Here is a 144179-nt window from a genome sequence, read left to right as displayed (position 1 = left end):
TGACACTTCTAGTGACGATATTTTATTGACTGTCACCAATGATGTTTTTGGTTACTTTTGGTGACGGTCAATAAATTTTCGTCATCATTTATCATTCCAGTGAGTTTTTGATGACGCTTCATTCCTGTGACGGACCTTTAAGGTCCATCACCAATGTCGCATATGGTGACGGTCTTTAAAAAATCATTGTTGTAAGTGTATATAGTGATGGTCCTTTAAGGTTTGTCACCAAAGCCATTTTCAATGACACTTTTGGTGAGGGTTGTTAATTTCCCATCACGAATTCTCTCTTTGGTGACACTTCGAGTGACGATCTTTTATTGACCCTCACCAATGCTCTTTTTGGTTAATTTTGGTGACGGTCAAAAAATGTTTGCCATCATTGATCATTCTAATGAGTTTTTTATGACGCTATGTACCTGTTACTATATTTCTTGTCAAAATATAATGATTTAAGACCATTATTGTGGAGTATTTTTCATTATGTGTCCAAGGTCATAGTGGTTATAATAGCCAGTCAATTTGTTAAGAATTAATTAGTGTGTATCATTTTCCTCAAGTCATAAGAATATAGTATTCCTATGAGTCAACACATGATTCATCTCTATTGGGTTTATTATCTAGCAAATTTCCTTTAAATAAAGTTCCACTAGTGTGTGTGGGAAATATATTATTTAATACATAATCAAGCTCTGTCAATTCTATTAATGAGAGAGACATAGCACTCCTCACCATTCATGGCACACCTTAACATGCTTTGGAACAATACACTAACATTCCTTGGCACCTCACATCTCTTGGAACATTTTTGTACCTGGAACATCTTTGTACCTATAACATCTTGCCATGAGTACGGCGCCAAAGCACATGTTGGCATGCCATAACATAGCATAGCACTCCCCGATCATGTGTTGGAATTCCCTGTAGTCCCTAGCATGCTCTAGAACTCCTTGAGATAATATTGCATTGACAAAAATTAGCACTTGGCACACATTGGCACTTGGCATGTATTGGAATATATTATTAGTGTGCCTAGCATGCCCCTTTTGAATAAGATAAAGTCCCAACTTATTAACCCTCTTATGTGTTCATTTCCTTTCATTTTAGCTTGGTTATTCCTTTTGTTTCCTTGAAACTCCTTGACGCATATTGGTGTACTCTAGCACCCTACACATCCTAGCATGTCTTAGCACCTGGAATTCCTTGGCACTATTTGGCACATGTTAGCACACCCCAGAACTAACTAACACACTCTATCACTTCTTGACATTCCCTGATATTCCCTGGCATGCCTTACCCATTCTTAGCATACCTTGTCACTCCCTCCTTGGCATGACAACTAGCACTGATTGACACTCCCCAACACACCCTCATATTCATTAACTTCCATGCATTTTGACCTAGTGCTCCCTTGTGTTGTCCTAATACTCTCTAACACTCCTCAACATGCATTGGCACTCTCTAGAACACCTTAGCACTCATAAGTGAAGAATGAAACTTGTAACCAATGTTACTAGAATCAAAATAGACGATAAATTGGTGAGGCAAAACAGCTAAGAGTTTTAATCAGATTGGGGAAAAATTGGAAAAAATCAGGCAAATATTAGTGAATTCAATAAATAAAAATATACTCATATATTGAATTAAAAAGAAACATTTTTCATTGATATTCAGTAAATCCATGTCCAAACAATTCATAATATCAATAGATGTCCAAAATATCATGAATGGATAAGCATCTCATATATGTTATGAGTCCAAACATGATCCAAAGTACTGAGTCATGACTCCTAACTAGTGACTACATAGAACTAGAAGCAATTGCTTCTAAAAGTTTACAAACAACTGCATACTAATTAGAAAAAACCAATAACTAAGAGTCTAAGACTCTTAAGAGTGAGAACTAGAAGTGGTTCCTCCCACTCCTCCACTTGCTTGACTCTCAAAGTTCTTCAAGTCACTTAGGCTTAAAAGAGGAGCCTCCTCTAATTGGACCCAATCTGCTACATTTGCAGTTTGCAAATCTATCTCTTCAAGGTCTATTGGTGAATGATCCAAACCTATCATTATCATGACACATTGAAATGTGAATTTAAGTTTGACTTTGAACTTTAAAGTTTAAACTCTAAATTCCAAATCAGATTATGAAACCTTCATATTCAAGCTCTCACCTAGTATTTTCTTGTTGTGAAGTTGTAGATTGTAATGGAAAAATACAAGTTCATTTAAGTGCTTTTTGTGTCAATCAGTTGCGCTTCTTAGAATGTATTTTCTCAAACATGCTCTAGTTGCACTCACAACCTGAAGCAATGCATGCTTGGTTTAAGATTCGAATGGAAAATCTCTTCAAATTTGGCGTATCACTACAAAAGTTTTGCCACCAAAGACCTAGCAAGTGGCAAGGGTTCGTCAGTAGATGTACTAAATACTAAATAGTAAAAACTTAAAAAGACAACAAAATTTAATACAACATTTAACATAAAAAATAAATTTTAAACAAATTTAATGAACTAATAAAGCCTTCAAGCCTCAAAGGGTACCTGACAACACCTTAGACCTTTCTCGTATAACATTGGTATAGGAAAATAATTTAGGTGGTGCTCTATAATCCTATAGTTGGGAAAATACATGACTTTGAAATTCTGGATTAGGGAAGCACCTCTCCATGCATGTCATAAGTCCTCTGTGAACCTCCCCATCCTCATTAAATTTTCTCTTATCATAAAAATACTATGGGTTTAAGAAGTACCTAGCAACATGTAAGGGGGAATGCAATTTTGTTGGCATTATGATTCAGGTGTTGTCCTTGATGGCAAACCCATTCAGGTGATAAATCAAGAAGGACGCAGGAAATATGTTCAGAAAGTGCGTCCCCGCAGGTATACCATACAGAACCCGCGTCCAGGGACGCAGGCCAGCCGTTCAGGAGGTGCGTCCGCCCAGTGCACACATTTCAAGGCAGAGAAAAGCACGTGGGGGTTTCTTGTGTGGTATCTAGCCGACGGTTTTGTGTTTCTATGGTGTCGGCTCGTGGTTTTGTTCCATGTTTTGGGTAGAAGCTTGCTTATATAAAGCAAAGGAGTTCATTTGGATTAGGCATCATCTTGGTTGAACATCTTTTGGTGAGATCTAGTCCAGATCTATGAAGGCGAATCTTCTAATGGACTGTGATCTCTATGGCGCATGATCAGATCTGTGGATCTGAGTGTTTGGGTTGGTTCTGAAGTCCTCATATCTTTTATATCTGAAGGGACGCAGGTTCAGTGAAAGGAAAGTGCGCCGAGACGCAGTACAGTAAAGGCTCAGGTGCGTCTCTGAGGCAAAGGACGCGGCGCGACTGTGTTATTGGGTGCGTCTCTGAAGCAAAAGACGCGGCGCGATAGTGTTTCTCAGTGCGCCGGTCGCAGCAAAGCATAGAGGAACAGTGCGTCGGCACGCAGAACAGTGGAAGGTAGACTGCGTCCAGTCGCAGGTCACAGAAAGAAAATATGCGTCCCTGTCTTAAGATGATCTGTTGACTGTATATTTCTGTTCATAAGGTGTTCTGGGTTATTTCTGTAATTACTGATCTGATATCTGTAGTGGACTGTATCTGTTGTATACTTGTTGATCATTTGATTCTTCATGAAAAGAAGTAGGGGGTTGTAGCTCCCTTCCAGGAGAGACTGGAAATCGAGAGAAAGTTGTAGCTCTCTGCAGGTTGCAGCCTGCGTGCTGGTAAAGGACTGCACCAGTACAAAATCATTGTAAAAAGAATTTCTTGAAAGAAGATAGAGACATATTGCAGCAGGTGGTTTTCTCCCGCATTGGGTTTCCACCTTACATCTTGTGTTCTTTGGTGTGACTGTCTATTTTCTTTATTCATGCTCATTATTTTATGGTACTGATATGCAAGAATAATTCAAAAGATCAAATAAGGAAGATTTGGTAAATTGCTAGATAATACTGATTCACCCCCCCTCTCAGTATTATTTCCAACAATTGGTATCAGAGCAGGTCCTTCAGAAAAGCTTGATCGCTTGAAGGTAGATCGTTCATCATGAGCAACTACGAGAGAGAAGCATCAATCAGGCCACCCGTCTTCGATGGGACAAACTTCAATTATTGGAAGGTAAGAGTTACTGCATATCTTCAATCTCTTGGTACAGAAGTTTGGAACATTGTAGAAACAGGCTATGCCTTTCCTTCAGCTACTCCTACAGATCCAGCTGAGAAAAAGCAGTATGAAACAAATGCAAAAGCAGTCAGTACTCTATTAGGAAGTATATCTCAAACAGAGTTCATGAAGGTCATGCACTTCAAATCAGCAAAAGAGATATGGGACAAAATGATCACTAGCTATGAAGGAGATGAACAGGTAAAAGAAGCTAAACTTCAAACTCTCAGGATTCAATATGAGACTCTCAAGATGTATAATGATGAAAGTGTGGCTAATTATTTTCTTCGGGTAGATGAGATTGTTAATTGTATGAAAAATTTGGGTGAAGAAATAAAAGAGACTATAGTAGTTCAAAAGATTCTAAGATCTTTATCCCCCAAGTTTGAATCTAAAGTATCTGCAGTAGAAGAAAAGGAAAATCTCCGTGTTCTCACTATGTCTCAGCTGCATGGAATTCTAACTGCTTATGAAATGAGAAAGGGAGGTCCATCAGACAGAAGGGAAGCTGCTTTTAAAGCATCAGGCAAAGAAGATTACTATGAAGCAAGCCATGATCCAGAAGAAGAGGAAGAAGAATCAAATTTTGTCAGAAATCTTCAAAGAGGTTCTGGAAGGTTCAGAGGTAAGCTACCTTTCAAATGCTTTGCTTGTGGAAGAGTAGGTCATTATGCTGCAAAATGCTCTTATAAGGATAAAGGAAAGGAACCAGTTAGATGGAACAAGAAACAAAGCGCAAATAAGAAAAGCTACTACACCCATGAAGATAGTGATGGCTTATCAAACAGTGATGAAGATGAACAAGGTAATAAATATAGGTTGTTAATGGCATTTGAAGATGATGATTATGAGGATGCTGTAGATGTGGATAACCTTTATGATGAAATTACTAGACTCAAGAGATGCATAGAAGAAAAAAACATGATTATTGATACTCTACAATTCCAAATTGATGAAAAGGAAAAACATCTTGAAAAATTAGAAGGTGAAATTGTTGGTCTTAGAAAAGAAATTGAGAAAACAAAAACTATTAATCTCAAGTTTGTCAAAGGATCTGAAACTTTGGATGAGATTATCAGTGTGCAGCGGTCTCCACTAAATAAGACAGGTTTGGGCTATAATGGAGAAACTTCTCAAGCATCCACTTCAAAAAGTTATCTTGATGCAGCAAGAAGAAATGAGCAAGAGCACAAGGAAGATCATCAGGTAAAGCAGGGACAAATGTCAAGCAGAAACTATCAGGGGCAATCCAGCTTAAGGGTGAACAAAAGCCACAACCAGCCACAGGTAAAATCTTCTCAATTTGGTTCAGGAATAGATGAAAATAGAAATTACAATCAGTTGGCTGGTAGATCCAATAATCGCAGAAGCTTCTTCAATGGACAATGCTTTTCTTGCCATAACTTTGGTCACAAAGCAGCTCAATGTGTTGCGTATAAAACAATCATGACTAGGGAAGCTCAAAAACAAAGAAGTATGACAGGGATTACAAAAAGGACCTATAACAACTTTTCAGCTCTTGAAAATGAAGTTGAATGTTCTATTTGCAATAATTTTGGACATAAAGACTTTGAATGCAGAAGCAGGTTTCCGGAAAGAAAGGTACAAGAGCAGAAAAAGGAACAAGCCTCAGGCGCCAAAACATGGAGAATAAAGGAACCTCAAACAGAAAGATGTGGGATAGCATTTTATGCAGAAGGACAAGAAAATCTATGGTACATTGACAGTGGATGTTCGAAGCATATGACAGGTGATAAAGAAAAACTTGAGTCTTATTCTAATTTAGAAAAGGGAAAGAAAGTCTCTTTTGGAAATGATACTCCTGCAACTATAAAAGGAAAAGGTATTGCTCCTTTAAAAGAAGATGTTAAGGCTGGAAATGTTTTGTTTGTTGATGGATTGAAGCATAATCTACTAAGTGTCAGCCAGATGTGTGATCAAAGAACCGAGGTTATATTCAGATCAAATGGATGCCTTGTTCGTGATCTTGATACAGGTAAAACAGTTCTCAAAGGAAAGAGAACTCCAAATAATCTATACATATTTGATGAAGGACAACAACAATGCTATCTAAGCAAGAATGAAGAGCACTGGTTATGGCATCGAAGGTTGGGACATCTAAGCTTCTCACAAATAAGGAAAGCTTGCAAATATCAGGCAGTTCGCGATCTTCCAGATATCAAAATTCCTGACAACACCATATGCAGATCATGTCAGTTTGGAAAACAAACCAGAACTAACTTTCCAGAGAAAGAAGGATCAGCCAGCATGCCTCTTGAGCTAGTACATACAGATGTATGTGGACCATTCAGAAAAAGAACACCTAGAGGAGAGGAATACTTGATATTATTTATTGACGATTTCTCCAGGTTTGTTTGGTTAGGACTTATGAAGCACAAAGATGAAGCATTCGAAAAATTCAAAACCTTCAAAGCCTTGGCTGAAAATGAATCAGGTCACAAAATTAAGTGCCTCAGATCTGACAGAGGTGGGGAATTTACTTCAAATGAATTTTTCGATTTCTGTGATGAACATGGGATAAGGAGAGAATTCTCTACAGCTAGAACGCCTCAGCAAAATGGAGTTGTTGAAAGAATGAACAGAACAATCCAACAAATGGCTCGTGCTATGCTTGATGAATCAGGAACCCCCGCAACCTTCTGGGGTGAGGCTGCACATACTGCGGTTATTATTCTCAACAAGACAAATGTCCGGGTGAACAGCACTCAAACCCCTCATGAGCTCTGGAGTGGTAAAACTCCTTCGGTAAAGCACTTCAAAATATTTGGGAGCAAATGCTATATCAAGAATACTGAGGAGCAGCTTGGCAAACTTGATCCTAGAGCAGATGAAGGCATTCTTCTTGGCTATTCTCCACATAGCAAAGCATACAAATGCTACAATAAAAGACTTGGCAGAATTGTTGACAGCATTGATGTAGTGGTTGATGAAAAGGGATATATTCCTAGGCAAATACATCGTGAAGACATCGAAGAAGATGAGAGCTACCCTCAAAGACAGAATGATGAAGAAGAAGAACCTCAAGAAGAATCTCAAGAAGAACCTCACGAAGAAGCAGAAGAACGGACAAGAATAGAAGAAAAGACTCCATCCAGATATGTTCAGAAGAACCATCCAGAATCTCAGATCATGGGACAAAAAGAAGCAGGTATACAAACTAGAAGAACAGTTGCAGAAGCTTCAAGCTATTTGGCATTACTTTCCTCCACCGAACCACAAAATGTGAAAGAGGCATGCAAAGATGAATGTTGGGTGAAAGCAATGGATGAAGAACTTGAGCAAATCGAAAAGAACAACACTTGGGAGCTGGTTCCTAGACCAAAAGATAAGAATGTTATTGGAACAAAATGGGTCTTCAAAAATAAATTGAATGAAAATGGAGAAGTAATTAGAAACAAAGCCAGACTCGTCTGTAAAGGGTATGCGCAGCAAGAAGGAATAGACTTTGAAGAAACTTTTGCTCCTGTTGCAAGACTTGAGGCCATCCGAATGTTCCTTGCTCTCTCAAGTTTTCAGAACTTCAAAGTATTTCAAATGGATGTGAAATCAGCCTTTTTGAATGGAGACTTGGAAGAAGAAGTGTACATTGAACAGCCAGATGGTTTCATTCTTGGAAATGATCCAAATCTTGTATGCCGATTGAAAAAGGCTCTCTATGGTCTCAAACAAGCTCCAAGGGCTTGGTACTACCGGTTGGACAAATATCTTCATCAACAAGGTTTCTTAAAAGGTTCAGCAGATAGCAATCTGTATATAAAAGTTGAAAATGACAAATTGCTAATACTTGTTGTGTATGTAGATGACATTATTTTTGGCAGCAATGAAGAAGCTATGAGTCAAAGCTTTGCCTCAGTCATGCAGAAAGAATTTGAAATGTCCTTGCTAGGAGAACTGACATATTTCCTTGGTTTGCAAATCCAACAGAAGGAAGGAGGAATCTTTTTATCTCAAACCAAGTATCTCAAGCAGATTTTGAAGAAATATGGCATGGAAGATGCAAAACCAGTATGTACACCCATGGTCACAGGATGTAGTCTCAGTGCAAATGATGAATCTGCAGCAGTACATCAACCAACCTACAGATCTATGATTGGAAGTTTACTATATTTGACAGGTACCCGACCAGACATCATGCATGCAGTTGGAATAGTTGGAAGATTTCAGGCAAATCCGAAGGAGACTCATCTTCAAGCAGTGAAGAGAATTTTCAAATATCTTCAAGGGACTCAAAATTATGGCTTATGGTATCCTAGAGATACAGATCTTACTCTTCATGCCTATACAGATGCAGATTGGGCCGGAAGCGTGGATGACAGGAAAAGCACAAGTGGTGGTGCATTCTTTATGGGTCCCAGACTGGTCTCTTGGTTCAGCAAGAAACAGAGTTCAATTGCCTTGTCTACAGCTGAAGCAGAATATGTTGCTGCTGCATCTTGTTGCACCCAACTCCTTTGGATGATGCAGAATTTGCAGGATTATCAAATCACTTGTACTCCTCCAATCCCTATCTTATGTGACAACACAAGTGCAATCAGCATCTCAAAGAATCCGGTTATGCATTCAAAAACCAAGCACATACCAATCAAGTACCATTTTCTCCGGGAACAAGTACTTGAACAGAAGGTCAAGTTGGAGTATGTTCCTTCTAAGGAACAAGTTGCTGATATTTTCACCAAACCGTTGCCCAGGGACACTTTTGAATACCTCAGGCAAAAGCTGGGGGTTGTTGATGCATCATCTTACTGTTGATCATCTTCCTATTGGTGGTATAGGCTCAGGGGGAGCACATAATGCATTGTTGGCATTATGGAGAAGGAGATCTTGGAAATAGCTGCAATATGTCTCTATCTCCTTCATGATGGATTTCTGGTTACAGATCTGGAGATGCATGAGCATAGGGGGAGCATACCCTTTGCCCCTGATGTCAAAGGGGGAGAATGAAGCTGAAGATTTTGTGGTTGCCATCAAGTCCAAAGGGGGAGATTGTTGGCATTATGATTCAGGTGTTGTCCTTGATGGCAAACCCATTCAGGTGATAAATCAAGAAGGACGCAGGAAATATGTTCAGAAAGTGCGTCCCCGCAGGTATACCATACAGAACCCGCGTCCAGGGACGCAGGCCAGCCGTTCAGGAGGTGCGTCCACCCAGTGCACACATTTCAAGGCAGAGAAAAGCACGTGGGGGTTTCTTGTGTGGTATCTAGCCGACGGTTTTGTGTTTCTATGGTGTCGGCTCGTGGTTTTGTTCCATGTTTTGGGGAGAAGCTTGCCTATATAAAGCAAAGGAGTTCATTTGGATTAGGCATCATCTTGGTTGAACATCTTTTGGTGAGATCTAGTCCAGATCTATGAAGGCGAATCTTCTAATGGACTGTGATCTCTATGGCGCATGATCAGATCTGTGGATCTGAGTGTTTGGGTTGGTTCTGAAGTCCTCATATCTTTTATATCTGAAGGGACGCAGGTTCAGTGAAAGGAAAGTGCGCCGGGACGCAGTACAGTAAAGGCTCAGGTGCGTCTCTGAGGCAAAGGACGCGGCGCGACTGTGTTATTGGGTGCGTCTCTGAAGCAAAAGACGCGGCGCGATAGTGTTTCTCAGTGCGCCGGTCGCAGCAAAGCATAGAGGAACAGTGCGTCGGCACGCAGAACAGTGGAAGGTAGACTGCGTCCAGTCGCAGGTCACAGAAAGAAAATATGCGTCCCTGTCTTAAGATGATCTGTTGACTGTATATTTCTGTTCATAAGGTGTTCTGGGTTATTTCTGTAATTACTGATCTGATATCTGTAGTGGACTGTATCTGTTGTATACTTGTTGATCATTTGATTCTTCATGAAAAGAAGTAGGGGGTTGTAGCTCCCTTCCAGGAGAGACTGGAAATCGAGAGAAAGTTGTAGCTCTCTGCAGGTTGCAGCCTGCGCGCTGGTAAAGGACTGCACCAGTACAAAATCATTGTAAAAAGAATTTCTTGAAAGAAGATAGAGACATATTGCAGCAGGTGGTTTTCTCCCGCATTGGGTTTCCACCTTACATCTTGTGTTCTTTGGTGTGACTGTCTATTTTCTTTATTCATGCTCATTATTTTATGGTACTGATATGCAAGAATAATTCAAAAGATCAAATAAGGAAGATTTGGTAAATTGCTAGATAATACTGATTCACCCCCCCTCTCAGTATTATTTCCAACAAATTTCCTATCCCAATGTGCATCAATAATGTCCCAAAGAGTCATATACTTTGCATCCTCATCCCCGTATCTTCTTTTGATGGCCTCCTTTGCGAGATCCATCACCTCATAAATGTAACACATAGTGGGTTTGTCACCATCAACCATCCTAAAAGTTCAATCTTTCAAATTTAAATTAATATGAAACGTTGAAAATAAAAATAAGCTTGAAATGAAATTTAAAACATGAGAAAGTTAAAAGACTTGAAGTACCTAAGAACTCTAACAAGGGACTCCATCACAACAATAATCTCTTTGCCATCTTTCCAGAAACCGTCATTAAACACAAGTGCAACAACTTCAATGCCTTCAAGGGTCTTGGAATTTTTAGATGCCATCCACTCAGGTCCCAAGGACATACTCTTTAGATTTATCTTTTGCTCAACCACAAATTGCAAAGATATGAAATTTTTTGCAAATCTAGTCACTGCAGGTCGAACAATTTCTTTACATTTAATGTATTTTCTCATGGTTTCTAGGACAATAATGTGGTTGTATAGGTATTTGGTTATGGATTTTTCCTTCTCCACAACCTTATGTATCCAATGAAGCTTACTAATGTCCTCAAGCATTAAATCTATACAATGGGCAACATAATAGGTCCAAAAAATAGTGGGGTGCCTAATCTCAAAAATTCTACCAGTAGCCATATAATTAGATGCATTGTCGATGACAATTTGTACAACATGTTATTCTCCCAATTTTTGAATGACTTCCTCCATCATTTCACAAATAATTTGTGCAGTCTTAACCTTGTCTGAGGCATCCACTGAATTGAGAAACATTGTACCTACTGGACAAGATACAAGGAGATTTATTAAAGTTCTATTCCTCTGATCTGTCCATCCATCACTCATGATCATGCACCCTGTTTCTACCATGATGAACGAAACTCAGATAGCACAAGCATGGCATCTTCAACACTTTCTAATAACAAATTTTTCCTAATGCTCTCTAATGAAGGAGCTTTGAACCCTAGACCTACAACAACAACTGCATCAATCATAGCTTGCCAATAAGGACTTATGGCACAATGGAAAGGTATGTCAGAATAGTACCAAAAGTTATCAATGGCCTTCCTTGCCTAACTATGGATATTTTTTTTCCAACTAGTGATATCCAAGGTAGGTTGGGAACCAGGTTTTGTATGGGGAGAAAAAAAGGTGTTTATGTTTCCACCTCCAATGTTGAACGCAGGAGGATTCATTTGGCATTGAGTTTTACTTGGACTTGGAGACATGTGTGGGAAACTTGGTAACTGCATTGAGGATTCAACAGAGGGAGATGACAATAGGGTAGTGGGAGAAAAATTGTCAACTCCAGGAGTTGCTATTTCTTTTTTTTTCTTTTCGTTCTTTGCATTATGTTGACTCAACATATCAAATGGCCAAGGTTGCTTGGTGTTTGAAATTTTCGTCAATGTTTTTGCAGAGACCTATATCATAGCCAGGTATTTGTGCAAGGTGGTACTTGAATCTATAAATTCCTCCACTACATTTCGCTTTGAAAAATTTATAAATGAGCTTATGTTCTCCAAGAATCTTGTCACAATAAGCCCAAGCAAAGTCCTTCTCCCTCAGCATTGTTGTTGTTTTGGACTTGTGTTTAAATTCCAGCTTCTATTTAGATTTGGAGTTGTGCCTTCTATTTAATTTGGCTCCTATAAAATACAATAAAAAATTAAAATTAAAAATGCCATATATAACTTTGCAAAAAAGGGCGTTGGTTTTAAAGAATATGAGGTTTTGTTAAGGATCAATGAGGAGTCTGTCCAACAACACAAGCACATTTCGACCTAATATATCATTATGACCTTGAAACACAATTAGGTATATGTGAGGAAATGCTACCTAAAGGAAACATTAATAACATATATTGCATTGTAATCTTGAATTTGCAAGTTCATTTAGCATAAGACAACTGAACCAATACAAAAATAACAGATTCTGGAAGAACAAAAATACCCAAAGTTGTGAATGCATGGTTAAAGCCTTTGAAGTCGGCAAGACATTGACCAAGGAAGGAATGCTTGTTGACTTGGTCGATGGTTGGTATAAAACCATTTCTTAGTGCATTTTTAAAATTTATTTAAGCCCCATTTATAGGGTTGAAAAGTCATAACCAAAGGAATACACTGAACATTCGATTGTTGAACAGTGAAACTTGAAACTTGTGTTTGAAAATGACATTGAAACTTTAATATAGTAATATACCTATTATTTAAGCCAAGTGCCAATGTACCTCACTTGTTGAATAATGAAGCAGCTAAGCCTAAAGGTAACACACGCTGAAGGTGACACACGACTGCTCGAGGGTCGATATAGAGTATGGATACAGACACATTGGCGACTGCTTGATATGAAGTCTGGACTTAGGCTCACCTTGGAGGTTCCCCGATATTGAGTCTGGACTGTGTAATAGTGAGTAGTTATTGATTACTAAAGGTCTTGACGTATGAGTTTTGGGTCTGAGAAATGAGAAATAAATTTTGGAACGGCTGATGTTTAGTTTTTAGCAATGTGGCATACCTAAACTTGAAAAACTCGTGCTCATCGAATCAAGGCTGAAAATCAAATAAATTGGAACCAATCACAGGAATCTGCTTTAATCGGCAAGTCTCAAGTCAAACTAGCATTGACCATGAGTTAAACTTGGTCAACGTGAGTTTGACTCACAAATATTTAGATCAGATCATTTGGAGAGCAAACAAATTCCAACTTGTGATTGATCGGCAAGTCCTGTTTCACTACTTGTAACTGAAATTTGAACTGAAAATAGGAGATCTTACAATTGAAACTAATTATGGATTTTCTAAACTGAAATTGGCCCATTGGCATCGTTTCTTTTTGCGGCTTGGCACATCAACGGATGAGATTCATTTTAAATCAGTTTCATGGAGAAATTATTTTATGGAAGATGTTTCTTTTATGTCGAGGAAGACATAGCAATATTTTTTATTAAATTTGAATAAAATAGTATCTACTTTGTATCTCCTGTATCTCATTATTTTTATCCCCTGCAACTCATACATAAAGTGGGGTAACAGTGGACATGTAGCATCAAGCTCCACTCCATTCAATCCAAAGTTCTACATGCAAACATTTGTGTCACTTGTGCCACAAAGCCTTCGTTGTAGAGTGTGGAGTTAACACCTACCTCTGCATGACAAAAGCTACACATACCTTTTGACTTGGTTTTTTCACCTTTTGTCCATTCTTTGTTTGGAGTCTAGGACAACAAGCTCCACATACTTTTTTTCCATACCTCTATGTGAGTGTAAATTTGCACATTTTCATTGCTTCAACCAATATCAAAAGCATTTGTGAGCTTCTTTCAAGGAATGAATATATGCTTCCATCATGGAAATTAGCAAAGTTTCTAAAGCAAAAAATAACCATGGAGTTATCCTTTTCCATTTCAAATATGTTATGATTCTATTGAGAGTTTTTTAGAGATAATTATTAATTGGCCCTCTACTTTTCCCTTTTCCTTAATATAAATTGCATCTCTTATTACATTTCTAATCAAGATATTTACATCAAATATTGGATCAAAGGGCCAAGGACATTTCATAAATGCTTCCCTGTCTAGTAGAAGAATTAATGGTCAACATGTTAGCTTGGCTCCAATTTCTTGGGAATTAATAATTGTTTTGAAAAATGACTACTCTTGTTTGAATCTAGAACTATTTTTAAGCTTTGAAAACATATTTTACTCCAAATTGATCTTGGAAAGGTCCTTATTAAAGGCTTCTCTATATCTCCTCCACTAGAATGAATGGCTTGTATGTTGAAAATTATAGCATAGCTCCCTTCTAGAAAGCCTAATCATCCCATTGTCACCAACAGCTCCTCCTTTTCCCCAAATTGGACCCAAAACAACATTGAGTACTTAATTATGATCCAACCTGAGAAATTTTGATTGACACTGCAACTCAAGAGCTATTAAATTTAAAGTGTGCTAACATAATTTGTCATTATTTCATTGAATAAGTATATTTGTTTTGAATTTGTCATTTGTGCTTGTAGTATGTGGTACTGACCTTGTTTCACCTAAAAGGGTTTTTATTCTTGGACTATGACAATGATAGTAAGATTTAGGCCTTTTGTAGTATTTGTACCCCATGATCATTTTTGCAAGATGTATGTCCTATGTGGAAAGAAATAAGAATTTAGTTATTACCTCCTAAACTAAAGCACTGTTTCTTTTATTAGGTTCCATGTAACGTCCTCTACAAATTGAGGACGAATGGGATGTAATATCCTATCCATCCTCGTAGACTATAGTCCTCCATAAAGGGGAAAAGACCCCAAAATACCCATTGTTGGGAAATTTTTGGGGAAACTGGGCTTAAAGAACCCAAATTTGGGGTTTTGAGTAAGGTTTACTCAATCACTTAAGAATATGAAACCCCTCTAGAAAATCTATAAATAAAGAAGGATTGAATTCATTTTGGATCATCGAGTGTGGATTAATTCATTTTTCTTGAGCATTAGATTTGATAGTTTTTGATCCCTTCTCTCTCTTGTCAATTTCAGTGGTGAAATATTCCACCCTAGTTGACATTCCCTTATTATCTCATTGTTTGAGCACAAGGGTCTATGGCTAGTCAATGAATTCTGTTGGATATTGGTCTCTTGTCCTTTTCTGGGCACAAGATTTATGTTAAAGGTGAATGAATTTGGAGGATAGTGCATGATAGCTTAGTTTTGTTTGGAATAGACCTCTCTTGAAGGAAGCAACAAAGTTTTTGAGTCCTTAATATCTTTTTCTGGGCAAAGCACTTACCTTAGGTAGTGGATTCATTTCTGGCACCTGGAATAGCGAAACTCTTTGCTATATTTAGTTTTTGCATGCACAGTTAAAAGGAGCACTTCCCTAGTTATTAATTCTCAACCTTAGCTAAGGAATCATGTTTGCATATCTCATATCATATTCACTGGCGGAAGACTTTAATTGTCTTATCTATCCATGGAAGGAAGGTGCATTAGGATTAGGGGTTAAGAAAGTTGAGACATTGTTATACATGTTTCCGGATCCATTGTACCTTCTAGACTAAAGGAAAAGTGAATAGTAGTGTTTGAAATTTTTAGTTATTTCTTTTTTCAAAGAGTAATAAATAGTGATGTGATTTGAGTTTCAAATCTGGGTACTTGTTGTTACTTTCTTCAGTGGCATGTGCTTCCCTATTCAAAACAAGGGGTTTTTCTGCAGTATCTAGCCTCCAAAGCTTCTTCAATGCAAACTAAATATCAAATCTTGCCATCATACTCCAAATCATCTAAGTCATCTGTTATAGATCTGATCTAAAAATATAGCTCTAATACCACTTGTTATAGATCTAACCTGGAAATATTATAGATCTGATATGAAAATATAAGATAATGCAAATAAACCCAGAAATAATATGAAATGATTCTTTATTGATCAAACCCTTATGGTAGGGCAACACCATACATTCACTCCTTAAGGAAGGAGAACACTCCACAAGCCATATGCATGTTCATAAAATAATCCTTGACACTATTCCTTGACATGGAGTCTCTAGCCTCTATATAGGCCTCATACATACAATACCATGGGTCATTACCATGGTTCCCTCATACCATCAACTAATACCATGGGCCCATTACATTATTACTAACTACTTGTGGTCCCTTACATGATATGGGTTAACCACCTTATTTATTACTATAGCCCATCCCATTATTACATTATTACCTTGGGTACCCCCCTTGGTACCCCATATTATCCCCCCTAGGTATATAACATTCCACTCCCCTTAGCATGTTTCGTCCCCGAAACATGGGAAGAACACAAATAATAAGATCTACTCAAAAGGGTAGTCCACTGGTACCATGCACGTGCATCTAGCCACCCAAGAGAAAGGTGAACCCTCGATCTCGCTGGTGCCTCGCTTGCTTGAGAGGGAAGTTGACCATGGTAGCTCTTTTGTGTTGATGTGTAGTAGGTCAATCATCGCCCCTCTCTATATGCCATGCATGGGTTGTTGTCCTTGTAGCTAATTTGTTGCCATCTTGTTGGTTGTTTTCTTGTTGGGTGATGTGGATGGTGATATGCTGACGGTGTATCTTTCTTTAATTCACCACCTAATGGAGCCTGATTGGTATCTGGTACATGTTGTGGTGTCTGTTGTTGTTTCTTATCTTCCAATATTACCTCAACCACTGAGTCCTCATCTGATGTATCATTTTCTGCTTCAACCTCTTTGAACTCTACCTGTTTTTTTGGTACCTGGTTTGATGTTTGTGTTTGGTTTTTGACCATCAATGGATCATCATCTGATATGTCAGTCCCTGGAACATCTTCTACTTCAGCCTGTTTATTAATGGAAATATCCTGTAATGTAATTTTCTTCTTCTTATACCAGAGCTTCAGGAATTTCTTCTGCACATTAATATTGATAGTACCCACCTCTTCCATCGAAGGGTATCCCAAAACAACATCCACATTAGCGATATCTAAAGCACAAAAATTAGAATGCAATACATACTTGTCCATAGAAATCTTCAAATCTTTATAAACTTGAACATCCTCATTATCAATCTATGTAGTTTCAATGTGTTTTTCTGGAACTTGCAATCTTTTTGCCAAACTAACACTTATAAGATTTTGCTTGCAACTAGGATTTATAGACACAATGATTTTCTCCTTCTGAATCAATCCATGAACCTGCAATAAAGATATACCAGTAGGAAATAACCCCATATGTTTCTCCTTATCTTGTTTTCTAGTATGAGACCATCGGTCTAAAAGGAATTTTTCAAATTCTTCATCAGACAAGTTGTAACACTTCTTTTGGTTAAGTAATCCCCACCATGTGGCTGCATCATCTCTAAAGAATTGAACTGCAAACCATTTCCAATTGTTTTTCCATAATTATTTCTATTCTTTTATGTATTCTTCAATAGTAGGACCATTATCTTTCCTTGTAAAAAATTCCTTGCTAGAAGCCATGAAGGTTTGGAAAAATTCCACTTACTTGGCAAAAATTTGAAATTGTCACAGTTTAGTTAATATTGCTCAAAATTCGTATTGTGACCTGTTTTCGGAAATGGAACAATCATTCTGCATCTGCCCATGTGATAGAAATCTTGATACAGGCACTAGAATTTCATATCTGCGTTGCAACTCTCCCGCCGTCACCAAAATTTCTGCAAAAAGAGCTGATTTTAAATCAGCGATATCTCCCTCATCCGAACTCTGATTTGACTGATTTATTTTTTTTAATTAGGTATTTTTTCACAAAGATTCCAGATCTACAATTATATTTTGCAGATCTTGCACCAGGACTTCTAGATCTGCGTTGTAAACTCGATGCCCTGAAAAATTGTCTACAACCCCACTAATTTTTAGATCAGCAATATCTCCTTCATCCGGACTCCGATTCAACCGATTTTTTTTTAAATCAGTTATTTTTTCACGAAGAATCCATATATGCAATTAGATTTTTCAGATCTTTCACCAAAACATATAGATCTGATCTGCAAACTCGCCGCCCCCGAAATCTTGTAGAAAAAAAAAAAAAAAAGTTCTCCACTTTTGCCCAAGAAAGTGCTCTGATACCACTTGTTATTTATTGGGTATATTTGTGCTCTGATACCACTTGTTATAGCTCCGATACCACTTGTTGTAGATCTGATCTAAAAATATAGCTCTGATACCACTTGTTATATATCTAACCCGGAAATATTATAGATCTGATATGAAAATATAAGATAATGCAAATAAACCTAGAAATAATATGAAATGATTATTTATTGATCAAATCCTTATGGTAGGGCAACACCATACATTCACTCCTTAAGGAAGGAGAACACTCCACAAACCATATGCATGTTCATACAATAATCCTTGACACTATTCCTTGACATGGAGTCTCTAGCCTCTATATAGGCCTCATACATACAATACCATGGGTCATTACCATGGTTCCCTCATACCATCAACTAATACCATGGGCCTATTACATTACTACTAACTACTTGTGGTACCTTACATGATATGGGTTAAACACCTTATTTATTACTATGGCCCATCCCATTATTACATTATTACCTTGGGTACCCCCCTTGGTACCCCATATTATCCCCCCTAGGTATATAACATCATCACCCTAGAGAAGTTCCAAAGTAGACCAATGAGCTTTGAAAGGCCAACTCCAACCCCATGTCACTATACAATTGTTGACATCACTACTACAAAAATTATTCTGAAGTGTTGCATCCTACACCAATTCCTAATATGGATGCCCAAAGGGGTTCTAGAACAAGGCTCAACCTTCATTACCACATTTAAGACTTTTCAACGGGATCGGTCCCTTTAAACCATACCAATTTTTACACTTTCAAAATTTGGCCATGTTCCTATCAATTTATATTTTGTATTGAAAAGTCAGTCCTATTTTACATGTTTATTAAATTTAGGAACAATTATAGGTCAGCTCCAGCAAAATGTCAACAAATTTGTGGGTTAGGTTGGCATTTCTCCAAATACTATCACACATGTATATATAATGACACATTTTTTCTTTTTAGATCTTGATTGGTTGAACAAAAACGTTCGTTGCCTGTGTAATTTTGTCCCATACCTCCACATCAACACTCATAGATAACAATATTCTTAATTCTTCATTTTTGTGCATAGTAAGGTCCCTTTTGGTTGCTATTTTTGATGGAGCAACCTCTAACAGTACACCTTTTACCACAGAGATGTTGTTGGATAGAAATCTCCAGAGGAGTCTTACACCAGACATATAAATGGCTATTGTATATCACAATAACAAGAATTAACATATGAAGATGTGCATACCATAAACTATGTGCATTCAACCCATTACTTTTTCTTTCATGGCAGATTTCATTCTGCATAGTAGATGTGTTGTGGCACTTGAGTGTGTTCGCATAAAAAATTCTATGGCCAAACCTGGATTCTCATGTGTCATGGAACTTCAACATATGCCTTGTTCACCTAAGAACTAATTGTAACTCATCTTAGGTTACTCATGTACAATCTCACTCATCCCACTTAACAAGTTACCAAGATAAGGCTCATCACATCCAACCTTGGTCTAAAACAATTAAGCAACACAATTTACATCTTGGCATGCCATAGCACCTGACATGTCTTAGAATGCCTTCGCACTATGTGGCATGCGTTAACATCCACTACATTCCTTGGCATACCTTGAAACTCCCTAGCACACTGTGGCACTTCCTGACATGCCTTGGTAGTTTAGCATACCTTGGCATTTCCTAGCATATAACCTTGTCACTCTCTCCTTATCACACCTAGAACTCATTGAAACTCCCTCTCACACACTCTTATTTGTTAATTTCCATGCATTTTTAACTAGTGCTTCTTTATGTTTCCTTGACACTCCCTAACACTCCCTAGCTCACCCTAGCACCTGACACATCTTGGCCTACCGCCTTAACACTCTAACATTCCTTGGCACTACATAGTATACCTTGTCACTCTCTCCTCAACACACCTAGACATCGCTGACACTCTTGGTCACAAACTCTTATTCATTCATTTCCATGCATTTTTACATAGTTCTCCCTTGTGTTTCCCTAGCACTCCTTATCACTCGACATGTGTTGTTACACCCTAGCACCTATGACATCTTGGCATGTCTCCCTAGCCTTTAGCATGCCTTAACACTGCCTAGCAAACCTTGACAATTTGAACTTAGCACACCTAGAAATCACTAAAACTTCTAATCACAAACTCTTATTTGTTCATTTCCATTCATTTCGACATATTTCTCCCTTATGTTTCCTTGGCACTCCCAGCTAACACTTCCTTACACACGTTGGCACATCTTGGCTGCATGTCGCCCTAGAACTCTAGCATTCCTTAGCATTGTAAAGAATTCCTTGTAACTCCTTCTTAACACACTTGGAACTCACTAACACTCCACGCCACACACTCTTATTCCTTCATTCCATGCATTATGACCTAGTGCTCCCTTGTGTTTCCCTAACACTCCCTAACACTCCTTGGCACACATTGGCACACCAGGGCACTTGTCACATCTTAGTAGGATTTCCTAGCACTCTATCGTCTATTAGCATTGCTTATCATACATTGTCACTCCATCCTTAGCACACCTATAACTTGTTAACACTCCCTATCACACATGCACATTCATTCATTTACATGTACTTGAAACAAGTCCACCCTTATGTTTCCTTGGCAATCCCTAGCATATGTTGGCGCCACATCCTAGAACCTAGCACCCATTGGCATGCCTTAGCACTTGGCATGTCTTGACATGCCTAAAATTCCTTGGAAATTTATAACATGTGTTAGCACTTCCTAAAATTCCCTGCACACCTTGGCACTCGCTAGTTTTCATGCCCTCATAAATAACCTTACTTTTTTTGTGACTTGGGAACCCAACCAAGTCATTGAAAAAATAGTGTTGTGCCTAGAGCAAAGTCTCCCTTTGTCTCAAACTAATTTTTCCATCCTCTTATCACAATCGTAGGCTTTCCTCCTACAAGTCCTAATATGAAATTCTCCTAACACACTTCGTCCATGTGACACCTAGAATTCACTGACACTCCCTGGCATAATCTCTTATTCATTCATTTCCATGCACTTTGACCTAGTTCTCCCTTATGATTCCCTGACACTCCCAAACACTCCTTGACATGCATTGACACTATCTGGCATATGTCAGCACGCCTTTTCATTCCTTGGCATGCCATGGCACTCCTTAATTATCATTCCCTCATAACTACCCTTATTTTCTTTTAGACTTAGGAACCCAACCAAGTCCTGCCTTGACTACAACAACTTTACCAAGTTACATTTACTACAACTAGACTATGCCTTGTTCCCCTAATGGACTATAAATCATCTTAGGCTTCTCATGTCCAATATTAACTCATCCCACTTAACAAGTTACCAAGTCAAGGCTCACATCCAATAGTGCCCATAAAACAACTAAGCAACATAGTTTACATCTTCAAATGCCATAACATCTGGCACGTATAAAAATCCATTGGCACTACATGGCACACATTATCATCCCCTGCATTCCTTGGCATGATTTTCCACTCCCTAACAGACCCTACCACTCCCTAACATGCCCTGACACTCTAGAATGCCTTGGCACTGCCTAGCATATACCCTTGTCACTCCCTCCTTAACACAATTGGAACTTGCTGACACTCCCTATCACACACTCTTATCTATTCATTTCCATGCAATTTTAACTAGTTCTCCCTTGTGTTCTCATGGCACTCCCTGACACACATTGGCACACCCTAGGACTTGGCACATCTTGGCATGTCGCCCTGGCACTCTAGCATTCCTTGGAACTACCTAGCATACCTTGTCACTCCCTCCTTAGCACACCTAGAATTCGCTAGCAATCCCTGTCACGCACTCTTATTCATTCATTTCCATGCATTTGAAACTAGTGCTCCCTTGTTTTTCCCTAACACTCCATAACTCTCCCTGGCATGCATTGGCACACCTTAGCACCTAGCACATCTTGTCATGTTTCCCTGACCTCTAGAATGGCTTAGCACTGCCTAGCATACCTTGTCACTCCCTCTTTAGCACACCCTGAAATCACTAACACTTCATGTCACAAACTCTTAATCATTCATTTGCATGCATTATTTTCACCTAGTTCTCCCTTTTGTTTCCCTAATGCTCCCTAACACTTCTTAGCATTATTTGGCACACCTTGGAACCTATCACATATTGGCTACATGTCACTCTGGCACACTAGAATGACTTAGCACTACTTAGCATACCATGTCACTCCCCTCTTACCACACCCAGAACTCATTGACACTCCCTGTCACACACTCTTATTCATTCATTTCCATGCATTTTGACCTAGTGCTCCCTTGTGTTTCCCTAGCACTCACTAACGCTCACCACACATTGGCACACCTAACTATAATGAGTTTCACTAACAGTCAATCCAAAAACCCTTCCAGAGTCTAGCTAGTTATTTTTTCTTCACTAAGATATTACAATTAAGTTTATTGTATAGTGTTCAATGTGAAAATATTACTAGGTGTTTTTATCGCATAGAGTAATTATGATCTTCCCCATGTACACAAGGATAACTGGGAAGTGTTACCCATAATCATGCAAGTGGAACTTCAACATGTACATCAGGGTAACCACAAAATATTTATCATATTTACACAATTCAAGGTGATAGGAAAATATTTACATTATATACGTGAATGTACTAAGATCAGGACCATTAGCATCATATATACGTATTTACCACAAGATGAGGGTCATTACAACCCCTTAAAAATAGCCATAAGGCCCTCCTCTTTTGCATCTCCTTGACCACAAGGGTTTAATTGAAAACACATAGTTCTTGTAAAGATTTGTAGGTTGAGGCAACCACTTCAAGCCCTTGAACTTAAATTTAATCAAATATTTTCAATTTGTTACAATAATAAGTCCATTATGCACACTCCTCATCTTAGAGTTGGGTAGAGAGGGAGAATACTTGATTGATGCCAACCTTGTAAATGAAAAACTTTGCCTACTCATTGGTTGGACACTCCACCACTAGTTGACACCACTAACACACACCAAAAGTCCAAGATACCCATAATATGTGCCCTACACCCAAGGGCTTAGACTACACCTCCATAAAATGTACCTTCAACTTTAGATGTCCGAAAACAATAATATCCGAACCCTAGCCTATTTGTTAGATTTTTGTAGCTTTCTCCTTAACTAACATTTGTTTTTTAACTATTTAATCCACTTACCATATACGCTCTCTTATTTGCACCCACCTAATATACAAGAACACTTATGTTTTTAATACAACCAAGTTAAGAGGGCATGTTTCTTTCTTACACTTAAAAATTTTAAATACAACTAAGTTAAGAGCATGTGTTTCCTTTTCAAATTCCAAAAGTATTTCATGTCTATCTCTATAAACTAACAACAAAATCATTTCATAAAAAATGTAAGCTTAAAATTAAATTAAAATTATATTATTATTATTATGATAAATACACCAAATATGGAAAAATTGTTTTCAAGTAGAACCATAAAAAAGTGGTAGTTTATCAAATACAACTAGAAACTTATTAAGCCAGCTTAGATCCATCTTAACCCGGATCTATCAAGCGCCGAGAGGGATCCATTCTCTCGATGTGCAAACCTTTTTTTTGGCGCTTGGTAGATCCAGGTTAAGATTGATCTAGGCTGGTTATATAATACTATACAATATCTATATTTGTATCTATTTGTCTCTTTCTTATTCCCTCTCTCTATCTCACCCCCCAAACATACACAATCTCTCTCCATATCTATCTCTCTCTCCCTCTCTCTTTCTCTCTGCCTCTCTCTCTTCCATCTATCTCTCCTCTCTCCATCACTCCCTTGTCACTCCCTCTCTTTCTACCTTTCTCCCTCTATGTCTTTTCTTCTTCCTTCCCTCTCTCCCACCCTCTAACTTCATCTCTCTCTCCTCTCTCTCCCTTTCTCTCTCACCTCCCTCTGTCCCCCCCCCATCAATCTCTCTCTCTCTCCCCCCCCATCACTCTCTCTCGCCCCCCCCCCATCACTCTCTCTCTCTCCCCCTCCATCTTTGTGCCTCCATCTCTCTCTCTTTCCCTTCTCTCCCTATCTTTATCCCCACCTATTCTCTCTCTCCCCTCCTCTCTTCTCTCCCTCTCTCTCTATCCATCTATCCCTTGTCACTCCCTCTCTCTCTCTCCACCTCTATCTCCCTATGCCTTAGTTCTTTCCTCCCTCTCTCTCCACCTCTATCTCCCTATGCCTTAGTTCTTTCCTCCCTCTCTCTCCCCCTCCAACTCCATATCTCTCTCTCCCCCTCTAACTCCATATCTCTCTCCCCCACTCTCTTCTTCTCTCTCTCCCCTCTCTCTCTTCCTACCTCCTCCTCTCTGTCTCCCCCCATCACTCTCTCTCTCTCTCTCTCTCTCTCTCTCTCGCGCTCTCTCTCTCTCTCGCTCTCTCTCTCTCTCTGTCCACCCTCCATCTTTGTCACTATCTCCCTCCCCCTCTCTTCCCTTCACTTTGCTTGGTATCGTCACTTGGATCCTTAGTTAAGATAAATCTATGTTGGTTCTTACTAATATTTTTATTATATAAATTTCACATCTTTAAATACAAAAGTATTCTCATTTTTAATTTTATTAAAACCTTAATTTAATTTATATGGGAATAATTTTAGTAGTCATGAGGATAGATGGTTTACATATATCTCAAAACTAATTACAACCCTTTTCCTATTAGCTTCAAATAAAAAATGTTATAAAATTTAAATTAAATTAAATTATTTTTATTGTAATATAAGTTATGGTTTTTGGGCATGTGGTATTGATAAGGCATGATATTGTCCCATGGTATTGTAACAAAGCCTATTTACAAGTTAATAATATCCATGCTAAAGTGGGGGTGAATATCGATGGTTAAGAATTTTGTCATATTGTTATAAAATATTTAGATTGTAAAATAAGATATGATTTTTTGGCATGTGGTATTGATAAGCCATAGTATTAGCTCATGTTATTCTAACAAATCCTATTCACAAGTTCATAATATCAATGATAAAGTGGGGGTGAATATCCATGATTAAGAACCCTGTCATATTCTTATAAAATATTTTGATTTTGAAATAAGTTATGCTTTCTAGGCATGTGATATTGATAAGCCATGGTATTGGCCCATGGTATTGTAATAAATTCTATTTCCAAGTTAATAATATCCATGGTAAAGTGAGAATGAATATCCATGGTTAAGAGTATTTTCATATTGTTATAAAATATCTTGATTGTGAAATAAGTTATGTTTTTAGAGCATGTGGTATTGACAAGCCATAGTATTGGCCCATGGTATTATAAAAAAACAAATTTTTTACAAGTTGATAATACCCACTGTAAAGTGGAGGATGAATATCCATGGTTAAGAATCTTGTAGGATGAATATCCGTGGTTAAGAATCTTGTCATATTGTTATAAAATATTTTGGTTGTGAAATAAGTTATGGTTTTTGGGCTTGAGTTATTGATAAGCCATGGTATTGGCTCATGGTATTGTAACAAAACCTATTCACAAGTTAATAACAAAATCAAAATATAACAAATTGAATTTTATTATTTTTATTATTAATTGATCTAACATTTAGATTTTTGCACTCATCCCCATACTTTTGACTTTTATTATTATTATTACTATTATTATTTAACTAAGCCCATATTTAAAAATGCTTACATACTTACATTACACATACACATCTACTCTATACTCTATAAATATTGTATTTATTGTTTTTTAGGGAGGGAAATTTTAACATTTTTGAAAAAATTCAGCCTTAATTTTGATGTAACAAATCCCTCTTAATTCCAATCTTCATTTACTTTCTAAAAAAAGTAGTATATTTTCACTTTTCATAGGGCAGAGGGAAAACTAGTAGATATTTTCATTTTTCATAGCGCGGGAGGGAAAACGAGATTGAAGAGAGTTGTAAATTAAATTTTCACTTTTCATAAGGCAGAGGGATGGAAAATATAGCATAATTTCTCTTTTCACAAGGCAAGAGGGAAAATGAGATTGAAGAGAGTTATGAATTAAGGTTTCACCAGTAGCAAATTGATATCGAACCCCACCATTATATATTCAATCCATTAATGGCGCTCAAGTATATTTCATCTCTAACCTCGCTGCATTTACACCCCACTTTTAGTCTTCTTCCACATAGGGAGGAGTACACACACCTTAGATCTCTAGTTCAAAATTCACTATTTTTTTCATCCTTGCTTTTAAGTTTACGAGTACCATATTTTCACTTTTCACAGGGTGGGAAGGAAAACAAGATTCACCATATTTTCACTTTGCATAGGGTGGGAAGGAAAATAAGATTGAGGAGAGTTGTGAATTAAGGTTTTACCAGTAGCATATTTTCACTTTTCACAGGGTGGGAAGGAAAACAAGATTCGCCATATTTTCACTTTTCATAGGGTGGGAAGGAAAATAAGATTGAGGAGAGTTGTGAATTAAGGTTTTACCAGTAGCAGACTAATATAGAACCCCACCATTTGATCGTCAATCCATTAATGCCACCCAAATATGTTTCATTTCTAACCTAGCTGCATTTCCACCCCACTTTTAGTCTTCTTCCACACAAGGAGGACTTGTTCAAAATTCACTATTTTTTTCATCCTTTCTTTTAAGTTTAAGAGTAGCATATTTTCACTTTTCACAAGGCAAGAGGGAAAACGAGATTGAAGAGTGTTGTGAATTAAGGTTTTACCAGTAGCAAATTGATATCGAACCCCACCATTGGATCTTCAATCCATTAATGGCGCCCAGGTATGTTTCATTTCTAACCTCACTGCATTTCCACCCCACTTTTAGTCTTCTTCCACACGAGGAGGAGTACACACACCTCAGATCCCCCACCATTGGATCTTAAATCCATTAATGGCACCCAGGTATGTTTCATTTCTAACCTCGCTGCATTTACACCCCACTTTTAGTCTTATTCCACATAGGGAGGAGTACACTAACCTTAGTTCTCTTGTTCAAAATTCACTATTTTTTTCATCCTTGCTTTTAAGTTTATGAGTAGCATATTTTCACTTTTCATAGGGCGGGAGGGAAAATGAGATTGAAGAGTGTTGTGAGTTAAGGTTTTACCTCTTCAATCCATTAATGGCGCCCAAGTATGTTTCATTTCTAGCCTCACCGCATTTCCACCCCACTTTTAGTCTTCTTCCACACAAGGAGGACTGGTTCAAAATTCACTATTTTTTTCATCCTTTCTTTTAAGTTTAAAAGTAACATATTTTCATTTTTCACAGGGCAGGAGGGAAAATGAGGGAACATAGGTAAAATCATATCTATTTTTCCCTTTTTAATGGTTTGCCTCTATATAGTTGATTTTACTGGGTGTACATTGTATGCATCTCAAAATTTCTCTTTAGGAAATCCTATTTTTATTCTCTCCAAGAAAAACTCTATGGGGAATCCCAATGGATGTTTCCCCACATTCATGGATGACATCCCTGGTAAACCCATTGGCATTGACTTGTGCACCTCACCCAAGGGATTTTAAACTATATGCATCTCAAAATTTCTCTTTAGGAAATCCTATTTTTATTTTTTCCAAGAAAAACTCTCTGGGGAATCCCAATGGATGTTTCCCCACATTCATGGATGGCATCCCTGGTAAACCCATTGGCATTGACTAGTGAACCTCACCCAAGGGATTTCAAACAGGGCACTTTCCAACATAGAACTAGCCAAATACCTAGTAACATTAATGACATTTGGTTGGGCTAACCCCTTGGGCTCAATAGATCATAATCAACTACACCATTTTCCATATTAACATATTGATCCTATTTAACATTTTGTTAGAGTAACCATAACAATCCAAGCCTGTTCCTATTTTTATTTTGGTTTTTAATTCCTTCTTTGGTGTGGTGAAAACTTTATATGACTGTATAGATGTTTATTTTTGTCAGAGTATATGTTGAAAAGTATATGCTCTCTTACATTATACCTTTTCTGTTATGTATTGATGGAGTTCAGTTTCATTAGTTGTGACCAAAGAATTGTCTCAGGAATGTATACAAGGATTCTTGTATTACTATTTATAAACTAAACATTGTCCTTAAACAAGCAAAGTAGATCCTTAATGCTACATGTTTGTATCTCAGGGAACTTCCAATCCTAATAAATGAGGTGAAATTTAAGTGTTTCCAAAATCCAAATCCCAGGATTTGTGAATTCACTCATATATGGTCTTTGAAAAGTGAAGTTAAATTTAATTATTTCCAAATCTTAAGTTCTATGAATTCACTCATATTTGGTGCTGGAATATTTTGAGCAAACAGGAAGAATTTCTTTTAGTTGCATTCAAATTTTCCAAAAATAATACTAAATTTCTCCCTGACTAAAATTCTCCCTGAAATGGCTTTGGGATTGAAAATTTTGTAAATATTTTTAGGGAAACAACCCAAAATACTTTTTCCATATTAGAGTTTTATAACACTATGTACTAAAACAATCTTCAATTCTTTACTGCAAATGTCTAATAGAGTCTTCCTAGAAATTGATTGGAAAATTAGGTAGATGTGCTGGACGGACTAAATAATTTTTAATGAATAAGAAATTAACATAAATGATATATTAGGTTGCATAAATATATAACTTGGAAGCATGAAATGAAGAAGAAACCTCAATGAGATTGACATATTCTTAATTGAGTTGAATGAGGCCAGGAATAACTTTGACTAGAGGGTGTGTTGGAAATAATACTAAGAGGGGGGGGGGGTGAATTAGTATTAGCAATTTAACAATCTTTCATTTCCATAAACAAATTGTTATATGCTACTTCTCTTAATTAAACCTGCATATATACGCAACTGTTCTTTGAGAAAACTACGTATATCTTGTAGACTTCTAATTTAGTTAGCTAATCTTAATCTGTGTATCAGAACCATAAAACAATAATCAAGTGCAGTAAATAATATAGGAAATCACACACATGAACACAAGATATAAGGTGGAAACCCAGTGTGGGTGAAAACCACCTGCTACAATTTGTCTCTATCTTCTTTTTACAATATTTTTGTACTAGTGCAGCCTTATACCAGTACGCAGGCTTCTACCTACAAAAGGCTACAACCTTCCCTCGTTCTCCAGCTTCTCCTAGAAAGGAGCTACAACCCCCTTAGCTCTTGTACTAGCTGATGTACTAGTACATAGGTGCTGACCTACAGAAGGCTACAACCTTTTCTTTTCTTCCAGACACCACGTTTAATAAATTTTTAGATTGGATCGATCAATAACATTAATCAAACATCAAATACATTTGCATCAACCTATCTCCTTTGCACCAACCAAAACTGAATCAAACAATCACTTCTCAGAATACATTAACAGTAACTAGAAACCAATCCTAAACCCAGAACACTCTAGCAATAAAATAAGTAGCTAAAACATATTTTATGAGATGTACGCTACTTCAATATGTAGAACCTGCATGCATATGCTTCTGTATTACAGCAAACCTGTGTATACACTATTTTGTAATACCAAACCAGCGTGTATATGCACCTTTTCTATGCTGAACCTGCATACAAATCTATAAAAGATAATCTACCCTTTTCAATTATTCAGACATCAGTTATACCCAGATGATCAGATTTATAGATCAAGTTATGCACCAAATATAACAGATCAAAATCACACAAAGATACTTCTCTTCAAGTCTTGATATCTTGACCCATTAATAGAACTTATCCTTCTTCTAGCACTCAGGTTCCTCCTTGATTCAGATCCAGCTATGCACTTGTTGAAGCCCAGAAAATTGGGTCTACAACAAGGGGGATACCCGCCCGGTCCGGACCTTGGTTGGCAGCTCCTTTTCCGGTTTGGTATAGCGGGTCCGACTAGGGATGTGGGACCAGTTTCCCAGTTTTTGTGTGTGTGTGAGAAAGATGAATATTTATGTTTCTAACAGTTTCTAAATGGAATACTTCTACTCTAATTCTACCCTAATAATAAAGAAATTGTATTCTAATAACAGGAATATGTAAATCTACACTAACCCGGGGTGTGATTTTCTTCTATGCGATCTAAAATGATTTCAAACAACAACTGGTAATAAAGATCATTAAGCTATTATGAGAAAAGAATTCAATGAAGATGAACCACTTCGTATAAGAAGTTAGACGAAACAGTTGTGAAAAACATATCGCATAATGAGCTATTCATACACTAAGCATAAATAAATAGCTATCACCGTACAAAAGTGCCAAATGATAACTCAGGCATTCATACATTAATATATAAATAACTGAAATGAACATCACTTTAACACAAGGAAGAAATCGTTAAGAGATAGAAATACCATTTATAACTAGTCCTACTCATGAGCTTCAAGTGATTACGATTTATCTCTCTTTGATCAAATATCCACTAAGAGTAAAAAAGTGCAACATCAGTAGCAGATATCAAATGCAAACATTAATAAACTCTGTTCCATTCATTCATAAAAACCTCCTCAGAGGGTATAAAAGTGCATGTTCTGGGGATACGTTTTTGATAAATTTCAGGACCCTTCTCTAAATGCATGAGAAGGGTTTAAATACTACTAAACTAATTCTAAAAATAAATTATTACAAAAATATAGGATGCGGTTTAAATGACCATCCTCTTTTCAGGAAAATAAAACAAAATTAAAGCTAAAATTAAATCTAACAATAAACTACTTCTGTATTTGGTCCTTGAACTCGCAAGCATGAAGCATCTGTTTGAGAAGAGTCGACTGGCTGACTTCCGCTTTTAGCTGAGCTGAGAAAACAGAATCGGCAAGAGCTGGTTCCATTTTTTCGGCCGAATTAATGATGCACTTAACAGTCATCCACTGGCTATGTGGTTTTACCAAGTATGCCCAGTAATAATCCCAGTTCAACTTGGTTAACCCTTGAATTGCTTTTGCCTTTTCTTGGGCTCTATGTTTCCAATCTGCTTGAAATTTTACCTTTTTGCGATTTTCGAGACTCGCTGGTGACTGGGCAACTAGCAGCTGTCCTTTTTTTATAAATTTTTCTAGGCGCTAATCGCACATTGGAAACTGCCTTCATTCCTTGATCCAGGCTTCCTTGATGCGTTTTTCGCCTTTTGTGCTTTTTCCTTCCAGGAGATATAAAGTTCAATATCTGTAAACAGAACAGTTTCATAAGCTCTTGACCCTGAGTTTTAAATTGTCTATTTTTGATATCTATGCTGTCCAGTATCCACTTTTCCATGTCTATATATGGGATCATTTTAGGCCTTGTTGCTATCCGGTGTAAGAATGAGCAGGCTAGCTCTGAAAGGGATGCTTCTGAAGAACCATTTGAGCCCACACTAGCAACTACTTCCATTACTCTGGGATTCTCCTCTTCGAGAAGATTATACGTGCCTTCCCACGTAGCTATTTCTACGTCTCTGTTACAGGCCGTGTCTGTATATAAGGGCACCATTTCCTTTTCTTCTGAGCTGAGGGCTTTGCCTTTCTTTCCCATTTCAACCTGTGTAATGCTTTGTATCATCCTCTGTTGTCCATTCCTGCAATTCACAAGTGAAAATGAATGACAAGGAAGGGTGATGGGAAAAGTTTTAAATGCCGTAGACATATCAAGCATACCACCTTACGTGAAATGATTCTTTTGATAAGCATGCACCCATAATCCATTATATACTGGAACCTACCTCATTTATTAGCATTAAAGCGCATAACCAGGTGTCAGCTTAAGGACAATACTTTTCTTGAATAACGTGCCCGAAAGATGTACGATGAAGCGATTTTGCGATTTGCTTCGAAACATCGCAAAATCGCAATATCGCACAATCAATTGCTCGTGATGTTGTATTATAGTATTATCACCGCATCGCGAAATCACAATATCGCAAATCACAAAAATTTTATGCATGACAATCTTTGTTAACCTGTTTCCTGCGAGATGCGATCTTGCGATCGGCGTTATCGCATATCGGAAAATTTAAGTGTTTTAATGTAAGTTATGCTGAATGCGATGCGATATTTGTTCATTATCGCATGTCGCGATCTCGCAAATGGTGGAATTGTGCTTATAAGGTGGCGTCCCGCTATCTTATGCAATGCGATATTTCCTAAGGAAAGATTTTATTTTACCTTATCATAAAACTTAGCTTTTTTGGATTTTCCACGAAGGTTTCCTAAGCTTATGATGGTAAATTTATTCAAAAAAGGAAATTTAAACACTACTTTAATTTTTTAGATTTTTAACTAAGGGTCCCCACTTATTTAGTATTAGGAATAACACTCAATAAGAAGGGGGGTTGTTGATGGCCACAACAATTGGCGATTCACTTGGAAGAACCAGTTATCTCTGTTGCTTTTTGAATTTTCAAAACTTCCAAAACAGAAAATTTCCTGGAAAGTTAAACTTTATTATAGAAAGATAAAGTAAATTGTATTCTAACCTGTCAATGACATTTTGTTTCAACTATTTTCAACTTTGATTACTTGTTGCCTCACCCTAATCCTTGTATTTACATCAATCATTACTTGGCTTGTAAAGATAAAACAAAGTCTTCTCTGTAAACCAGTTTTAAATATGCTCATTTGTCATAGGTAGAGCCTCTACTGCCAGCATGCATTTATAGCCTCAACAGGGTTACCTGTTACCCAGCAATGATCTGGTATCCTACTTAAAGAAACCCACAATTCTCTAAGAAGAATCCATATCCACACTTTCTACTTTCATTTTCTTTTTTATTCTTAAATAGCAATGTCTTGGTTTGATGGCCAATTTATGACATAGTCATTCATTGATTTATAACTTTGTTGAACAAGTTGTCTCGTGATGAGACCCCTTGCCTTTTGATTGCAACAATCTTGAGTCTTTGCCCTATTGTGGTGTGCAGTATTGGCAAAGTCAGCAAGTTATAATATCTGTGATTATGATAATCCGGCTCGTGATGAGACCTCTCATTCTTTAAGATAAAGTGTATCCTTGGATTGTTCCTCTGAAAGTTGTGATTTCCTTAGTAGGGAGGAAGTCATTGTTTCCTTAAGATAGCTCTGGAAAACAATAATAGAGTTTTTGGAAATAGCTATTCTATAGAGAATCTTTATTTTGTTATTGATACTTTTCGTTGCATTGATATTTTGTTAGTGATAAAACACTTTTTCACTAAAGTTTGTTTTCATCAAATTTTATGAAGTTGAAACTAGTATCATATCTAGGCTAGATTCTTTAACTGTATCTTTCAATAATAAAGATCAATTTTCCAAAAGATTTGCTATTTATACAAGTGAAAGATCAAAATTTGAAAGAGAATTGGTGCCTTTTTCGTGAATCTCAAAAGTAACCATTCACAACCGGTTTTATTATGAAAAGAAAAACCACTATTCTACAAAAATAGAAGACTGATCTTCTATGGAAAATATTTATTGAGAATTTGACCATTAACAGGTAAAGAATCCCTTTTCCCTGCTAAATCTTGTAACATGAAGGTCGACGGACCTATAATTTCTACAATTTGAAAAGGACCAAGCCACATTCTTTGAAATTTTGTATGTTTTCCCTTTTCTTCATGAGCTTTGTCCCATTTTAAAACTAAATCTCCTATCTAAAAATCTTTTCTGGATACCATATTGGAATCAAAAGAGGCTTTTACCAATGCTTGATGATGAGTGTGGTTTACTTTAGCCCGTTCTCGTTGTTCTTCTAATTTAATTAATTCCAGCTGCCTAAGTTGTAAAGAAGAAGTTGGTACTTCATCAATGTACTGAATTAAGGCTAAAGAGGGAATTGCCAGATGTGTTGGAAGAACTACTTCTTTCCCATAAACTAAATTAAAGGGAGAAGTGCCGATAGAGGCTTTCTGTGTTATTCGGTCTGCCCATAAAGCATATATTAAAGACTTATGCCAATTTTTATGATTTTGGTCAATGGTTCGCTTGATGATTCTGATTAAGTTCTTATTTGTGGACTCAGCTAAACCGTTGCCTTGTGGATAATAATTGGTAGAATATTTAAGTTTGAAACCTCTTTTGAGTGCAAACTCAGTCATTGCATTTCTAGAAAAGTATGATGCATTATCAAACATTAAAGCGGAAGGCAATACAAACCTGGTGATTATGAGCTGGTCTATAAATTCAATGATATTTTCAACATTAGCTGTCTTGAGTGGAACTACTTCTACCCATTTAGTAAAGTAATCTGTCGTTGTGAGGATGTATATATGATGTTTAGAAGAATGAGGAACGATCTCACCTATTATGTCCAATCCCCACTAATCGAAAGGTTGTTCGATGGTAACTGGTTGTAGTGGCAAGGATGGTTTCTTTTGTCTTCCAATAGCATTTTGACAGACTTGACATTTCCTTATGTAGTTATGTGCATCCTTGAATAATGTGGGCTAGTAGTAGCCTGCGCGTAAGATCTTATGAGCAGTTGCATCTCCAACGTAGTGTCCACCTACTAGTTCATCATGGAGTTCCTGCAAAACTTTTTCAGCTTCAGCTTTCTCAAGACATCTAAGTGGAACAGAATCATAATTTATTCTGAAAAGAACGTCATTTACAAGTTGATATTGTTTGGATTTTATCCTCAGGGCTCTTTTCTTGGTGTGATCAAGGTTTGGAGGAGCATATCCATTCTTTAAATAATAAATAATATCACCATATAATGACTCAGCATCGTTTAGGCTTACCTCGTATACTTGTACCTCTTCAAATGGATTTTCGGGCATTAGCAATGCTCCTGCCAGCAATTTGCAAAAGCCTTGACCTTTTACAATGTTTGCTGGTTTGATTTCTACGTCCTATTCTTGTAAGGCAGTAACCCAATTTTCCCTTTTCTCACCCACATCCTTCTGTACTAAAAGACTTCTTACCACTGGAAACAGTACTATGATCTTGCTATGTGTTTTGAGTAAGAAAGGTCTGAAGTATTTAATGGCTTTAAAAACAACATAAGTTTGTTTCTCCACATCTGAATAACTCAGTTCAACACCTTGTAAAATGGAACTGAAAAAAGCAATTGGGGCTTCCACCTTCTCTTTTTGTGCTTGAGTGAGTATCGCAGCATATGATTTATCTGAGGTAAAGGTATACAAAATAAAAGGATCAGAAAAATTTTGAGTTGCTAATGATGGAGCATTGATAATGGCTTGTTTAATCAAATTGAAAGCCTCATGTTCATCTTGGCCCCATTTAAAGTTTGCATTCTTTTTAATCATGGCTTGTAGAGGAGACACGATTTTTGAAAAATCTAGGATGAATCTCTTTACAAAGTTGATCTGGCCAAGGAAAGATTGCATGGCTTTCTTGTTGTGAGGTAGGGGAACTGCGGAAATTTCTTTGATTCTGTCAGGGTCGATGTGAATTCCAGATTTTGATACTATGAATCCTATAAGCTTTCCTTCACTTAATGTGAAAAAGGATTTTTTCGGGTTAAGCGAAATTCCATACTTTAAACAACGTTGGAAGATTTGTTTTAAATCCCTGAGGTGATTGTTTCGTTTCTTGGAATAAAGAGTAATATCATCCAAATAGATTACTACTGACTTATTAACTAACCCTTTGAATGCGATGTCCATGGCTCTTTGAAATGTGGCACCCACGTTAATCAAACCAAATGGCATCTTTTGATATGTGTATGTGCCCCATTTAGTTCTGAATGTAGTCTTCAATTGATCGTCGGGATGTACCAGTACTTGGTTGTATCCTGAGAATCCATCCAAGAATGACATTAGTTCTAAGCCCGAAACTGCCTGCAGTATTTGTTCCATGGGAGGTAAAGGAAAATTATCCTTTTGGCAGGCCTTGTTAAGGTTTCGAAAGTCAATGCAGATTCTGATATCTTCATTTTTCTTTCTAACAGGTACCATATTGGAGACCCATTTAGAATTTCTAATGGGAAAGATTAACTTGGCTTTCAATAACTTGTTGAGTTTAGTTTTAATCTGATTTTCTAAATTTGGATGGATCTTTCTCAACTTCTGTTGGACAGGTTTTTCATTATCAATCATTGGGATAGTATGTTGGATGATGGAGGTGCCGTATGTTTTGAGTTGATCGTAATTCCATGCAAAGACACTTTTGTATTATTTCAAGAGACGAATATATGCTAATTTCTCTTCAGGGGCTAGGCCAAGGCCTAGGTTGATATTCTGTGGTTTGGCATCAGTCCCTAGATTTACCAATTCATAATTCAAAGTTGAACTTTGGAGTTTTGAATTGGTAGATCTTTTAAATCAATCTTTCAAATCATAAAGCTCCTCTAATCTGACTACCAATTTAGGTATAGCATTGTTAGTACTATCCTGTTGCAATTGTTGGTTATGTTGGTCTTAGTCAATTATTTGATTGGTGTAGGATCCTTCATATGTGAGAAAACTCACGATATCAGGATCATCATTGAAAATCCTCCAATTGGTGATGTTATCAGGGATAGATGGTCTGAAAATTAACTCAATTTAAAATCGGTCAGGGCTAAAATCTTCTAAAGGAATGAGTTTGGAAGCTACGTTGGCTAAGAGGTCTACGCTGGCATTCTGGAGTCTGGGAATTGACGAGATATTAAATGCTATAAAATGTTCAGTCAGATCTTGAACTAAAGACTGGTAATTCTTTAAATGACCTGATAAACAGTGTATAGTATTGCGTACCTATTTGATTATTATTTCAGAATCTCCGAAAACTTGCAGGCGTTTGACGCCTAATCCGATTGCCTTGTACAAGCCTTGGACTAGAGATTCGTATTCTGCGGTATTGTTGGTGCACTCAAATTTAAGTATGCAAGTTAACATGGTTTTATCTCCCTCTGGGCTTACTAACACACATCCTACTCCTGCTCCTTCGTTAGACTTAGAACCATCAAAAAATAATTTCCAAAACAAAGATTTATTTATAGGACTATCTATAAAATTAATGCATTTAGAACTATATGTTTGAGAAAAAATTTCTACTTGAGACAAAACAGAATGTTCTAAGGTGATGTATGAGCATTAAAATTTCCTAAGAAAGAATCTACTGAATAATTGCCAATGATGTTAGAATTATATGCTACTGGTTCATTTTCTCCCTCGAGTTCTGTTACTATGTATTTTTTATGTCGTTCACATTCAACTTTAATTTGATTGGGTTTGCCATTGTAAGGGAGCCACATGTGTGACCAATCAGTTGCAAAGTATCCATGAAGTTTTTCTGACCAATCTCTGCTAAGAATTAAGCCATAAAAATCAGGAATATCAGCAACTAAAATGTTGATTACTTGACATACCTTTGGGTTGGATGACAGTCTTATGGTAACCTGATTTAACTCGCCAATCACTTCAACTTGCAATCGATCTAGTTGAACTATGCACACAACATATTTCTGTGGTTGAACATTCAGTTTTGCACAAATTGATCTTGGTAAAATATTCAATGAAGCTCCAGAATCCACTAAGCAATTATGCACATTTTTATTGAAGATTTCAAAAGTAAGGAGAAAAGGGGGAGTATGCGATCTCGATCTTCCTCCAATTAATGCGATATCGTTTGGATCAACTTTATTTATCATATTAGTTGGAGGTCTTCCCATATCATGGGAAGCTTGAGAGATTACATCAGCTGGTAAAGGCGCCACTGGTACAGCATGTAATTCTTTCAAAAGTACTTTCTGTTAGTGTTTTAACTTGCTCAATTCAAAAAGAGTAATATTTGCCCTAGTCTTTTTCATGTCTTCAACAATATTATACTCCATTTCATCCTAAACAATTAGCGTTTTAGATGGAGTAGATGTGTCTGTTTGGACTAGGTTGGTTTGAGTCGCTTTAGGTGATGTTTTCTTGGCTGCGACTTTATCCTTAGTCATTGAGCTTGCACTCTTTGGCTTAGGTGTAGGCTGAGGAGGATCAAGTTGATTTCTGCTATGAGTACTAACCGGGAATACCTCTTGATCTTCTTCATTTGGGAGGATGAAATCCCACATACCTTGTAATTCTACAACCTCTTCCTCATCGGTATGCTCTTCAATAGCGTTTTCCTCTTCTTCTTATTTTGATTCAGCATTTGAAATAGCATTAGGGGGTTTGGAATTAGTTGAAGGATTTCTTTTAAAAGACCTGTATGGCTTTTTAGAAGAAGTTTCTGCTACCTGTTTCTTGATGTCAAACATTTCGTTAGACATGGTCTTCAAAACCTTTTGTAATCCTTCTAAATCGAATGGATATTTCGGTTGTTTTTTCTTGGGATCTTCTTTGAAAGAGACCTTCTTAGATTGTCGTTCTTCCATCGCATTTTTCTTTTCTAAGGTCGTAATACGTTTCTCTACTGGTATTGCTTCTTTCATATTTTCAACTAAGGTTGTTTTGTTAGCCCTATCAACAAAGAGTGCTAAGTTTGATGGTAAAGCAGTAATATACCATTCACATCGCACCTCTTCACTAGGCTGAGAAGCAGTAGGTATTTTATTTAGGATTTTATTGAAAAGTAAATTGAAATCTTTAATAGGTTCTCTTGACTCAGCTCTAAGATTAGACAAGTCATTGATCAGTGTTGTTGTAGACCTGTCATCACCAAACTTGGTCAAAAATTGTTCTTGGAAGATGTCCCAACTAGTAATAGATCAGGATGGTAACAAGAAATACCATGATCCAGCTGTCCCTTGCAAAGTGTAAGGGAAAATTCGAGCGACAACATCCTCATTAGTAACTCCATTAAGATTTATGGACAACATAAAGTTATTTATATGTTCTTCTGCTAGCATGCCTGCCTTAGGGTTAAACTTAGGCAACCATTTTTCAGGATGGGCCGGTATCTGACTTAAGGGTGTAGGCATTAAGACTGCCCCTGGGTTATTCCATGGAGATTGGGCCATTGCTGAACTACTAATAGAGGAAAGTGCAGAAGATGATCCTTGTGGTTGAGAAGATGAGGATATTATAACTCCAGATGTTTGAGAAGGAGTTGAGGAAGTTGCAATAGGCTGATGGATGATGACCTGAAGTGGAGGAGTGGATGGTTGACTTCGTGGTGAAGAGCTTGAGATGGATGATGATGATGAAGGAGTTTCACTATCAGATCCTTTAGGAGACTTCCTTGCTCTCTTCCTAGAAGGTAGAGGTAATTTGGTTGGCTGAACACCAAACTTTTCGCTGTTTAACCTGGTGAGAGGATGAGCAGGGTTATATTGCGAAGTCACACTGCCTTGATATTTATCAGATTTCTGAGGTGATATAGAAAATTGTTGAAGTTTGTGAATCAAAGATTCAACTTTAGGAGGTTCAATAGTAGATTGTTCTGAAATGTCAGGGTTTGTAGCAGCGGCTGTTGATCCAGCGACTTCTAACTCTGGATTTAAGGTTTCTGAATGTAATGGAGATGTCAGAGGAGATGGTGAGGGCGATTTACTCTCAGAATGGTATTTAGATTTGGATTTGCTTGCCATTCACAGTTCAGTGACCCTCCTTCTAGCACCAAATATGTTGAAGCCCTGAAAATCAGGTTTACAACAAGGGGGATACCCGCCCAGTCCGGACCTTGGTTGGCAGCTCCTTTTCCATTTGGTATAGCGGGTCCGACTGGGGATGTGGGACCAGTTTTCCAATTTTAGTGTGTGTGTGAGAGAAAGATGAATATTTATGTTTCTAACAATTTCTAAATGGAATACTTCTACTCTAATTCTAACATAATAATAAAGAAATTGTATTCTAATAACAGGAATATGTAAATCTACACTAACCCGGGGTGTGATTTTCTTCTATGCAATCTAAAATGATTTCAAACAACAACTGGTAATAAAGATCATTCAGCTATTATGAGAAAAGAATTCAATGAAGATGAACCACTTCGTATAAGAAGTTAGATGAAACAGTTGTGAAAAACATATCGCATAATGAGCTATTCATACACTAAGCATAAATAAATAGCTATCACCATACAAAAGTTCCAAATGATAACTCAGGCATTCATACATTAATATATAAATAACTGAAATGAACATCACTTTAACACAAGGCAGAAATCGTTAAGAGATAAAAATACCATTTATAACTAGTCCTACTCATGAGCTTCAAGTAATTACGATTTATCTCTCTTTGATCAAATATCCACTAAGAGTACAAAAGTGCAACATCAGTAGCAGATATCAAATGCAAACATTAATAAACCCTGTTCCATTCATTCATCAAAACCTCCTCAGAGGGTACAAAAGTGCATGTTCTGGGGATAAGTTTTTGATAAATTTCAGGACCCTTCTCTAAATGCATGAGAAGGGTTTAAATACTACTAAACTAATTCTAAAAATAAATTATTACAAAAACATAGGATGCGGTTTAAATGACCGTCCTCTTTTCAGGAAAATAAAGAAAAATTAAAGCTAAAATTAAATTTAACACTAAACTACTTCTGTATTTGGTCCCTGAACTCGCAAGCATGCAACATCCGTTTGAGAAGAGTTAGCTAGCTGACTTCCGCTTTTAGTTGAGCTGAGAAAACAAAATCGAAAATAGCTGGCGCCATTTTTTTGGCCGAATTAATGATGCACTTAACAGTCATCCACTGGCTATGTGGTTTTACCAAGTATGCCCAGTAATAATCCCAGTTCAACTTGGTTAACCCTTGAATTGCTTTTGCCTTTTCTTGGGCTCTTTGTTTCCAATCTTCCTGAAATTTTAATTTTTTGCAATTTTCGGGACTCGCAAGTGACTGGGAAACTAGCATCTTTCCTGTCTTAGAAATTTTTCTAGGCACTAATCGCGCATCAGAAACTGCCTTCGTTCCTTGATCTGGGCTTCCTTGATGCGTTTTTCGCCTTTTGTGCTTTTTCCTTCCAGTAGATATAAAGTTCAATAATTGTAAACATAACAATTTCGTAAGCTCTTGACCCTGAGTTTTAAATTGTCTATTTCTAATATCTATGTTGTCCAGTATCCACTTTGCCATGTCTGTATATGGGAGCATTTTAGGCCTTGCTGCTATCCGGTGTAAGAATGAGCAGGCTAGCTCTGAAAGGGATGCTTCTGAAGAACCATTTGAGCCCACGCTAGCAACTACTTCCATTACTCTGGGATTCTCCTCTTCAAGCAGATTATACATGCCTTCCCATGTAGCTATTCCCATGTCTCTGTTACAGGCCATGTCTGTATATAGGGGCGCCATTTCCTTTTCTTCTGAGCTTGGGGCTTTGCCTTTCTTTCCCATTTCAACTTGCGTAATGCCTTGTATTGGACTCTGTTATCCATTCCTGCAATTCACAAGTGAAAATGAATGACAAGGAAGGGTGATGGGAAAAGTTTTAAATGCCACAGACATATCAAGCATACCACCTTACGTGAAATGATTCTTTCGATAAGAATGCACCCATAATTCATTATAACTGGAAACTACCTCATTTATTAGCATTAAAGCGCATAAGCAGGTGTCATCTTAAGGAAAATACTTTTCTTGAATAACGTGCCCGAAAGATGTGTGATGAAGCAATTTTGCGATTTGCTTCGCAACATCGCAGATCACAACATCGCAAAATCACAATATCACACAATCGATTGCTCGTGACATCGTATTATAGTATTATCCCCGCATTCGTAAAATCGCAATATCGCAATATCGTGATATCGCAAATTCCAAAAATGTTATGCATGACAATCTTCGTTAACCTGTTTCCTGCGAGATGCGATCTTGTGATTGGCGTTATCGCATATCGGAAAATTTAAGTTCTTTAATGTAAGTTATGCTGAATGCGATGCGATATTTGTTTATTATTTCATATCGCAATCTCACAAATGGTGGAATTGTGCTTATAAGGTGGCGTCCCGCTATCTTATGCGATGCGATATTTCCTAAGGAAAGATTTTATTTTACCTTATCATAAAACTTAGCTTTTTTGGATTTTCCACGAAGGTTTCCTAAGCTTATGATGGTAAATTTATTCAAAAAAGGAAATTTAAACACTACTTTAATTTTTTAGATTTTTAACTAAGGGTCCCCACTTATTTAGTATTAGGAATAACACTCAATAAGAAGGGGGGTTGTTGATGGCCACAACAGCACCATAACCCAATGACCAGTATTCTAGATCTTGCTCTTCATAAGATATTCAATCCTTGAGTACATTTGCCTAGGATCTCCTTCCCCTTTTATAGTCTTAGGCCTTACTCAATACCATGGTCCAAAACCATATAGAATCAATACCTTGGAACCCAATACCTGGGTTCAATATTTCGGACAAGATACCATGGTCCAAAAACCAAGGACTAAATACCATGGACTAAAAGTAAGTTTTCCCACATGTACGCGCTTTTACTTGCATGAAAGTGCGTGCATACATATACGTGACTTTTGATTATCTATCTCGTGTGTATACGCGACTTAGTTAAGTGGAACCTGTGTATATCTCTTTTTCCTTCATCCTGAGAGCCTAAACTATGATTTGTCATCTGAGTGAGTTTCCATCAAGGACAACACCTATGTCATAGTGCCAAACCTGTGTCATAATGCCAAAAATCTCCCCCTTTGGACTTGATGGCAACCCCAAGTCACTCAAATTCATTCTCCCCCTTTGGCATCAAGGGAAAAGGGTTATGCTCCCCCCTGAATATATGCTGAAATCTCTGCTCTGTTGTGTTGTCCATGCTCCCCTGACTGTAGGAAAGGTCTGCAAAAAGATATTCTACAAGAAAGAACATGACTCTATACATTATAAATGACCTTCCTATTACCAAAGACTCATACATACATCCATCTCCCAACCAAGTGAGGATTGACTCATCCACCCAACCAAGTGGGGATACACCAAAAGTTTACACATGATAAAACAAGAATATTACATCATCCATCCCAGGCATAGTGGGGAAACCAAAATAGGCCGTTACATGACCTTGATTAAAAAAAATGACATAGAGACTAATATCTAAGATAAGACTATGATAGTCATCAGCAACTAACATCAGCAGCATATGTCAGTCATCATTCAGACCAGCAACCATGATCTCCCTCTACACATGTTCCACCAAGATCTTCTAGGATAATGCCAACAATGCATTATTAGAAGTATATTCTCCCCCTGAACCTATGCCAAATGGTCTCTGTCAGACCCATATCAGACTCTTTTCATCCTGATTTTGCCCCATTGTTTGTCTTCAAACCAACATATACACGATTGTATCCACAGAAATTGACATATGTACGCAGATACACTTCATGAAACTCGCGTACAACCATTGTTCTCTTATCCAGATAAGAGTCAACGGCAAGATGATGCATCAACTACTCCTAGCTTCTATCTGAGGTATTCAAATCTCTCTTTGGGCATTGGTTTGGTGAATATATCAGCAACCTGTTCCTTAGAGGGAACATAATCAATTTGACCTTTTGTTCAAGCAATTGTTCCCGGAGAAAATGATATTTGATAGGTATGTGCTTGGTCTTTGAATGCATGACTCGATTCTTTGAAATACATATTGCACTTGTATTATCACAAAAAATGGATATAGGTGGAGTACAAGTGATTTGAATGTCTTGCAATGTTTGCATCATCCAAAGGAGTTGCGTGCAGCAAGATGCAACAACCACATATTCTACTTCAGCTGTAGATAATGCAATTGAACTTTGTTTCTTGCTGAACCAAGATACTAATCTGGATCCCATAAAGAATGCACCACCACTAGTGCATGTAGTATTGCCAACATTTCCTTCTCATAAATAGTTTTGTGTAAAATCTTTCCCTTGATTGGATGACCTTCAAAAGAAATGAGTCTTTCATCTTGCATTAAAACAACACCAATTTCCTGAAGCATCATATTCCACAATAAAGGTTTTTGTGAAGTTCGTTGTAGCTAAGACCAGTGCTTGGCACATTGCCTCTTTAAGATGTTTGAAGGCTTTTGTTACTTCTGGAGTCCATAAAAATGCATCTTTCTTCAATAATGTTGTTAGAGGTGTTGCTATTCTCCCATAATTCTTAACAAACTTGCGATAATACCCTGTCAACCCAAGAAATTCTCGCAGATGATTTATGTATGTGGGGATTTTCCATTCCTTAATGGCTTTAATTTTGCTAGGGTCTACCTTAACTCCTTCATGAGATACAATATGACCCAGATATTCCACCTCTTGTACTCCAAAGAAACATTTGAATATTTTTGCATATAATTGTTTCTCCTCCAATAGTTGTAGCACCCTGTCAACATGTTTAACATGATCCTTCCAAGACTTGTTGTAGATTAGTATATCATCAAAAAATACTAACACAAGTTTTATAAGGAAGGGTTTTAAAATGGAATTCATCAAACCTTGAAATGTAGAAGGTGTGTTGGTAAGGCCAAAAGGCATGACCAAAAATTCATAATGACCCTCATGAGTTCTAAATGATGTTTTCGAAATGTCTTAAGTCTTCATTCTGATTTGATGATATCCTGAATGAATATCCAACTTGGTGAAGTAAATTGATCCATGCAATTCATCTAGTAATTCATCAATGACCGAAATGGGAAAGTTATCTTTAATAGTGAGCTTGTTGAGCTCCCTATAATCCGGACACATGCGCCATGATCCATCCTTCTTGTGCACCAATACTACTAGAGCAGATAAAGAACTTTGACTAGGTTGAATTATACCAACCTCTAGCATTTCTGTAACCATACGTTCAATTTCACTCTTTTGGGCATAGGGATATCTATATGGCCTGATGTTTGGAGGAACACTTCCTGGAATCAGATGAATAGCTTGATCATGATCACGAATAGGTGGGAGACCTTTGGGAGTCTCAAATACCTTGGAATGATTGTCCAAGACTTTTTGGAGATCTGGAGAAATAGATGATTCCGATGTGGAAACATCTAGTGAACATAATTGTGCAATTACACCTCTTTGTTCCCTTTTTAGAAGCTTTTTCATACCATTAGAGCTGATTATATTTCCTGGTTTCCCTACAATACCCCTTAATTCAACTTCCTTTCCTTCCACAAAAAATTTCATGAAAATTTCTTGAAAATTAAAAGCTATTGTACCCAAGGATTGTAGCCATTGGACTCCTAGTACAACATTAGCACCTCCCATTGGAATGGAAAGCATTGTGCTAGTCAATACATATTCTCCCATGGATAGCTTGATATTATGGCATTTTCCAGAGCAATTTATCATTCCTCCATTTGCAACCATCACTTGACACTCTGGTGCTGGATATAGGAAGCAATTCAATTCTCTTGCTATCTTACAATGAATAAAATTGTGGGTACTTCCTGAATCAATCAACATTATTACCTTTTTCTTCTTGATTTGTCCTTCTATTTTGATGGTTTGAGGAGTGGTAATTCTATCCAATGCATTACAAGATATGGTCAGATTCATTTCTTCTTTATCTAGGCTTTGTTCCTGGAGTATATCCTCTTCTTTTGACCTTTCTTGCTCCTTTTCTTCTTCCTCTTCATAATCTATGTAGAATAATTTCTTCTCAGCGCACTTATGACCTTTAGTGTATTCGCTATCACAACTGTAACAATGCCCTTTTGCTCTTTTTCTTCCAATTTTTGTGGTGTCAACCTTATAGGTTATGGAAGACTAGGGGCAGCAACGCTTCCATATTTATAGTTGTGAGTGGTATTCTTCCTAGCTACCATAATTTTGCTTTCCATTTTTCTTGCTAACCTGAATGCCTTCTCTAATGAATCAGGTTCCCAAAGGTGAACATCATGTTGGATATTATCCTTTAAATTCCCTATGAACACATCAATCTTATGCTCGTCTGGAATATTTTTTACCCTTATGTTCAATTTTTGGAACTCCTCAATGTGCTCCATTATTGAACCCTTTTGTTTGAGACTTATCAATTGGCTAAAAAAAGTGTTGCTTTTTGTATCCTCATAATGTGCTGTCAATTCTTCCGTAAAAATTGCCCAAGTGATAATTTGTTTACGAGAGCAAAGCCATTGATACCATACAAACTAATTTGGTTCCAAATATAAAGTTGCAATACGTACCTTTTGTGTGTTTTGCACATTATTGATATCGCAAAATTGCTCCATCTGTAATATCCATGTTGCAGGATCCTTGCCATCAAACTTCCTCATATCGATTTTTGGAATATGGTGGGTCTTTAGTCCAACATTAGAGTTCATGAAATTACGATTAACATTTCCTTTGTTCTCATCATGAGTTTCGTTTACTACCCTTTCACAATTAGTAAGCATTTCCTGTAGAAACTTTGTCAAATATGTCTTCAAATCTTCCATGCCTGTCTTCAAATCGTCCATCTTAGCTTCCACGCCATTCATCTTAGCTTCTACACCTTTCTTTAAACAATCCATCTTAACTTCTACGCCTTTCTTTAAACCATCCATCTTAGTTTCAACATCTTTCTTTAAACCATCCATCTTAGATTCCATTACTTTTTGTGCAAGTGACACTTGTTTCACTTGGTCTCGTAATTTTGATATATCATGTTGCATTTCTTCCTCTTCTTCACGAGTCATGCTAGAGCTTTCAGGTTGCTTACTAGGTGTTTGCATTTTCTTTCCTCGGGGCATCAATTACTGATAATAATGCTTTACTATGCCTTTGAATTCCTTTAAACTAATTTTTCAAACCAAGCTTATGCAAAAATTTAAAATAAACTACACACCTTTTTTCACTTTGTAAGAGCTAGATATTGAATCTGATGTATCTCTATAATTTCAGATCATCTAGTTCTAAAATTGCGACCTACAGTAGCCCTTTGTGTCCTCTTTCCAATGCCACCAGTTTGATCCAAATTGGATTCTCCAGGGAATAGTTATGCAAAATATCCCACAATGACCTGATTATAGACTAGTTTAGTAGAGCGAACTTGTACGACGTGCCACGAGTCACTGTTTCAACCTTTGGCTCTAAAAAATATATATAAGAAACTAAAGTTCGTGCTCTTTCTGTACATTCTTACGAAATTTCAATCCAATGCTCAGAGAGAAAGTTATGACGATTTTCCCCAGGTCACCTGTTTGGAATGTAATTCAGGAGTTTGCAAAAAGACCAACTTCCTCAGATCATATCTCCGCAAATATAGTGCAAAACGCTTTGAAATTTGGACCCGAGGTTCAATGTGATTTTGTCTCAAATGGGGTTTTTTTAGCTTCTAAAACGTCGCAGGAAAAAAATAAATAAATAAATAAAAAATAAATAAATAAATAAATAAAAAAAGTAAAAAAATTATAGCGAAAATGACATGATGACCTATTTGGAGCGGCAAAACCATAGAATCCAAAGCTTTGATACCAAATGTTATGAAACCAGCTCACTAAAAGATAGATCAATGCCTTAGAATTCAACCTCTTCGAGGGGGAAACCTCCTTTACATTACATAAATGAACAATTCTTGGATGATTCAAATGACAAAACATCCTTTCTATATATAGGAGTCTAAGCAGTCACAATATAACCTAGCCAACCTAACAATAATAATATAAATCCACAAAAATAACAATAGAGGGATTCTACAGGGCACAGTAAGAAAAATACGGGGAAAATAGTGGCACAAAAATATTAATAAGGGATACAACTACAATAGTAATGGGGTAATCACTAGTATTATAGGGACTTAAGATAGGTGCTAACCTACAGAAGGCTACAACCTTTTCTTTTCTTCCAGGGACCACGATTCATAAATTTTTAGACTAGATCCATCAATAACATTAAGCAAACATCAAATACATCTGCATCAACCAATCTCCTTTGCACCAACCAAAACTGAATCAAACAATCACTTCTCAGAATACATTAACAGTAACCAGAAACTAATTCTGAACCCAGAACACTGCAACAATAAACAAAAGTAGCTAAAACATATTTTATGAGACATACGCTACTTCAATATGTAGAACCTGCATGCATACGCTTCTATATTACGGAAAACTTGCGTATACATTGTTTTGTAATACCGAACCAGCGTGTATACGCGCCTTTGTTATGCTAAACCTACGTACAGATCTATAAAAGATAATCTACCCTTTTCAATTATTCAGACATCAGTTATACCTAGATTATCATATTTATAGATCAATTTATGCGCCAAATATAACAGATCAAAATCACACAAAGATACTTCTCTTCAAGTCTTGAGATCTTGACCCATCAATAGAACTTATCCTTCTTCTAGCGCTCAAGTTCCTCCTTGATTCAGATCCAGCTATGCACCATAACCCAATGACCAGTATTCTAGATCTTGCTCTTCATAAGATATTCAATCCTTGAGTACATTTACCTAATGATCTCTTTCCCATTTTATAGTCTTAGGCCTTACTTAATCCCATGGTCCAAAACCATATAGAATCAATACTTGGAACCCAATACCTAGGTTCAATATTTCGGATGAGATACCATGGTCCAAAACCATAGGTCCAAAAACCAAGGACTAAATACCATGGACTAAAAATAAGTTTTCCCACATGTACGCGCTTTTCCTTGCATGAAAGTGTGTGCATACATATACACGACTTTTGATAGGCTATCCCACGTGTATATGCGACTTAGTTAAGTGGAACCTGCGTATATCTCTTTTTCCTTCATTCTTAGAGCCTGAACTGTGATCTTTCATCTGAGTGAGTTGCCATCAAGGACAACACCTGTGTCATAGTGCCAAACCTGTGTCATAATGCCAATAGGGTGTTGAAAATGGCATAATTTTGTTCTGTTTGGATAGATTTAGAACCAAAAATCAGTAGTTTTCTTGCTTGCATAACTTGGGAAGATTTTTGTATATCAAGTCTCAACCTTAGTGAATAGTATGATTTATGCATTGCAATGTTAAGATATGTTGTGATACCACTTGCTAGTAACCTAAACAATTTGGATGAAAATTTAGTTGTGAATTTTACTAGCAAAAGATATGAGTGAAAATATAGATTAATTGTCCCTTGTGTAGAACTTCCTTGAAATTTTGCTACTGCTTGAATGAATAAATCTGAAACTAATTGTTGCATGAAGACAAAAAATATCTCTACCAAATTGTAGTGGAATAGAACAAAAATAAAACACAATCACACTATAGCAAAAAAAGCAAATTTTTCTAGGGAACCCAACTCGGAAAACCCTCTGCTAGCTGTAGAAATTTAAAATACTATCCATATTAGACTTTGAGACACCTTCTTCAAGACCAGGTTCATCGATGCTTGTTGCTTTCCATATTCATTTTCATAAGCATTAGTGTTGTTATTCGTCAAATCAGAGTAGCTAGAAAGTGTCTCTTTGATTTCATAAAGTAGATCAAGATCAACTTCATCCAAGAATCCCCTAGAAGGCTCATCAATAGCAAGAAGAAAGGTCTTATTTTTATTTTATTTCATCACATGCATCCATCATAATCACTGATTTGTCTTCATTTCTTTCATAGTCATTTTCAATGTTAGATGAAAAAGGTAATTTAGTATGATATAATCCTTAGGTAACCAACCTCAGACATATTGTTGGTTAATTTATGTTGTTTGAAGTTTATTGAGTTTGAGCTTTATCATGAAACTACTAGAAGCGTACTAGAATGAGTGAGTTGATTATCTTGATAACAATGTTATGGTTTGATCTAGTCCTTGAAAGGAAATTATAATTGATGGTCAAAATTTCACATTCCTTTCATTTTTTTATCTTCACATATAACAAATATCTTTATGTTATAGCCTCTAGCTAGATATATACAGTAACTTCCACTCAGAAGTTGGATGCCATCATTTTGGATCTTGAGCTTACTCAACTTACCTTTGTTTGAGTTGAAAATGTCATTAGATCTCAGTATATCATCTATTGCAGAGTATGAATCCAATTTACCTTTGTTTTAGTTTAAAATGTATTAGATCTTGCTATATCATCTTTTGTAGAGAATGAATCCAATTTATCATAGTCCATTTGCTTGAGGTATAACAAAGCTACTTTAATTCATTAAACTTACTTTTCATATTCTATTTGCTAATTATGATTTTGCAGGCCACATCTGCATTGGAAAAGGGGCATATTTAATGAAGTGTGGAAGGAGAGGGAAGCTTCAGTTATGTCCTTTCAAACTTTCTAAGGTATGTAATAAAATTTTAAAAAAATTCTCCATAGAATGTTGTGCTTTAACTTTTTCTTTTGATAATGGATTATTTATGTGATCTCCCCTCTCTTACACACAACTAGAGTCCAGACATACATGGTTTTTTGGGATATGTGGACAATGGACAGATTTACGCTAACCATTTATCTAGAAATTTACACTGTAGAAGATCAAGCATTTACAATTGAATATTTCCTTGCCACTAAATTAGAGTTGAAGAGTCGGACTCCTATTTTTCAGGCATATACCTCACTTTTAAATCAATTTATTGTTGACTCTGTATAGACCTTCCATGGGAGGGCAAAGAGTGATCACTACCATTTCTTAATCTTTCTGCAGACCAAGTAAAGATTCCAAATGTGTATAAATTAGTGGCTCCTTGGAGAATCCCAAGAGTGGTGCTATTGTAGCAACAAGAAATTCATTTATTTTCAGTTCTTTATTAGTGCATTGATAGTATGTTTATTCCATACAATACCTCAACAGTGTATGATCAAATTACAGTTAAGCATGTCATAATATTTTGACTTACCCTCTTTTAGAGGGAAACTAGAGTGTTTTTCAATCTTGCACATCACAATTGTATCATGCAAAGTTTATCTGGGACAATTTTTGTGGATCTAAGAATCAAGACACCTGTTGGAACTCATGAGGCAACAATACTATAAAGTGGGAAAGAGCTTTCACAGTTAACCTAGATTTCACATTATGGTTGGAGTTGGTTTGTTGGCAAGATGTTGGACACCCCAACTTCCTTTTTATTACTGAGTGCAAGATTGAATACTTCGACATATTCCTCGCTCAATTGTCACTAAGTGATGGGTTTTCTCAAAAGTGTTGCACACCTATAACTTTACTAGAGTTGTTCTTGAGTCTTCGGAGGTGGTTAGCTTTTCAAAGCACACACATACAAGAAGTGGAGAAATAATATGCCCAACTAATTTGAAATTATCTACTCATGAATAGGGTGTTACAATTCATGAACCTGACGACTCGCTCTACTTATTTCTAGTGAACAACTTTGGGACTTGCCATGAATCGTGAGACAATTCCAACCCCATAACTATAAATTTCTGATTTAAATCTATACCCTATAGATTAGAATCTACACAAGGAGAAATCCATTCTTGTTTCGAAAGAACCTACAATCGACTTGTACCATGCTATTTAATCTTTTATGTATTTATTCGCATCCTTGGTCTATGACATAAAGATGCAACAGGCTACCTTGCATTTTCTATACTAACACTCCTTAAAAATAATAAAGTATGCCCAAATCTATCATTTCAAATGATCTATGTAGCTCACCTTTGGGTTTTTCAATTATCGAAGTTGTTACCTATATTGATGAGAACTTCTACAACTGATACCAAAATGAAAATATATGTTATAGTTTTATCTGTGTTTCTTTGAAGGTGTTTCTCCTTCAGTAGAGCAGCAATACATTGTAGTTTCCATTTAGGGGATAAGTGTACCCAGTGGCAAACTTGGCCTGTGTGAAGATGGTTTGAATGCACATTAGACTCTATCTATTGTTTAGAAGGTGTTTCCCCTTCAACAATACTTCATCTTAGTAGATACTTTCGGTCTGCACCTTTAGTAGATGCATGCAGCCTTGGGATACATGTTGTAGATTATAGTTTTCCTATGATGTTCTAGGAGTGATGAAAAAAATGCTTCGATTTTAGGCATATTTAGTATGCTTTTATAGTGACTTAGATGCTCACTTTTCTTAATTTAGGTGTTTTTCTTAGTTTTGTTTTATGCACCAGTTTATCTTTAAGAAAAGTGCACAGTAGAGAAGGTTTCTATATTTTGAGTAGGGGACACACTTCTAGGTAGGAGGTACTCTATTCTAGGAATCTTTTTCCATGTAGGTTAGGTACTTTATCCGATAATCCAAAGAGGTGCTATTGTAGCAATAAGAAATTTGTTTATTTTGAGTTCTTCATTAGTGCATGGATAGTATATTGTTTATTCCATGTTGTTATAGACATATTTGGGCACATCAACCCCAAACTTATATGTTGTTGTATTAGGGCTCATCAACCCCTAAAAGAGTTGTTTCATACCCTAAAAGAACATAGTCATCTGAATACATCATTCCCCAAAAGTTCCATCTGAGAAACCATCCAGAAATTGCCTAAATTGAACCATACTGACTGCTCCACTGGCAAAGTGCGATGCATACTAAGTGGTACACTGCCAGGGTACGATGCATACTATTTAGGCCTTCTATAGGGTGTGATGGGCGAGGATGGACAAATGTCCGAGACAATTTGCTAAGTGGATGCTCATGGAATCTTCTAGAAACTTCTCCTATGCCACTTGCCTCTCCAAATTCGTCCAAGGATGAATAAGGGATCTAAAACCATCTGTTATCCCTTATCTTATGGAACCAATTGTAACAAGTGTAATGAAACTAATCAAACCCCATGGATGACTCACACCCTTGCAAACATCTATAAATGGATCCCTCATCCAAGAGATCTAAAGGCTGAAATGTTGTGAATTGCAAGTAAGTGCTGATAGTTTGTAATTAAGGAGAGAACATTGTATTGTTCGTGTGATCTTGCTATTTCATGAGGTGAAGCAGGATTGAAGTTGGGAGGATGATACTAGATCAGAAAATTGGGTTGTAATTCTCCCTTCTATTAATAAAGTTCTTCAAGTTTTCTTCCATATGATTGTGCAATTGTGAATGTTATCATTAGTGAATGCTACCATTTTCTCATTATATATCTGATTATGTAATGTTTATGTTCTAATAGATCATGATGCTTTGACGGTTCTTTGTTGTTGTACTTGTGAAGGTACTCTCCAAGCGTGTTAAGTACGGGGAGGACTTACAGGATCTTCCAAAGTGGAGAGAGAGCAAGCAAGGGATTAAGTGGAAGTTCCAGGTTGGTCCCATTATCTTTCTCTTATCTATTACACATAGAAGAAATCATTGAATTTCTTTAAACTGTTGTTTCTAGGGTAGCTGCCAAACCTAGAGGGCTAGCATTCTTTAGGAATACTAGTTTTCCTAGAAACACATGCAATACCTCAATATTGTATGATCAAATTACAGCTAAGATTGTCATAATATTTTGACTTACCCTCTTTTAGAGGGAAACTAGAGTGTGTGTCAAGCTTGCACGTCACAATTGTACCATGCAGAGTTTACCTAGCATGAGCTTTATGGATCTAAACAGCCAGATACCTGTTGGAATTCAAGAGGGAACAATACTACAAAGTGGGAAAGAGGTTTCACAGTTAACCTACCTTTCACATTATGGTTGAGGTCAGTTTGTTGGTAAGATGTTGGATACCCCAACTTTCTTTTTATGACTAAGTGCAAGATTGAATCCTTTGACATATTCCTCAATCAATTGTCATTAAGCGATGGGTTTTCTCAGAAGTGCGTCACATCTATAAACTTTACCAGAGTTTTTGTTAAGTCTTTGGATGTGGTTATCTTTTCAAAGCACACATGTACAAGAAGACGAGAAATAATATGCCTGACTAATTTCAAGTTATCTTCCTGCGAATAGGGTGTTCCCTTCAATAAACCTAATGACTCGCTCTACTTCTTTCTAGTGAACAAATTTGGGACTTTTCATGAATTTTGAAACAATTTCAACCCCATAACTATCAGTTTCTTATTTAAAGTTATACCCACTATATTAGAACCCGCACAAGGAGAATTACATTCATGTTTCAAAATAACCTGCAATCGACTTATACCATGCTATTTAATATTTTATGTATTTATTAGCATCCTTGGCCTATGACATAGAGATGCAACAATTTACCTTGCATTTTCTATACCAACACTCCTAGACAATAATAAAGTATGCCCAAATCTGTCATTTCAAATGATCTATGCATCTCACCTTTTGGTTTTTCAATTATCGAAGTCATTACCTATATTGATGAGATCATCGATAACCGAGGCCACAGTGACAATATATGTTAGAGTTTTATCCATGTTGCACTAAAGGTGTTTTTCCTTCAGTGGCACTACAATACATTGCAGTTTCCATTTAGCGGAGAAGTTTACCCAGTAGCAGCCTTGGTCTGTGTGGAAATGGGTTGAATTCGCAAGAGACTTTATCTATTGTTTTGAAGGTGTTTCTCCTTCAATAGTAATTCATCTCAGCAAATCCTTTCAATCTACACCTTCAGAAAATTCATACAGCCTTGGGGTACATGCTATAGATTCCAATTTTGCTATGAGGGTATAGAAAAGATGAAAGAATCACATCGATTTTAGGCATATTATTGTTGTTGTATGAAAGCATTCTTGTCTAGTGTTTCCCAAACATGTATAGAGCCATATTTATTATGCTTTTGTAGTTTGATTAGATGCTCACTTTTCTTAATTTAGGTGCTTTTCTTAGTACTATTTTATGCACAGATTTATCTTTAAGAAAAGTGCATAGTAGAGAAGGGTTCTATATTTGAGCAGGGGACACTCTTCTAGGTAGGAGGTAATCTATTCTAGGGAGCTTCTATCATGCATGTTAGGTGCTTTATCCTAGATAGAGTTCCAAGTCCTTGCCTCCTTGACAAAGTCCCAACTAGACAAGACACCGATGGATAGAGTTCCAAGTCCCTAAATTTTCCAAAAACGCACCAGTGGAGAGCCCTCTCTGATTTGGTAGGGCTAGCTACTGAACTAAAAGCTTGGTCCATGGTTACCTCCGTCTATCTCTTCATCAACCTAGGAAATTATGGAGGATACCAAAGGGCATGACAACTAGGGAGTGCCAAGGTGTTCTGGTGAATGTAAGGTTCCCAAGTCATGGAAAAATGCAATGCTAATTGTGAGGTCATGACTACCAAGGTGTGTTAGGGAATGCTAGGGCATGCTAAGATGTGCTAGATAGTACGAAGACATGTCAAACAAGCTAAGATGTGCCAAGTGCTAAGGCATGCCAAGATGTACAAGGGTTCCAAGTCCCTGCCTCCTCTTCTTCCATATGATATCCACTTATGACATTTCCTTTGAAATATTTGGTGCATTTGATAGTTATAGGTCATTTATAGGTTATAAATGTATTCAGCGTTTCACTTCTAATTGAGTATTTAACTGAACATATTGATTCTCTTATACATAACTATTTTTCCCTCCACCCAATTTTCATAACTTCAATAACCATTAGGTAGGGACCTACATCTTCGATATTGCTTTGCTTGTTTAGTAAAATATTGTTGACACTTTAATTTATTTAAAGTTGTATAATTTACAATTTATGAAGTTTCAAGGTCTAATTTTAAAAAATATAATTCTTTAAAGGTGCTATCTCAATGGAAGATCACCTGCTTTACAAGTAGGAGGTTGGTGGTTTGATTCCATCGTGCCCTGACATCCATATGGAATGGCAATGATCAATTTTTGGTGACGGAGGCTCTTTTGACCATCACCAGTGAGCTTTGGTGACATTTTTTGACCCTCACCAAAAATATGAAATGGTGATGGTCAACGAATGATGCCATATATATGCATCAATAGTGACGACCCTCAAAGGTCCGTAACCATAAATCATTGTTGCTGATATGAAATGGTGACGGTTGTTGTCCGTCATTATAGTCATTATTCATGATGGACATTGAATGTCACCATAACACCTATACTTCTAGCAATGTGACTTTTGGTGATGGTCAATGAACGTCACCATATATATGCATCAATAGTGACAGCCATTAAAGATCCATCACAATAAATCATTATTGTTCATATGAAATGGTGACAGTCACTATCCATTATTTTAATCAATATTCGTGATGGACCTTGAATTTCACCATAACACCTATACTTTTGGCGATGCCACCTTTGGTGACGTTTAGTTTTTGGTGACTGAGGCTATGGTCTTTCACCATTGCTCATATGCAATGGTGAGGTTTCTATCTATCATTATAAATCATTATTGGTGACAAACTTTGAATGTCACTACAACACCTATACTTTTGGTGATGCCACCTTTGGTGACGTTTAGTTTTTTGTGATGGAGGCTATGGTCCATCATCATTACTCATATGAAATGGTGATGGTCGTTATCTGTCATTATAAATCATTATTGGTGACGGACTTTGTATGTCACTACAACACCTATAATTTTGGCGATGCCACCTTTGGTGACATTCACTTTTTGGTGACGAATGCTCTTTTGACCGTCACCAATGAGCTTATGGTGACATTTTTCGTCCCTCACCAATGTCCTTTTTCCTTGCAGTGTCTTTTGGCTTTGATCAATAGTTCTTTTAATAATCCTAATGAGATTTTTGTCAGTTGACTCTGCTAAGCCATTTCCTTGGGGATAGTAATTTGCAGAGTATTTTAACTTAAAACCTCTCTTAAGAGCAAATTCGAATATACTATTTCTAGAAAAATAAGATGCATTGTCAAAGATAAGTGCATTAGGTAAACCAAACCCGGTGATGATGAAATGATCAATAAATTCAATAATCTCATCATAATTTGCTACCTTTAGTGGAATTTCTTCTACCCACTTAGTGAAGTAGTCCATGGCTGTAAGGATGTATCTGTGCTGCTTGGAAGAATGAGGAACAATCTCTCCTATAATATCAAGCCCCCACTTCTCAAATGGTTGCTTAATGTTAACTGGTTGTAAAGGAAAGGTTGGTTTCCTTTGTCTCCTACTAGTAGTTTGACATATCTTACATTTCCTCACATAGTCATGGGTATCTTTAAACAAATTTGGCCAATAATACCCAGCATGCAGTATTTTGTGTGCTGTAGTGTCTCCTCTCCTTGAAAGTGTCCACCAGCTGGGCCATCATGGAGTTCCTGTAAAATTGTTTGTGCTTCAGATTTTTCAAGGCATCTTAACAAAATAGAATCATAGTTTCTCTTGAATAACACATTATCAATGTGTTATCACTGAAAAGATTTCAAAGGAAAAGGGTAAGGTAAGGGAGAATTGGTCTTGGTTATTCTCATACTCCTTTCATGCATAAGAAGCACTTGGCAAACTCAGGGTCAGCATACATCAGAGTTCTTTGAAGGCTCAAGCAAGGCATGTAAGGTAATCCTAAATTTTGATATAGATTACATTTTGAAAGTTTTCCTTGAAGAATGGTGTTTATTATATTCAGTTTTGAACAAGCTTCATGACATGTGGAGAAAGCCATTTCAAGAAAAAGAAAGACTCAAAAAGGTTAAATTTTGGTCTTAAAGCTGTGTTTTGAAATTACACAGCAGTTTCGTAGCGCGCTACGAAACTGCTGTAAGTGATGCCTAATGCACAGCAGTTTTGTAGCGCGCTACGAAACTGCTGTAGCTGCATATTGTGATTTGATGGATCATTTTTGTAAGGCAAAAGGATATATTTTTTAGGATGAGCAGCTGAAAGGGATTACTTACAAGGTATAAACATCAAGCAAAGGAAAAACAAGGACAGGAAGGACATTCATGAACTCTAAACTCTATGTTATCAAAATGGTCATTATCTCATAGTTAGTATTGATTCATAATGCTCCAGGCGCCATTAAAGAATTTTTGTCTTAGCACAAGTATTTGAGCAGGGTATATGGTTGATTTAATGCATTTCATGTGGTTAAAGAGACAGCATGGTCAGCAGAAGGATTCGAAGATGAACATAAGAATGAAACTCTAAAAAGGAGGAGTTTTGTTTCCCAGTTTCTACCAGTCAACTTCTATAAGAGTTTCTGAGCAGTGGAAAACTACTCTCTGAAAAGTGAAAGAGGTTTTCATTCCTAAGATACTAAAGTGAAAAAACCTCTTCCACTTTCTTCAAATTGATTATGAGCTGGGAGAAAAGGGTGACCAAAGTTGCACTATGAAACTGCTGTAGGTGCAGTTTTTCATCTCCTGTTTGACAACTGTTTCTCAAAGACTTATTTTGGGCGGTACGAACGATGTTTCAAAAATACAAGAGAGGTTTTTGTTCAGAATGGACTGATTCAAAAAAGCCTCCTTCCGTTTCCTCAAATTAATTATGAGCTGGGAGAAACAGGTGATCAAAGTTGCGCTACAAAACTACTGTAGGTGCAGTTTTTCAAAGAATCAAAATTTCCTGTTTTACATGTGTTCTTCAAGGATCGATTCTGGGCAGCGGGAGTAGTGTTAAAAAAAAAAAAAAAAGGTTTTTGTTCCACATGGATTTTTTCACAAAAACCTCTTTCAGTTTTTCCAAATACATTTTTTACGAGAAGTTATGACCTCTGTCCCAAGACCTATTTTTCAGCCAGAACAAAGCAAGGGACAGTTTCCTGTTTGACACGTGTTTTTCAAGGACAGATTCTGAACAGCTGGAGGAATGTTTTAAAAAACCAGGAGAGTTTTTTGTTATAGACAAAATGGGCTACAAAAACCTCCTTCATTTTCGTAAAATGTGTCATGGATGAGGAGATAAAGGCTCTGTCCCACGTGCCATTTTCAGGGATTCTAAACCTAAAAACAAGGAAACATGTTCCCTAATTTCTAGGGTTTGTCTTCAGCAGTCAGATGACCACGTGGGAGGCTTCATAAAATTCGACTTCATGGAGTCTTAGGTGTCAAAGAATGTTTTAAATGTTTAGATAAGGTTGTTTTAGTCATAATAAGGAGTTACACTCCTAGTTGTATTAGGTCACTAGCACTCCTAGTTAACAGCTAGTTCTAATTAATGGTTTGTTTTATGGTTGGAATAGGTGTCACTGATGGCAAATTCGAATTCTCTTGATGAGAGATGATGGAATCCTAATTGTAAATGCTTTATATAGAGCAAGAGATCGAATTAGCAAAGGGTTGGAGACTTTTTGGCTCAGCTGCTGCTCTATGTGCAGACTGTGTATATTTTTAACCTAATGCAGATTTCTACTTAGACAACTCAAGATTCATGAAGAGTTCTTGTATGTTCTTGTTATGATGGAATCTTCCAATACTTACATTGCAGTGGTGTTTACTTATGATACTCAGAATTCATCACTGATGCTCTGACTTCCTTCATAGATAAACTTACTATGTTTCACTGTTTTGTATTGTCATTTCTACACTCGAACTCTATAATCCCTTGACTTCCATGCTAGGTAGAATGCTTTGGCTTCACTACTCAGGATTCATGAAAGATTTCTTATATTCAGAATGTGTGTTGTCCTTTCCTTAGTTTTTTTTACAGTTGCATAGGTGTACAATCACTCAGAATTCACTGATTGTGCTCTGACTTCCTGTGTGCACTTATGAGCTGTGGTTCCATATGTGTGTTGTGTTCTGAATATTCAAATGCTAAATGCCCTAACTTCATGTTAAGCTGATCTTGTTGTGGTACTGAAACATACTTTGACTCCATAGCCCAATGGTAGCCAGCCTTCATCTTTCAACCTATAAACATATACAATTACAAACCATAGAGTTAGCCATCTATTCATATCTTTAATCTAAATCATTAACCCTTTGAGAGAGCCCTCTCAGGCTGAGGAGGCTAAGCCTTAGTCTAAAGATTGGTTTGAAATAGTTACTTGAAGTCTTCCTGGTTTGCAGCCTTCCAGAGCTTGATTTTGAGATAACATTTTTGGCGACTACAGCAGTTTCGTAGCGCGCTACGAAACTGCTGTGTAATTTCAAAACACAGCTTTAAGACCAAAATTTAACCTTTTTGAGTCTTTCTTTTTCTTGAAATGGCTTTCTCCACATGTCATGAAGCTTGTTCAAAACTGAATATAATAAACACCATTCTTCAAGGAAAACTTTCAAAATGTAATCTATATCAAAATTTAGGATTACCTTACATGCCTTGCTTGAGCCTTCAAAGAACTCTGATGTATGCTGACCCTGAGTTTGCCAAGTGCTTCTTATGCATGAAAGGAGTATGAGAATAACCAAGACCAATTCTCCCTTACCTTACCCTTTTCCTTTGAAATCTTTTCAGTGATAACACAATGATTTCATAGTGTTTGGCTTTTAACCTTAGGGCACATTTATTTTTGTAGCTGAATTCAGGGGGGGCATATCCATTTTTCAAGTAAAAAATTGGATCAACATATTGAGATTCAAAATCAATCATACTTAACTCATTTACTTGTGCAGTACTCCCTGAATCTTCATGATCTGGTATATTGGAAGTTCCTGCCAGTAACCTGCAAAAACCTTGTCCTCTAACAATTTTCGTTGGTTTAATATCAATGTCATATTCTTGTAAAGTTGTTACCCAATTATCTATTTTCTCTCCTACTTCTCTTTGAATTAGCAATTGCCTCACTGTAGAGAATGGGAATATCACTTTTGTATGTTTTTTCAAGAGGAAAGGTCTAAAATGTTTAACAGACTTAAATATAGCGAAGGCTTGTTTCTCGGCTTCTAAATAATTAAGCTCAGCACCCTATAAATTGGAACTAAATAAAGATATGGGTGCTTCCACCTGCTAATCATTGATCTGTGTTAAAACAATAGCATAAGATGATTGAGTGGCCAAAGTATACAAAATAAAGTGACTAGAAAAATTTGGTGTATTCAATGCAGGAGCATTAATGATTGCTTGTTTGATTAATTCAAAATATTCTCTTTCGTTATGTCCCCATTTGAAGACTTAATTTTTCTTAATCATGGATTGCAAGGGTAGAACAATATGAGAAAAATTAGGAACAAATCTTTTTACAAAATTTATCTATCCCAAGAATGATTGCATAGATTTCTTATTATGTGGTAAAGGGATATCAAAAATCTCCTTTATCCTATCAGGATCAATGTATATTCCATTTTTGGATACAATAAACCCTAAGAGTTTACCTTCATTAAGAGAAAAGAATGATCTTTTAGGATTTAAGGAGATCCCATACTTTTTGAAACGTTCAAAGATTTGCTTTAAATCATACAAATGGTTGCTCTTTTTCTTAGAATAGACAGTGATTTCATCCAAGTAAACAACGACCATTTTGTTGATCGAACCTTTGAAAGTTATGTCCATGGCTCGTTGGAAAGTAGCTCTAGCATTTATCAAACCAAAAGGCATTTTCTGATAAGCATATGTTCCCCATTTGGTTCTAAATGTAGTCTTTAATCTATCATCTGGATGTACCAGGATCTGATTATATCCTGAAAAACCATCAAGAAAAGACATTAATTCTGAGCCAACTACTGATTGAAGTATCTACTCCATTGTTGGTAATGGGAAATTATCTTTTTGACATGCTCTGTTGAGATTTCTAAAATCTATACAAATCCTAATATCGCCATTCTTTTTCGTGACAGGTACCAAATTTGAGACCCATTTCGAATGTCTGACAGGAAAAAATATTTTGGCTTTAAGGAGATTATTCAACTCTAGTTTGATTTGACTCTCAAGATTGGGGTGAATTTTCCTTAATTTCTGTTGTACAGGTTTCTCATCAGAAATCATTGGAATTATATGTTGAATAATAGAGGTATCATAAGTTTTTAGATCTTCATAATTCCAAGCAAAAATACCTTTGTATTTTTTAAATAATCTGATGAAGGAAAATCTTTCATCAGGTGAAAGTCCAAGTCCTAGATTGACATTTTGTGGTTTGGCATCGGTACCAAGATTTACTAATTCAAACCTTAAAGTTGAACTTTGAAGTTTTGAATTAGTGACTTTTTTGAATCTATCCTTAATATCATACAGATCTTCCAATTTAACCATAGATTTAGGAATAGGGTTTTCATTGAGTTTCTTCTTTAATTCTAGATCATGATCACTTTCATCGATGATTTGGTCTTCATAAGATTCCTCAGATGTTAATAAATTCAAGATATCTTCATCATGATTGAACACATGCCAATTGGTGACATTATCTGGGATGGATGGTCTAAAAATTAATTCAATAGAAAATCTATCTGGACTATAATCCTTAGATGGAAGGAGCTTAGAAGCTACATTAGCCAGGAGATGTGTTGCTACATTTTGTGATCTATGAATAAGAGAGATATAAAATGCTAGAAAATGAGAAATAAGATCTTGAGCGAGTGATTGATAATGTTCGAGGTTTCCTGGAAGACAATGGATAGTATTTCTTACTTGTTTTATCACTATTTCAGAATCACCAAACACTTTAAGATATTTCACATTAAGACTTATTGCTTTATAAATACCTTGAATCAAGGCTTCATATTCTATAGTATTATTGGTACACTCAAATTCTAACTTGCATGATAACATTGTCTTTTCTCCTTCATAACTAACTAGAATACATCTTGCTCCTGCACCATCATTAGATTTAGATCCATCAAAATACAAGGACCAAAATAAAGGATTATCTACAGGTTTATCTACAAGTTTATCTACAACATTAATACACTTAGAAGTATTGGTCTGTGAAAAATTCTCAACTTGTGATGTGACATTACTAACCAAAAAAGGTGATTGTTGAGCATTGAAGTTCCCGAAAAATGATTCAGCCGAATAGTTTCCAAGAATATTATTATTAAGGCTACTGGTTCATTTTCTTCTTCAAATTCTGTTACTATGTGATTCAGGTGTTTTTCGCAATCGATTCTAATTTTATTTGGCTTCCCATTATAAGGAAGCCACATGTGAGACCAGTCACTTGAAATATAACCATGAAGCTTTTCATACCAATCTCTACAAAGAATTAAACCATAAGACTCAGGGATGTCAGCGATCAATATATCAATTATTTGAACAACCCTTGGATCAGTAGATTATCTAATAGTAACTGAATTTATTTCTCCTAAAACTTGAACCTTAGTTCGATCCAATTGGACAATATGAACTGCAGACTTCTGAGTTTCAATATTTAATTTGGAGCAAACTGATGTTGGCATTATATTTGATGAAGCCCCTGAATCAATCAAGCAGTTATGCAAATTTCTATTGTAGATCTAATAAGGCAAAAGAAAAGGAGGAGTATGAGAATTAGATCTATCCCCATTTAAAACAGCGTCGGTAGAATCCACCTTATCAAATGGTGGCCTACCCAATCCTTTGGCAGCCTTGGATAATACACTAGTTGGAGGAGGAGAAGAAGGTACTGCATTTAATTCCTTAAGCAACAACTTTTGTTGATGCTTGAGCTTGCTAAGTTCATGAAGAGAAATGTTTGCTCGAGTCTTCTTCATATATTCAACTATGTTATAATCCATGGAATCTGAAACTACTAGAGTTTTTGATGATGATGGAGGATTGGATGAAGATGGTTTTGTTTGGGGAGATGAAATTGGAGTTTTCTTCGCGGGAATTTTCTCTTTAGTAACAGGATTTGAGTTTTTCCTCTTTTGATTTGACTAATTAGGCTCTATGATACTTTTACTTCTGGTGTTTACTGGTAGGGCTTCCTGTTCACTTTCATTATCAAAGTTGGGTAGAATAAAGTCCCACATTCCATGACATTCAATTGTTTCTTATTTCTCTGTTTCTTCAGCTGAAAAAACTATATCTTCATCATCGTCATCGTCATCTAAATCAGATTCTACATTTGATATAATGTTTGGAGGTTGAGGATTTACTGGCTGATTTCTTTTAAAATTCATAAATGGTTTTTCTATGAAGATTTAGCTACCTGCTTTTTAATCTCTACCATTTCACTGGACATAGTTTTAAGAAACTTTTGTAGGCCTTCCATGTGATATGGATCTTTGGTTACTTTCTTCGTTGATTCATCTCTAAAAGTTACTTTCTTGGATTTTCTTTCCTCTAATGCATTTTTCTTTTCTATGGCCAAGATACATTTTTCAACAGCTATTGCTTCTTGCATATTTCCTTCTAACGTCGGTTTGGTAGGTCTATCAATGAAGATGGTTGTGTTTGAAGGTAGAGAAGAAATGTACCATTCATTTCGAACCTCCTCACTAAGCTTGGATGTTGTAGGTATTTTATTCATTAACTTATTGAAATATGAGTTGAAGTCCTTAATGGGTTCTTTTTGTTCGGCTTTCAAATTGGAGAGGTCATTTATCAAAGTTGCTATAGACCTATCATCTCCAAATTTAGTTAAAAATTGCTCTTGAAAAGCATCCCAGCTATTAATAGAGCCTGATGGTAATGAAAAGTACCATGATCCTATTGCTCTTTGTAGCATATATGGGAATAATATTATAACTATGTCTTCCTCCACTACTCCATTCAAATTAATGGACAACATGAAATTATTTATATGTTCTTTAGTTAACAGGCCATTATCAGAGTTAAATTTAGGTAACCATTTTTCTGGATGTTCTAGAAATTGGGTCAAAGGTCTAGCCATTCTAACAGCCCTTGGGTTGGTCCATGGCCTTGGCTAAGGTTGATTCTGTGCCATTGTTGGGATATTAGTAGAAAAGAGTGAAGCAGTGGTTGAAGGTGATTTGGTAGAGGATGGTGTAGCTCCTGTACCTGTGTGAATCATGATCTGGAGTTGAGAAGCGGGCATGTGACCTTGCAATGATATGGATGGAATTGATGATGGTGATGAAAGAACCTCATTGTTAGATTCTGATGTTGTCTTCTTAGCCCTTTTATGACTTGGTAGAGGGAATTCAACTAGTGGGATTCCAAGTTTTTCATTATGTGCTCTAGTTAGTGGTTACGATGGGATATATTGAGAAGTGACACTACCTTCAAATAACCCATACTCTTCTTGAGATATTGAAATCCCCTGCAATTTTTGGATCAAAGATTGTAGTTTAGGGGTTCAGAAGAAGAATTGTCTGGCTTGTTTAGGATTTTAGCAGTAGGTTCTGTATTTTTCTTTTCAACTTTTCGTTTAGGAATAGGAGATTTGGAATGAGAACGAGAAGTTGGAGGTGACGGTGAGGGAGTTTTACTCTTAGAATGGCCTGTAGATTTAGATTTACTTTCCATTCAAAGTCAGGCCCTCTTTCTAGTGCCTAAAATGTTGATGCCTCAAGAATCGTTTCACCAATATTGGGGATAACCACCCAATCTGGCCCTTAATGCAATTCCTTTTCCGTTTGGTATGATGGCTTCGACTAGATAGTATGGGACCAATTTCCCAATAGAAGTGTTTTGATGAATTGGTGTTTAATATCTATAACAAAATGTAGATGGTTTGGACAATAAACTTATGAAAGTATACAAATAGATCTATATATAACCCAGGTAATCCAATATCAATGTGATTTATAATGATTTCTGGTAATCGAATGCTAATGAAGATCAATCACTTGGCTATAGAAAGTTAAGCATGAATGATGATCACTTTAAACAAAGTGATACAGAACATATCGCATATCATAATAACATCAATTGTCAGCATATGTGTTTAGAATAGCAATTCCAACTTATTCAAAAGTGATATAACACAGAATTGTATGAACATTCACATATAACAACAATATCGAATCAAAAGACTATTTAATTTCATACCATGAAACAAAAGACATTGATAAAAGTACCATATTTATTTGAGTCCTCTTATGGAAGTAATATTTTGGTTCACTCTTCCTATTCTGAAACTTCAAAAAGATACAGAAATGCAAATCCTCTTGAAATCCCTTTACAAAAATTTTGAACCTTGATCCCTGTTTTCTATAAAAGTAAATTAAGAAGTGGAGAAATGATATCTTCTTCAATCTAATTTAATACAAATTTCAGGACCCTTTCTAAAATGATAGGAAAGGGTATTTATAGCAAAAATAAAAACAAACTATTTTTAAAAAGTGCTTAAGGTGGTTGGAACAACCTTTCCCAAAATATGGGATTTCATGTTAAAAATAGAATTGCGATAACTTTTTAAAAGATGCATTTTATATATTATTCCTCCTGCGGCTTTAACTAAAAAATCTCGAGCATAGTTTGGATCTCTAGCGGATGACTCATCCTAGCATGTAACTGACCTGTGTATACTACATCCGAGAGTTCTGGTATCATGCAATTGGCTGCATCAACAAGACATTTGATTGTCATTTGTTGGCTATGTGGTTTGACTAAGTGGAACCAATGTGTATCCCAACTGAGGCTTTTTAATTTTTTTGAGTTTCTCCTCTCTGGTATTCAAATCTTGCTTTCATTGTTTTCCAAACACTTTTTCTTTTGGAAGGTTTTCTACTTAACACTAAAAAATTAAACTGGTGTTGTGTAAGTTATCGTTTATTAGCTCAATGATACTATTCATCACTACCCTAGCCCTTGAAGTTGCTCTTTTTTCTTTGATCAGTTGTGTCCCATTCTGAAAATAATATCTCCTTATGAGATTCTTTAATTACCAGCAATTTAGCAGCCCTTCCCTTTTTTGTGTTTTGCCAAGAGATGTAACCTATGATTTTGTCATCTACATCCTTGAATTCTAACCTGGAATTGACCGCTTGATCTATCAGTGCGTTGGTTTTGATACATAGTGGATAAATGAGAGATATCTTTTGGCAGAGTTGGGTTAGCTGTTGAGATAAGAAATTATTTATTTGTAAGGCTTCCTTTATAAACTATTCAACTTTGGGATTGTATTTGAATTGCTCCATTGAGAGTTGTAGCTACTTTATTTTCTCGTCCTTAGATTTCATCTCTTCGTGATGTGCCAATTTTAGTTGTTCGAACTCCTGAGATAGTTGTTGTTTTCTTTCAATAGCCTACTAATCAATCCTCTATTTTTCCTCCATAAACTATTCTTCAAGTTGTTTAATCTTTTGATCCTTTTCCTTAACCAATTGATTAACTTTGGTTGCTTTATCTATCATGGTAGTTGTATACGCTCCTGCAAACTGAGATAATTTGGTCAAGTCCTCAGAGGGATTAACTTTTGAGTCTTTCCAAATGACATTCATGGATTCATCTTGAGGAACTATTGCTGATGTTTGGTCTACCTTTCTCTTTTTCCTTTGCATTTTGACTACAGCTCTGTGTTTAGGGCTATAAAACACATCCAAAGGTGGAATTTCCTCTATGATCAGTGTAATCTCTGATGAAGGATACTCAGGGATTATCTCGATTTCTTTTAGAGCTGAGTCCTTGCTGGATGGTTTTTCAACCATAGGATCATGAATCATGCGTTATTTTCTTAAGGGGGGTCCTAATGTCAACATTTTAGGTATCACTTTGACCTTTGATCTGTTGATCAAACTATTTCCATTCTTTGATCAATATCAGATCAATGTGGACATCTTTGCCTTACTATTCACTTGCCTTGTTACTTGTCTCGGCTACACCAGAAGTTTTTTTCTATATCATGCTCCGTGCTTTGCTCTATTTATTGGATGACTGGTGCAATATTCAATAAGTCTAGTGGTACTCTCTGAAGCCTTTGCATCCTATATTGGATGAATTGGTCCATTTTTGTTGATTCCAGCTTGTTTTTTGCCAGGTGGCTCACTTGTGTGAATGTCTCTGCTGATTTAAATAAGTCATTGAATTCATCATCCTCATGGACGAATTGTTTAACCTTTACCTGAGTAGTAAAATTACAACAAACTTTATTTGGGTCATACTGTCTTTTGGGAATAACAACTAGGTTCAAACGCTTTGTTTCCTTGGCTTTAATTTGGGCATGTTTATAGTCATGCAATGAATAAATGCCACAGCGAATAGGAAAGGCATGCCATAACTATTTCTTGGCGTCTTTGAGATTTTTCATAAGCCCTTTTTCAACTTTCTGATAGGCTATTTCCCTAGCCAATAGTTTGTCTGGGACATAAAGAGGAAGGACATGCGGGTTGCTAATTCTACCAAAAACCCTAATGTATGTGAACATTTCTTCCCCAAACCAACTACAAATTGAAGTTAAATCAATACTAGCCTCCTCGGACAGCCGAGGAGCTGTTCTGTTAAAAATGGCTTGATGAATGGGTAGGATGAAACCATGACAAATTTTGTAGAAATGCTTCTTATACTGGGTCTTCCATAGGCATTTATGGTAAACATGGATAGGGGTTGGGTCCTAGATAGTCCACTTCCAGCCCATTATGGGAAAATTGGAATTGAAACAAATGGTATCGACTATATAGGCACTCATATAAAATGGGGGAACAACTCAGGTGGAAACATACCTATTTTTCCTATAATCAAGTATTTGGATGGCCATTTTATCTGATAGGATATTATCCCAATCCATCACAAAAGAGTTCAATGTTGCCTCTATTAATGGAACCATTTCAATGGAAAACTTAGCAGTATTGGAGCTTCCAAATATTCTACACATCATTGCAGCATCATAACAATATGGAGACGCTATGGATTCCAAAGAATACATACCGGATGATTTGTGCTTGTGTTTGTTAGGAATGTGTCTCCATTGTCTGATGGGGTCCAACTCTATTTGATTTTCCTTCGAGAAAGCTTCAAGGAATGATTTATTGTAGTACTTCTAAGGCTCTGGCAAATGATACATTTTCTTCAAGTCTTCAGGCTTGAAGGATCCAAACATTCTTCTGTCAACTGTGAAGAGCATCCTGTCCATTATATTGATGCTTTCAATTACCCATTTTACCATATCATCATATGGCAAAACCTTTGGACAGGCCACTATTCAATGAAGAAAAGAGTCGGCTAAATCACCAAGTGTGTTTCCTAACTCTGTAGGTCCATCAACTATTGCATGTCCTTATGCTACCTTTGGCATTTCCATTTCTAACATATCATATATGCCTTCCAATGAAATTTTCCCACAATCTTGACATGTAGTATCTGAGATCAACACAGTTTTTTTCGGTCCTTCCGCCACTGTAGGGGGAACTTTCATCTTTCAAGCTTTCTTTGACATTTTAGCTGGCTACATACTTCCAGATTGAAACTGCAAAAATGAAATAGAGGACAACGATAGGCTAAAACCTTTCAGAGAAACTAAAACTCGTAAATATAGTGTTGAGATTAGTACAGACGAAAATTGAAGCAGGAGCATTTGATGCGAAAGATTTCGTATTGTAAATTAATATTAACATGAAGGATGCAATCTTGAAGGACCGCAGTCATAACTGTTCTTAATGTTTTTCCATAACCAACGACGTGAAACTTTAATGTTCAATGAATAGATCGCATTGCAGGTTTCCAAGGTTCTATTAGAATGTGTGCCATAAACTTTCCAGTTTTGCGATGAGCGATTTCGATATATTATTTTAATATTTAAAGAGCAATCGCATATCGCAAGTGGGGAGTTATAAGTGCCATGTTCTAAGAGTCTTTCGAATTTTCGCAATTGCGATAAGTGATGACCTGGCACATAGAGTTGGGAAATTGCTCATTTAACTTGCTCGGATCATATTTTCCCTTTATTATTATTGAACCACTTTATTATTATTAACATCGCATTGCACGTCTCGAGATGAGCTTCACTTGTTTATGCTAGGATTGCGATATGCGATAGACGTATATCACATCACAAGTTTTGGGGCTAGTTTCTTTTGGTTTTCGAGGCATGCGGAATGAGAGAACCATATCACATCGCAAAGTTTCAACAAACCATTAAAACATATTTATTGGAATCAGCGATATGCGATATGCGATAGTTTTATCGCATCACATGTTTGTCAGTGGATTGTTTTAAGAAGCTCTACGATTGAGACTTTCACATCACAACATGATCATTCGGATTGAATGTTCCTTAGCCTTAAGTGAATGCGATTTGCGATGTGTGTTTTTTAGAAAGTATTTTAGAGCACCTTTTATTTAAAAAGCAGGAAACAAAGAAATTTATTTCTATGTAAAGGTTTTATTACTTTTCACAAACTAAAGGGACCATATTTCCTATTTATCATCTTAGAATAAGATTAAGAAAAATTGAAATGGGGGGGTTTTTGTATAGAACAACAGACCCTTTAATTTTCCAACCATATTAAACAGACCATATGACCCACATGGTGTAGCGAAAGATGTTACAACACAGGCTAAGCTCAAACTATTTTTAAACGAGTCTAGCAAATTTGATTATTTGTTTGAAATGGTTCTGGAATATTATATGGTAGAGAAATTAGCAGTAAACCTTCTAAGTCTTGACAAATTGATTAGATTCACTCAATATTGTTAGCGAAAGATAGCCCATTTGCCTGAATCTATGTTAAAGCAATTCCGACAGAATTCAGAAACTTCAGATGCATCAGCTTCCTCCTTAAAAGCTCCAATTACTTACAAAGTCTCTGAAACAACTACTGTAGTTGTTTAGAAAACAAGATAGATCAAAGAGGAGAACAAATTGGATGAAGTATGGAAGGAGTTCAACCATGTTTTGACAATAGAAGAAGCTCAGGTTATAGATGTCTCAACTAATATACAACCAGAGAAAGTTACAGCCAGCAAAGAGACAGAGCAGGTTCCAGAGACTACAGGGACAACCTCGTTTACTATTGAGGCTTCCCAAGAGGATACTATTTCTAAAAATCTCAACAATAATATTAATGCTAAGATTGTCAATGAATCAATTGTTGTGGATGATATGGAGATAATTCTTGCATTCCTATTATCAAGATAGTCCTCAAGATTGAATAAATCATGACTTTGGAAGTATTTTACAATCCAAAGCATAAAGCAGTAATGAGCAGGTCAAGGAAAAAAATAAATCTAGAACATTCGCAAAAACTAGTTACGATTGAGACTCCTTTTCACATTCTTTAGAAAGGAAATTAAATAGCCCTGGACGAGGAATTGAACAGATTATCACAGTTCGCAGGAGCTTATGCTAGTGCTACCACCGACAAAGCTGAAGAGATACAATTGCTAATGAAGGAAAAGGATCAAAGTATTGTCCAATTGGAACAAACTTTTTAGATATAAAAGCAAGCGATTGAGAAACAATGGCAAGCCAATCTTAACGAGCTGCAAAAGAGCTTTAATGATTTAAAGATACAATTTGAAGTTGAAGTGAAGGACAAGGACGAAAATATACTAAAGTTGCAACAAATAATAGTCCAGCTGAAAGAAAATCTAGATATAAATGAAGCCCACAAAGAAGCATCAGAGCTGGACATACTCTTAGAAAAGCAGCAGGCCGCCATATTCTGTCACAAATTTTCCTTAATTCATGACTTGTCAAATACCAATGATTCTTTAGTAAATCAACTGTCTAGCTTGAGGAAATTTTATGAAGATATCAATGAGAAAATCTTTGAGTATATAGATTGGCAAGACAGTGCTCAAGGGATATCACATGATCTTCCTCGAATTGAAGAATCGCATAAGGATATCGCGTTTGGTGACTGAGATATAAAAATGAAATGGGCAGAGATGGCTATTATCAGAGCCATAAATCTTGCCTCAAATTTCACCGAATACATCATAGATACCTTATTTCAATCCAATATAATTCAGGAATTCCTAAAGGATGCCTTGCCAGATGTCACAAATTTGAAACAATTTTGGAAAGAAATATCTAAACAAAGGGTTCAATACATTCATAGTTTATTGCAAGCGAACCTTGAAAGTTATTGGCATTTTCTAGTAAAGCCTCATAGTCAGTGGCTTGTGTTGAGATGTCTCTCAAACACAACAATACAGTTTCATCCGACATTTAATGATGCAGTGTTTACGGGACAAATGTGCATGTAGTCGATACATTCCCCCTAGCTGAAGCCACTCACGGACATATACAATCTCATAGAATAGATGAAGAATGAATCTGGAGCATAGTCATGAGTTCTTGTTGAAATAGATCACAAATTAAGTTGTCCTTTATCTTAGCTTAGTTTGTTAAAGCTTTTTTAAAGACTTTTATTTTAAGTTTACTATTGTTGTAATATTAATAGGTTATTTGAACTCCTTTCGTGCATTTAGAATGCGGTCCAGAATTTTGAGAAGACAACTTTTGAACTTGCACTATTGTTTGATTTAGAGTTATCTAATTAAGAATTTGAGCCTGAAAGCTATCTTTTTCATAAGAAGATCGATAATGCATTAGGTACTATTATCTTTGTGATATCGTTATGTATTATTGATTTAGATAGTGAATCTATTATGTGTTATTTTGTTATATAAATGCTTTGAAAAAAATTAGTCATTATCACTATTGATGTGCAGGATTGGACGATTTTTTATTATGTATGAGATAACGAAATATTTTTATGTGATCGAGTTTTAACTAACTAAATTAATTAAATATTTATTTTATTAATTTTATCATATATGCTTTGTATTCATTAAAGTATTGAATGATCGAAATCATTATACTTTGTGAAATCTTTCTTTGAATCACATGAGAAGATGTACTATCCCGGAAAATAAGTAGAATAAGTTTATTCAGTAATTTTATCATTAGCTATAAAATCATTTCATCAGATTTTCATTTTGTTACTATATTAAGTCTCCTTAAAACGGGAAACTAATCCCTTTATATCCAATCGGACCCATCAATTTCTATGGAATTGGAGTTGCTTTAAGCTCTCAACCGAGTGGTGTCACTAATGTTGAGGCAGTTAAGTTCCAACCTTCAACATTTTTGGCACTAGAAGGAGGGTCCCCGACTATGAATGGCAATGAATTCTAATCCCGAATCAAAAGGTAATTTGAAGAGTCATTCACCCTCAAAACCTCCCTCGACTTCGAGATCTCACTTGAAATCTCCAACCCCTAGATCGGAAGTTGTAACCAAATCTCCTAATACACGCCCTAAGAGAACTAATCAACATCCTTTACAGGAGTTACCTAAAGTTCAAACATTAATTGAGAAACTAGAGGGAATCTCTATTTCCCAAGAAAAAACTCAACATTCTGAGTTATATGAAGTTAGCGTATCCTCATCTTTTCTCACTTCACGTACTTTGACTCGTTCTCAAAGTGATAAATTCTGGATAACTCCATTTGAGTTTCCCTTACCTTCTCACTAAAGAAGAACCCAAAAATCTGAAGTTCAATAATCCAATAGTGATTTTTTATCTTCATCTCCGCCAAAACCACCTTTATTTCATTCCACTTCATTAACTTCTTCTGATCTAATCGATCCATTCATCCCTATCATTCATTCCCAACCAACAGTTGCTAGTTCAAGCAGTGCTAGTGCAGGGGCTACTTATTCCACATAGTCAGCCTCTTCTACAACTACAGCTTCTTCTTTTCAAACTCTCATAATGGCAGGTAGGCAGCAAAACCCACCAGCAGCAGACCGCAAACCATGGACTAGTGTTGGAGGTGTTCAGATGGCAACACCTATCCATCCTCTACCTAAGCATCCTAAAACATGGTTACCAGAGTTCAACCCTGACGATGGACTTCCTGCTGAAGAACATATCCATAATTTTATGCTCACCATTAATCTTAATGGAGTAGTAAAAGAAGATTATGTAGTGAGATTATTACCATATACCCTTGAAGGGTCTAGAGGTTCGTGGTACTTCTCATTACCACTAGCATCTATCACTAGTTGGGATATATTTGAAGAATAATTTTTGACCAAGTTTGGTGATGATTGCACAACTGTTACTCTAATTAATTATCTATCCAATATTAAAGCCAACCCCAATGATAAAATCAAAGATTTCAATTCCAAGTTTAATAAATTGTTAAATAAAATTCTAGATACCTCTAAACCTGGTGTTGATGTTCAAATTGAATGGTATATTTCTAATATTCCTTCTGATATTGCAGTTTTTTTAGATGGGGCTAATAAAGCCACTTTATTTGATAATATGAAAGAGTCGATAGCTATAGAAAAAAGGATTCTTACCTTAGAGAAGAAAACTGCTCAAGAAGAATGGAAATCTAAGAAAGTGACTTTTAAGGAAGAACCAAAGAAGAAAACTCCTAAATATCCTTTTAATCTTGAAGGATTACAAAAATTTCTTAAAACTATGTTAAATGATATGGTAGATATCAAAAAACAAATAGTTGATTCTTCTAAAAAAACCTTTTCGATCTTTTAGGAGATCGCAGACAACAAACCCTCAACCTCCTAATGTCATATCAAATGTTGAATCTGATCAAGAGGAGGAAGAGGAAGAAACAACATTATATATTGACGAATGCCAAGAAGAATAAGAGTTATTCGAAGCACATGGATTATGGGATTTCATCCTCACTACATCAGAAAATGAGGAAGAAGAAGAAGCCTTACCCGTAGAGACTAGAAGTAAAAATCCATTGATTCACCTTCTTCAAGTGCAAAACAGAGACCAGTTACTCTTGTCAATAAGGATACAAACACAACAAAGAAGTCTCCTCTAAAATATACTGAATCCATCCCATCCTCTTCCAATTATCCTTCTACATCAAAAACTCTTGTTGTTTCCGATAAACATATAGAGTATAATATTGTGGAGGATATGAAGAAAGTGAAAGCCAGTATTTCCATGTATGAGGTAAGTAAACTTAAGAAGCAACAAACGTTTTTTTCTAAAATAATTAAATGTTTTCCTTACATCTCCTTTGGCAACCACAAAAGCCTCATTAGGAAAAGGAAAGTCTCCAGACGATACTCCTAACAAGATTGAAGCCTCAAATGCAATTCTAATTGGAGATCGGTCTAACTCTCATACCCCTCCTTTCTTATTGACCTTTCAGATTTTCAGTAAAAATGTTCACAATTTCCCTATAGACTCAGGTGCTTCCTCAAATATAATGCCATACTCAGTTGTCTCAAACTGAACATAACACCTGAAAAATTTGTTGTGCAAATTGTGCAATTAGATAGAACCAAAGTCAAGGTCTTAGGAGAATTAAATTATGTTTTAATAATATTATCCTCAAATCCAAGGGTTTTCCAAATTATTGATGGATTGATTTTTGATATTCCTAAATTTTACGGTCTTATCTTAAGCAGGGATTGGTCTAAGAAATTACATGGTTATTTTGCCACAGATTGGTCGCATATATGGCTTCCTTATAACAAAAAACCAAATCAGATTCGGGTAGACAAAGAAAAGCATATGAAACACTCAGTTACTAATTTGGATGAAGAGAATGAGCCTATAGTTTTTACGAATAACATGATTCCGAAATTGTTATAAAACAAGTCAGAAACAATATTCGTTGTGTGTCAAACCACCTTAGACATTATCAATCCTTAATTCAAAATATTACCTCACATTTTGTAGCATTCAATATTTCTCCAATACCAAGAATACAGAACTCCAGTGCTAATCTTTGGTCAACGTTGCATCCAAATTAATCCCTTTTGAATATTTTAGTCTTGACAAATTTTCTATAGAATTGATTTTTTTCCCATCCATTCCTGATAATGTGACCAATTGGAGAGTATTCAATAATGATAGAGATATCTTAGATTTTTTAACATTTGAATTATCCTATCTTAACCAAGTAATTGATGAGGATGAACATAATTCTCAATTGAATAAATCAATAGAAAACAATTCTCTTCCGAAACCTGTAGGTAAGCTTGAGGATCTTTATTATCTTAAAGACAAATTTAAAAAGGTCAACCACTACCAACTTCAAAGCTCAACTTTGAGATTTGAATTAGTTAACCTAGGATCTTATACAAAACCCTAAAATATTAACTTAGGTCTTGGTCTCTTATTTGAAGAAAGAAATGCATTTATTCATTTGTTAAAGAAATATAAAGATATATTTGCTTGGAATTATCTAGATCTGAAAATATATGATGCCTCCATCATTCAACATATCATTCCAATGGTACTAGATGTTAAACCTATTCAGCAAAAACTTAGGAAGATAAATCCAAATTTGGAAACTCAGATTAAAAGTGAGTTGAATAAACTTTTTAAAGCTAAAATCATCTTTCCAGTAAGACATTTTAAATGGGTTTCCAATATTGAACCAGTTAGAAAGAAAATTGATGATATTCGCATTCACATTGATTTCAGGAATCTTAATAAGGAATATCAAAAGGATAATTTCCTCTCCCATCAATGGAACAAATTCTGCAATCAGTTGTTGGTTCTGAATTAATGTCATTTTTAGATGGATTTTCATGATACAATTGAATCCTTGTTCATCCAGAAGATTGATTAAAAACTACATTCAAAACAAAGTGGGGAACATATGCATATCAGAAAATGCCTTTTGGATTAATGAATATAGAATCTACATTCCAGAGAGCTATGGACATTACTTTCAAAGGGATGATTAATAAAACTGTTGTGGTATATCTTGATGATATCACCATATATTCAAAGAAGAGAAATAATCATTTTCATGATTTAAAGTAGATATTTGAAAGGTGCAGAAGGTATGGAATTTCTCTAAACCCCAAGAAATCAATTTTTTCTCTGAGTGAAGGTATACTCCTTGGTTTCAATGTATCAAAACATGGAATTTGTATTGATCCAGAAACATTATAACCATTTCAGAGATTCCATTACCACATACCAAAAAATCAATGCAATCTTTTCTTAGCCAAATCAATTTTGTTAAGAGATTTGTCCCCAAATTTGATCAAATTGTCCTACCATTACAAACAATGATAAAAAAGATTTAGTTTTTAAATCGGGTGATCATGAAAGAGAAGCATTTAAAGAAATCAAACAAGTTTTTATTTATGCTCCTTCTCTATCAAACCCCAATTTTTCTAATCTATTTATTTTGTATACTTTTGCCTCTGAGTTATCATATGCAGTGGTCTTAACACAACCAAATGAATAGAAGTTGAAGCTCCTATAGCTTTTTCAGCTCAAATTTTCGAGCTGAATTAAAATACTCAGGAGTATAAAAGAAAGTCTTGGCAGTTTACAAAGCTATCAAATATTTTAGACCTTTTCTTATAAAAACTCATGTTAAATTTATTGTTCCTTTCTCAGCAATCAAGAAGTTTCTTATTCAAAAGGAGTTAGGAGAAACAAGATTCAAATGGGTGACTACATTACAAGAACATGACATAGAAATCAAACCTGCTAAAATTGTAAAAGGTCAAGGTTTTTGTAGGTTAATCACAGGAATGAATGATACATCAATAGATGAAGTAACAAGTAATATTGAACAAATCACAAAGGTTCTCCCTCTTAGTACTCAGTCTTAATATGCTAACATAATCCTTTATTTAAAAATGGTTATGCTCCACTTGAACTAGATGTTAAGAAAATGAGAGCCTTGAGATTGAAATCCAATCAATATCAACTCATCAATGATGTATGATGTAGAAAAAATTATGATTTTATTTTGTTGAGATGTTTGGAAAATATTGAAGTAGAAAAGGTCTTACAAGAACTGCATGATGGACCAGCAGATGGACATTATAGTGGAGATGCAACGGCTCAAAAAATTCTGCATGTTGGATATTACTGACCAACTTTATTCAAAGATACCCACATGTATGTAAGAAGATGCAAAATTTGTCAAAATGCTTCAGGAAGACAAAGGAAACCTTCCATGCCCTTGCAACCAGTCAACATTGAACAACCTTTTGAGCAATGGGGACTAGATATAATAGGTGAGCTCATTCCTCATTCTTCCAAAAAACATAGGTACATTTTGACTGCAAAAAATTATTTTACGAAATGGGTAGAGGAAATACCTTTGAAGCTAGCCAATTCTGAGAGCATCATTGAATTCATTGATCAATTTATTATTACCAGGTTTGGTATCCCTCATACTCTTGTTTTTGACAATGCTTCTTATTTTTCTAGAAATGCAATGACTGAATTTTCTTTAAAGAGAGGATTTAGACTTAATTATTCTACAATTATTACCCTAGAGGAAATGGCTTAGCAGAATCCACTAATAAAAATCTTATAAGTATCATCAAACAAACTATCAACCAAAATCAGAAGAACTAGCACAAAGCTTTAATATTTTCTTTATGAGCTGATAGAATAACCGAGAAAACCTCAATAGGTAATTCTCCTTTTTAGTTGGTATACGGGAAATAAGTTATCCTACTTTCAAATCTAGCTATCCCCTGATCAACCCTGGTTCAATTTATTGAAGAACAACCTTCTTCTACTTTGCAATTATGAATGTCTCAAATCCTAAAGCTGAAAGAAGAAAGAACTAAATCTAAGCTAGTTCGTGCTCACCATCAACAATTGGTTAAAGCTTCATTTGATGTCAATTCAGTCAAAGATAAAAAAAATTGAAATCGAAGTCTTAGTTTTGAAAAGGGATAAAGTGCATGAGGACAAAGGAAAAACATACAAAATTTCAAAAACTCTGGCTTGGTCCGTTTTAGATTTTTAAGAAGATAGTTTGATCAACCTTAATTTTGCAAGACTTACAAGGGAAGAAGGAGATTATTCCTGTTAATGGACTGATACTCAAAAAATATTTTTCTTGAAGGAACACAAGTTCTTTTGTACACTATGTAAATATTTTTATATATCATTTCCTTTTGTTACTAAAAGTACTACACTTTTGAAAAACACATTGGAAGTTTCTCTTTATTTTTGAATTGTTAAACTTATTTAGGGACAATTTAGAAAGAAAAACTTTAAATTGGAATCTAAGTATTGAATTTGTTTTAAAGCTTTGAAATAAGATAATCATTTAGTTGTGAAATCTTTTGGTTTGAAAGTCTTTAAAAAATCTATTTGTTGTGAATTGGTTTTGAAAAGTTATCTTTATAAAAATAGAAATTACTATGAAGACTTTAGCATCTTTTACTTAAATAGGTCATCCAAGACTCATAAAGAGTAAATGAAACCTCCCCTTCCATTTATTTAAAAAAAAATCAGAGTGTAATTCAAAAATATAAAAAACTTAAAAGTTAAGAGGTCTCATCACGAGCCTGCTTACCATGATCATAGGAAACTAATAAGATTGACATTATCACTATTGGCAACCAAACCAAGATAGTGGCCCTTAGTCACCAGACTTTGAGACAAGATTTCATCAAGAGTTGTCTTGTTCAATTTTATTACAACTTGTGAATGGCATTATCATTTTCTGGCTACCAAACGAGGATAACGAATTTAAAAAAAAAAAAGGATCTTCATTGCCTCTAAAGAATGTTATTATAATATGGATGGGATACTGGTTCATTTTGGTTAAATGGTAACCTTGTCAAGGCTATGAACACCTGCTGGAAATAGTGGCTCTACCAATGACTAATAAGTTTATTCAAAACGCTAAGCTTCTAATATTTTCCCTTTATCTTTTCAACCTATTAGCTACTGATTTACATAAAAAAAGATTTTTGTCTATCACAAACATTGAGAAAATTTGCGATAAGAAAAATTATTTCATTTCAAAGTTATCTATATTGATCTAGATTTCAATCATTTTAAAACTTGCTAAAGGAATTTCTTGATAAAGATTGACTTCTTACAGAGATTAACTGTTTTTTCATGTGTGTCACCAATTGTTGTGGTACTCAACAACCCCCCATTATCTTTAGACTTAGGAGAAAGAATAATGGGTACCCTTTAAAAATTTTAGGATAGAATCCCTTTTCGTTTAGATAAAATAGGATAAGTTTTATTTTTACTCTTTCAATAAAACAACAAAGTCTATGAATAAGATCATAAAACCTTTTAGGAATCCTTTTGTAGTTTTAAAAGAAGAATTACAAGTCTAAATGAATCCCGAAATTAATAAAAATATATATAAAGGAGTAGGTGCTACTAAATGATACACATAATGTTGGTGATTTCAAAGGATAACCACAAAGCTAAACTGTGAAAAGCCGAAATGAAAAATTGTGATAAGTCAATAAGTCCAATGCAAGATTCAATTGCAAAATTACGAAATGCGAAAAGCCGAAATGCGAAATTGCGATAATCCGAAATACGAAATGTTGAGCAGATATCACATTTTGTCAAGAACCGATATCTCATTTTGTCAACTAACGGATGTCGACATCGCATTCTGTTAAAATCCGGTATTTCGCTAATATTGATCTTGCGCCTATATACTTTTAGGAAATCATAGAATGTTGAGTTATGCAATGTCACCTAATACCACACACCAATAAATTATTTTCCGATATAATGACAAGTGTCAGTGTCACGTGAACAAACATTTGGAAATTTAATTACCACTTTGCAAAGTTCTAATTTCGAGGTTCTTTTAGTTGATTGGTAATAATTTTTAGTTAATACGAAAAATTTCCATATAACTCACATTGAATTGATATGACTATTTGCATCCTTCGAGGCTCTTGCTGCTTACCTTGGTTTGTTTCTTTACAAGTAAATTCTAATATAGAGCAGTTAAAGGACAATTCAATAATAATCAAGGCAAGGAGGAAGTCTGTAATACAGCAAGAACCAATATTTCCACCTGAAGAACTGTCCGAGAAGTCTCCATTGTTTACAGATACTACATGCACTCCACACATAGGTTTCGCCTCCTCGGAGGTGATATACAAACTATTTGATGATGAAAATCTGAGGATAATTGTGAAACAAACTACTACTGCTGATGGTTCTCCTCCAAGTAATGGTGTCGCGTGAAATGATGTGGCCAATTCATTTCTTCACAGAATTGCTACCCACGCTAAAGTTCTACCATATACAGATATGGTGAGATGGGTTATCAACCAACTGGACATTACAGACTGAACATTTATAATGCCAGGAAAGACAGTTATTGTGCCTTTTAAAGTTCAGTATTTAAGGAAAATGGATCATCTACCTCCACTTAAGAAGAGGTATGATACATAATTCATCCATAAATTCATGCAAGAGAATCTGAACACTATAGACCTGATCAGGGAATGGAGAAGGGACCCAAACAAACAAAAGCGAGAGGACAGGGGTATGTATTCATTAGCCTCCATTGTTGGTCATTTTTCTCATATTACTGCTATGTTATGTCACCTCTAAGGTTATCCAAATACGCAAAAATTCTCTGAAGAATGGGTGCCATTGATAGAAATCTCTGATGATGGCTATATCATGGATTGGGTGACTATGTCATCCAACAATTTGACCACCCAAATCTCAAATTACAAACAAAAGCACAATGTTCTTGAAAGAACGACTCCTCCTTTCTTTATGAGCGCCTATGTCATGGACGCAAATTATTTTTCTTATGATTTTCCATCTCTTCGATGGAAATGGACAGTCCAATTTCCTAACCCTATTTTTGTTTATCTCGATATCCTTTGGGAATCAAAATACCATGCTCACTTCTACAAAATTTGTCATGAAATCATGCTCCCTATCCACCAAGGAGTCTTTGGCAAGAAATCCAGTAGACTTACTACATAAGCCAATAAAGACTAAAGCCAATAGGAAGGTGGTTTGGGGAGGAATCATTTACCTACATTCATGTTTTTGGTAGCCTTCCCCATCCTCATATTTTGCCCCTTTCTGTCTGTAGGAATTTACAGTGTAAGTTCCTCAGAAAGAACACCAAAAGCACACCGCTCACAACCAGATCTCAAATCAATACACGAGTATTTTTGACGTGGTTAAAACCCTCAAAGAGGGAAACAATCCACGGCCTGAGCCAACATGGCCACTTCAGGCAATTTATTAATCAAAGAATGAAAATTTACATAAGCTTTCTCTCATCGACGGATTACCCGAACAATGACCCTCCATGCGCTTTAAATAGAACTCATGGACCAATCGGGTGTCAAGCCATGGATCAAGTGTCGGTAATACCGAGGAGAGAGTGAACCGTTGGATTGTAAGTTACAAAATGTATAATGGTAAAGAAACACACTTTACCTAACTCTATACCTAACTCTATACTAGACCAAGTTGAACTTAACTATTTCCTATGTGTCGGAATATCCTAACATCCCCCCTTAAGAACAACTTGGGATAGGATTGAAGGATTTACAAATATGACACAATAGGAGAAGGAAGGAGGCACTAGAGCCTATCCCCCCTTAGTGACAACTTCCTGAACTCCAAGCATATATCGAAGTTTAGTGAACTTCGCCTCTGTGAGAGCCTTTGTGAAGATGTCTGCAACCTGATCATCTGTTGAACAATATTGCACTTCAAGAACATGGTCATGAATGAGCTTTCTGATGAAGTGCATGTGTAGTTCAATGTGTTTGCTGCGCTGATGCTGGACTGGATCTTTGCATAGCTGAATGGCACTTTGATTATCACACCAAAGTGTGGTTGGATGCTGCTGCTCAAAGCCAAACTCTGATAGGATCTGACGAAGCCACAAGGCTTCCTTACTAGCTTCCACGGCACCACGATACTCTGCTTCTGCTGACGAAAGAGAAATGGCAGCCTGTTTCTTACAAGCCCATGTAATAGGTCCTGAACCAAGAGTGAAGACATAACCGGCAGTAGACTTCCGATCATCAGGGTCACCAGCCCAATCAGAATCAGTGAAACCAACTAATAGAGGAGCTGCTTTGGCACTGTAATGAATCCCAAACTGTACTGTACCTCGAACATAACGAAGTATTCTTTTAGCTGCTTTCCAATGACTTTCACGGGGGTTTTGCATAAAACGAGCAACAAGGCCAACAACAAAGGAAAGGTCAGGACGAGTATGGGTTAAATACAAGAGTTTTCCTACAAGTTGACGGTATAAGGTAGCATCAACTTCAGGAGAAGTACAAGAGACTGAAAGTTTGACTCCAGACTGAAAGGGAGAAGGGGCTGGCTTACAGTCTTCCATGTGAAAATGACGAAGAATATCACAAGCATACTTGGACTGGGAAAGGGAAATACCCTCCTTGGATTGCAAGACTTGAAGACCGAGAAAATAGTGTAAGTGTCCTAAGTCTGTCATTTCAAATTTCTTTTTAAGGCTGGACTTCACATGGTTTATAAGGTTGGGATCACTACCAGTAAGAATAAGATCATCAACATAAAGAACAAGGATGATAAGAGAGTTGCCCACTTTCTTGGTGTAGACAGTATTGTCAGAATAACACCTAGAAAAGCCAGATTCTAAAAGAAAGCTATCCATTTTGGCATACCAAGCCCGAGGAGCTTGCTTGAGACCATAAAGAGATTTCTTAAGTCGACATACAAGGCTGGATTCTGTTTGGATGAAGCCAATGGGTTGTTCCATATAGATTTCTTCATGCAAGTCCCCATGCAAGAAGGCAGATTTAACATCCATCTGATGGACTTCCCATTTTAAAGAGGCAGCAAGGGAAAGAACAAGGCGGATAGAGTTCATTTTGGCAATAGGGGAGAAGGTTTCAGTGTAGTCAATGCCTTCAACCTGTGAAAAGCCCTTAGCAACAAGACGAGCTTTATGTTTATCAACTTTCCCATCTGGTCCATACTTGGTTCTGTAAACCCATTTACATCTAACAAGTTTGCGTCCCTTTGGTAGAGGAACAAGATCCCATGTATCATTTGCCAATAATGAATGATATTCTTCATTCATAGCTGCTTCCCAATGTGGATGGCCTGAAGCTTCTGCAAAAGTGTCAGGATCATGATTTACTGGAGCTTGAGCCAGTAAAGAAGAGGCTCTTTCAAACTGAGAACGTGTACGTCGCTGATCTGTAGGATCACCGGCAAGATCACCTGCTGCATCCCGAGTAGCACGGACCCATCTTGGAAGTTGAGGATCCTGAGAAGGTGGGGGAGGATTTTCATCCTCACTTTCATCATCTGAAGAAGAAATGTTTTCAAAAGTAGAAGAGATAGGAAGAGGTGGCACATCCGCCGGACTAGGCTCGCAGGCCGATTTATTTTCATCAAATTTTACATCTCTTCTAATGATAACATTTTTGGACTTAAATGGAATAAGTCTATAACCTTTTACATCTTCAGAATATCCAACAAAAGTACATTTCTCACTCTTAGGTTCTAAAGCTTTATGCTTTTCATCTGGAATATGGGCCCATGCTTCACTTCCAAAAACACGAAAGTGACTTACATCTGGTTTAATGGAACTCCAAGCTTCTTCTGGAGTGATATTCTTTAGAACCTTAGTAGGAGTGCGATTGATTATATAATTTGCACAATTAATTGCTTCGGCCCAAAAACTAAGACTGAGTCCTTTAGATTGCAGCATACAATTAGCCATTTCCTTTAAGGTGCGATTTTTCCTTTCAGCTACACCATTTTGTTGTGGAGTGTATGGAACAGTATGTTGCATTTGAATTCCATTTTCGGTGCAAAAGTTGATGAATGTATTTTAACATATTCTCCACCATTATCAGTTCTTAGCTTAAGAATTTGATGTCCAGATTGTTTTTCAACAAAGGCTTTGAAGGCCAAAAATGTGTTAAATACTTCGCTCTTGAGTTTTAAGAAGTATACCCAAGTGCGTCTGGAGAAATCATCAATGAAAGTTAAGAAATACTTGCAGCCAGAGAATGAAGCAACAGGAAGTGGACCACATAAATCACTGTGCACAAGCTGTAAAGGGGCTGAGGCGTGCCAAGAGGCACGTTTTTCAAAACTGTCCCGATGATGTTTTCCGAGTACACATCCGGAACAAACACCATCTCTGCAAGATACCATAGGAAGACCTGTCACCATATTTTCTTTACATAGATGCTGAAGGGAGCGATAGTTTAAGTGACCAAATCGCTCATGCCAAAGTTTGCTCACTTCATCATTATGAGCAACAAATACTGAGGGAAGATTTGATGACCCAAAGTTGTGAAACTTATACAACCTTGTGGAATCATCAGCAATACCAGTAGCTAGAATCTGTTTAGGATCTCTTAGATCCTTGATTACAACATCATGAGGTGAAAATTCAACAATTTTACCTTCACCTGAATGAGTTATCTGATATACAGATAGAAGGTTGCAGGATAAGGTTGGAACACATAATACATCATTAAACTGACCATTGTCTAGATGAACAGTTCCAGTCCCTACAACATTAAGAGATCTATCATCACCAACATATATATTTTTGGTGTTACAATCATTTAAAGAAGAAAACATGGCTTGTTTTTGGCCATGTGATAAGAGGCTCCAGAATCAATGAGCCACTCATGAGAATGAGAAGAAGAAGATACATTTAATGCATAACCAGACTGAGATGATTGACAACGACATGCAGAAAGTGCCATTCCTGAAGATGAAGTTGAAGTTGAAGTTGAAGAATGCCCCACATGGATGTTATGTTTCTTCATTGCGGCTTCCAAGGCTTCCATCTTCTTAAAGCATTTAGATTCTAAGTGGCCATCTCGATTACAAAAGTTACAATGTCTATCAGTCTTCTTCCATTTGTTTTTATTGGTCTTATCATTTTGCTGAAATGATCTTTCATTTTGAGGCTGAGTTTGCTTAGGACCCTTGTTTGGTTTAGGACCATTCTTTTTAGGATATGACTTCTTAGGATTCTTTGAATTTGGTTGCTGCTGAGCGGCTAACGCTTTCTTGGAAGAGTTTCCAAGATTAAGAAGACCAAGGTGTAAGAGTTTTTCTTGTTCTCTTATTAAAGAATCACAAAAAGAGTCAAAGGAAGGGGCCTTGTAGTCTTTTCCTTGACAAATGAAAGCTTCCCTTGTAGAATGGAAGGTGGAAACAAATACAGAGTAGGCTGGTCCCAACTTAGTAAGGATGGAATAAATAAGGTTACTATCTTCTTTCTTAACCTTAACACCTTCCAAGAGATATCTAAGGGTCTTGAATTTGGACAAGAAATCTTCAATGCAAGAAAAATTATTAGGATCCAATGTAAGCAACTCATTTTCAAGTTGATGGGCTCTAATTTCATTTTTAATCCCAAAAACTTTAGTGATTTGTTCCAATGCTTCATGAGGAGTATCAAGTTCTGCAATATGGAATCTAAGATCAGGTGAAATTGACATCCCTATCAAACCACGTGCTTGATCTTGTTTATTTTCCCATTTTGCAGCCTTGTCTTCATCTTTTGGTTTCTTCTCTTGGCCTGTGGCTATTCTGTAGAGACCTTTACTTCTAAGTAAATCTTCCATGTAGGATATCCATTGGAAGTAGTTAGTGCTGTCAAGAATGACTTGGCATGGACTTTCCATTTTTTTAAAAACACTGAAGCTAAAGATGCTGAAAGTAAGTGTTCCAATGGATAGATCTCGAAAAATTAGGCTGTTTTAAAAAAAACGGCTCTGAAAAAGGCTTCCGGATGAAGAAGTTATGGCTTTTTGAAAACAAATTGTTGAAGTTGCCGGCAAAGTGCGCGAATGTGCGGGAATGAAAAAAATGCCCCCACAAAATGGAGATTTGAACCCAAGACCTCTACTCTTTTAAAATAGCTTTGAACCAATTGAGCTATACAAAAAATTTGAGAGAGAGAGAGAGAGAGGGGGGGGGGGGCCTTGGGTTGCGTGCTTGCCTTGAGAAAGCTCTTTTTTCCTACAAAACAAAAACACAAAACCCAACACGAATATGCATAGAAAAATGAACCTTACGGCTCGAAGTTAGCTTTAGCCGGAAACTAAATATTTTTCTCAATGTTTCTGATTTTCCAAGATCACACTAAGGTGCAGGGAAAAGAGCATACGCATGAGAAAAAAACTTTCTTTCTGTTTCTGATTTGCCCAGATCGCACAGAGTCGCAGGGAAAAGAGCATACGTAGAAATGAAAGGTATAGATCCGATAATAAAAAAAGCTAAATAAACAGAAACCGAAATAACCAGAGAGAAAATAACAGTAAACTGCAGATAAACACTGTATACCTCCAGATCTTAAAAATGACGCAGATAGGGCTACCGGAAACCTTTTCGCGTGAAACGAAAGGGGTTCCTCACTGGAACAGATGCTCCGAACACAACAGAGTAGTCCTCTCGGCCCGAAAGCAGTCAGAAACAGTATATCTAGGAAACGACAGCTGCATGCAGTTCTACCGGCTTCAGATTTGGATCACCAACAGACGCGGCCCTCAAATAGCTCTGATACCATGTAGGAATTTACAGGGTAAGTTCCTCAGAAAGAACACCAAAAGGACACTGCTCACAACCAGATCTCAAATCAATACACCAGTATTTTTGACGTGGTTAAAACCCTCAAAGAGGGAAACAGTCCACGGCCTGAGCCAACGTGGCCACTTCAGGCAATTTATTAATCAAAGAATGAAAATTTACATAAGCTTTCTCTCATCGACGGATTACCCGAACAATGACCCTCCATGCGCTTTAAATAGAACTCATGGACCAATCGGGTGTCAAGCCACGGATCAAGTGTCGGTAATACCGAGGAGAGAGTGAACCGTCGGATTGTAAGTTACAAAATGTACAACGGTAAAGAAACACACTTTACCTAACTCTATACCTAAATCTATACTAGACCAAGTTGAACTTAACTATTTCCTATGTGTTGGAATATCCTAACACTGTCCCAGATAAGTTTTTGGCCAAGGAAGTCGCTTATCAAACAATTGGTAAGGGTTTAACTAAAGTACTTAAAGATGCCAAGAAATTTTCCTGGCCATGTTTTCCCATTTCTTGTGGTACCTATGCCTTAGAAATTTCAGGCATTCTTCCATTGAAATTGGCCAACTAAGAACCTTTAATTTTCCAACCATATTAAACAAACCATATGACATGCATGTTGTAGTGAAATATATTACAACACAGGGTAAGCTCAAACAGTTTTTAAACGAGCCTAACAAATTTGATTATTTGTTTGAAATAGTTCCCAAATATTATATGGTGGAGAAATTAGCAGCAGGTCGTCTAAGTCCCAATGAATTGATTAGATTCAATCAATAACTTCAAAGAAGGATAGCTTATTTGCCTGAATCTTTGGTAAAGAAATTTCGACAGAATTCAAAAACTTCAAATGCATCAGCTTCTGCCTCAAAATCTCCAATTACTTCCGAAGTTTCTGAAACAACTACTATAGTTGTTAAGAAAACAAGATAGATCAAAGAGGAGAAAAATTTGGATGAATTATGGAAGGATTTCAATCTTGTTTTGACAACAGAAGAAGATCGGGTTACATATGTCTCAGATGATATACAAGCAGAGAAAGCTACAACCAACAGAGAGATAGAGTAGGTTCCAAAGACTACAGGGACAACCTCGTTTACTATTGAGGCTTCCCAAGAAGATATTATTTCTAAAATCCCGACAATAATATTAATGTTGAGATTGTCAATGAATCAAATGTTGTTGATGATATGGAGATAATTCCTAGATTTCCTACTAACGAGATAGTCCTCAAGATTTAATAAATCCTGCCTTTGGATGTATTCTATAGTCCAAAGTATAAAGAAGTAATGAGAAGGTCAAGGAATAAAAGAAAGCTAGAACAATCGCAAGTGATAGTTACAAATGAGACTCCTTTTCAAGTTCTTTGGAAAGGAACTCAAATAGCCCTGCACGAGGAATTGAATAGATTATCTCAGTTCGTAGGAGCTTATGTTAGTGCTACCATCGACAAAGCTACAGAGATACAATTGCTAATGAAGGAAAAGGATCAAAGGATTGTCCAATTGGAACAAACTTTTCAGATAGAAAAGCAAGTGATTGAGAAATAATGGCAAGAAAATCTTACTAAGCTACAAAAGAGCTTTAATGATTTAAAGATACAATTTGAAGTTGAAGTGAAGGACAAGGATGAACAAATACTGCAGTTGCAACAAAGAATAGACCAGCTGAGAGAAAATACAGATATAAATGAAGTCCACAAAGAAGCATCAGAACTGGACATACTTTTAGCAAAGTAGTAGGCCATCTTCTGTCACAAATTGGCCTTAATTCATGGCTTGTCAAAGATCAATGGTTCTTTAGTAAATCAAATGTCTCACTTGAGGACATTTTATGAAGATATCAATGAGAAAATATCTAAGTATATATATTGGCAAGACAAGGCTCAAGGGAGATCATATGATCTTCCTCAAATTGAAGAATCACATAAGGATATCATGTTTGGTGATGGGATATCAAAATGAAACGGTCAGAGATGGCTATTAGCAGAGCCAAAATTCTTGCCTCAAATTTCATCGAATACATCACAAATACCTTATTGCAAGCCAATCTAATTCAAGAATTCCCAAAGGGCACCTTGCCATATGTCACATCTTTGAAACAAACTTGGCAATAAATATCTAAACAAAAGTTTCAATACACTCATATTTTATCACAAGCAAACCTTGAAATTTATTGCCATTTTCTGGTAAAGCCTCATAGTCAATGGCTCGTGTTGAGGTGTCTCTCAAACGTAGCAATACAGTTTCTTCCAGCACTTAATGATGCATTGTTTACGTGAAAAATTTACATGCAGCTGATACATCCACCTGAGCTAAAGCCACTCACAAACATATACAATCTAAGAGAACAGTTGAAGAATCAATCTGGAGCACAGTCATGAGTTCTTGTTGAAACAGATCACAAATTTAGTTGTCCTTTATCTTAGCTTAGTTTGTTAAATCTTTTTTGAAGACTTTTATTTTAAGTTTACTATTTTTTTAATATTAATAGGTTATTTAAACCCCTTTCATGCATTTAGAAAGGGGTCCATAATTTTGAGAAGGGAGCTTTTGAACTTGCACTATTGTTTGATTTAGAGTTATCTAATTAAGAAGTTGAGCCTGAAAGCTATTTTTTTCAGAAGAAAAATGATAATACATTGGGTACTATTATTTTTTTAATATCATTATGTATTGTTGATTTAGATAGTGAATCTATTATGCATTATTTCATTATATAAATACTTTGAAAACAATCAGTCATTATCACTATTGATGTGCAGGATTAGACGATTTGTCACTATGTATGAGAAAATGAGATCTTTTTATGTGATCGAGTTTTAACTAACTAAATTAATTAACTATTTTATTTATTTATTTTATCATATATTCTTTTTGTTCATTATAGTATTGAATGATCTATATCGTTATTTACTTTGTGAAATCTTTCTTTAAATCACATGTGAAGATGTATTATCCCGAGAAATAAGTAGAATACGTTTATTCAATAATTTTACCATTAGCTATAAAAGCATTTCATTATTTTTTCATTTTGTTACTATACTAAATACCCTTAAAACAAGAAATTGTTCCCTTTATATCAAGTCAGACCCGCCAATTTCAACGGAAATGGAGTTTCTTTAAGCTCTCGACCGGGTAGTGTTCCTCGATGTTGAGGCAGTCAAGTTCCAACTTTCAACATAGTCTTAAACAAGATAGATGCTAATAGAGACAAGTGAAAAATTCAACTATAGGTCAATCCACAAGATGCTTAAGTAAATCAACTTATCCACCAATGATTATCAACACAAGATATTATGTCAATTTAAACTTAGATGTCCAAGTTAACTCTATTCATCAACAAGATTAACTTCATATTTTGAGTGCAAAGTTAGACAACCTTTGAGACCAAGATGAGATAAACCAATTTCAGATTTATGACAATTTAGATCAGCAATAACACTTCAAAAATTTCAGATTTTGTTAATGTTATGACAGTAGTAAGGAAACTACTTCAAATCATGAAATTTGCCCAACACATGAAACATAAAATTTTCTGATGACCAACAAATGAAAATTAACTCGTTAAGCCCACTTTATGATGATGTATTCAGTGATATTTCAGATCTGATTTATTAATTACAGCAGTAAATAACCACAGATCAGCAAGCTAATGATGCCAAGAATAAATGACCAATATGCCCAAAATAGCAAAAATGCACTGAAACTTGAAAAATTCAATTTTTAGGGCTTTTAGAGAGTATGACTCAGCAAATTTCAGAACTAATATGTTTATTACAGAAGTAAATAGATGATAGGTCAACAAGCTAGCAATACTAAAGACAATGCCCAAAATGCCCAAAAATAGTAAAATTTCGGCAAAAACTAGAAATTCAAATTTTTTACCCTTATTAAGTGTGTTGTAACTCAGTATGGCACAGCTAAAATATCAAAGATCTTTAAGAAAGTTCCAGAACTGGATTTAAATTTGTAAAATTTGATCGCACCTGATAATATTCATTGACAACCCTACAAAGGGAAGCCACTCTTGTTTCTATGAAAATGATAAGAATGATGAAGTATCTCTTGATTTTACTTCAAATGTGTGGAAAGGGGAACAATTTTATGGGAGCTATTGAATATCAACTTTGGAGTTAATGAAAAAGAATAATGTGGAAATAGTAGGGTGTTGTATCGGTTACATCCACCCTCCAAAATTTTTCCTTCGCTTCATTTTTTAGCCTCCCTACTAAATTCCCAGCAGCTTATCTTACACTACCCAGCTACTTGTTATTTCATTTGAATTTTATCTTTCACTTTACAACTTGTTTTTTATTACTTGCTTCGTTGTCTAACCACAAGCTGACCTCCTCTGACTTGGTTACAAACCGGTTATAGCACTAGCTTGATGATCTTAATAATTCTAGAGGGCAACTAGCCTTGCTCTCAAGAAATGCGCAGTTCAACCCAACAATGAGCTTCGACTCTAGAATTACATAGACCCAGCTGATAGCTTGCCTTCAACTAGGAAATTATACAGATCTTGAGTGGCAGGCTAGAGCCACTGAGCCCAGAAATTGCGCAAAACCTACTGTGCTTAGAAATTTCTCAGTGCATGAACGAGAGAGTTGCCCATCCTTCCTAGAACTATGCAATCTTTCCAGGCAGTGCATGACAGTTTTCCAAAAAACCAAGAACCTAAGAGGAAAAGCATCCCTAGGAAGTAGGGATGTTAGGCCCCTATACTACTAGTGTAACCCCTTATTTTTATTAGTATATCCCACTTATTATATTGATGTACCCATGTAGTACCCATATTGTTACTATTGTGCCCCATACAAGCCCATTATTGTTATTATTGTGCCCTTACATTATTATTGTTATGTCAGCTCTGATTATGTTATGACCCCTTAGACTCCTATATATAGAAAGGAGGTCTTTTCATTTGTATCATCCAAGAATTGTTCATTTATGTAATGTAAAGGACGTTTCCCCCTCGAAGAGGCTGAATTCTAAGGCGTTGATCTATCTTTCCTATCTTTTCTTGAGCTGGTTTCATAACATTTCGTGTCAGAGCTTTAGATTCTAGGGTTTCGCTGCTCCAAACAGGTCATCGTGGCATTTTCACTATAACTTTTTTTGCGACGTTTCAGAAGTTGCAAAAAAACCCATTTGAGAAGAAATCGCACTGAACCTTGGGTCCGATTTTCAGAGCTTTTCGTGCTATATTTGCGGAGATATGATCTGAGGAAGTTGGTTTTTTGCAGACTCTTGAATTACATTCCAAACAGGTGACCTGGGGAAAATCGTCATAACTTTCTCTCTAGGGATCAGATTTAAATTTCATCAGAAGGTACAGAAAGAGGATGGACTGTAGTTTCTTGTATGCATTTTTTAGATCCAAAGGTCGAAATAGTGACACGTGGCACTTCATACAAGTTCGCTCTTCTGGAAAGGTCTATAGTCAAGTCATCTTGGGAGATTGTGCATAACTCTTCCTTAGAGAATCCAATTTGGATCAGACTGGTGGCATTGGAAAGAGGACACAGAGGGCTACTATAGGTCGCAATTTCAGAACTTAAAGATCCGAAAGTACAAAGTTACAGCCATTTCAAGGTCGAGCTCCTAAAATCAAGAAAAAGCAAGATGAGGAAGTTTGATGGCAAGGATCCGGTAAATTGGATACTTCAGATGGAGAAATATTTTGATCTACATGGTGTACAACTATTACAAAAGGTATGTATTGCATTTTCATATTTAGAACCAGATCAATTTTTATGGTACAAAGGGCTTTGTTCTCATAAACAACTTGTTACGTGGTCAATTTTCATGGAGGAAATGATAGCACATTATGAGGATACAAAGAGCAACACCTTCTTTAGAGCAACACCACAACAATTGGAAAGAGTAAAAGGGCTTTGTGACATAGTGGAAAGCAAAATTATGGAAATCAGAAAGCATACCCCTCACAACTATAAAGATGGAAGTGTTGTTTCTCCTAGCCTTCCACAACCTATAAGGGTTACACCACAACAATTGGAAGAAAAAAGAGAAAAAGGGCTTTGTTACAATTGTGATAGAAAATGCACTAAAGGTCATAAGTGTGCTGAGAAGAAATTATTTTACATAGAATATGAAGAGGAGGAAGAAAAGGATCAAGAAACATCAAAAGAAGAAGATATACGCCAAGACCCCACCCCAGAGAAAGAAGAAATGAATCATACCATATCTTGTAAAGCATTGGCAAGAATTACCACTCCTCAAACTCTCAAGATAGAAGGACATATCAAGAAGAAAAAGGTGAAAGAAGTGAAAGATCACATCGAGAAAGAAGAAATGAATCCAACCATATCCTGTAATTCATTGTTCGAAATTACCACTCCTCAAACTATCAAGATAGAAGGACATATCAAGAAGAAAAATGTTCAAGAAGTGAAAGATCACATCGAGCATCAAGAAATGAATCCAACCATATCTTGTAAAGGATTGGAAGAAATTACCACTCCTCAAACTCTAGAGATAGAAGGACATATCAAGAAGAAAAAGGTTCAAGCAGTGAAATATCACATCGAGCATCAACAACAAGTTCTCCAACTTTTAGAGGATAACGCCACTTCGGTGCAAAATCAAACGAAACAATAGGTAGACCAACATCGTAGTGAAAAATGTTTTGATGTAGGTGATTTGGTATTTTTACTCCTACATCTCAAGCAAGCTATTTATGAGAAGGAAATGTTGGCAATACTACATGCACTTAAAAAATGACGACCTTACTGAATGGGAAGACTCTTCAAGGATGAGGATGTGGAAGCATTGTTTTGTGCTATTTATATTATCCAAACAGATTGGATAAACGAAGCAAGCGATGAATGGAAGAAGGACGAAGAAGTATGGCCACTTATTCAAAAGTTGCAAAAGATCCCAATTCAAACAATATTGCCAGAAATTGAAGAGGAAGGAAAAATCATATTGGAACCTGGAGCAGTCACAGAAACAAGAACCCGACAACTATGAAATCGATCAATTTCAGAGTATCTCATCAAGTCGAAGAACTTACCCGCTGAATATTCCACATGGGAGGACAAGAATTTTATACAAAAGCATCAAGAACTACTCAAGCATTGAGGACAACACTTTTTGAAGGAGAGGGGCATGTTAGGCCCCTATACTACTAGTGTAACCCCTTATTGTTATTAGTATAACCCACTTATTATATTGATGTACCCATGTAGTGCCCATAGTGTTACTATTGTGCCCCATAGAAGCCCACTATTGTTATTATTTTGCCCTTACATAATTATTGTTATGTCGGCTCTGATTATGTTATGACCCCTTAGACTCCTATATATAGAAAGGAGGTCTTTTCATTTGTATCATCCAAGAATTGTTCATTTATGTAATGTAAAGGAGGTTTCCCCCTCGAAGAGGCTGAATTCTAAGGCATTGATCTATCTTTTCTATCTTTTCTTGAGCTGGTTTCATAACAAGGGATCTATTATTAGTTTCTTGAAGGTGACACATTATCATCTTTAGAAGTTTATGACAAGTGTCGTTGTTTTCCTTGATCTCAAGCATGCACATCATGAACTCCATTTTGCTCAAATCTATGTAATGGACCCCTCTAAATCTCACTTATACATTCGATCATTAAGGTCTAGCTTCCCTACGAGATCAAGGAGCCTTCAGAGCATTTTTATAGATTTTTAGAGTGTTGTTTGTTAGGCCCCTATACTACTAGGCTAACCCCTTATTGTTATTAGTACAACCCCCTTATTATATTGATGTACCCATGTAGTGCCCATATTGTTACTATTGTGCCCCATAGAAGCCCATTATTGTTATTATTGTGCCCTTACATTATTATTGTTATGTTAGCTCTGATTATATTATGACCCCTTAGACACCTATATATAGAAAGGAGGTCTTTTCATTTGTATCATCAAAGAATTGTTCATTTGTGTAATGTAAAGGAGGTTGCCCCTCGAAGAGGCTGAATTCTAAGGTGTTGATCTATCTTTTCTATCTTTTTGTGAGCTGGTTTCATAACATTTGGTATCAGAGCTTTGAATTCTAGGGTTTTGCTGCTCCAAACAGGTCATCGTGGCATTTGCGCTATAACTTTTTTCTAGAACATTTCAGATGCTACAAAAAAAACCCATCTAAGAAGAAATCTCGTTGAACCTTGGGTTCAAATTTCAAAGATTTTCGTGCTATATTTGCAGAGATATGATCTGAGGAAGTTGATATTTTTGCAGACTCCTGAATTACATTCCAAATAGGTGACCTGGGGAGAATCGTCATAACTTCCTCTCTGAGCATCAGATTGAAATTTTTTAAGGTATAGAAAGAGGATGGACTGTAGTTTCTTGTATATATTTTTTCAGAGCCAAAGTTTGAAATAGTGACATGTGGCACGTCATACCATTTCGCTCTACTGAACTAGGCTATAATCATATCACTGTGGGAGATTTGGCATAACTCTTCCTCGGAGAATCCAATTTGGATCAGACTGGTGGCATTGGAAACAGGACATGGAGAGCTACTACAGATTGCAATTTCAGAACTTAAAGATCCGAAAGTATAGAGTTACAGTCGTTTTAAGATCACATTGAGCATCAACAAGAAGTTCTCCAACTTTTAAAGGATAACGCCACTTTGGTGCAAAATCAAATGAAACAGCAGGTAGATCAACATCGTAATGAAAAATGTTTTGATGTAGGTGATTGGGTATTTTTACTGCTACATCTCAAGAAAGCTATTTATGAGAAGGAAATGTTGGCAATACTACATGCACTTAAGAAATGGCGACCTTACCGAATGGGAAGATACTTCAAGGTAAAAATAGATCATGATAGTCTTAAATACTTCTTAAAACAACTATTATCTTTAGAAGAATAGAAAAAATGTGTCACAAATATGTTGGGTTATGACTTTGACATCATCTATAGAAAATCGAAGCAAAATTTTGTTGCAGATGCACTCTCAAGAAAGGATGAGGATGTGGAAGCATTGTTTTGTGCTATTTCTAATATCCAACCAGATTGGATAAACAAAGCAAAGGATGAATGGAAGAAGGACGAAGAAGTATGTCCACTTATTCAAAAGTTGCAAAAGATCCCAATTCAAACAATATTGCCAGAAATTGAAGAGGAAGGAAAAATCATATTGGAGCCTCAGAAACAAGAACCCAACAGTTACGAAATCAATCAATTTTAGAGTATCTCATCAAGTGGAAGAACTTACCCGCTGAATATTCCACATGGGAGGACAAAAATTTTATATAGAAGCATTAAGAACTACTCAAGCGTTGAGGACAACACTTTTTGAAGGAGAGGGGCATGTTAGGCCCCTATACTACTAGTGTAACCCCTTATTGTTATTAGTACAACCCCCTTATTATATCGATGTACCCATGTAGTGCCCATATTGTTACTATTGTGCCCCATAGAAGCCCACTATTGTTATTATTGTGCCCTTACATTATTATTGTTATGTCGGCTCTGATTATATTATGACCCCTTAGACTCCTATATATAGAAAGGAGGTCTTGTCATTTGTATCATCAAAGAATTGTTCATTTGTGTAATGTAAAGGAGGTTTTCCCCTCGAAGAGGTTGAATTCTAAGGCGTTGATCTATCTTTTCTATCTTTTTGTGAGCTGGTTTCATAACATTGTTTCACTCATTTTGTTGAACGAATGTTGGAATTTTAACTTGTTTTAGGTTGTAGAAGTGTTGTTTCAACTTATACACTTCCTTCCCCAAGCGTCGCATGAGTTTTCCCATTTTTTCACCAACAGTCGTCGTGCGGTGACTTCCTTCACATGCCTCTTGTTCCTTTAGTTTGATCCATTGTTACACTTGTTTTACATGCATACATCTACACTTAGTTAGATATGCACTCATCCTTACATCATCCTTCAGATCTTCTTGTTTGCACACTCCCCATGGACAGATATGGGCTCCCCCTACTTGGATCTCACACTTCATTGCATGCAATATGCAATCTCAGAGCTCAAGGCCTCTGCCTTAGCTTCTAGAATTGCGCAGAGCTTTTCCTGGGCTGGCTCCAACTATTTATTGCGCAGTTCTAGGAGCTAGTCTCCCAGCTTGGTCACTGAGACTGTGCAATTCGTAGTCTCTCCTAGGCCTTGACCAAGATTGAACTGTGCATTTCACAATTCCAATCATCAAGCATCCACACTGACTGTTGGGACTGTACAGTCTGCATTTCCCATAATCAGTCAGTCACCCCTATCAGTCAAAATAGTACAATTCCTCTCATTAGATGCCCTAGTTGTTGCTTGATCATGATGTGAAGTTAGATTTGTAAGAGCTAATGTTTTATTGCCACGAGTTTCCTTTATGTCCCACAGGTACCACACTCATGAAGAACTTCTCTCTAGCATTTATTGTACCATGGCACTAAATAGAGTTGCTTCAAGACAGACCACTAAAAGCAGTACTGGGGAAGAAGTTGAGCAAGCACTAATTTAATTTCCAATATATGCAGATACCTAACTGTTTATAGAAAAATAAACAATAACATGGTAGCAAGACCAACAGCAGTGGCAGAACAAAGATCAAGGAAGGAGGAAATTGCTGACATAATAAAGGGAGAACAAAGTTGCAGAGTGAAATCACATTCAATCTTGATGTAAGCATCTTTGACATCAGAAGCAAAAGGAAACAGAGGACATAGATAGTAGAGAAAAGGAAGAGAGAAGAGAAAAGCTTGCAGGTAGCAGAACAAGAACCGAAGGAAGAATGGGAGCCGAGAAGGAAAGAATAAGAAAAGAAGAAGGAATAGGAAGAAGAACAAACACAAGGCACAATGACATAGAAAACATTGCCAATATAGGTTGATGAGCCGGGAAAACCAGAAGCTGAGAAAGAGAGTGAAGGGATGCAGTTTCCCTCACCAAAGCTAAGCACAAGAACCAATTCTGGTTAGAGGTCGACATGTCCATGGAGCAGCTAAGGGAAGAGGCCACTAGGGATGACTTGGATTTGAACACAACAAACATGTAGAAGCACACTAGTAGTCCTGTCATGGTCTACACCATGTTGTACATGCTTCAAGACGAGATGGACACAGGTTCCAAGACCATATACCTAGAAGCTATGGAGGCAAGGGTCTTCTATTAGGAAGACACCATCAAGTAGTTTGGAGGAAGACACCATCAGTACATGACTAAGAATCATCAATTGGAGATTGCCGAGTTGGTCTTGCCCCAAACTTTGGAGTCATAGTGTTATGCCTTGTTAGGCTGTCTCTAGCCTATTTTGTCTCACATGGGTACATGTGGAAAATGTATATTTTTTTTAAATATGTTGCAAGTGAGATTCCAAGTGTCATTAATGGAATGTGAATAGTCACTATGTAATGTAAAGAGTTATTTGTAAATAAGTTGAAGATTCATGAGGGTAGACAAAAATTCACAAAGGGGAATGTCAATGATCACCCCATCCTTTGTTATAAATAGAACCTCATAACTCATAGAAGAGGCTTTTGGGAGCCAAGCTTTTAGCTAGGAATTTCTTAGAAAAGGCTTGGAGAGTATTGTGATGAGCCTTGGCTTCTCCACAGCATAGAGCGAGTACACTTCTTTGGAGGAGTAGGTGGTGTTGGCTATAATGTTCCACTATTGGGGCTAGTGGCAATCAATGGTGTATGTATGGATGGAACTTTCACTTAATAATATAACTGATCTATCACGTTTTCATGCATATGTTGTTATTGTAGTTGAACTATTCTGGTTGCTTTAGCAACATATGGTATTTAACTTACACATCTGTGTATGGACTATTTTGTATGCAATTGTATGAATCTTGTTGAAGGCACGTTGTTAGATTAACCCCTCACTTTGGTTTGTGGACTCATCCACTTCCAGGTTGTGATGTCTCTCGTGTGTTCCTTTTAGGCTATGTACTATTACAGGATTCTAAGGGACACACTTCCTTTTCCCCTTAGTATGTCAAAACCCCCATGCATCTCACTTGACTCGCTGCAAGGTCACACACTTGCTTCCGACAAAGTTATTGTTGGCATTATGGCTAAAGTGTTGTCCTTGATGGCAACCCATTCAGGTGATAGATCACAGTACTTCAAGTCAGCAGCAGAGATTGATGATCAGCTATCAAATATTGAAGAAAATAAGGGGTATGCAGGTACACCTTACATAAGGTGCGTACACACAGGTCGAAGTTACATAGAGTGCGTACATACCCGCAGGTCAGCCGTTCAGGAGGTGCGTACCCCCAGTGCACACATTTCAAGGCAAAGAAATTCACATGTGGGGTTTTCTTATGTTTTACTCTTGGTATTTAGCCGACGGTATTGGGTTATTATGGTGTCGGCTCGTGGTATTGATCCATGTTTTAAGGAAGAGCTTTCCTATATAAAGCAAAGGAGATCATTTGGCTTGAGCATGTTTTTGGTGGAACATCTTATGAGGGCTAGATCTGGTCTAGATCTAAAGAAGGCAAATCTACTGATGGACCGAGATCTCTTCGGCGCATGTTCAGATCTGTAGATCTGACTGTCTGGGTTATTTCTGAAGTCTTGAAATCATCTATGCCCGAAGGTACGCAGGTACAGTGAGAGAAGAGTGCGTACGTACGCAGGCACAGAAGGGTTTCAGGTGCGCCGGTACGCAGGCACAGAAGGGTTTCAGGTGCGCCGGTACGCAGGCATAGAAAGGTTTCAGGTGCGCCGGTACATAGGCACAGAAGGGTTTCAGGTTTGCCGGTACGCAGGCACAGAAGGGTTGCAGGTGCGCCGGTACGCAGGCACAGAAGGGTTGCAGGTGTGGAGGTCCGTAGGCAGTTCAATGGACTCAGAGCGAGGTACGCAGGCTAGCAGTTGAGCAGGGTGCGTACATAAGCAGGCTAGGAGTTGAGCAGGGTGCGTACTGTAAGCAGGCAAGCAGTTGAGCAGGGTGAGTACTGTAAGCAGGCCAGCAGTTGAGCAGGGTGCTTACGTAAGCAGGCGAGCAGTTGAGCAGGGTGCTTACTTCTCTCAAAATCTTTGTTTATCATTGTTGTGTTCTGGGTTTGGTCCTATTATTGTTGATCTGGTTACTACAGTTGACTGGGTGATTCTCTTATACTTGATGATTATTTGATGCTTATGGATCCAGTTTGAAAATTTATGAAAAGTGGTCCTTGTAAGAAAAGAAGTAGGGGGTTGTAGCTCCCTTCCAGGAGAGACTGGAAAATGAGAGAGAGTTGTAGCTCTCTGCAGGTTGTAGCCTGCGTACTAGTAAAGGACTGCACCAGTACAAAACCATTGTAAAAGAAGTTTCTAATTTGAAAGAAGATAGAGACATATTGCAGCAGGTGGTTTTCACCCACATTGGGTTTCCACCTTACATCTTGTGTTCTTTGGTGTGACTATCTGTTTTATTTTGTTCATGCTCATTATTTTATGGTACTGACATGCAAAAACAATTCAAAGAACAAATAAAGAAGATTTATTAAAAGAATTAGATAATACTGATTCACCCCCCCTCTCAGTATTATTTCCAACAATTGGTATCAGAGCAGGTCCTTCAGAGAAGCTTGATCGCTTGAAGGTAGATCGTTCATCATGAGCAACTACGAGAGAGAAGCATCAATCAGGCCACCGGTTTTTGATGGGACAAACTTCAATTATTGGAAGGTAAGAGTTACTGCCTATCTTCAATCTCTTGGTACAGAAGTTTGGGACATCGTAGAGACAGGCTACGCTTTTCCTTCAGCTACTCCTACAGATGCAGCCGAGAAAAAGAAGTATGAAACAAATGCGAAAGCAGTCAGTACTCTATTAGGATGTATATCTCAATCAGAATTCATGAAGGTAATGCACTATAAATCCGCAAAAGAGATATGGGACAAAATTGTCACGAGCTATGAAGGAGATGAACAGGTAAAGCGTGCTAAACTTCAAACTCTCAGAATTCAGTATGAGACTCTCAAAATGTATAATGATGAAAGTGTGGCTAACTATTTTCTTCGGGTAGATGAGGTTGTTAACTGTATGAAAAATTTGGGTGAAGAAATAAAAGAGGCTATTGTGGTTGAAAAAGTTCTAAGATCATTGTCCCCCAAGTTTGAATCTAAAGTATCTGCAATAGAAGAAAAGGAAAATATACGAATTCTTACTATGTCTCAGCTACATGGAATTCTAACTGCTTATGAAATGAGAAAGGGAGGTCCATCAGACAGAAGAGAAGCTGCTTTCAAGGCATCAGGCAAAGGAGATTATTATGAAGCGAGCCACGTCCCAGAAGAAGAGGAAGAAGAATCAAATTTTGTCAGAAATCTTCAAAGGGGTTTTGGAAGGTTCAGAGGTAAGTTACCTTTTAAATGCTTTGCTTGTGGAAGAGTAGGTCATTATGCTGCAAAATGTCCTTATAAGGATAAAGGAAAGGAACCTGCTAGATGGAACAAGAAACAGAATGCAAATAAGAAAAGCTACTACACTCATGAAGATAGTGATGGTCTATCAAACAGTGATGAAGATGAACAAGGTAATGAATATAAGTTGTTAATGGCATTTGAAGATGATGATTATATGGATGCTATAGATGTGGATAACCTTTATGATGAAATTACTAGACTCAAGAGATGTATAGAAGAAAAGAACATGATCATTGATACTCTACAATTTCAAATTGATGAAAAGGAAAAACATCTTGAAAAATTAGAAGGTGAAATTGTTGGTCTTAGAAACGAGATTGAGAAAACAAAAGCTATTAATCTCAAGTTTGTCAAAGGATCTGAAACTTTGGATGAGATTATCAATGTGCAGCGGTCTCCACTAAACAAGACAGGTCTGGGCTATAATGGAGAAACTTCTCAAGCATCCACCTCAAAAAGTTATCTTGATGCAGCAAGAAGAAATGAGCAAAAGTACAATGAAGATCATCAGGTAAAGCAGGGACGAATTACAAACAGAAACTATCAGGGGCAATCCATCTTAAGGGTGAACAAAAGCTACAACCAGCCACAGGTAAAATCTTCTCAATTTGGTTCAAGAATAGATGACAATAGAAATTACAATCAATTGGCTGGTAGATTCGATAACCGCAGAAGTTTCTTCAATGGACAATGCTTTTCTTGCCATAACTTTGGTCACAAAGCAGCTCAATGTGTTGCATATAAAACGATCATGACTAGGGAAGCTCAAAAACAAAGAAGTATGACGGGGATTACAAAAAGGACCTATAACAACTTTTCGGTTCTTGAAAATGAAGTTGAATGTTCTATTTGCAATAACTTTGGTCATGAAGACTCTGAATGCAGGAGCAGGTTTCAGCAGAAAAAGGAACAAGCCTCAAGCACCAAAACATGGAGAATAAAGGAACCTCAAACAGAAAGATGTGGGATAGCATTTTATGCAGAGGGACAGGAAAATCTATGGTACATTGACAGTGGATGTTCGAAGCATATGACAGGTGATAAAGAAAAACTTGAGTCTTATTCTACTCTAGAAAAGGGAAAGAAAGTCTCTTTTGGAAATGATACTCCGGCAACTATAAAAGGAAAAGGCAATGCTCAGTTAAAAGAAAAGGTCAAGGCTGGAAATGTTTTGTATGTTGATGGATTGAAGCATAATCTTCTAAGTGTCAGCCAGATGTGTGATCAAAGAACCGAGGTTATATTCAGATCAAATGGATGTCTTGTTCGTGATCTTGATACAGGTAAAACAGTGATCAAAGGCAAAAGAACTCCAAATAATCTGTACATATTTGAAGAAGGAAAACAACAATGCTATCTGAGCAAGGATGATGAGCACTGGTTATGGCATCGGAGGTTGGGACATCTAAGCTTTTCACAAATAAGGAAAGCATGCAAATATCAGGCAGTTTGCGATCTTCCAGATATCAAAATTCCTGACAACACCATATGCAAATCATGTCAGTTTGGAAAACAAACCAGAACTAACTTTCCAGAGAAAGAAGGATCAGCTAGCATGCCTCTTGAGCTAGTACATACAGATACATGCGGTCCTTTCAGGAAAAGAACACCTCGAGGAGAAGAATACTTGATATTATTCATTGACGATTTCTCCAGGTTTGTCTGGTTAGGACTTATGAAGCACAAAGATGAAGCATTCGAAAAATTCAAATCCTTCAAAGCCTTGGTTGAAAATGAATCAGGTCACAAAATTAAGTGCCTCAGATCCGACAGAGGTGGGGAATTTACTTCAAATGAATTTTTCGATTTCTGTGAAGAACATGGGATAAGAAGAGAATTCTCTACAGCAAGAACTCCTCAGCAAAATGGAGTTGTGGAAAGAATGAACAGAACAGTCCAACAAATGGCTCGTGCTATGCTTGATGAGTCAGGAACTCCCGCAACTTTCTGGGGTGAAGCTGCACATGCTGTAGTTGTTATTCTCAACAAAACAAATGTCCGGGTGAACAACACTCAAACTCCTCATGAGCTCTGGAGTGGTAGGACTCCTTCAGTAAAGCACTTCAAAATCTTTGGGAGCAAATGCTATATCAAGAATACTGATGAGCAGCTTGGCAAACTTGAACCTAGAGCAGATGAAGGCATTCTTCTTGGTTACTCTCCACATAGCAAAGCATACAAATGCTACAATAAAAGACTTGGCAGAATTGTTGACAGCATTGATGTAGTGGTTGATGAGAAGGGATACATTCCTAGGCAAGTACATCATGAAGACATCGAAGAAGATGAAGGCTACCCCCAACGATAGAATGATGAAGAAGAAGAACCTCAAGAAGAACCAGAGGAGAAAACAAGAATAGAAGAAAAGACTCCATCCAGATATGTTCAGAAGAACCATCCAGAATCTCAGATTATGGGGCAGAAAGAAGCAGGTGTACAAACAAGAAGAACAGTTGCAGAAGCTTCAAGCTATTTGGCATTACTCTCCTCTACTGAACCACAAAATGTGAAAGAGGCATGCAAAGATGAATGTTGGGTGAAAGCAATGGATGAAGAACTTGAGCAGATCGAAAAGAACAACACTTGGGAGCTGGTTCCTAGACCAAAAGATAAGAATGTTATCGGGACAAAATGGGTCTTCAAAAAAAAATTGAATGAAAATGGAGAATTAATTAGAAACAAAGCCAAACTTGTTTGTAAAGGGTATGCGCAGCAAGAAGGAATAGACTTTGAAGAAACCTTTGCTCCTGTTGCAAGACTTGAGGCCATCCGAATGTTTCTTGCTCTCTCAAGTTTTCAAAACTTCAAAGTATTTCAAATGGACGTGAAATCAGCCTTTCTGAATGGAGATTTGGAAGAAGAAGTGTACATTGAACAGCCAGATGGGTTCATTCTTGGAAATGATCCAAATCTTGTATGCGGATTGAAAAAGGCTCTCTATGGTCTCAAACAAGCTCCAAGGGCTTGGTACTACCGTTTGGACAAATATCTTCATCAACAAGGCTTTTCAAAAGGATCGGCAGATAGCGATCTTTATATAAAAGTTGAAAATGACAAATTGCTAATACTTGTTGTGTATGTAGATGACATTATTTTTGGGAGCAATGAAGAAGCTATGAGTCAAAACTTTGCCTTGGTCATGCAGAAAGAATTTGAAATGTCCTTGCTAGGAGAACTGACATATTTCCTTGGTTTGCAAATCCAACAAAAAGAAGGAGGAATCTTTTTATCTCAAACCAAGTATCTCAAACATATTTTGAAGAAATATGGTATGGAAGATGCAAAACCAGTATGTACACCCATGGTCACAGGATGTAGCCTCAGTGCAAATGATGAATCTGCAGCCGTACATCAACCAACCTACAGATCTATGATTGGAAGTTTACTTTATTTGACAGGTACCCGCCCAGACATCATGCATGCAGTTGGAATAGTTGGAAGATTTCAGGCAAATCCGAAGGAGACTCATCTTCAGGCAGTGAAGAGAATTTTCAAATATCTTCAAGGGACTCAAAATTATGGCTTATGGTATCCTAGAGATACAGATCTTACACTTCATGCTTATACAGATGCAGATTGGGCCGGAAGCGTGGATGACAGGAAAAGCACAAGTGGTGGTGCGTTCTTTATGGGTTCTAGACTGGTATCTTAGTTCAGCAAGAAACAGAGTTTGATTGCCTTGTCTACAGCTGAAGCGGAATATGTTGCTGCTGCATCTTGTTGCACCCAACTCCTTTGGATGATGCAGACTTTGCAGGATTTTCAAATCACTTGTACACCACCAATCCCCATCTTATGTGATAACACAAGTGCAATCAGCATCTCAAAGAATCCTGTTATGCATTCAAAAACCAAGCACATACCAATCAAGTATCATTTTCTCCGGGAACAAGTGCTTGAACAGAAGGTCAAGTTGGAGTATGTTCCTTCTAAGGAACAAGTTGCTGATATTCTCACCAAACCATTGCCCAGGGACACTTTTGAATACCTCAGGCAAAAGTTGGGGGTTGTTGATGCATCATCTTATTGCTGAACCTCTTCTGATTGATGGTACAGGTTCAGGGGGAGCATATAATGCATTGTTGGCATTATGGAGGATGTGCAGAAGGAGATCTTGGAAGTAGCTGCAATATGTCTCTATCTCTTTCATGGTGGATTATAGTTCTTCGTTGCTGATCTGGTTCATATTCAGGGGGAGCATGTTCTTAGGGGGAGCATAACCCTTTGCCCTTGATGTCAAAGGGGTAGAATGAAGCTGAAGTTTTGAGGTTGCCATCAAGTCCAAAGGGGGAGATTGTTGGCATTATGGCTAAAGTGTTGTCCTTGATGGCAACCCATTCAGGTGATAGATCACAGTACTTCAAGTCAGCAGCAGAGATTGATGATCAGCTATCAAATATTGAAGAAAATAAGGGGTACGCAGGTACACCTTACATAAGGTGCGTACACGCAGGTCGGAGTTACATAGAGTGCGTACATACCTGCAGGTCAGCCGTTCAGGAGGTGCGTACCCCCAGTGCACACATTTCAAGGCAAAGAAATTCACATGTGGGGTTTTCTTATGTTTTACTCTTGGTATTTAGCCGACGGTATTGGGTTATTATGGTGTCAGCTCGTGGTATTGATCCATGTTTTAAGGAAGAGCTTTCCTATATAAAGCAAAGGAGATCATTTGGCTTGAGCATGTTTTTGGTGGAATATATTATGAGGGCTAGATCTGGTCTAGATCTAAAGAAGGCGAATCTACTGATGGACCGAGATCTCTTCGGCGCATGTTCAAATCTGTAGATCTGACTGTCTGGGTTATTTCTGAAGTCTTGAAATCATCTATGCCCGAAGGTACGCAGGTACAGTGAGAGAAAAGTGCGTACATACGCAGGAACGAAGCGTTTCAGGTGCGCCGGTATGCAGGCACAGAAGGGTTTCAGGTGCGCCGGTACGCAGGCACAGAAGGGTTTCAGGTGCGTCGGTACGCAGGCACAGAAGGGTTTCAGGTGCACCGGTACGCAGGCACACAAGGGTTTCAGGTGCGCCGGTACGCAGGCACAGAAAGGTTGCAGGTGCGCTGGTACGCAGACACAGAAGGGTTGCAGGTGCGGAGGTTCGCAGGCAGTTCAATGGACTCAGAGCGAGGTACGCAGGCTAGCAGTTGAGCAGGGTGCGTACATAAGCAGGCTAGCAGTTGAGCAGGGTGCGTACTGTAAGCAGGCAAGCAGTTGAGCAGGGTGAGTACTGTAAGCAGGCCAGCAGTTGAGCAGGGTGCTTACGTAAGCAGGCGAGCAGTTGAGCAGGGTGCTTACTTCTCTTAAAATCTTTGTTTATCATTGTTGTGTTCTGGGTTTGGTCCTATTATTGTTGATCTGGTTACTACAGTTGACTGGGTGATTCTCTTATACTTGATGATTATTTGATGCTTATGGATCCAGTTTGAAAATTTATGAAAAGTGGTCCTTGTAAGAAAAGAAGTAGGGGGTTGTAGCTCCCTTCCAGGAGAGACTGGAAAACGAGAGAGAGTTGTAGCTCTCTGCAGGTTGCAGCCTGCGTACTGGTAAAGGACTGCACCAGTACAAAACCATTGTAAAAGGAGTTTCTAATTTGAAAGAAGATAGAGACATATTGCAGCAGGTGGTTTTCACCCACATTGGGTTTCCACCTTACATCTTGTGTTCGTTGATGTGACTATCTGTTTTCTTTTGTTCATGCTCATTATTTTATGGTACTAACATGCAAAAACAATTCAAAGAACAAATAAAGAAGATTTATTAAAAGAATTAGATAATACTGATTCACCCCCCCTCTCAGTATTATTTCCAACAGTTATCATACTTACCTTTGCGCTCTAATGTGGTCAAGGCACTAATTTTCTACCCACTGCTGGGACTCCTACTCCAAATGGTTTGAGGTCTAGTTGGGACTTCTTACCGGAGAGATCCCCTTGACATGTTGGCAGGTCCAACACCGTCAACATAGGGCCATAGATCTCTATTCTGGCTTATGTTTTTCCTCATGCAGCAAGTGAACTCCATGTACTGATTTTGTCATTTGGAGCAACAAACCCAACACTCACCACATTTCAATGCTCTTATTTTCTTCACATGATACAAAGTGATTTATGTGAAATGTTAGCAGTTTTTTCTATGATTGGTGAATATGGTTGGAGTATTTTTGTTGTGTATATAAATTATGGCTATGGGAGAAATGGAATATCTTCATTGAATGATGTGCTTGGAAATATAAGAGCTAAACTTTTTTATAAAGCGGAATTGCCTCCCAGAGCTAGTAAAAGTAACATTGGCAGTGTTTTTATGCAGTTGGCAATGATGGAATATCGAATCTTTATGGTACATATGAATCTTGATGCATGTATGAATCTTTTCTTTGAAGCATTGTATATTGAAATCCTGAGAAGTATTGAAATCCTAAGAAGTGGGTATGTATGGATAGCCACAAGTTGGCTATCATCTACTTTGGACTGTACCATACTCGATTATAATACCATGAACTCACTCCAAGAAGTCATTGGTTTACATGGGCGTGTTCTAATTTCAATTCAGAAGCATGATTTTACTATTAGATAGAACAACCTACACAAGGCTGGCAGTGTCGATGCCCACTTAAATGCTTTTAGATTCTATGATTATGATGTTGTCTGGACAATTGCACATTTCATTGATACTTTCTTAAGCCAGGGTGGTGTTGAAATGTGGCAACAAGAATATTTCAATGTTAATTTGTCCTTGAATTAAGATTGATAATTAACATTAAAATTTAGTCTCACCAACTATTTGAAAAATAATTAATTAATTCATCTTGAGTTAATTAGTTGGAGAAATTCAAGCTAGAAGTCTTTGTGAAGTCATGCAACAATTATCCCTTAAATTAAGGAGATTACCCCTTGATTAAGGAGATAAGAGTGAGTTGTATTTGATTTGTAATTAGTTAGCTCAATTAACTGAGTTAAATCTAGTTAAATTAGTTCCAAATAGTTTGAGGAACTAATTGTGAGTTCAGTTAGTTAATGCATGCCTGCATCAAACTAGTGTACTCCAGATAACTAAAGATTCTCTCATCGATAACTCATGCATGTCAGTTCAGACAAAGACCCAGTTGAGATTAAAGACAAGTACAGTGTACTATCAGTTGCAAGACTTTTCCTATAAGAAAATCTCTTGCATGCAGAAGGAATGCATTCCTTGAGATTTGTGCAGTTTTTACAGTGTCTTGGAGTTGTGTGTGAGATAAGTGTCACACAAGGTTACAGCTAGATTACCCAGGGAAAAACTGTGCAAGGAAAAAGGAGACCTGGAAGGTAGAGGAGAAGGCATATGAATAGTCTATTATGTCTATTATCAGAGTGAGGGATTGTACTGAGAGCTAGATAGATGATAGAGCTAAAGTTGTGTCTAATTCTAAGATATTTCCACTTGTATGATAATACAGATAGCGAGGATTTTAGCTGGCTTTCCCCAGAGTATTCTTCTGTGTTTCATGTGTATTGATTCTTCTTCTCTGTTATATGTGTTCCACTTGATCTTGCTCAAATCTATTAAGCTTCTGCAAGTTTGATTGTAGAAGTAGATTAAGTATTTTGCTTTATTTATATTACTTTATGAGGTTAATCTACAGTCAAAATTTCTACAGGTGGAAATATTTATTTTACAGATTATCCTCATCTATCCAATGCAAGTGGAATTAAAATAGATCTAGAAAAACTAAATTCTTTTGGAGGAGACCCACGATTATGAAAGATATTGTTACAAACTAATTTTACAGGATTAACTGGTCCACCTTGTCATAGGTGTACCCAGAAAGTTTGGATTTAAAGAGTTTGTGAAAATAATAGAAGTTACCAACATGATGAAGGGTTTCTGCATTGTAGCCTCAAACAAATTTTGAGCTTTCAAATATTCTCCCGCTTGCAAGTGCAAAAGAGCTTCCTAATATGTTTGTGTCAAACAGAATTCCTTAGCTTCTTTTGTCCATGACAATGACTCCCATTTTCTCTTCGACTCTATTTCCTTGATGAAAAGGATGTTTTTGTATAGAATCAATTAGGAGCTGCATTATTATGTGCCTTAGGCTCATTGAATATAGCTCACAGGGCCTTTGAACAAGGTCTCAAATGCAATCCTAACAAGTGGAATTGTATGGAGAAGCTCTTGGAGGTGTTGATTGCAATTGGAGATGAAGTCGTTTGCATTGCAGTTCCAAAACTACTCCTCAAAAAATGGCCTTCACATTCACGTGCCTTTCATGATAAACATGTGATTGAGGAATCACCCTCAGTTCCATTTCAAATATGTGGTATTGATAAACTAGAGCCAAAGCACATTAGTTTATGTTTCCCTAAGAAGAGGACACTTGTAGATGTTGAAGAGAATGAAAATTGTTTAAAGAAAAGAAAAATTGGGCAAACTTGTAGATGTTGAAGAGAATGAAAATTGTTTAAAGAAAAGAAAATTTCAGCAAGTGGAACTGCACTTACCAGAGGCGTCGTGGGGTGCACTTATAAATGCATTATTATATGTTATAAATTCAAAGTTACCTAATAATAGTGAGCCTACAAATGAATCTGAGGGAGTCACATGTTGTAATGATAACAAATAGTTGATAAATGGTAAAGTTAAATTTCTAGTAAAAAACATGGAGATAACTAAGGGGAATTCAAATTCACACAGCTTTGACATGAAAAGATGTTCTTTAGGGGGTGGAAGGAACAATAGTATGGGAATTGATGCACAGTTAGAATATGTATCTCAAGCTTTTGGTGATTCTTGTATAGACAAAGGGACAGGCATAGTTGGCATCTACAAAGATGGGCCCTTTATTGAAAAGGGCAATGAGAGCACACATACTATTAAAGAAAGGGATCTTTAAACAGATGAAGGACCTCTCCAAGAAAGGCGTAGCACATGAATTAGTATTCGTAAATCTGAGAGAAGAATTAGATATAGATAAAGTTAAGGAGCAGGTTAAACTTTTAAGGAAAATGTTGGATCCATATATTATTTGTGACATGATACAAATAAATTGCTCTAATAAAGCTTAAAATTATGCTATCATAAATTCGGAAAAGATAGACAAAACTAAAAATCATATGGATTTTGGTGATTCAAATGTGATGAAATTCTTTGTAGAAAATACTAGAATCACGGGGTTTACCATATAAGAGAATTTCTTCTAGAAAAGGCATTAGTGAGAAATTTGCAGTATCAGATAGCCTATTGGATTAATCGATATTGATAAACTAACAGGACAATAGAATAAAGATAGGACTACTTACTAATCTCATTAATGAAGCAACATATCCTCTTTGTAAAGTAATGGTGTCAGTTAATATGGGTATGCCTATTTAAAATTTTGTAAGTGTTAAAAATGTTGTTGTATCAGAGGAGTCCTCTAAGTTCATAGATTTTCCTGAGATATGTTTAGAGTTTCATGACAAGCTAGATTCTAAGAACATGGTTGAGTCATGTTATTCTTTTTCAGTAGCCACTATGGTATCAAACAGATTAACAGAGACAGACAATATTGCACTGCATTTGAAAGACGTTGGTTAGAAGTTAGAATTAGGTGATTCTGACTTAACGCTTGACTGGTCCTTTATGGTCCGTTTCCATTGGTTATGTGGACACTTGTGGACCTTTTCTAGTGATAGAGAAAAAGGTTGTAAAGATTTTCAGAGGTGTTTTTCACTCCTGAATAGTAACCAACATGCAAACAGTAATGGAGGCACCCTTATGCTTTCTTTGTGTAGGGTTGATAAGGAAATCTCATTGGAAAGAGTTAGGCATGAACTTCGGTTGTTGGAAGTTGAAACATTGTTGAAGAGTTCATCTGTTAAGATGATTGATAGTGGGAAATATTCAGAATTGATCAAGCTGCTTTCTTCAGTTATACTCTCCAACAATGAAAAATACTTTGTTCAATCATGGGGTGTGAACAAGCTTTGTGTTGTGGATTCTTCAATCGAGTTGACTGCTTTGTATATGTTGATCTTCGCATGTGAAAAAACCATTCCAAAGGACCTTGTTGTATTGTTGAAATGCCACAAACAAAGATTAGAAATTTTTTTCTTACTGTTGGGATTGTAGAAATACCAACACCAGGAAATGTGATGGAGAAGGCCTCAACACTTAATGATTGCAACATTACATTTGAATTGGAGCAGGAAGAAGCTAGGAAGGGTCATCAGAACAAAATAGTCACAGATGAAGTGAAGTCAATATCTAGATGCGCATCTCAAATAAGAGGAGATTGAAGAGAGTGAGACTCAGATATCTTTTGATATCCCTACCACATTACTGGGGTTGGTGCAATGTTTTCTCTTGACTATTATGTGTCATGTCATCAGAGGACTTCCTTCTCTCAAGTGTTCTGGTTTAGCAAGTGCAGATCCTAATGAACAAATAGAAAGCAGTTGTTTTGTTGATGGAGTTGTTACTTTTTGCAAACTTCAACATTTGGACTTCAATGTCCCTGTGAAAAAGCATGTTGAACTACTTGTAACAGTGCATGAATTACTTGCAGATCATAGGTTTTGTTGTGTTGGAAACTATTACGAGGGTGGTGAAGGAAAATTTTTGAAATTAGCTATCCAACATCTTTTGGCATTGGAGATAAAACTGAAAACAAGTCTTAATTCTGAAAATTGCCCAGATTTTGTAAAGCAAAGCGCAAATCATAGGACTGTGAATGCCCATATTAATAGTAATTTTCCCAAGGAATCAACTGGAAACCAATTTTTTGATGAGCATGATTTCATTTTGACAGAAGAGGAGAACAATTATGTGGGGAGAAATTTTAGCAGGGAGAAAACTATTGCATGTACTTTTGGAACAGAAGTTGGAAATTTTGAGAGTATTGATGAAAGGGTGAAAGGTTTTGATACTTGTAAAATGTATCACAAAATGATAAACATTGGACTGGAGAATGGTGGAGATAATATTGGTGATGTTGAAAGGAAGAAGGTAGATTTCGGTATTGATAATGCATTGGATCAAAGTTTCTTCTGCTTGTATGGTTTGAATCTCAAAAGTGGTTTAGACACATCAAACGAATATGATCTAGTTGTTCACAGAAACACAAGTCTTGGAGACTATCAAAAAAAAGGAACAGTGTGTTGATGTATTTAAATATATTTTACCATATGCAAAGGCCTCTTTGAGAGCAGGGTTGGTCAAACTTCAAAAATTCTTGAGGGCTATTCGCAGGCAGTTTCCACAGCCACCTGAAGAAGTTTTGAATACAAATGGTGTCGATGCATTTCTCAAAGATCCTAATTTTAATGAAGAAAAAATTCGTAATATGATTATGTCCAGAGGGAACAGAATTCATATATTCAATTATGATTTTGAAGGGATTCCTGACAACGTTCAAGTTCCATAAACTAAGAGGTCTACGTTGGTCGAATCATCTGGGAACTTAGACTTCAAAAGCACAATTTGCTGGAGGAGAAAAAGAGATTTAAGGAACGAAGTTACAGGTTACCATTTTAATTTAGTTCAGCGAAGAAAACAGGTTAAGCTTGGAAGAGATTACAGAAAGGACTAGAATATATAATCCTATCAAAATCTTGGTATTTCTTGTTAATCAAAATATACCGATAAAGGAGTGCGATGGAGAGAACGTGAGCTATGCTATCAATGACGGCTTTGTTTCATTTTCAAAAGAGACTATCGGTACAAATTTTCTGCACAATTAGTAAACAAAGTATGAATCTTATGAGTACCAACGCTATTAAAGGTCCAAAATCCTTGAGCTCTAAATCAATGGACTCCCAGGAGGATAAAATACATGAGGATTAATGTAGTGGGTGATCCCGCAAGGCAGTTTTATTATACTACCTGTGACGCCCTCGGGGCTCGGGCAGGCGTGCACGATGGGCGGGCGCCCTCGTGCACGACGGAGAGCGCGTTTTGGCACGAGCGGGCGGACAAATTGGACGACGGTCGGGTGGCGAGCTGGGTGAAAGCGCGCCCACCCGCCGGGCAGACGCACACGGGAGTCGGGTGGAAGGCGAGCTGGGCAAGAGCGCGCCCACCCACGAACGAAATGGCGAGCTGGGCAGAAGCGCGCCGGGCAGACGCACACGGGAGTCGGGTGGAAGGCGAGCTGGGCAGGAGCGCGCCCACCCACCGGGCGAATGCACACGAACAAAATGGCGAGCTGGGCAGGAGCGCGCCGGGCAGACACACACGACAGTTGGGCGGCGAGCCGGGCGAAGGCGCCCGCCGGGCAGCAGTAAACGGAGCAGAGGTATGGTTACCAAAGCTGCGGGCAAGCAGCGTGGTTCGTCACCAAGGCGAACCGATACGAAGATTGAACGCAGGTTGGGTTGTCAAGGGAGGCCGAGCAGTATTGAAACGTGAGGACTGTTTTAGCCACCAGAGCAAACGTCCGAGCTGAGTAAACAGGGAGGCGGAACTTGATAACAACTTCTTGGTTCGGGTGGCACGTTGATGTGCGCAGGTGGGAGGCAGAGCTCGGGCAAGCTACCTCGGATGATAACTGTGCACGAAGACGGAACCAGCAGTACGACATTGGAGACACATTGGCCGGATGTGACCAAGTGTCGAACGAGATGAAGAAAACATCATACAAGGCTTATGCACATGTAATGGAGCAGCCATTAAAATGTGAAGAAGAACGTATGTAAATGCATATGTGGAGCTTATGCGAATAAGCGGAACATATGAATAATAACCATTATATACAGGGCTGATATATGTAATGGAATGGCCATTAAAATAAGGGAGACGTATATAATGGAGAAAAAGGTGAAAGGGGTGAAAAGAATAAAATATATTATATACGTGGCTTGGGTGATATAATGGAGCAGCCGTTATATTATGAAGAGAAGTACGTATATGAGAAAGAGAATAAGACAAAATAGCCACTTTACACCCAAGACATGAGTGCATTACACATGGCAGCATGGATGGGCGTAAGGGACAAAGTATGGGACTTGTATTGAGATAACCGACATACTTATGGGTGATAAGGTATGGAGGGTTATTAAAATAACATAAATTAAAATAATACGTGAAGCTTTATGGTAAAAAGGGAGGTCGGCTTAAGGCGGTGAAGCCCTTTTCACACATAAAGGGAAAGTATAAATATGAGCGGATGAGAGCTCATTGAAGGCATCGAATCATTCGCTCAATATCTCTCCTTCGTATCACGATCAGGAGTGCGAATAAGGTTCAGGAGATGCGCATGTCTTATGCGTATCGAACCAAGGAGACTTCGTATACTCGGGGAGATCTGTTATACGAAAAGGAGATTCGGTTGAGGTTATTGTATGGGACAGCAGTTTGGTTATGAGACTTCGCAGATCGGGTGAACGTTTGGGTATGCTCGGACCGCAGCGAAGTGGGCATATATAACAGGCTGTAGTGCTTGATAAACGGAGGTCGAAACAACGGACAGTTATATGGATGCGCAGTTTATACAAGTGCTGGGTACGCACAAATAAACGGAGCTAAGGGTTATAACAGTCGGTGGTTTCGATTCAGAATTCCATGTTCACTCGGGTTATGCAGTCGGGTTATAACTTGTAGAAGTGAACGGTTTGAATCGGTATAAAGATACGATTGTACAGTGTATCTGTATGATCTCAGTTATCGGTGTTTGGACAGTTATCGGGTGTATGGTTGTCGGTTATTCTGAAGTGCTGGAGTATTCAGATTAATGCGCAGAAACTATACAGTCGACTAAGGAACAGTCCCGTGGGCAGAGACATACGATACGACGCAGTGTGGACGTGCGTGAATCTGTCAAGAGACTGCTACGTGGACGCAGATCTACAATACAGCGCAGATGATCTTGGGCAGATTATCGAAGGCTGGTTCGTATATGGATGTGTAAGGCCGAATTGAAGGAGCACGCGTGGTTCGGGTTGACCACCTTCCTATCAAAGGGGTTGGCACGTATTATAAAGGCAAGATCCTGCTTGTAATGTTGAAGTGTGGCCGATGGTTTGCCGGCACACTTGTTTAATTGTAAATTCTGATATTTGTTACTGTGCGGCCGTGACTTGGTCCGGCGCACTGGTTGTAAACTTTGAAGACAGTTTATAATATAAAACTTGGGTGAACTCGGTTGGAGTTGCCCTCCCCACATATGTGTTCTTATTGCTGTTTAAGTTTATGATGATGGTTTATGTATTCATGTTAAAGCACGTTGGGTTATGATTTATATGGTTATGATATAATCAGTAACGTCATCGGTTTGAAGAAAGAATTAAATTGGTAAACATATGGTTGTTTCGGTTAGAGGCGTAGTCCATAGGCGCGCACTTGGGAAAAGTGAGCGCTCGGTGGTGCCGCGCGCCGCCCAATTAACAAAAAAAATATTGGGGGCGTGACACTACCCATCGAAGAGATCGATGACAAGGGATTTTTACAACGTCACCTTCGCTCCATTCCAAAAACTGCTAAGGGTGCTACCGTGGGTGGTTTATGGTTTCCAAAACACCGTACATACTTTATGCTGATGATAATAAAAGCAAAACCTGGGGCCCATACCTATACATCATGGAAACTCCTATTTCCAACTCTATAGAAAAGTAAATGCGCTCTTACATGCGAGGCAAATAGCGCTCGCCCTCTCTCTCCATGCTGCTATCTCGATTTAAGTGGTGTCACTTAGAGGGTGAGTGCTATTTGCCTTGCATGTCAGAGCGCATTTACTTTTCTATAGAGTTGGAAATAGGAGTTTCTTATACATCATTCAACTTATGTGCTAATCATGGAGACCTCCAATTTTATTGTTATTAAATTAGCATATTCTTTTTATTTTAAAAGTGGCCCTGCAAACATGTTTATAAACATTTATAAAGGGTTTATTATATTATACAGCGTTTAAAAGGAAACAGTTTCTATAACTATAATGAGAATTAGTTTTCAAACTGATTATAATAGTTAGACAGTAAGGGCTAGCAGCAAGAATAAAAGAATAGAAGTGAGACATTAAGGGCTAGCAGCAATAATAAAAGAATAGAAGTGAGACATTAGAGAGGTTCGTAGGGGCACAATCACCCAATGACTAGCATTGTATACAGAAATTCTCTTTGAAATATGAATATATATTATAGTGTGATTCCAGTATTTGGAAGTTCTAGTAATTTTTTTCTCTTATGTTTATATGTCTTTTCTTCTCTTGGACGTTGTAAGATGCAATTGGTGCTTTAGTTTAGTTTTTAATTAATTTACTTAATTTTACTCATGAAAATTAATCTTGAAGCCCTTAATGAATCTCTCTACATCAAGGAATCCCATTCACATTTTCTCAATCTTGCATTATTATTTTTGTAGTAGATTAAATTTAGATTCTTAAATTCCTGACTTGAACTCTGCTTTCTACTCTTCTTCAATCCATTCATTTAGTCTAGCACTCTACAACTCTCATAGTTTCTTTGGCCATTTTTGCTTTGGAAGGCTAAGGTTTCAAAGCTAGAAACTTTGCTTGCAAGCCCTCATGGCCTATTTTTCCATCCATTGATTTTAATTGTTTTTAATTAATCTCAAGATATCTTGGACATTGGTTCCCCACAACCAGGAACTGTCTCTTTAGAATTAAAACGTATTTTGGCGTCATTGTTGGGAACAGATTATAATATTTTTCCATGGGTTTTATAAAGTTTAAAGATGCTTCTTGAGGGTGACAAGTCTCAGCAGTTGGTTGTATATTTTCACTTGTGGTCTTCACTTTGGAGTTTTCTTTTCCGGGTTTTAAGATGACAATTTATGCATTATTTTCTAATGAAAGGGAAGAACTCATTCAGTTTCCGAAAAAACTTTGAAGCTCATACTTTTTATATTTTTCTGGTACAGCTATTTATGATACTTATATTTCATATGAGGGTTTTGAATCCTTAGTAGATTATCTATTTTATGACACCTATAGTTTAGAAGATGAAGATTCACTTGTTGCATATTTCCAAGAAGATTGGTTTGCTGGCAAATGGCAAGGAAATTTCCTACAACAACCTTTTCAAGAAGATCCCACATGTAAAGAGCTAAAAAATGTTTGTGGCTACCCTGTCGAAGGAGGAGGTATATGTCAGTGGAATATTCAAGTAAAGGAGGTTGTTGAAAGTTTTTCTCCTCAATTATATGATCCAGTGGTTGAGTATATGACAATTTTCTTTGATCAACAATGATTATCAATTATGGGGTATGTATCAAGTTTTTTGTTTGAATATTTTTCATTGTGCATGTTTGTTTTGATTTTTAAATTTCAGCAGCATGGAAGCATTAGGTCCAACACCCAAATGTTGACCTAATACCATTAGAAGGTGGATTTCACCTTACGAAACCAAATCATATATAGTAGGACTTGTACATAATAAGCTCAGTTGTTGAGCATTTCATTTTCAAAATGTAGTTCTTCAGTTCAGTTTTAGTCAATGAATAAGGGAAGCAGTCCAAATTGGACCAAGTGTAAGAGCTATACTATTTCATAAAGCAGCATTGCCTCCAGGAGCCAGTAAAAGTGACATTGGCAGTGTTTTGATGCAGTTGGAAATGATGGAATCTCGAATATTTGTGGTACATATGTATCCTGATGCATGTTTGAATATTTTCTCGAAAGCATTGTATATTGAAATCCTGAGCAATGACTATGTCTGGATAGCCACAAGCTGGCTATCATCTCCTTTGGACACTATCATACTCGATTATGATACAATGAAATAACTCCAAGAATTCATTGGTTTAAGTGGGCATGTTCCAATTTCAAATGAGGAGCACGATTTTATTGTTGTCTGGACTATTTCACATTTCATTGATACTTTCTTAAGTGAGGGTGTGTTGTTGGGAAAAGTATCTATTCAGAACGCCCCTATCCCACTCTAAGGTGTGACAGTGCCTTAGCAACAAACAAGGAAAACTGCTTGAGTATTCTTCTTTATGAAATGTAAATGAAGAGGAAGGATGTAACTAACTTGTGTCTTTCGCTAGTTTGTTGATCCAATCGCTCTTCCCTTTGTTCGCTTCCTGCTGCCTGCTCCCTTACTGGCCCAACTTCACTAAATTCCTGCAAGATCAGAGAAGAGAGAAACTACACGAAGATATAGATTTACATTCATAAAAAGCTCAGGATCAGATTAAGCTAAACATGCAAATATAACAAAACATCACTGATATACAAGCATGTAGAAGAAACTCAAATAGTTTTATTGATATGATAAGAAAGTCCAAGAGGAGATACAACCAACTGAGTCCCGATCCAGCATCTACCTCCCAGCAAAGGAATCCCTTCCTCACCTCCAACAAAGCATAAATCACCCAATGTACTAATCTCAATCTCAAACCAACAACAATTCTCTGCAAAGTACAAAATTCCAGCCTCCGGATCTCTGGGATGAGGGATCCATATATAGATGTAAGCAGAGAGGATGAGTCAGCTCATGTTTTGACTTGTGGCTTCTCTCTGTCAGTTCTTGCTTCCACTTGGAGACTGAGAGCCTCTTACTCATCACTGGTCGAATTCAGTGAGGCAAGTGTCATTGGAGAAGATTCTGGAAGCTTCCATTGTCTCTCCACCTCGTTGAATGACTCTGCCACTTGTCATTTCCCGCTCAACGCATCTGGGTAGTGCATTCAAGTGCGTTGCAACGCACCTAGCCAGTGTATTTAGGTGCTTTGCAACGCAAGCAGCTAGTGGAGCTTCTGAATTGATCCTGATTTGACTAGTTTTGAGCAGTTTCTGGTGGAGAACTTCTGGGAGAAGCTGTCATTGGTTGACCTTGTTCCTTTAGGGGCAGGAAAAATACTTTTAGGGACTTTGGATCCCTTGGATTATGGACATTTCATGCTTAGAGATGTAAGGCACAAAAATGTCTATAATAGTTGCCCCCTAAAGTATGAGGCCATTTATCGGGTGAAATGCTTTATTAGGAGGATCCGAAGTTCTTTCAATGCTAGGAGGAGACCTGTAATAAGATACAATACAATACATTATTTTCATACTGTTTTCATGATCTAGCTGAGGCGGGCATTCCCATGCTCAGCTTTATAAATTCATTTTTATGTACATAGGACAGACAATCGTCTGATGGTAGACTGATGATTCTGATGAAATCGTCATCCTTTTGGTAGGATGATTATCTGTTCTGCAGTGCTGTACATGTCAATGTCTTTATTTTTCCTGAATATATATTGCAGCCCGGATGGATGAAACTAGATCCGGGGTCTTCAATCTCATTCGATCTTCACTCTAAGTACAAGTCGATCCATGTGAGAAATGTTTTGAAGTCGAACATGGAAAGACATCGCTTGATTACCAGTCAATGATGTAAACTGTTAACAAGCGCGAGAGGAATCACTGATAATGGTAATGACCCTCAAGGTACTGCAGTACAATTCACGTGGTTTGAATAAAGGACTTGGCGTCGAACACCACGCAAAATCTTTCGGTCGAAGGTCATTGATGTATACCTGTCGCCGGAAGTGAGAAACTTGCCATTGAGGCATGCAAGCTTCAAAGTACTGAATGGGGTGTTCCTAGATCAACTTCTTGGATAATGAGCTGATGTCGACAAGAAGCGACCTGTCAAAGGAGGGCCTTGATGAATCCCACATCAGTGACACGGAACGAAGCAAATGATTTTGATGGAGGTGAAAACGATCTGATGATATATGGTTCAGGGTGGCGGTCATGAAAGAATGAAGTATAATGTATGGCAGTGGATGGGACACGGGTGACTTCTCTGGATGACATCTCTTGAACATATCGGCGACACTTATATGATGGATTGGTAGCATTTACCCCAAATGTGGATGGTATGGCGAGACCATGGTGATGTGACCGGTGAATGAAACAACCCAACCCGACTCAGGCACGGAGTGGAAGTGTCATGTTCAAGAGCGACTTGCTACCAATAAAGGTTCTTTGAGTTTCTTCCCAATTTTTCCCCAGTCATTGCTGACCAGTACCTCTTTATTTTTTTCAAGCTTGAGGAGGATAACATATGCTTGTTCTATAATTTGCCCTTCGGGCAAACCCATCGCTATGTTTTAACGAGCCTAGCGATAGTGAAACTCGTTCTCGTCTAAAGACAAGTTTGTCGCTATTAATTTTTTTAACGAGTCTAACGACAAAGATAACTCGGTCCTTTTGATTTTTAGAGAGTCTGAAAAGGTACGTAAAGTTAACTCCGGAGTTCCTTTTTCGTCATCTAATCCCTTAAGTCCGAAAAAGTATAAAACAATACAGAAGGGATGGATTTTCGATAGTTTTAACGAGCCGAACAAAACAAGCGCTCGATCTTTTTGTGCAATAATTCCTCAGGTCCAAAAATATTAAAATCTAGAGGAGGGATAGCACTTCCGGTCGCTTTAACGAGCTGGAAGGCTAAAACTCGGTAATCTTTTCACATTTTACGAATCAGATGAAAAGAGCTTAAAGAAGACTCGTCTTTTGAGGAACGACTGATAAAATGGGTAGCAGTTGATTCCAGGTAAAGGTTGGAATTTTCCAAGCACGACAGTGTCACAAGGATGGCTAGTGAAATCACTCTTCGCAGCTGTTCCTCAATTTAAATGGGTAAACAATCAAATGGAGGTGAATGACCGGCCAATGGAAAAGTGGAGGTGACGGTGCAAACACGACCAAGGCTTTAATGGCTAATAATGTTACATTCACGGTGGTTATTTACCGAAGGATAGTTCATTTTTTAACGAGCTTAAACGCAGGTTGAAACACTTGCTCGATCTTATGTTTATTTTTTAATGAGCATGAACTATGCGCTAAAACTACTCGATCTTATGTTTATTTTTTAACGAGTATGAACTATGTGCTAAAACTGCTCGATTATCCAGTCATATGATAAGAATGTCTCATATAAGATGCCATTTTTTATGGAGCTTGCGTCTTACAAAGCTATGCCCCGCATCCTTTCGTTATGCAAGTTCGGAAATGACTAATCCTACGAGTTTAAAGGGTTAGAGGTCCTAAAAATTTAAAAAATAAATAGCCGTCCCTTGCTTGCACTCCAAAAGGTTTGCATGCCCCCAGGTATAAAAAACGATTTCAAGGTTACCCCTTAATTTGTAGATAAAACATTTGTTCTACCAGGAAAGGCCTACCTCTTTCAGGTTACCAAAGATTGTCTCATTTTGCGTAGCAAACAAAACACTTCTTCGGCGATGTCTACCGAGATAGACAAAGGTGAGCGACAACGAGCGCCAAACACATAACTTTGACAAAAGAATCTTATTCTAGAACAACCCCTCTTCCAATCACGGATGGGGTACGGACTAGTCATATTCTCCCACGGAAACCTACCTTATACCCAAAGTTTTCCTACCGAAGCAGACTAGGACGCATGCCCCCTGGGTTCCAGTCATATCCCTCTGAATTACTCGCGCTCATCGGGAGGACGGACTGTGGGTTGAGACATTTCTTGTGTGAAGAGACCATTTAGGGATGGTATATGACTATTTGCAATGCATGATCCGGGAAATGAAAGCTGGTCCACGAGCTTGACCACTCTTCCTTCGTGCGGAAAACACATTACTCTAAAGAGTGAGGAGATGATGGCTCCCATGCAATATATATAGTCTCGTCCAAGGAGTAGGTTATAATCCAAGGGTCCTTGAATGACCATCACGTTCATTTGAACGGTCTTCCCTTTCAATGTTATGGGCACATTGGGGAGGATCCCTAAAGGTCGACTGGTTCCTTTATCAAAGCCTGTCAGATTTCTCATCTCAGGCGAAAGCGATGGCGAACCAAGCGCTTTCCAAGCAGTAGAGGAAAGGATACTCACAGAAGCCCCCTCATCTCCTTTGGACACTATCATACTCGATTATGATACAATGAAATAACTCCAAGAATTCATTGGTTTAAGTGGGCATGTTCCAATTTCAAATGAGGAGCACGATTTTATTGTTGTCTGGACTATTTCACATTTCATTGATACTTTCTTAAGTGAGGGTGTGTTGTTGGGAAAAGTATCTATTCAGAACGCCCCTATCCCACTCTAAGGTGTGACAGTGCCTTAGCAACAAACAAGGAAAACTGCTTGAGTATTCTTCTTTATGAAATGTAAATGAAGAGGAAGGATGTAACTAACCTGTGTCTTTCGCTAGTTTGTTGATCCAATCGCTCTTCCCTTTGTTCGCTTCCTGCTGCCTGCTCCCTTACTGGCCCAGCTTCACTAAATTCTTGCAAGATCAGAGAAGAGAGAAACTACACGAAGATATAGATTTACATTCATAAAAAGTTCAAGATCAGATTAAGCTAAACATGCAAATATAACAAAACATCACTGATATACAAGCATGTAGAAGAAACTCAAATAGTTTTATTGATATGATAAGAAAGTCCAAGAGGAGATACAACCAAGTGAGTCCCAATCCAGCATCTACCTCCCAGCAAAGGAATCCCTTCCTCACCTCCAACAAAGCATAAATCACCCAATGTACTAATCTCAATCTCAAACCAACAGCAATTCTCTGCAAAGTACAAAATTCCAGCCTCCGGATCTCTGGGATGAGGGATCCATATATAGATGTAAGCAGAGAGGATGAGTCAGCTTATGTTTTGACTTGTGGCTTCTCTCTGTCAGTTCTTGCTTCCACTTGGAGACTGAGAGCCTCTTACTCATCACTGGTCGAATTCAGTGAGGCAAGTGTCATTGGAGAAGATTCTGGAAGCTTCCATTGTCTCTCCACCTCGTTGAATGACTCTGCCACTTGTCATTTCCCGCTCAACGCATCTGGGTAGTGCATTCAAGTGCGTTGCAACGCACCTAGCCAGTGTATTTAGGTGTTTTGCAACGCAAGCAGCTAGTGGAGCTTCTGAATTGATCCTGATTTGACTAGTTTTGAGCAGTTTCTGGTGGAGAACTTCTGGGAGAAGCTGTCATTGGTTGACCTTGTTCCTTTAGGGGCAGGAACAATACTTTTAGGGACTTCGGATCCCTTGGATTATGGACATTTCATGCTTAGAGCTGTAAGGCACAAAAATGTCTATAATAGGGTGGAAATATTTCTTTTACATATTATCCTTAGATATCCAATGCAAGTGGAAGTAAAATAGAGCTAGCAAAACTAAATGCTTTTGGATGAGGCCCACGATTACAAAATGTATTGTTACTGTTAGCCTCCTATTGAAATAGGTTTCATATTTCATGATTGACTATTTTACATGCCAAATATCATCTTGCCATGCTGCAAGGTTCCATATTTCCAAGAAGTTCCATTTTGAAGAATCATACCATTTTTGAAGAGTTTTAGAGATAAGGGAAAGCCAAACAACTTAATCTTGGCTTCCCTAGGTTTAAATTTCTTGTTTTAGAAGATAGAGAATGAATATCTGTCCAAACAGCTTAAGCTTGGTAGATCAATAGCTAGGTAGAGAAATGAAGGAGCCCAACTGCTTAATCTGGGACCTTGGAAGAGATAAGGGTTGATTTTAGATAGGAGGGCAGTCAAAAGAAAAGAGGATAATCAGGGTCTGCAAGTCTAAGTGCACCCATGCAAAAAGAAGAAAAAATGCTAGGTAAGTAGGCTTGGTAAGTAGTTTTGTGGTTGCAGAATTAAGCTATGTGATCCATTTCATGTTTTCAAGTGTTATATCTATTCAGATCACAATTATGATGCAGTTTTCATTTGGAGGAGCTCAAGCGAGGCATGTCTAACTCCCCCTTCTTATTATTCCCCAAATCATTCACTAATCTCCCCAAAGAGGTCAAGGTCTACTTGATATCTCTTAAGTTTCATCATTTGTCATATCATTGGCCTAAGTAATGGTTTGCTTTGCTTAGGAGTACTCATATTTCTTCTGTAAGTCATTTTTTCCTTTTAAGTAGCCTAAGATCTCTGAACTTAGTGCTTTCTTGTCATTTTCATATTAACTTCTAACATTATTATGTAAATCCCTATCTATTTCCCCTTCCCCTTACTAAAAAGCACTAAATAGCTCCCCTATGTACATATTCCCATCCCCTGGCACTATAGCCCTATAACATCAGTTTGGGGAAATGTTGAGTTCATTTGGGGCTTAGCATTAGCCTTCCGCGTCCTAACCCTAGGATTAACTTAACATTTGGTTAAGTTAATAACCTCTTTCCTCACCCCTTTACCCATAACATTTCATCATTTTTACCCTCTCGCGCTCATCGTTTAGAGTTTAGTGTTAAAATGTTTGAATAAACATTAAACACCACTAGCGCATAACCCGCAAACCCAAAGTTTTTGACCCCCCTGCACATAAATAAATCAATCTAATATTCAGCGGGCCCCGCGCACAAACCTGCTGTCAGCTCTGCGCTCCGTCAGCCCTCTGATCCGCCTGCCCAGATCCAACGGCCCAGGCGCATTTCGGAGCTGCCCCTACATTCGACGGTTAGCCTCCGACAGGCTAGCGGTTTCCCCACCATACAATGGAGGCGTGTCTGCCCTTGATTGCATCGGAGCTCCTCTGACAATTACCGCTCTCGTACAAAAGGCGGTCTGATGAAACCACAAACCGCCTTCTGTCTCTCCGCCCTTGACGTTAGCGCCACGTTAGCGCTATGTCACCTCTGCGTCGACCCCCACATGCTACGTGTCACTGCCACCACATCTGCCTCCGTCTCTACCCCGCCACCGTGTCCTGTGCCACGTTACCTTGCCATACTGCCATGTCACCTTGCCATGTCACTACCGTACCAGGACTCACCGCTGACGTCATGCTGATGTCATCACCGAAAAAGGCACGAAGGGCACAAATCGCAGGAAAGGGTGCCCAGAATGAAAAACTGAGGTAGTTTTTGATGCGCATCGCTAAGAAAAATTGATCAAAATGGAGGGCTTCTCATGGCTCGGCTACCTGCAAAACCCAAAAATTCGCGGGAAGCAACATGATTTCTTCATGAAGGTTCATATTCAATCGCCAGCATCGACAGCATTCTAGAGGCCATGAAAATCATTTTCAACAGCTATCTTTGCTTAGAACCCAAGCCCTCAGGGAGGAGACCTGGTTAGAGGAGACCTGACTTCTTCTGGCAGCTATCTTTGCCTTGAAAGGGCAGAAAAGGGACGATTTGACAGTTTCAAGCACATCAAGGGAGAGAAAGTGGCCTGATTCAACTGTAAAAGAGTATCAGAGGAAAGATAAAACCAAGATTAAATTAAAGAGTGTCAGTGAAGCGACAAAGAGTATCAGATCGGCAATATCAAAGTAGGTGAACATTAAAGGCCCCCAAGAAAAGTCAAAGAAAGTGGTGAAGCCATTTAAGGCTCTCAGATAACAGTTAATGCACATCAAAGCCACTCAAGAGTAGGGGATCAAAGCCCAAAGCACATTTATGGCTAAATGAACAGCACAAAACCATAAGGACAGATATAAACTCATTTTGATACAACTGCCTCCAGCGCAGCTCAAAAAGATATTTTCTTGCATTAATTTCAGGACAAGATTAGGTTAAAGAACTCATTTCCCTTAGACATGTTTAAGGTCTACTGTAATAGATATTTTTGGATATTTTCTCTATATAAACCACCCAAATTCATTGTTCAAAGGGTTGGTTGGTTGATAATCCTCATTCGAGACTTGCACTATATATTTTGAGATCTCTATAATCAAAGACTATTGGAATGCTTTGGATGAAGAACTGACTGTTGTGTTATTTAATGGCCAAAGAGTGACTGTGGAATTCTTGTGCTACTACATGGCTCAACAAGTGTTTTCCTACCTCTGTTTATAGTTTACATATGTTTATGAACCATTGTGTTACCATCTAAATAGCAAGAAAAAAGAATAGCTTAGGTTTTGCTTGACTGCACCCTATGCTCAGTTCTTGTTATTTCTATATGTTTTCTTCAGAAATGGTTATGAATATGCATACTTAAATGATCATTTTTACCCTGTTTCTTTCACATATGACTATTTTTTTAGAAATTCTTGACTGCTCCTAGACAAACTTTCATCCACCTTCCCTCTCTGTTAGCTAATGAAAGATTCTTAGTTGCCTTTCATCTTTGACCTTCATTCCATATTTATTCCAGCCTGATATTGTTCTATGTGTAGCTATCCTGCTCTATATTCCTCTTGTGACCAAGAAAACGCAACAGCAAGTCCTAATCCATGACTTCATTCCCAATGGTTTGAACTTCTCACACTATGCATCCCAACTCTACTTGAAAACATCATCCTTCCCACCAAAATCAAAACAAAACCCATGTACACCATAACTAGCCTAGAATCAACCCAAAACAAAGTTAAATCATAAAGAGAGACCCCTCTCTGACTGCAGGTAGGCTAGGACCTGCAGCCCAAAGATTGGTTTGTGGTTACCTCGGCTGTATCCCTTAAGGAGCCAAGGAACAACCTGAGTGATAACATCATTGGCAACTCCACTGGGGAACTTATTCAGAAAATTCCAAAAAAACAAATTCGGAAGCTGGCTCCAAAGAGGAAAAATCGTTATACCAGGTCAAACCTAGACCCAAATCCACCAACTATCTTTGTAAATCCCAATTTAATCTCTATAAACCTTAGCAAACAAAAACAAGAAGAGGTTGCTGATTCTAGTCCTGAAATAGTTCTGCCAAGCTGTTTTCCAACCCCTGTTAAAGTTTTGTTTCGTTCAACCCCTACTTCCCCTTGTTCATCATCCACCCCTTCGAGCACCTTTTCCACACCTCCATTCACTGCGCATATTACCACTACCACCACTATTATTACAGCTGTCCTAGCTGTTCCAACCCTTCCACTTATCCCTGTAAATATGGCTAACAGATATGCACCCTTACAGTTACCTGCAAATCCAAGGGCTATGCCTCAGGATTATCAAACTAAAATCACATACTTTGATGTTGCTGGTTCTGGCACAGCCCTGCAACATACCAAGAAAATGCAGGACTATTTTGAGAGTTATGAAATAGATGATGATAGTGTAAGAAGGAAGATTTTTGTCCAAAGTTTAACAGGAGATGTAAGGCCCTGGTTTAGAGCACTTGCTGCAAATTCCATAGCTGACCTAGAGGCCCTTTACCAAACATTTCTTAACAGATGGGAGAAGAAGAAGGACCCTCTGCACATATTATCCAAGTATGACACTATCAAAAGAGGCCCTCAAGAAGTTGTCTTAGACTATTGTGCCAGGTTTAACAATGTTTACAACACTATTCCACAAAACCTTAGACCTCCACCTGATCTTGATTTATACAAATTCCCTGATGGATTTGACTCAGACATGGCTTATCAATTAAGGGAAAGAGCCCCTCAAACCTTAGCAGACATGCAGAATGTAGCTGTTAGTGTGGAGGAAAATCTGATTGCCAAGAGAAATAGAGCAAGAGCTGAGAGAAGAACCACTTTCAAAGATGAACCTTCAGCCTTTGAGCAAAAATTGGACACAATCATCAAAGGCATGGACAGCTTTGAAAGTAGAATGGGAACTATTGAAATAAAAGCCTCATGGGAAGGACAGCAAAACAATCCTATCAGAAATCCAAACTTTAGAAAAATTCAGAACCTAAACGTTGGAAGGGAAAGTCCTGACCATGATATAAGACCTCCTTTTCATGAAAACTATGTTGAAACATCCACATCTAGTGAGTAGATAGAGGACACTCACATAAACTTGATGGGTTTGAAAAGTGAACAACAAGTATTCCTAACCCAAGAAGACCAAGATGACCATGATATAAAACAATTTCAGACCAAGTCTGGAGAGTCATTTGACTTCAAACAAGGCTGTGACTCAGCTATCTACGAAGTCCATAAACAATATAAATTGAGAACAAGAACCATTGATGTGTCTGATCCCATCAATCCAAAGGATGCCAAGCAAGCTAAGAAAGTAAAATACAAGGGCGCTATCACAGAACCTGCTAATAAAACAGACCCAAATTCAAAAGAAGTGACCATAGAGGATGTATCTGACATGCAGCCCTCTAATAACCAGCCTTTTGTATCCTTTCCCTCAAAAGACAATGTAAATAGCACTCCTCAAAGCCTTCCCAAAACAGAACAATCTCAAGAAATCACAGATAACCAAGAGAAGATCACTGAAGATACAATTGAAAAGGGAAAATCTGCCAGTCACAATACTAAAACATAGTCAGAAAAACCTTTTTCATTTAGAAGCAAAAATTGGTAAATTAAAGATATCTATTCCTCTCTCCGATCTTGCCAAACATGATTTGTACAGACAGCAAATCAAAAGATCACTGCAAATGCCAGAGAATAGGGATGATGTTAATGTCTTAGATAATCAACCTGAATTACTTTTTGGTCCTGAAGTCAATGGTAAATCAGGACAAGGAGCTATTCTACCCTTTTATGTCAGTTTGCACATTCATGATAAAGTGTTGCACAATGCTATGTTTGATTCAAGTGCTTCACACAATCTAATGCCCAAAGCTGTAATGGAGAAGCTAAACCTTGATGTCACTAGACCCTACAAAGACTTATTCTCATTTGATTCTAGTCAGGTCAAGTGTTTAGGCTTAATCAAAGACCTTTGTGTGTCTTTAGTCCAATTTCCCAACAAAATGATACTAATGGACGTGGTGGTTACTGACATTCCCCCAAAGTATGGCATGCTCTTATCAAGATCTTGGGGAGCAAAACTCCAAGGATCTCTCTAGCTAGACCTCTCCTATGCCACTACTTCAGTCTTTGGGCAACCAAAGAGACTGTATAGAGAAACACTGATGAAGTATGTGGTAAGTAGTGAGGAAAAACCCCAAAACTTTCCCATTTACTCAATCCATTATGATATGGATTCCTTTATATTGTTCAATGATGATAGCTTCCCTCCCACTGATGAGAAGCCTTTGCCTTTAGAACAAGAAACATGCATCAATCAAGAGTCGGTTGCCCATACCTGTGAAACTATTAAAACAATTAGTGCAACCAACATACAAGAAGAACCACATGAAGCACAAAACCTAGGTCCACCCAATCCCAAAATGACTGAAACTCTTAATACTAACCACAAGCAAGAAATCACACTATATTTAGAGTTTGATGGTTCTATTAATAAGCTAGGAGCAAGGGCGGGAATATGGATTCACAATACACATAACAGCCATGCAAAGGGTCATGCTTACAGACTAAACTTCAAGTTCACCAACAACATGGCAGAGTATGAGGCTCTCTTTTTAGGCCTTAAACTGCTCAAAGCTCTAGGAGCTGCAAAAGTGTCCATTCTAGGTGACTCTGATTTGATCATTCAACAGATGAAAGGTAACTTTGTTACTAATGACAATAGGCTAAGAGCTTATAGGTCTGCTGCCACAGAAATACTCAATTCCTTCACCGAATCCAAGCTTGCTAAGATTTCTAGAAACCATAACATGCATGCTCATAGTCTAGCTACTTTTGCTAGCACTTGCAAGCTGCCCTTTGAGCCCAATTACCACTTTACTGCTGAGATAAAGCACAGGCCTGTTGTCCCTAACAATATCAAAGATTGGCAAGTGTTTGAGGATGATGCTCAAATCAACAATTTTCTTACCTTACAGCAAGAATTCTCAAGCTTAAACATTGATGAAGATGCCATGGATGACCCACAACAACAAATGAGCCAAAATGAGCAAACTATAACAGCTGAAGCAGCAAATCAAATGCTGCACCCAACCATTTTTTATGAGAAAAACATGCAAGAGCTAAAGCAGAGGCTGAAGTCATTGATTTAAAAGACAATTTTCTACCTGCTGGCCTCACTCCATTAGAAGACATATTTGATTCAAACGATGTCCCCAAAAAGCCAAAGATGTAGCCCTTAAATGCTGTTGTGGAAGACTGTAATATTGGGACAACAGAGAAGCCCAAAATGATTAAACTATCCAAGTCTTTACCTCCCGATCAAAAACCAAAATATGTTGATTTATTTAAAGAGTTTCAAGATGTATTTGCTTGGAGTTATGAGGACCTTAAGTCCTATGACACCTTTGTTATTCAACGTACCATTCCCTTAAAGCCAAATCAAAAGCCCTTCAAACAGAAACTAAGGAGAATCAATCCTGTGCTTCTCCCTTTGATTGAGAAAGAAGTGAAAAGAATGTTTGAGGCTGGCATCATAGCACCCATTAGATTTTTAGAATGGGTATCCAATCTTGTTCCCACAAGGAAGAAAACAGGGGAGATTAGACTATGTGTGGACTTAAGAAATCTGAACCAAGTCTCCCTTAAAGATCACTACCCACTGCCAAAAATGGACCACATTCTACAAAGAGTAGTGGGGTCTTCAAAAATTTCTTTGCTAGATGGCTTTTCAGGTTTTAATCAAATACATGTTGACCCGGATGACCAAGACAAGATAGCCTTTACAACACCGTGGGGAACTTTTAAGTATGTGAAGATGCCTTTCGGACTAAAGAATGCAGGTGCTACCTTTCAAAGGGCCATGGACATTGCATTTTCCAAGGAAATCCATGATTTCCTAGTGGTTTACCTTGATGACCTTACTCCTTTCTCCAAATCTGATCAAGAGCACCTAAAACGTTTGAGGCAAGTGTTCCTAACCTGTAGGAAATATGGCATTTCCTTGAACCCCAAGAAGTCTTTATTTGGCCTTGAAGAAGGAAAATTGCTAGGCCATATCATTTCAAAAGATGGGATTACAATTGATCCTGAAGGAATTCAAGCCATCCTGCAAATCCCTTATCCGAGAAACATCAAAGAATTGCAAGCATTCCTAGGAAAGATCAATTTCCTAAGGAGATTTATCCCAAACTTGGCCGAGCTGATAAGAATGCTAAATAAAATTTTAAAGAAGGATTCCAAGGTAAAATGGACTTTAGAGGCCAAGCAAGCCTTTAAGGGCATAAAATCTGCCTTAACCCAAGCCCTAGTCCTCACAAGTCCTCAATTTGATAAAGATTTCATCATTTTTTCATTTGCATCTGAACACACCATTGCTGTTGTCCTTTTGCAGAAAGATGATCAGGGAAATGAAAAGCCAATTGCATTTTTCAGCCGAGCCCTTAGAGATGCACCCTTGAAGTACCAAATCATGGAGAAGCAAGCATATGCCCTTGTTAAAGCAATCAAAGATTTCAGAATTTACATATTATATTCACATGTGATTTCTTATGTACCAAATGTTGTTGTAAAAGACATATTAACTCAAGAGGGCATAGAAGGAAAAAGAGGCAAATGGATTGCCAATATCCTTGAGTATGACATTGAGATAAAACCCACCAAGCTGATAAAGGGACAAGGTTTAGCCAAACTGATGTCCGAAACCAATTTTCAAGCCTTAGACATTAATCAACTGGACAATGAACAGGAGCTGGCGACTCCACAGATCAGTTAAGAGTTTTTTCAATCCCCATGGTATGTTGATATATGTTTTATATTGTTAAACCTATGTGCTCCTCCAGGGTTGTCCAGAATCAAAAATAGATTTTTAAAGATGAAAGCATCAAAGTTTTGTGTCTTAGATAGTACCCTATTTTGGAAAAATCATGAAGGAATATTGTTGAATTGTCTAACTATGAATGAAAATGAAAGAATTCCATGCAGGGGACTGTGGAGGGCACTTATATTGGAAGTCCACTGCTGATAAGATACTAAGGGCTGGTTTCTATTGACCCTCCTTGTTTACTAATGTAAAAAAAAATTTAATGTCTTGTCATAAGTGCCAAATTTTTGAAGGCAAAAGAAAGCTTCTACCCTTGCCCCTTAAACCCATTTCAACCGAGAAGCCTTTTCAACAATGGGGTCTTGACTTCATTGGAGAAATCCATCCATCCTCTTCTGGCCAACATAAGTGGATTCTAACAGCCACAGATTACTTTACCAAGTGGATTGAAGCCATCCCATGTAGGCAAGCCAATGACTCCACCATCATCCAATTCCTTGAAACCAACATTTGTCCAGATTTGGTTGTCTTGAGAAGATCATTACAGATAATGCCGCTGCCTTCAAATCCAAGAAAATGATCAGTTTTTGCCACAAATTCCACATTACCTTAGGTCACTCCACAGCCTATTACCCTCAAGGTAATGGCTTGGCCGAATCATCCAACAAAAGTCTAATTAGCATCATTAAGAAAGTCTTGGAGGAGAACAAGAAGAACTGGCACAAAAAGCTTGTAAATGCCCTATGGGCAGACAGATTGTCAACCAAGAGATCCATTGGGATGAGCCCATATGAGTTAGTCTATGGCATGGAGGCCAAGTTCCCATCTTCTTTGGGAATCCCTGTTATCAAATTGTTGCAAGCGATCCAGGCAGAGCCAAATGATATCCAAAGAAGAATAAACCCAACCATCCATTTGCAGCAAACAAGAGAGCAAGTGTACGACAGAGCACAGATTTTACAAGAGAAGCTCAAGAAAATGTTTGACAAAAGAACCAAGGCTGAAGATTTCTGCATAGGCAACAAAGTCTTAAGATGGGATTCAAGAAGAGAGGACAAAGGAAAGCATGGCAAGTTTGATTTCTTGTGGAAAGGCCCCTTTATTATTTCTGTTGTTCAAAGCAACAACACATATTTTCTGAAGAGTTTGGATGGTAGCACAGCTAAAGAAGGCCCAGTCAATGGCCGAATGCTAAAGCACTATCATGATCCCTTTTGTTGAACGCAACATAGCTCTGTATACTATCTGTACATTAATATTTGTATTTTCAGCACTTTTTCTTATAGCAGGCCAATAAGAGGGAACAACGCAGCAAATTTTGAAGGAAAGATCAAAGAAAGTTCTATTTCAGATCCCTTTTTTTGAAATAATTACAAAGAAGTGCTCAGGCGGATTTGAATATGTTTACAAGTAGCCAAAGGCAAGAAGCAGAGTTGTAATTTTCTGCAATTCAGCTCAGAAGGATACTGCATATCAGCTTATGAGAATTCAGTCAAAGGCATTGAAAAGAAGGAAAATTTCAATTTACAGCAACAATTGAAGTTCAAGGCATTCTGACCTGCTGTTCTTGGCTTTTCATCCTGAAAAACCATCCCCAAGTGGAGCCACTATTAGCCTCCTATTGCAATAGGTTTCATATTTCATGATTGACTATTTTACATGCCAAATATGTCATCTTGTCATGCTGCAAGGTTCCATATTTCCAAGAAGTTCCATTTTGAAGAATCATACCATTTTTGAAGAGTTTTCTGGATAAGGGAAAGCCAAACAGCTTAATCTTGGCTTCCCTAGGTTTAAATTGCTTGTTTTAGAAGATAGAGAATGAATATCTGTCCAAACAGCTTAAGCTTGGCAGATCAGTAGCTAGGTAGAGAAATGAAGGAGCCCAACTGCTTAATCTGGGCCCTTGGAAGAGATAAGGGTTGATTTTAGATAGGAGGGCAGTCAAAAGAAAAGAGGATGATCAGGGTCTGCAAGTCTAAGTGCACCCATGCAAAAATAAGAAAAAATGCTAGGTAAGTAGGCTGGGTAAGTAGTTTTGTGGTTGCAGAACCAAGCTATGTGATCCATTTCATGTTTTCAAGTGTTACATCTATTCAGATCACAATTATGATGCAATTTTCATTTGGAGGAGCTCAAGCGAGGCATGTCTAACTCCCCCTTCTTCTTATTCCCCAAATCATTCACTAACCTCCCCAAAGGGGTCAAGATTTGCTTGATATCTCTTAAGTTTCATCATTTGTCATATCATTGGCCTAAGTAAAGGTTTGCCTTGCTTAGGAGTACTCATATTTCTTCTGTAAGTCATTTTTTTCCTTTTAAGCAGCCTAAGATCTCTGAACTTAGTGCTTTCTTGTCATTTTCATATTAACTTCTAACACTATTATGTAAATCCCTATCTATTTCCCCTTCCCCTTACTAAAAAGCACTAAATAGCTCCCCTATGTACATATTCCCATCCCCTGGCACTATAGCCCTTTAACATCAGTTTGGGGAAATGTTGAGTTCATTTGGGGCTTAGCATTAGCCTTCCGCGTCCTAACCCTAGGATTAACTTAACATTTGGTTAAGTTAATAACCTCTTTCCTCACCCCTTTACCCATAACATTTTATCATTTTTACCCTCTCGCGCTCATCGTTTAAAGTTTAGTGTTAAAATGTTTGAATAAACATTAAACACCACCAGCGCATAACCCGCAAACCCAAATTTTTTGACCCCCCCACACATAAATAAATCAATCTAATATTCAACGGGCCCCACGCACAAACCTGCCATCAGCTCCATGCTCCGTCAGCCCTCCGATCCGTCCGCCCAGATCCAACGGCCCAGGCGCATTTCGGAGCCGCCCCTACATTCTACGATTAGCCTCTGATAGGCTAGCGGTTTCCCCACCATACAATGGACGTGTGTCCGCCCTTGATTGCATCGGAGCTCCTCTGACAATTACCGCTCTCGTACAGAAGGCGGTCCGATGAAACCACAAACCACCTTCTGTCTCTCTGCCACTGACATCAGCGCCACGTCAGCACTATGTCACCTCTGCGTCGACCTGCCACTGCTACGTGTCACTTCCACTGCATCTGCCTCCATTTCTACCCCGCCACTGTGTCCTGTGCCACATCACCCTATCGTACTGCCATGTCACCCTGCCATGTCACTGCCGTACCGAGACCCACTGCTGATGTCATGCTGATGTCATCACCGAAAAAGGCGCGAAGGGCACAAATCGCAGCAAAGGGTGCCCGGAATGAAAAACTAAGGCAGTTTTTGATGTGCGATTAGCGCTAAGCGCTAAGAAAAATTGATCAAAATGGAGGGCTTCTCATGGCTCGGCTACCTGCAAAACCCAAAAATTCGCGGGAAGCAACAAGATTTCTTCATGAAGGTTCATATTCAATCGGCCAGCGTCGACAGCATTCTAGAGGCCACGAAAATCATTTGCAACAGCTATCTTTGCCTTGAAAGGGCAAAAAAGGGACGATTTGACAGTTTCAAGCACATCAAGGGAGAGAAAGTGGCCTGATTCAATTGTAAAAGAGTATCAGAGGAAATATAAAGCCCAGATTAAATTAAAGTGTATCAGTGAAGTGGCAAAGAGTATCAGATCGGCAATGTCAAAGCAGGTGAACATTAAAGGCCCCCAAGCAAAGTCAAAGAAAGCGGTGAAGCCATTTAAGGCTCTCAGATAACAGTTAATGCACATCAAAGCCACTCAAGAGCAGGGGATCAAAGCCCAAAGCACAGTTATGGCTAAATGAACAACACAGAACCATAAGGACAGATATAAACTCATTTTGATACAGCTGCCTCCAGCGCAGCTTAAAAAGATATTTTCTTGCATTAATTTCAGGACAAGATTAGGTTAAAGAACTCATTTCCCTCAGACCTGTTTAAGGTCTACTGTAATAGATATTTTTGGATATTTTCTCTATATAAAGCACCCTAATTCATTGTTCAAAGGGTTGGTTGGTTGATAATCCTCATTCGAGACTTGCGCTGTATATTTTGAGAGCTATGTAATCAAAGACTGCTGGAATGCTTTGGATGAAGAAATGTCTGTTGTGTTATTTAATGGCCAAAGAGTGACTGTGGAATTCCTGTGCTACTACATGGCTCAATAAGTGTTTTCCTACCTCTATTTACAGTTTACATATGTTTATGCACCATTGTGTTACCATCTAAATAGCAAGAAAAAATAATAGCTTAGGTTTTGCTTGACTGCACCCTATGCTCAGTTCTTGTTATTTCTATATGTTTTCTTCAGAAATGGTTATGAATATGCATACTTAAATGATCATGTTTACCCTGTTTCTTTCACATATGACTATTTTTTTAGGAATTCTTGACTGCTCCTAGACAATCTTTCATCCACCTTCCCTCTTTGTTAGCTAATGAAAGATTCTTAGTTGCCTTTCATCTCTGACATTCATTCCATCTTTATTCTAGCCTGATATTGTTCTATGTGTAGCTATCCTACTCTATATTCCTCTTGTGACCAGATGTTGAAGAGAATGAAAATTGTTCAAATAAAAGAAAAATTGAGCAAGTGGAACTGCACTTACCAGAGGCTTCGTGGGGTGCACTTATAGATGCATTATTAAATGTTATAAAGTCAAAGTTGCCTAATAATAGTGGGCCTAAGAATGAATTTGAGGGAGTCGCCTGTTGTAGTGATAACAAATGGTTGATAAATGGTAAAGTAAAATTTCTAGTGAGAAACATGGAGATAACTAAGAGGAATTCAAATTCACACATCTTTGACATGCAACGATGTTCTTCAGGGGGTGTAAGGAACAACAGTATGGGAACCGATGCACTGTTAGAATGTGTATATGAAGATTTTGGTGATCCTTGTATAGACAAAGGGATAGGCACAGTTTGAATATACAGAGACAGACCCTTTATTATAAACAACAATGAGATGGCCTATACTATTAAAGAAAGGGATGTTTCAAAAGATGAAGAACCTCCCAAGGAAGTGGTAGTACACGACTTAGGAGTCATAAATGTGAGAGAGAAGAATGAGATATAGACAAAGTTAAGGAGTGGGTTGAACTTTTAAGGAAAATTTTGGATCCATATATTGTTTGTGATGTGATACAAATAAATTGCTCTAATAAAGCTGAAAATTTTGCTATCATAAATTCAGAAAAGATAGACAAAAGTACAAATCATATATATTTTGGTGATTCAAATATGATGAAATTCCTTGTAGAAAATACTAGTAATCACAGTGTTTACCATATAAGAGAATTGCTTCTAGAAAAGGTATCGGTGAGAAATTTATGGTATTAGGATAGCTTATATGGATTAATCGAGATTGATAAATTAACAAGGCAATGGAATAAAGATAAAACTTCTTATAGTAGTCTTTTTCTAGCAAAACTTTATTCTGGTCTTGCAACATCTTGTGCTGAAGAATCCAAAAGTACTGATCTCATTAATGAATCAACTTATCATCTTTGTAAAGTAGTGGAGTCAGTTGCTATGGGTATGCCTATTTACAATTTTGTAAGCGTTAAAAATGATGTTATAGCAGAGGAGTCCTCTCAGTTGATATATTTTCCTAAGATAGGTTTAGAGTTTCATGACAGGCTAGATTCTAAGAACATGGTTGAGTCATGCAATTCATTTTCAGCAGCCATTATGGTATCATACATTTTAATAGAGACAGATAATAGTGCACTGAATTTGAAAAAAGTAGGTCAGAAGTTAGGATTAAGTGATTATGACTTAACGCTTGATTGGTCCTTTTGGGTTCGTCACCATTGGTTATGTGGCCACTTGTGGACCTTTTGTAAAAGTTTCAAAGGTGCTTTTCTCTCCTAAATAGTAACCAACATGCAAATAGTAATGGAGGCATCGTTATGCTTCCTTATTGCAGGGTTGATAAGGAAATCTCATTGGAAAGAGTTAGGCATGAACTTCAGTTATTGGAAGTTTAAACATTGGTTAAGGGGTCATCTTCTAAGATGCTTAATAGTGGGAAATATTCAAAATTGATCAAGTTTCTTTCTCCAGTTATACTCTCCAGCAATAAAAAATTATTTGTTCAAACATGGGGTGCGAACAAGGTTTGTGTTGTGGATTCTTCAATTGAGTTGACTGCTTTGGATATGCTAATCTTGGCATGTGAAAAAACTATTCCAAAGGACCTTGCGGTATTGTTGAAATTCCATAAGCAAAGATTAGAAATTTTTTGTCTTGCTGCTGGGATTGTAGAAATACCAGCACCAAGAAATGTGATGGAGAAGGCCTCAACACTTGATGATTGCAACCTTACATTTGAATTGGAGCAGGAAGAATCTAGGAATGGTCATTTGAACAAAACGTCCATTGATGAAGTGAAGTCAATATCTAGATGTGCATATCGTATCAAAGAAGAGATTGAAGAGAGTGAGACTCAGACATCTTTTGATATCCATACCACATTACTTGGCAATGTTTTCTCTTGATTATTATGTGTCATGTCATCGAAGGACTTCCTTCTCTCAAGTGTTCTAGTTTACCAGGTGTGGATCCTAATGAACAAATAGAAAGTAGTTGTTTTGTTGATGTAGTTGTTGTCTTTTGCAAACTTCAAAATTTGGACTTCAATGTCCCTGTGAAAAAGCAGGTTGAGCTACTTGTACCAGTGCATGAATTACTTGCAGATCATGGGCTTTGCTGTGCTGGAAAACATTATGAGGGTGATGAAGGGGCATTTATGAAATTATCTATCAAGCATATTTTGGCATTGGAGATAAAACTGAAAACAAGTCTTAATTATGCAAATTTCCCAAATTTTTTAAAGCAAAGAACAAATCATAAAACTGAGAATTCCCATATTAACAGTAAGTTTCCCAAGGCATCAACTAGAAACCAATGTTTTGATGAGCATGATTTCATTTTGATAGAAGAGGAAAATAATTTTGTTGGGAGAAATTTTCGCACGGAGAAAACTATTGCAAGTGCTTTTGGAACAAAAGTTGGAAATGCTGAGAGTATTGATGAAAGGGTAAAAGGTTCTGATACTTGTAAAATTTCGCACAAACACTGGACTGGGGAATGGTGGAGATAATCTTGGTGATGTTGAAAGGAAGAAGGTATATTTGGGTATTGATAATGCATTGGATTAGAGTTTCTTCTACTTGTATGGTTTGAATCTCAAAAGTGGTTTAGACACATCAAACGATGATAAACGAGTACTAATGCTATTAAAGTTCTAAAATCCTTGAGCTCTAAATCGATGGACTCTCCGGAGGATAAAATGCACGAGGCTTAAAGTAGTGGGTGGTCTGACAAGGCAGATTTATTACACTACCCATCGAAGAGATCGATGGCTAGGGTTTGTTACGTCATCATCTTCCCTTCATTCTGGAAACTGCTAAGGGTGCTACCATGGGTGGTTTATGGTTTCCAAAACACCGTACATAGCTTATGTCGATGACTATAAACACAAAACTTGGAGCTGATGCCTATACATCATTTAACTTATGTGCTAGTCATGGAAACCTCCAATTGTATTGTTATTAAATTAGCATATTCTTTTTATTTTAAAAGTGGCCCCGCAAAGATGTTTGTAAACATTATAAAGGAGTTATTATACTATACATCTTTTAAAAGGAAACAGTTTTTGTAATTGTAACGAGAAATAGTTTTCAAACTGATTATAACAGTTAGACCGTTAGGGCTAGCAACAAGAATAAAATACCAAAAGTGAGACATTAGAGGGGTTCAAAAGGGCACAGTGACCCATGACTGGCATTGTAAACAAAAATTCTCTTTGAAATCTAAATATATATTGTAGTGTGATTCCAGTATTGGGAAGTTGTAGTTATTGTTTTTCTCTTATGTTTCAACATTTATATGTGTCTTTTCTTCTCTTGGACAATGTAAGATACAATTGGTGCTTTAGTTTTCTTTTTAATGAATTTACTTAATTTTACTCAGGAAAATTAATATTGAAGCTGTTATCACTCAGGTTTTCCTTAAGCTCCAGAAATGATACGGCCGAGGTAACCACAAACCAACTTTGGACTGCAGGTTCTACCCTGCCTGCCGTCAGAGAGGGCTCTCTCTTTTAGATTTAGCTTTGTTTGAAAGGATTTTAGGCTAGGTATGATGCACAGGGGTTTTATATTGTTTTTGGTGGGAAGGATGGTGCTTCCAAGTAGAGAGGAAAAATATTGTCTGGTCTTTTTGAAACCATTGGGCATGGAGTCAAAAAACAGAACTGTTGATGTGTTTTCTTAGTCACAAGATAATCATGGAGCAAGGTAGCTGCATATGAAACAACCTTTCAAACTAAAAGAATGGAGTGAAAGCTAAGGCATGAGAGGCAATTAAGAATCTCTCAAACATGTTTAGCAGAGGGAAATTGAATGAACCTTGCCCAAGAGCAATTAAGAATTCCTAGCTAACAGTCCTTCATATGTGAAAAAGGTTAAGCATGAGCCATAAAGGAATTCATATTCATCCCTAAATCAAGAGGAAAACATTAAGAAACCACAAAAACTAAGCATAGAGTGCAAGCGTGCAAATTCTAGACCAATCTTTCTTTCTGTGATTTGAGCATATATGAGATGAAAATAACAGAGATAATTCCACATTCACAACTTCAACCATTTAACACAGCGCAGACAGTTGTCCTCCGAACCTTTGTGCAGTCTTTGATTATAGAAAAGTTTCAGACATACAGTGCGAGTCTCTCTTGAGATACATTAGCCTACCAACCCTTTTAACAAAGCAGAGGGTGGTATTTATACAAAATTCTGATACAAAAATATCTAGACGAGAAGTTAATAGCTAATAACTTCTCCACCAACTCTAGAGGAGTGGTTGATGAAAAGTAAATGTTGAAATAAATACGAATATAACAGCTGTTCTTTGGCGCCGGGAAATGTTTACTTTTGATTTTGCTTAAGTCAGCTGGATTGCGCTTTCAAAAAATTCGCGCTCTTGGGCTTATCGTTCCAGCGGATTGCTTTGTGACTGCTTCTACTGTTCTGCGTTCTCTTTGACTGGTCTGCCTGGTTTGTCCTGCCATTGTCCTCTGTTCGCTGATGACATATAACTGCCTGCGGATTTGAAAATAAACGAAAACGGGGCAAAAACTGACATTACCTGGGCAGGACGGCTAGCATTGCCCGCCACCAATTTTCAGAAGGCAACTGCTGTCTTTGTATTTTGACAAGTGTTTCATCTGCCTCTGTGTATTTGTAACAACTGGGCGGCATCTCAAACAGATGATTGACCTCATGCTCCAGGTAAAATAAGCTCTCCAGCTTGTCGTAGAGCGCCTGTCCTGTAGGTGGCTCTGTTTCTGTTGTGGAACTTGATGCAGCAGTAAGCTGATTAGTGACAAAATTATTGAGTCTGGTAGAATACTAGTCACATGTTAATAATTTCCCAGCACTGGTCAGCAGGCTGGGCAACCCTCTAGCCTGTAATGCTGCAAGCCTTACGTCAAAACTATCCACATCCCTTTGTATATCCCTGCACCTTGCCTCCAGCGTTTGCATAGAGCTTCTCAATGTAAGCACACTTTTTGCAGTGAGTATGGCATCTTTTCTGTTCATAATATTAAGTGCTGCCAGCTCATCCCTAGTTTGGTGGTTGAGAAATTTAATCATTCTCTTAGCCTAGTCAGGCATATTTCCTAATGCTGCCTTGGCCTTTTGGCTTTCAAACTTAGCACGGCCAAGCAATTCCACCTGTTCATATATTGCCTGAATCGACCTCCATTGGCCAGTGATAGACTGATTTACCTTGGTCCACAGAATTTTCTTTATTTCAGCAAAAGCCTTGTCCAATGACAATTCTTTTTCCAATGATTTGATTCTGTCTTTCAGGGCTTTGATTTCTCTAGATTGCTCACCCACTGTCATTTTGGACTTGTCATACTTTGTTTCAAGCTCAGCCAATTTTTCTCTGGCTTGTTTGATCTCCGTTGCCTGGAGCTCTACTTCTATGATAGCCCTTTTTAATTCGTCCATACTCATGCTAGACTCAGGGATTGTTGCTATCACTGGCGCAGCATCTGTAGTTGCTGTCATTGTTGGAATTATAGAAGGTGTGGTCGTTGCTTGTGTTGGAGGAATAGTAACAGTAATTGGAATTGTTTGAGGTGTCTGGGAGGTTGACTCTCTCTCTAAATCAATTACTTTCTGATTTAATTTCAGTATCAAACCCCATTGATCCTCAGCCTCTTTCTCCTTTTGCAGTTCTCCTGTTTGAGGATGCTCAGTAGGTAGCAACCTCAACCTTTTCTTCAGTGCTGCAATGTCATCATCTTTCCTTTTCATTAGGGTCCTGACATCTTTAGGATCTTTTGGATCATGACCCAAGTCAATAATGATCTCCTCCAATGTTTTGATTCTATTATCCTTAGTTGTGGAGGAAAATCTTTCAAAATCCAGCTGAGTATTGGTGTTCCTCAAAAACTCGCCTAACTCATGGGCCAATGTGGCCTTTTCTGCAAGGGTGGCATAAAGCATTTCAGCTGTCTGCTTGTGTAGCTCTATTTGGTCCATAGGGTGAATATCCTTGGACATGACCTCTAGTCTCGTCTTAACGAAATCAGCAGCTGACTGTGGCTACTGAATCTTGGGTTTGAAGTGGGCCATAAACATCTTTTCTTGCTTTATATCATATGCTGCCATCAATCTTTCCTGTTTGGCAGGTGTGGCTTTTAGGAATTGCTCATATAATTGCACTCTTAGTAGCTCATTTTGAGCCTTGATTTCTTTGAAACTGGTCTTGGTGCTGACTGATTTTTTGCCCCTTTGTGTGGAGGAAGATACCTCCATGCCGCGTTGTGTATCTTGCTCTTGTTGTCTCTGCTGCTCTTGCTGAAAAGAGCTTGTTGGTGTATGCAAGCTTGTTTCCTTTCTCGGGCTTTCCACGATTTCTTCACTGCCTTCTTCCTCGACCGGAGAATTCTCTCTTTGCCTTTTTGACTCAGGCTGCTGCGTAGACCCACTAGTAGGTGTGGAGTCTTCCCGGTCTCTCTTCCTGCCTCTCTCTTCATTGAGTGGAGTTTGGAGAACAGGTATTTGAGTTGTCCCTGTTTGTTGTGGAAGGGCTTGCCCTTGAGTTTGTTCTGTTAAAGTGTCTGGCTGCTCTGTAACCGTTTGCTCTGTCTCCATCGGCTCCTTCCCTTTGGCTGCACCTGCTGCTGATGTAGAAGCCTATTGGGCAGCTAGTGAAGCTGCTGCTGTAGATGGGCCCTCTTCCAGTTGGTATGGCAGTCTGAAATTTACCTCGTCATCAGAATCCAAGTCAAGAGTCTTTTCAAGGTCTTTAGCAGTTTGTTCCAAAATTTCCTCTTGAGTTAATTCTTCAATTAAAGTTCCATGTGCCCATGCATCCTGATTGGCATATTTTTCAATTTCTGGCTTTTTGGAGTGGTCATAGGGTGTTAGCCTATATTTTACTCTTCTGGCATTAATAAAACCAAGTGGGTCATAAGGAGCCCACCAGAAACTCTTCTTCAACTTGAAGTGATCACTGAGTACTATGTCAGCCTCTTGCCAACCATCCTTCTTATTCATGATGAAGGGGCCTAGGTGGTCTCTGAATTTTAGTTGCGCCCTTTTCTTATTGCTGTGGAAGTGAGTCAAATATGAATTTATAAGTTGCCTGTAGTATTCTAATGCAAACAACCTCATCGGCACATATCTCGGGAGCCTGTAAGGGCACAACTCACAGCCATAAATTCTGATAACAGTATGGTTTTCATATAGGTACCAATCACCTAATTTGAAATTTTTAGACAGCTGTAGGATTTTCTGCATTTCATAGGTTACTCGGGGAGGAGGAACCTTCATTAAGAGGCAGGACACAGGGTATACAAACTGGTCAATGAACTCAGGGTATGAATAAGGGGAATCCTGAACTTGATGGAAAACCGACGACCAGAAGATAACAGACCTCCTTTGTCCCTTTGAATCCAGTTTCTTGATAGGGCATTGAAAGATTTCAGACTGATAAAACATGAACAAATGATAGATATAGGAGGAATATTTGAAAATCCCCTGCCTATCTAGTCTAGTGAGCTGGTCATGGATTTTATCTGATATAAACCTGGCATAATTATACTTGACAGCAGGAGGCTGTCCTTGGCTGAAAGAAGACAATATAACCAGCACTGCTTCGTCTACAAGTTCTGTTGATGTGAAACCCAGCACATATGATATCATATCTATCAGTAACTTGCCCACCTCATTAAAATGGTCATAAGGAAATGGAGGTGGGTCCTTCGGTAGGCAATCTACCTTCATAAATGTCTCAGCAATCATTTCCATCTTGGTAGCAAGTAACCAAGAGGTCTCTTGCAGCAAACTGTTTATGGAAAAGGGAAATAACGTGTGATTGGTTCTGAAGTTCAGCATCTGGTTGATGGAGTCAGGAGTAGTGTAGAAAAGTATGCTTCCAGATGAAGACTTAACGGCCCTTTGACTTGGTTCATAATTTGTAGCACAGAGATGAACAATCTCAGGAAAAATATTCACAGAGGGCAGGAAATAATAAGGCAAAGTGGACTCCCATATGCAATACTTGTCAGTTTTATCCAAGAAGTTGTTTCTCAGCTGGCAGTAGGTGCGTAGATGATTTCTTTTGGCAACAAAATCTTGGATGAGATAATCTGTATTGGCCAAAGGCATGGACTCTAGTTCTTTACTTGGTGGGTTTGCGGGGGTGACATTCAGAGCAGGTGGGGCAGCCATTCTGCAATTCTTTGAAGGTTTAAGCTGAAAAGGGCTCACACCACAACTGGCGAACGGATTCGCTATGCAGTAACCAGCAGGAGTAGGCAAACTACACTCAAATGCAATAGTGGCTGGATAGCTCAAAAGCTTATGTTGTACGGGACCTACTTTGCAGAGTTTTTGTGTCGATTTCCCTTTTTCAGCGAACTTCTCTGAGATTAGAAGCTATGAAGAACAATGCAGAGGAGCAATGGGTAATTATGGTTTCAGTGGAGGCTATGAACAGCGAAAATAGGGTAGAGCGGGGCAATGT

At 37.5% G+C, this 144179-nt stretch overlaps 3 pseudogenes; all 3 read left to right on the top strand.

Moving 5' to 3' along the window:
- Positions 1 to 72884: 72884 nt before the first annotated feature.
- Positions 72885 to 110103, top strand: LOC149212756 (calcineurin-binding protein 1-like; annotated as a pseudogene).
- Positions 110104 to 110183: 80 nt separating this feature from the next.
- On the top strand, positions 110184 to 112248 carry LOC149212755 (calcineurin-binding protein 1-like; annotated as a pseudogene).
- A 23847-nt stretch (positions 112249 to 136095) lies between these two features.
- Positions 136096 to 138234, top strand: LOC149212754 (calcineurin-binding protein 1-like; annotated as a pseudogene).
- Positions 138235 to 144179: the final 5945 nt, after the last annotated feature.

Source organism: Pinus tabuliformis, chromosome 1_1 (assembly GCF_031772625.1).
Source record: "Pinus tabuliformis cultivar Carrire ecotype Pingquan chromosome 1_1, CPIR1, whole genome shotgun sequence".
Taxonomy (NCBI): Eukaryota; Viridiplantae; Streptophyta; class Pinopsida; order Pinales; family Pinaceae; genus Pinus; species Pinus tabuliformis.
The sequence above is the reverse complement of the archived record's forward strand: the minus strand, read 5'-3'. Positions and strand labels throughout refer to the sequence as shown.